Source organism: Coregonus lavaretus, assembly GCF_964263955.1.
Source record: "Coregonus lavaretus genome assembly, chromosome: 21".
Taxonomy (NCBI): domain Eukaryota; kingdom Metazoa; phylum Chordata; class Actinopteri; order Salmoniformes; family Salmonidae; genus Coregonus; species Coregonus lavaretus.
Genome location: NC_140008.1, coordinates 42,796,865 through 42,941,043, shown reverse-complemented (window position 1 = coordinate 42,941,043; position 144,179 = coordinate 42,796,865). Strand labels below are relative to the sequence as shown.

Here is a 144,179-nt window from a genome sequence, read left to right as displayed (position 1 = left end):
CACGGACAAACTTAGAGGTGAGCTCGCTCTTTTTACAGGGTCTGGCTTATTTCTTACTTCTTATACCCTCTATAATGCTGTTATTTTACTTCTTTCTATGTTATGCACTCTTTAGAAAAATCACTGTTAGGTATTCCATCTGCTCTCCTCTTTCTCTATCTCACCCGCCCTCCTCTCTCACCTCACATGCACTCTATCTCTGACTCTCTATCTACCTCTGTCTCGCTCCCTCTCGCTCTACCTTGAGTTATTCCAGGAGAACAAGCAGAGAATGTCCTCCCTCGGCCTCACTTCTCCCCCCCCTTCCTCCTCCTCTTCGTCCTCTTCCTCCCGTCCCTGGGTTGGTAAAGGTACTGCTTCTTGGCTTGCCTTGCCTGTCAGTGAGCATATATCAGCTTCCTGTAATCCACCCTGCCTATCTTTAACCACCATCTAGAGGTCTTCATGGATCCACCTGTACCCGAATACCCGAGACCCGATCCGGGACACGAGCGGGTCCAGATCTAGTATTCTAAATAATGTCACGGGTCTGGGCCGGATTCGTTATGATTGTCACGGGTATCGGGTATGTGTAATTTTAACTGACTTGTCCGGAAGGGGCCATAGAGATCCGAACGTGACTGTTGCAGTGGAGAGAGAGATAAGAAAAAACTGCTGCTGCTGTTGCTTTTCACGAGAGTGGCGCGTGTAGCTTGTTGTTAGCCAATCATAAGTCATCAAAACGGCAATAGGCTACAGACATAGAGCTCACTATGTGTGTGGCAATAGTTAGGAGATATATAATCAATGGAAGATGGAATTACAATGATAGAATTAAAAGTTAAAGGAGAAGGATAGGCTACAATGACCAAGAGCCAACAGGTAGGCTGCTACTTAATATTCTGAATGGAGTTGTTGTTATTTGTAACTGTAGGATGAGAAAGCGCATGCACTGCAGCCTGTTAGCCTAGTTAGCTAACATTAGCTAGTTCTCCCGGTTTGATGCAGTCAAGACAGGTACTACGTAATCATATTTGATGATAGATAACCTAGCTATGGCAATAATTAGTCTACTATAGTGCGAGTCTGCTTGGTTGGTTGCTGTCTCTCATCTCTCGCTCCCTCCTCCCCACGTCACTCGCACACAGTACGGCCCCTCACAGCCTGCTAGAGCGGCCCCTCTCCCTCCTGCTCTCCTCCCTCCTCCCCACGTCACTCGCACACAGTACGGCCCCTCACAGCCTGCTAGAGCGGCCCCTCTCCCTCCTGCTCTCCTCCCTCCTCCCCACGTCACTCGCACACAGTACGGCCCCTCACAGCCTGCTAGAGCGGCCCCTCTCCCTCCTGCTCTCGCTCCCTCCTCCCCACGTCACTCGCACACAGTACGGCCCCTCACAGCCTGCTAGAGCGGCCCCTCTCCCTCCTCTTGGGCTTTATCAGCTCTGGTTACTAAAGTAGCTTAAAAATGACTGTTCTGCTGCTTCCCTCACTCGGATCGGATCGGGTCTGGATCCGACCAGGTCTATATACGAAACAGGTCTATTTGTCCTCGGGTCTGTTTGGAATAGGTCTCTATATTTAAAAATAAACATTTACGGGTCGGGTTGGGAAAGCCCCAGGTCCATTTCAGTGAAGACCTCTACCACCATGCTCTAACAGTAGAATACCCCCACTGGCATTAAACAGCAGTACATGATCCCCTCTTTGACACTTTCACTTAGTTCATGTTTTTTATTAATACCATTGTACATATAACATCTTCTAACACCACCTTATTGGGATCATAGTTGTTGTAGGCCTACCATCAGCAGATTTAAGTGAAACTACTTGAATTTGCTAGTGTCTAAGTACGAGTGTATTAATATATCACTGGTTAGGAAATAAATAATGTTTTTTTTTTTTGGTAATTTGGGTTACAAATCTTTAATGTAGTGTTTTCATTGTCTTACTTCAGATAGCGCAATGACTCAGCATGACATAAGTCATGACATTACATAGTAACATGAAATATAAGTATGCTGACCCTTCTTCCTCCTTTTGCCTCTTCCTCCCACTCAGGTGAAAATCCAAGACGCTTCTGTGAGCTCGCCCAGTCTGCTGGTTGAGGTGTCGTGAAGCCCCAGATCCAGGCTCCATCACCCAGGACTCCTACTGTCCCGTGGCCTAGTAATACCCAGGGTCTGACCCAGGGGGTTAACAGACTGCGCCCCCTACAGGCAGCCTCTTTGTGATGCACCAGCTTCAGCGTCCTCCTTATACTGGGAGACAGGACAGGACTCTTCCTGTTTAAAAGGAAACAAAGTACAACCAGGTCTTTGGTTAAATAGGGGGAACACTTCGATTGAGGGGAGACTGTCTGATAGTTAGTAGAGGTTCAGCCAGGTGCTCTCTGTGATGTTTATAAATGTTGACGACTATCTATGTCAGGTGTTATGTATAGCTTTTGTAGGTGCTACGAAGGTTTCTCAACTGAAGTGTTACCCCTATTTTACCTGATATATATATATATATATATATATATATATATATATATATATATATATATATATATATATATATATATATATACAGTACCAGTAAAAAGTTTGGACACACCTACTCATTCAAGGATTTTTCTTAATTTACATTGTAGAATAATAGTGAAGACATCAAAACTATGAAATAACACATATGGAATCATGTAGTAACCAAAAAAGTGTTAAACAACTCAAAATATATTTTAGATTTTAGATTCTTCAAATAGCCACCCTTTGCCTTGATGACAGCTTTGCACACTCTTAGCATTCTCTCAACCAGCATCACCTGGAATGCTTTTCCAACAGTCTTGAAGGAGTTCCCACATATGCTGAGCACTTGTTGGCTGCTTTTCTTTCACTCTGCGGTCCAATTCATCCCAAACCATCTCAATTGGGTTGAGGTCAGGTGATTGTGGAGGCCAGGTCATCTGATGCAGCACTCCATCACTCTCCTTCTTGGTCAAATAGCCCTTAAACAGCCTGGAGGTGTGTTGGGTCATTGTCCTGTTGAAAAACAAATTATAGTCCCACTAAGCGCAAACCAGATGTGATGGCATATCACTGCAGAATGCTGTGGTAGCCATGCTGGTTGTGTACCTTGAATTCTAAATAAATCACTGACAGTGTCACCAGCAAAGCACCCCCACACCATCACACCTCCTCCTCCATGCTTCACGGTGGGAACCACACATGCGGAGATCATCCGTTCACCTACTCTCCATCTCACAAAGACACAGCGGTTGGAACCAAAAATCTCACATTTGGACTCATCAGACCAAAGGACAGATTTCCACCGGTCTAATGTCCATTGCTTGTGTTTCTTGGCCCAAGCAAGTCTCTTCTTCTTATTGGTGTCCTTTAGTAGTCGTTTCTTTGCAGCAATTCGACCATGAAGGCCTGATTCACGCAGTCTTCTCTGAACAGTTGATGTTGAGATGTGTCTGTTACTTGAACTCTGTGAAGCATTTATTTGGGCTGCAATTTCTGAGGCTGGTAACTCTAATGAACGTATCCTCTGCAGCAGAGGTAACTCTGGGTCTTCCTTTCCTGTGGCGGACCTCATGAGAGCCAGTTTCATCATAGTGCTTGAAGGTTTTTGCGACTGCACTTTTATTTTTTATTTTTTTGGATTGATTGACCTTCATGACTTAAAGTAATGATGGACTGTCATTTCTCTTTGCTTATTTGAGCTGTTCTTGCCATAATATGGACTTGGTCTTTTACCAAATAGGGCTATCTTCTGTATACCACCCCTACCTTGTCACAACACAACTGATTGGCTCAAACGCATTAAGAAGGAAAGAAATTCCACAAATTAACTTTTAACAAGGCACACCTGTTAATTGAAATGCATTCCAGGTGACTACCTCATGAAGCTGGTTGAGAGAATGCCAAGAGTGAGCAAAGCTGTCATCAAGGCAAAGGGTGTTTACTTTGAAGAATCTCAAATATAAAATATATTTTCACTTGTTTAACACTTTTTTGGTTACTACATGATTCCATATGTGTTATTTCATAGTTTTGATGTCTTCACTATTATTCTACAATGTAGAAAAAGTAACAATAAAGAAAAACCCTGGAATGAGTAGGTGTGTCCAAACTTTTGGCTGGTACTGTTTATATATGATGTTTTAAGCTCTATATGAAACCTCTTCATGGATCATAGGACAATGAACCTTGAGCAAGCCAGGAAAAGTGGCTTTGAAAAGGCCAAACAAGATAAAAGTGCTTCCTTTAAGCTTCTAACGATGCTAGTTTGTACGTGTGTGTATGTGTAAAGTGGTTGCATGTTGTTTGAGGTGATAAAAGCCATATTTATAGAAGTTAGACACCTTGTTTGTTTCCTGTTTCTTACGATACTTCTTCTGCCATTGAAATGGTCTGTTACTGATGATGTCACAAGATGTAAACACTGTCCAGATTTTAAAGTTCCTATGGATGTGTTGACTAGAACTGTCTTCCTGCTGAAATGTCAGAACCTGTTACCATACTAAAGATTATTCCCAGCTTTATGGCAAACCAGTCTCTATAGTTTTAAGAAGCTTTCTAAGTCACTGGATCTGAGGCCTAAAGCCAGGCATACTGATGCCAGTGCAATACATGGAACTTGCTGATTTATTCCTATGCTGTATTTAAGAAAGTGACTGGAGCATTTGATGCTAGGTTCAAAATGAGTTACAATATATGTTTTCCTTTTATTTAAAACAAATGCGTTAGAAGCGAATGGACCACCATACCATGTTTATTTCTTTCCAAATGTCATCATGGTTTAACATTTTAATCATGTTGGGAGAGAGTTTCAACCCCTCCTAAGACAATTTTGCTACTATATTAGCTTTATTTGATTTTTCTTTCTGTTGTGGTAACCATATATGTTATTTTCTCTACAAGTATTACAAAAACTGTGACAATCATATAATATAATAATAAAGCAGCAGGATTTATAAACACTTGGTCTCTTACACTGGCATATGCAAATCTCTATCCGTATTAGATGTTTATTTTGCTTTGAATCTCTATACAGTACATTGCCTTTTCTGCATGGTTTGTGGACTCACGGTTCTTCTCCGCTTTACCTGAAATACTGTACAGTGCCTTCACACCCCTTGACTTTTTTCCACATTTTGTTGTGTTACAGCCTGAATTTGAAATGGATTAAATTGAGATTTTTCGTCACTTTCAAAATGTCTACAAATTAATAAAAAAATGAAAAGCTGTAATGTCTTGAGTCAATAAGTATTCAACTCCTTTGTTATGGCAAGCCTAAATAAGTTCAGGAGTAAATTGGAGTTGAATGGCCATTCAGGAGTTGAATGGCTGTGATAGGTGAAAACTGAGGATGGATCAAGAACATTGTAGTTACTCCAAAATACTAACCTAATTGACAGAGTGAAAAGAAAGAAGCCTGTACAGAATAAAAATATTCAAAAAACATGCATCCTCTTTGCAACAACGAATGAAAGTAATACTGCAACAAAAAATGTTGGTCCTTAATACAAAGCGTTATGTTTGGGAAAAATCCTATACAACACATTACTGAGTACCACTCCATATTTTCGAGCATAGTGGTGGCTGAATTCATGTTATGGGTATGCGTGTACTCGTTAAGGACTGGGGAGTTTTTCAGGATACACTTTGAAAATAATAATGGGCAGATGTTGAACAATCCAGGTGTGGAAAGATCCAGGTGTGGAAAGCTCTTAGAGACTTTCCCAGAAAGAATCACAGCTGTAATCACTGCCAAAGGTGCTTCTACAAAGTATTGAGTCAAGGGTGTAAATACTTATGTAAATGAAATATTTATGTATTTCATTTTCAATTAAATGTATTGAAAATTAAATACAGAAACATTTCATTTACATAAATTTCAAAAAACATGTTTTCACTTTGCCATAATGGAGTATTGTGTGTAGAAATGGTTGAGAAAATAAATCAATTTAATCCATTTTGAATTCAGGTTGTAACACAACAAATGTGGAATAAGTCTAGGGGTATGAATACTTTCTGAAGGCACTGTATGCAATATTTGGGTTACTGTGCAATAGCCTTTAGGGTTGATATTTTTTTGTGTTAGATTTTCAAGTGCCATGTTATCTGCTTGGTTTAGCTTCCTGAGATGTATCTGTTTAAACAGACTCTGTTGTAGTTTTAAAAAATGGGTTAATATATTTTTTATCAATCCTTTTCTGACCTATGCCTTTATCTATAACTGACCAGCCAGCTTATTAGGTACACCACCCCGTTCACGAATATGGATCGCAACTTACAGAAAGTGAGTCACGTGGCCATGGCTTGCTACAGTATATAAAGCAGGCATACAGGCATCGAGGCATTCAGTTACTGTTCAATTGAACGTTAGAATGGGCAAAACAAGTGACCTAAGCGACTTTGAGCATGGAATGATCGTCGGTGCCAGGTGCGCCGGATCCAGTATCTCAGAAACAGCCACTCTCCTGGGCTTTTCACACACTACGATGTCCAGGGTATATCGAGAATGGTGCAACAACATTTTTTATAATCCAGTCAGTGGCAGTCCTGTGGGTGAAAATAGCTCGTTGGTGAGAGAGGTCGAAGCAGAATGGCAAGCTAACAGGCGGGCCACAAACAGACAAATAACGGCACAGTTCAACAGTGAGAATGGTGCGACAAACAACGGTATCTCGGAACGCACAACTCGTCGATCTTTGTCACGGATGGGCTATTGCAGCAGACGACCACACCGGGTTCCACTCCTATCAGCTAAAAACAAGAAGAAGCAGCTCCAATGGGCATGCGATCAAAAACACTGGACAATTGGAAAAACATTGCCTGGAACATGACAGCGAGTTCAGTTTACTTGAGTGGCCTGCACAGTCCCCAGACTTCAAACCAATAGAACATATTTTGGATGAGATGGAATGGGCTGTTCCCAGCATGAATGTACCGCTGTCCAATCTGCAGCAACCACGTGATGCCATAGCGTCAGCATGGACCAACATCCCTGTGGAACGTTTCCGACACCTTGTAGAATGTCCCGAATAATTCAGGTTGTTCTGGAGGCAAAGGTTGAGTTCGACCCGGTACTAGATGGGTGTGCCTAATAAACTGTAGATGTAAGGCATTGAAGCGATCACTCGGCCACCTACTGTAGCTGGTCAGCTATAGTGAATACTTTGGGTGTGTTCGTAAATTCACTCTGGTTATAATAATAATAATAATATGCCATTTAGCAGACGCTTTTATCCAAAGCGACTTACAGTCATGCGTGCATATATTTTTTTTTGTGTATGGGTGGTCCCGGGGATCGAACCCACTACCTTGGCGTTACAAGCGCCGTGCTCTACCAGCTGAGCTACAGAGAACCACGGAGTTATCTACTCCGATTGCAGAGCACTCTCGTCTGAGTGTGACAGAGCGCAGAATAACTGATGCATTTATGAACGCTCAACACCCGTTGAATATGGCCGGTGCCAGTAAATGTCTGCAAAAAAGCGTAATTAAATTGTTGCCAGCATCACAGTTACAGTCACCAACCCTCTGAATAACATGAAAACAGCCTAACCAGCTCTGCTAGGGCGAGAAAAATGGTCAGAGTGACGTGTTCTCTCATTTTTGTCTGGAAGTAGCTAGCAAGCTAGCCTGTTAACTTGGGTGCTTGACTGCCAGTGTGCGCTCTGAACGCGCCGGGAGCAGGGACGGCTTGTTCAATAGGGCGATATGGGCGACGCACTGCCAAACGGGAAAAGGAAGGGATTTTTTTTCTAATCAATTATATCACGGCAACAGCAGTTATCAGTGTTCACGTCTGATCTGCCAGCCACTAAATGTCAAATCAGGCTAAAGTCGTGCTTCAAATGGCCCCGCCCGTTTTTTGGGCGATTTCAGTCAGGTTGAAAATCGCCCAGAAGTCTCTCATAGCCTGTCATGTAAAATCTATTTTTTTCACATTTCAAAGCTTTCAATACATTCTCTATGGGTGTCTGTGTGCATGCACTTACGCGCTTTCGTCATACGTGACGTAACGTTGAACGTAACTAAGACAATGGCGGCTAGCAGAGTCTATGTTGCGACCTGCTGTGTGGCGTTATTTTATGTTTTTAATTTGTAGACTTAGTTTACAAACATTCTGCAAACATTCTGCTTTGGACTGATCTTCGGTTTTGGACTGATCTTGTTGATCGTGTACATACCCGCTACGAACGGACTAAATAATGAAAACGCTGCTGGCAGCGGAATCCCAATACAGCTGGGAGACTTGACTGGATGACAGAGTCCCGGACAGAGAGGTGGAGCCGGCCACCTTCACCCTGGTCAGAGCGGACCGCGATCCTGGTAAGAGAGCGACTCTGTACCCCGACATTGAACTGCTTTCTGTGTCATTGAACCTTACTATTGTTGATAAAACAAGTTTACTGGAGAACGGAGAAAAAGTAGAGACTTTTGGACAAGGTGGATAATTGTATAATATAAGGCAGTTTATTCAGAGGTAAAGATATCTGGAATCGCGTGCACGGACCCGTTCGTCAAACTCGTAGGGAGTTTATCAGAAGAGCCCCTAAACATTGTGTGCTGACATTTTATACAATAAAATGAAGTAGGTTGAATCTAGTAGTTCTGATCTTCTGATTGGTCCTGATGAGTTGGGCGATGTCACCTCCAGGCTAGTGTCACTGTTGCATTGGCTCTGAGTCGGGTTCTCTGTCTTCAGATGTTCAGCCTAAGAGAAGAGGATTTGTGTGTGTGTGTGTGTGTTTGTTATCAGTGTGTGTGTGTGTGTGTGTGTGTTTGTTATCAGTGATGATGTGTGTGTGTGTGTGTGTGTGTTTATCAGTGATGATGTGTGTGTGTGTGTGTGTGTGTGTGTGTGTGTGTGTGGGTGTGTGTGTGTGTGTCCTCAGGGCAAGAACTCGTGAGTTGGAAGAACTGAGAGACCTATGGCGTGGGTGTTATCCTTAGCCACCTGCTGACAAGGCTGACAAGATAGGACTCTTGTTCATTGTATTGAATACAAAGGCCCAACACAAAATGGGTCATGCACAAGATTTTAGTCAGACCAAGCTATAACATTATATATTTACTACGACAGTACATTCAACCAAAAGCTAATATAACAAAGGCATCAGAGATTATTTATAATCTGTCACAGAAACTGGAATCCATCTCCCCAGATCAGTCAATAAATGCTTCTGGTATTGACTTATATGCTGCCCCTGTCTTCATGTTGTTGCTGGACATATCTTTTTTAAAATGTGTGTAGGTCACCTAAATCATCAGAAAAATTGCCCCTCCTGAGAATTTTTTCAGGAGCCGCCACTGGCCGGGAGCGAAATGCTCTGTCACGGTTCAGACAGACGACCAGAGGACCACAATTGCGTCACACCAGAAAGTTTATTAAACTTAAGGGAAAAGGGAAGTAGGGAGTGAATGAAGGCTCCAGGGGTAACAGGGATCCCGTCCAATGCGCTGGGTCTGTGCCCCCCCCAGTGGCAGCGATGCGTCCTATGAAGCCGGTGGTGGGTGGTCCAGAAGTCCTGGGGGGGGGAGACACAGACACAACAGGGCGGAATGAAACCAGGCAGCAGTACAGTTCAAGGGAAATCCAAAATACGTAGTAGCAAGGCAGAAGGCTGGTCAGAGTTACCGGGATTGAAGAGTAGTCAGGAGTCGTAATGGCAGAAGCAGGTCTGGATCTCCTGAGGCAGAAGAGTATCCAAAAAACAGGCAGGTCCGGGGTCACAAAACCAGGGTGAGCCAGAAGCGCGAGCAAACAGGTTCCGGGTGTGAGCTTTGCAGACGATCTGACACCGGAGAGCTGAAAGACAGGGCCTTAAATACTGGGAGAGGTAGTGGGTAATGCAGCGCAGCTGGCAGAGTAATTAGAGCAGAGCAGAGCAGGGACAGGTGGAGCTAGTTAGGCTGAGTAGAGAGAGTGGTGAGCAGAGTGGAAGAAAATTAAGGTGGTAACCCGGTGGAGTGAGAGGCCCATGACAGAACCCCCCCCCCCAAGGGACGGCCCCAGAAGTCCCAAGAGCAACACCACGCCGGGCGGGAGGAGGGGAGCCGGAGGAGGGCTAGAACTCCTCCGAACGGTCCGAGTGAACGTCCTCATCCTCGGAGGAAGCCGGAGGGCCGTGGTCGGGAGATGGGACAGGTCCCGAGACAGGATCAGGCACAGGACAGGAAGCCGAGCGGGCCGGACGGTTAGGGACCCCTCTGGGGCGGCCCCTACGGATTGCAGGTTGATCAGGATGCCGTTGGTGGAAAGCGGTGATGAGAGTCCTATCCACAATCCGACTAGCTGGCACCCAGGTCCTCTCCTCAGGTCCATAGCCCTCCCAGTCAATGAGGTACTGGAGACCCCTACCCCTCCGTCTGGACCGAAGCAGGCGGCGGACGGTGTAAACCAGACCACCATCGACGAGCCGTGGAGGAGGAGGACCAGGCGCAGCAGGGACCAGCGGACTCTCATGGATGGGCTTAATCTTAGACACATGGAAAGTGGGGTGCACCCTCAGGGAATTAGGCAGTTGGAGCCGGACAGCAGTTGGGCTAATCACTCTTATGATAGGGAATGGGCCAATGAACCGAGGTGCCAGCTTCTGCGACTCCACCCTGAGTGGCAGGTTCTTCGATGACAACCACACCCTTTGACCAACATGGTAGGTGGGAGCAGGAATTCTCCGACGGTTGGCCCCGGTAGTGTAGCTGGCAACGGATCTGAGGAGTGTGGCTCGGGCTTGTGACCAGGTGCGGCGACATCGACGGGCAAAAGCAAGTGCAGATGGGCAAGTAACCTCCTCTTCCTGGCTGGCAAATAGAGGAGGCTGGTATCCATAAACACATTGGAAAGGGGACATACCGATGGCAGAGCAGGTCAGAGAATTGTGTGCGTACTCCACCCATGTCAATTGCTGCGACCAGGAGTGGGGGTTGCGTGAAGTCATGCATCGCAGTGCCTTCTCGAGCTCCTGATTAGCCCGCTCTGACTGCCCATTGGATTGGGGATGGAATCCGGAAGTCAGACTGACTGTGGCTCCCAGCAGGTGACAGAACTCCTTCCAAAAAGCGGAGGAGAATTGTGGACCACGGTCAGAAACTACATCCTTTGGCAGTCCGTGGATCCGGAAGACGTGTTCCAGGACCACCTGGGCGGTCTCCTTGGCGGTTGGGAGCTTGGGGAGGGGAATGAAGTGTGCCATCTTGCTGAAACGGTCAACGATGGTGAGAATGACGGTCATGCCACTTGAAGGGGGCAGCCCCGTGACAAAGTCAAGGGCGATGTGAGACCAGGGACGTCTGGGCACAGGCAGGGGCTGCAGCAATCCGGCTGGGGGCTGGCAGGACGACTTGTGTTGGTTGCAGATGGGGCAGGCTTGGACGAATTCCCGTACATCCTTCCTCAGAGAGGGCCACCAGAACCTCTGGGCGAGCAGGTTGTAAGTGCGGGTGGAGCCAGGGTGACAAGCTAGGCGGGAGTCATGTCCCCACTGAACGACCTGGGACCTCAGGTCTTCGGGGACAAAAAGGCGGTCAGCTGGGCAAGTGCTGGGACCTGGCTGGTTACGGAGAGCCTCCAGCACCTGTTCCTCAACAGCCCAGGTCAGAGCTGCAACGATGCAGGGACTTGGCAGAATCGACACAGGGTCCTTGGAGGGGGTGTCATCCTTCTGGAATTGACGGGAGAGGGCGTCTGGCTTGGTGTTGCGTGATCCAGGCCGGTATGACAGAGTGAAATTAAACCTGGTGAAGAACAGGGCCCAGCGGGACTGCCTGGAGTTCAACCGTTTGGCCGTGCGGATGTACTCCAAGTTCTTATGATCGGTCCAAACGAGAAATGGAATGGTGGACCCCTCCAGCCAGTGACGCCACTCCTCCAAGGCAAGCTTCACAGCCAGCAGCTCACGGTTCCCTATGTCGTAATTGCACTCAGAGGGGGACAACCGACGTGAGAAAAAGGCACAGGGATGGAGCTTCCTATCCTCCGCAGCCCACTGAGAAATCACAGCACCAACTCCCACATCCGAGGCGTCCACCTCCACAATGAATTGCCGGTCCACATCAGGCATCTGGAGGATGGGAGCGGAGGTGAACCTCACCTTGAGGGTACTGAAGGCTTTGTCGGCTGCTGGGGTCCAGGTGAAGGGTTGCTTGGTGCTGGTTAGAGCAGTGAGAGGGGCAGCAACGGTACTGTAGTTCCGGATAAACTTCCTATAGAAGTTAGCAAACCCCAGAAACTGTTGCAGCTTCTTTCTGTTCTCCGGAACAGGCCATGAAGTGACTGCTGATACTTTGGCAGGATCCATTTGGATACTTCCCTCTGCCACTATGTACCCCAGGAAGGCCACTGTCTTGACGTGAAACTCACATTTCTCTGCCTTGGCGTAGAGGGAATTCTCCAGAAGACGATGAAGGACTTGCTGGACATGGCGGGTGTGTTCAGACAGGTTTCTGGAGTAGATTAAGATGTCATCCAGGTAAACGAAGACAAACTTGTTTAACATGTCCCGCAGTACATCATTCACTAGAGCCTGGAACACAGCAGGAGCATTGGTGAGGCCAAAAGGCATAACCAGATACTCGTAGTGGCCTGTTGGTGTATTGAATGCGGTTTTCCATTCATCTCCCTCCCGGATCCGCACTAGGTGGTAAGCGTTTCTGAGATCCAACTTGGTAAAAACAGTGGCTCCCTGGAGCAACTCAAAAGCAGAGGTGAGCAGAGGCAGAGGGTAACGGTTTTTCACTGTGATGTCGTTGAGTCCCCTGTAGTCGATGCAGGGGCGAAGAGATCCGTCCTTCTTCCCCACAAAGAAGAAGCCAGCACCAGCAGGAGATGAAGATGAACGGATTAATCCTGCGGACAGAGAGCCATTGATGTAGTCCTCCATGGACTTTCTTTCAGGAGCAGACAACGAATAAAGACGACCCTTTGGAGGAGCTGTTCCAGGGAGGAGGTCGATGGCACAGTCGTACGGTCGGTGAGGGGGCAGAGATGTGGCTCTTGCTTTGTTAAACACCTCTCTGAGACCATGGTAGCATTCTGGGACATTGGAGAGGTCAGGAGCGGAGTTAGTAGGTACTGGTCGAGGGGGTAGTGCGGCAGCAAGCAGGCAGGTTCGGTGGCAGTCCTCTCCCCACTCCCTGATCACCCCGGTCACCCAGTCGAGCTGAGGGTTGTGCCGGCGGAGCCATGGGTAACCCAGGATGAGGGGTTGGCCTGGAGAGGGGAGCAGGTGAAACTGGATAGTTTCTTGATGGTTTCCGGACAGACCCATCGAGACCGGGGCCGTGACATGAGTGACCGATCCGAGTAAGTGTCCGTCCAGTGCCCGGGCAGGAATAGGAGGTGTCAAACGGAGGTTCTCCAGTCCCAGTTGGCGTGCCAGCTTGATGTCCATTATGTTGGCTTCGGCGCCAGAATCCACCAGAGCAGCCAGGGTGTGAGTTGAGTCAGAGAGGCGGAGGTGAACTTGCAGCAGGGGTTTGCGGTCGGAGGACTGGATGGTCATTGAACTCAACCGGACTCCCCCTATGCCCGGTGAGCTTCGGCCCTTTAAAGGGCAGGTTACCACACGATGTCCCTCACCTCCACAATAGAGGCAGAGGTTTGAGGTGAAGCGGCGCTGGCGCTCTGCAGGAGTGAGGGAGGCTCGCCCAATCTCCATAGGCTCAGACTGATCAAGCTGACCTGGGTGAGTGGCAGTAGATGACAGGAGCCCAGTCGGATCTCTCCGAATGCCGGTAGTAGGTGGACCTTGGCGCCCCCTCTCACGACGACGGGTCTGTATCCTTCTGTCGATCCTGACAGTCAGTGCGATGGCTTCATCAAGAGTGGAAGGCAGTTCATGGGAGACCAACTCGTCCTTGATATAGTCAGCCAAACTATGGAAGAACGCGTCCACCAACGATGGTGTGTTCCAAGAACTTCGTCTAGCCAGGGTTCGGAAGTCGATGGAATGGTCTGCGACTGTACGTCTGCCTTGTCGAATACTGAACAGTTCACGAGACGCCTCTGCGGTGGGTGAATCCAGGTCAAACACCTTCAGCATCTCCTCAGCAAACAGGTCGAAGGTTGCACATGCGGGGGTTTGACGTTCGAACTCTGCTGTTCCCCAGAGTCGAGCTCGGCCCGTCAGGTGAGTGATGGCATACCCAACTTTAGCCCCCTCCGTGGCGAAGGTCCTTGGCTGCAAGGAGAACTGAAGTCGGCAGCTAGTCAGGAATGGCCGGACCTGGGTTGAATCGCCGTTGAACCGCTCGGGGTTTCCAATCTTGGGTTCCGGAGCAGCGGCTGCAATGACCGGGGCAGGTAACTCGGGGGCTGGGCTGGTGGGCAGACTGGCTGGGGTAAGGTTGGTGAGGAGTTGAATGATCATGGCGAGTTGTTGTTGCTGCTGCTGGAACTGCTGCTCATGCTCATCGGTTTCCATGTCGGGGAAAGTGTGCGCTGAGTCCATAATGGTCAGATCGTACTGTCACGGTTCAGACAGACGACCAGAGGACCACAATTGCGTCACACCAGAAAGTTTATTAAACTTAAGGGAAAAGGGAAGTAGGGAGTGAATGAAGGCTCCAGGGGTAACAGGGATCCCGTCCAATGCGCTGGGTCTGTGCCCCCCCCAGTGGCAGCGATGCGTCCTATGAAGCCGGTGGTGGGTGGTCCAGAAGTCCTGGGGGGGGGAGACACAGACACAACAGGGCGGAATGAAACCAGGCAGCAGTACAGTTCAAGGGAAATCCAAAATACGTAGTAGCAAGGCAGAAGGCTGGTCAGAGTTACCGGGATTGAAGAGTAGTCAGGAGTCGTAATGGCAGAAGCAGGTCTGGATCTCCTGAGGCAGAAGAGTATCCAAAAAACAGGCAGGTCCGGGGTCACAAAACCAGGGTGAGCCAGAAGCGCGAGCAAACAGGTTCCGGGTGTGAGCTTTGCAGACGATCTGACACCGGAGAGCTGAAAGACAGGGCCTTAAATACTGGGAGAGGTAGTGGGTAATGCAGCGCAGCTGGCAGAGTAATTAGAGCAGAGCAGAGCAGGGACAGGTGGAGCTAGTTAGGCTGAGTAGAGAGAGTGGTGAGCAGAGTGGAAGAAAATTAAGGTGGTAACCCGGTGGAGTGAGAGGCCCATGACAGAACCCCCCCCCCCAAGGGACGGCCCCAGAAGTCCCAAGAGCAACACCACGCCGGGCGGGAGGAGGGGAGCCGGAGGAGGGCTAGAACTCCTCCGAACGGTCCGAGTGAACGTCCTCATCCTCGGAGGAAGCCGGAGGGCCGTGGTCGGGAGATGGGACAGGTCCCGAGACAGGATCAGGCACAGGACAGGAAGCCGAGCGGGCCGGACGGTTAGGGACCCCTCTGGGGCGGCCCCTACGGATTGCAGGTTGATCAGGATGCCGTTGGTGGAAAGCGGTGATGAGAGTCCTATCCACAATCCGACTAGCTGGCACCCAGGTCCTCTCCTCAGGTCCATAGCCCTCCCAGTCAATGAGGTACTGGAGACCCCTACCCCTCCGTCTGGACCGAAGCAGGCGGCGGACGGTGTAAACCAGACCACCATCGACGAGCCGTGGAGGAGGAGGACCAGGCGCAGCAGGGACCAGCGGACTCTCATGGATGGGCTTAATCTTAGACACATGGAAAGTGGGGTGCACCCTCAGGGAATTAGGCAGTTGGAGCCGGACAGCAGTTGGGCTAATCACTCTTATGATAGGGAATGGGCCAATGAACCGAGGTGCCAGCTTCTGCGACTCCACCCTGAGTGGCAGGTTCTTCGATGACAACCACACCCTTTGACCAACATGGTAGGTGGGAGCAGGAATTCTCCGACGGTTGGCCCCGGTAGTGTAGCTGGCAACGGATCTGAGGAGTGTGGCTCGGGCTTGTGACCAGGTGCGGCGACATCGACGGGCAAAAGCAAGTGCAGATGGGCAAGTAACCTCCTCTTCCTGGCTGGCAAATAGAGGAGGCTGGTATCCATAAACACATTGGAAAGGGGACATACCGATGGCAGAGCAGGTCAGAGAATTGTGTGCGTACTCCACCCATGTCAATTGCTGCGACCAGGAGTGGGGGTTGCGTGAAGTCATGCATCGCAGTGCCTTCTCGAGCTCCTGATTAGCCCGCTCTGACTGCCCATTGGATTGGGGATGGAATCCGGAAGTCAGACTGACTGTGGCTCCCAGCAGGTGACAGAACTCCTTCCAAAAAGCGGAGGAGAATTGTGGACCACGGTCAGAAACTACATCCTTTGGCAGTCCGTGGATCCGGAAGACGTGTTCCAGGACCACCTGGGCGGTCTCCTTGGCGGTTGGGAGCTTGGGGAGGGGAATGAAGTGTGCCATCTTGCTGAAACGGTCAACGATGGTGAGAATGACGGTCATGCCACTTGAAGGGGGCAGCCCCGTGACAAAGTCAAGGGCGATGTGAGACCAGGGACGTCTGGGCACAGGCAGGGGCTGCAGCAATCCGGCTGGGGGCTGGCAGGACGACTTGTGTTGGTTGCAGATGGGGCAGGCTTGGACGAATTCCCGTACATCCTTCCTCAGAGAGGGCCACCAGAACCTCTGGGCGAGCAGGTTGTAAGTGCGGGTGGAGCCAGGGTGACAAGCTAGGCGGGAGTCATGTCCCCACTGAACGACCTGGGACCTCAGGTCTTCGGGGACAAAAAGGCGGTCAGCTGGGCAAGTGCTGGGACCTGGCTGGTTACGGAGAGCCTCCAGCACCTGTTCCTCAACAGCCCAGGTCAGAGCTGCAACGATGCAGGGACTTGGCAGAATCGACACAGGGTCCTTGGAGGGGGTGTCATCCTTCTGGAATTGACGGGAGAGGGCGTCTGGCTTGGTGTTGCGTGATCCAGGCCGGTATGACAGAGTGAAATTAAACCTGGTGAAGAACAGGGCCCAGCGGGACTGCCTGGAGTTCAACCGTTTGGCCGTGCGGATGTACTCCAAGTTCTTATGATCGGTCCAAACGAGAAATGGAATGGTGGACCCCTCCAGCCAGTGACGCCACTCCTCCAAGGCAAGCTTCACAGCCAGCAGCTCACGGTTCCCTATGTCGTAATTGCACTCAGAGGGGGACAACCGACGTGAGAAAAAGGCACAGGGATGGAGCTTCCTATCCTCCGCAGCCCACTGAGAAATCACAGCACCAACTCCCACATCCGAGGCGTCCACCTCCACAATGAATTGCCGGTCCACATCAGGCATCTGGAGGATGGGAGCGGAGGTGAACCTCACCTTGAGGGTACTGAAGGCTTTGTCGGCTGCTGGGGTCCAGGTGAAGGGTTGCTTGGTGCTGGTTAGAGCAGTGAGAGGGGCAGCAACGGTACTGTAGTTCCGGATAAACTTCCTATAGAAGTTAGCAAACCCCAGAAACTGTTGCAGCTTCTTTCTGTTCTCCGGAACAGGCCATGAAGTGACTGCTGATACTTTGGCAGGATCCATTTGGATACTTCCCTCTGCCACTATGTACCCCAGGAAGGCCACTGTCTTGACGTGAAACTCACATTTCTCTGCCTTGGCGTAGAGGGAATTCTCCAGAAGACGATGAAGGACTTGCTGGACATGGCGGGTGTGTTCAGACAGGTTTCTGGAGTAGATTAAGATGTCATCCAGGTAAACGAAGACAAACTTGTTTAACATGTCCCGCAGTACATCATTCACTAGAGCCTGGAACACAGCAGGAGCATTGGTGAGGCCAAAAGGCATAACCAGATACTCGTAGTGGCCTGTTGGTGTATTGAATGCGGTTTTCCATTCATCTCCCTCCCGGATCCGCACTAGGTGGTAAGCGTTTCTGAGATCCAACTTGGTAAAAACAGTGGCTCCCTGGAGCAACTCAAAAGCAGAGGTGAGCAGAGGCAGAGGGTAACGGTTTTTCACTGTGATGTCGTTGAGTCCCCTGTAGTCGATGCAGGGGCGAAGAGATCCGTCCTTCTTCCCCACAAAGAAGAAGCCAGCACCAGCAGGAGATGAAGATGAACGGATTAATCCTGCGGACAGAGAGCCATTGATGTAGTCCTCCATGGACTTTCTTTCAGGAGCAGACAACGAATAAAGACGACCCTTTGGAGGAGCTGTTCCAGGGAGGAGGTCGATGGCACAGTCGTACGGTCGGTGAGGGGGCAGAGATGTGGCTCTTGCTTTGTTAAACACCTCTCTGAGACCATGGTAGCATTCTGGGACATTGGAGAGGTCAGGAGCGGAGTTAGTAGGTACTGGCCGAGGGGGTAGTGCGGCAGCAAGCAGGCAGGTTCGGTGGCAGTCCTCTCCCCACTCCCTGATCACCCCGGTCACCCAGTCGAGCTGAGGGTTGTGCCGGCGGAGCCATGGGTAACCCAGGATGAGGGGTTGGCCTGGAGAGGGGAGCAGGTGAAACTGGATAGTTTCTTGATGGTTTCCGGACAGACCCATCGAGACCGGGGCCGTGACATGAGTGACCGATCCGAGTAAGTGTCCGTCCAGTGCCCGGGCAGGAATAGGAGGTGTCAAACGGAGGTTCTCCAGTCCCAGTTGGCGTGCCAGCTTGATGTCCATTATGTTGGCTTCGGCGCCAGAATCCACCAGAGCAGCCAGGGTGTGAGTTGAGTCAGAGAGGCGGAGGTGAACTTGCAGCAGGGGTTTGCGGTCGGAGGACTGGATGGTCATTGAACTCAACCGGACTCCCCCTATGCCCGGTGAGCTTCGGCCCTTTAAAGGGCAGGTTACCACACGATGTCCCTCACCTCCACAATAGAGGCAGAGGTTTGAGGTGAAGCGGCGCTGGCGCTCTGCAGGAGTGAGGGAGGCTCGCCCAATCTCCATAGGCTCAGACTGATCAAGCTGACCTGGGTGAGTGGCAGTAGATGACAGGAGCCCAGTCGGATCTCTCCGAATGCCGGTAGTAGGTGGACCTTGGCGCCCCCTCTCACGACGACGGGTCTGTATCCTTCTGTCGATCCTGACAGTCAGTGCGATGGCTTCATCAAGAGTGGAAGGCAGTTCATGGGAGACCAACTCGTCCTTGATATAGTCAGCCAAACTATGGAAGAACGCGTCCACCAACGATGGTGTGTTCCAAGAACTTCGTCTAGCCAGGGTTCGGAAGTCGATGGAATGGTCTGCGACTGTACGTCTGCCTTGTCGAATACTGAACAGTTCACGAGACGCCTCTGCGGTGGGTGAATCCAGGTCAAACACCTTCAGCATCTCCTCAGCAAACAGGTCGAAGGTTGCACATGCGGGGGTTTGACGTTCGAACTCTGCTGTTCCCCAGAGTCGAGCTCGGCCCGTCAGGTGAGTGATGGCATACCCAACTTTAGCCCCCTCCGTGGCGAAGGTCCTTGGCTGCAAGGAGAACTGAAGTCGGCAGCTAGTCAGGAATGGCCGGACCTGGGTTGAATCGCCGTTGAACCGCTCGGGGTTTCCAATCTTGGGTTCCGGAGCAGCGGCTGCAATGACCGGGGCAGGTAACTCGGGGGCTGGGCTGGTGGGCAGACTGGCTGGGGTAAGGTTGGTGAGGAGTTGAATGATCATGGCGAGTTGTTGTTGCTGCTGCTGGAACTGCTGCTCATGCTCATCGGTTTCCATGTCGGGGAAAGTGTGCGCTGAGTCCATAATGGTCAGATCGTACTGTCACGGTTCAGACAGACGACCAGAGGACCACAATTGCGTCACACCAGAAAGTTTATTAAACTTAAGGGAAAAGGGAAGTAGGGAGTGAATGAAGGCTCCAGGGGTAACAGGGATCCCGTCCAATGCGCTGGGTCTGTGCCCCCCCCAGTGGCAGCGATGCGTCCTATGAAGCCGGTGGTGGGTGGTCCAGAAGTCCTGGGGGGGGGAGACACAGACACAACAGGGCGGAATGAAACCAGGCAGCAGTACAGTTCAAGGGAAATCCAAAATACGTAGTAGCAAGGCAGAAGGCTGGTCAGAGTTACCGGGATTGAAGAGTAGTCAGGAGTCGTAATGGCAGAAGCAGGTCTGGATCTCCTGAGGCAGAAGAGTATCCAAAAAACAGGCAGGTCCGGGGTCACAAAACCAGGGTGAGCCAGAAGCGCGAGCAAACAGGTTCCGGGTGTGAGCTTTGCAGACGATCTGACACCGGAGAGCTGAAAGACAGGGCCTTAAATACTGGGAGAGGTAGTGGGTAATGCAGCGCAGCTGGCAGAGTAATTAGAGCAGAGCAGAGCAGGGACAGGTGGAGCTAGTTAGGCTGAGTAGAGAGAGTGGTGAGCAGAGTGGAAGAAAATTAAGGTGGTAACCCGGTGGAGTGAGAGGCCCATGACATGCTCTGAATTTATGAATGGACAATCTGACAATGCTCTGAATTTACCAACCCCCAGAGCGCACTCTGAGCGCACTCTGGCACTCCAGAGTGAATTTACGAATACACCCTTTATTAGGAGGAGAGATTGCTGGTATTCATAGGATTCTAGTTTTTATTTCTAAGTAATGACACACAAAACCAATGTGAATAACACTTTCGATGTTAAATCATTTGCAAAATAGGCAAAGCTAAAAAATATTTCTCATTACTTCGCCATTGTTAAAACAACAAAAACAAAATGATCGTCTGTTTTTTTTGTGTCTGGTTTAGAAGGAACCACATCAGACGTATGTACATAATGGCAGGAGTGTACATTAAAACAGTACAGTCGTGGTCAAAAGTTTTGAGAATGACAAGTATTGGTCATCACAAAGTTTGCTGCTTCAGTGTTTTTAGATATTTTTGTCAGATGTTACTATGGTATACTGAAGTATAATTACAAGCATTCCATAAGTGTCAAAGGCTTTTATTGACAATTACATTAAGTTTATGCAAAGAGTCAATATTTGCAGTGTTGACCCTTCTTTTTCAAGACCTCTGCAATCCGCCCTGGCATGCTGTCAATTAACTTCTGGGCCACATCCTGACTGATGGCAGCCCATTCTTGCATAATCAATGCTTTTGTCAGCATTTGTGGGTTTTTGTTTGTCTACCCGCCTCTTGAGGATTGACCACAAGTTCTCAATGGGATTAAGGTCTGGGTAGTTTCCTGGCCATGGATCCAAAATGTCCATGTTTTGTTCCCCGAGCCACTTAGTTATCACTTTTGCCTTATGACAAGGTGCTCCATCATGCTGGAAAAGGCATTGGTCATCACCAAACTGTTCTTGGATGGTTGGGAGAAGTTGCTCTCGGAGGATGTGTTGGTACCATTCTTTATTCATGGCTGTGTTCTTAGACAAAATTGTGAGTGAGCCCACTCCCTTGGCTGAGAAGCAACCCCACACATGAATGGTCTCAGGATGCTTTACTGTTGGCATGACACAGGACTGATGGTAGCGCTCACCTTGTCTTCTCCGGACAAGCTTTTTTCCGGATGCCCCAAACAATCGGAAAGGGGATTCAACAGAGAAAATGACTTTACCCCAGTCCTCAGCAGTCCAATCCCTGTACCTTTTGCAGAATATTAGTCTGTCCCTGATGTTTTTCCTGGAGAGAAGTGGTTTCCTCGCTGCCCTTCTTGACACCAGGCCATCCTCCAAAAGTCTTCACCTCACTGTGCGTGCAGATGCACTCACACCTGCCTGCTGCCATTCCTGAGCAAGCTCTGCACTGGTGGTGCGCTGATCCCGCAGCTGAATCAACTTTAGGAGACGGTCCTGCCGCTTGCTGTACTTTCTTGGGCGCCCTGAAGCCTTCTTCACAACAATTGAACCTCGCTCCTTGAAGTTCTTGATGATCTGATAAATGGTTGATTTAGTTGCAATCTTACTAGCAGCAATATCCTTGCCTGTGAAACAATGATTTCAAGCACCACCCTTCTTTTAAAGCTTCCAGTCTGTTATTCTAACTCAATCAGCATGACAGAGTGATCTCCAGCCTTGTCCTCGTCAACACTCTCACCTGTGTTAACGAGAGAATCACTGACATGATGTCAGCTGGTCCTTTTGTGGCAGGGCTGAAATGCAGTGGAAATGTTTTTTTTGGGATTAAGTTCATTTTCATGGCAAAGAGGGACTTTGCAATTAATTGCAATTAATCTGATCACTCTTCATAACATTCTGGACTGGAGTATATGCAAATTGCCATCATAAAAACTGAGGCAGCAGACTTTGTGAACATTAATATTTTGTGTCATTCTCAAAACCTTTGACCACGACTGTACATAGCAGGAAGAAGGGGTCTGGTGTCAAGTGCAGAAGCTCAATTTATTTTTTATGCATGTGTTAAATACAAAATAAGATGTTTTAGGGAGAAGCTTTTCAATAAAAAGGGACTAAAATAAAGATTTCTATTAATGTTGTCCAACACTATTAAAATGAACTTTATCAAGAACTGAACAATCATATAAAGTGCTCGATAGGGAGAATTATACGTGTAAAATAATTAATAATAATAATGTGGTTGGCAGCTGGCACTTCGCAGGTTAGATCGTTTACCTATTTCAACCATGGGAAGGCAGCAGTTACCAACACATTCGTACTTTTAGCATAGGGTCTCACGCAAAGCGCTGCATGTTTGTATTCAATTTGTACCGTGTCTACATATGAAAAGCTGATGACAGATCAGATCTGAATTACTTTAGTATGTATTGTAACGACCCTGGGTTTATTAGCGCGGTATCGACTCTGCCACCGGAGCATGCTTTTGGGGTACAGTCGATGGCGCGCTGGACTTCGGGTTGAGGGTTCGAGACTTGCTCTCTGCCTGTTTCATTACAGTATTATAAACAACTCGAAGACATATGCTGAACCTAGCCCAGTGGTCTGTGATACTATGAGCGGGAGGTACTGCGGTTGAAATGTGAGGGGAGATCCAGCAGGAAGCGAATCGTGACTGCAAGTTCTGCACACAGATCACTAACCACCGGCGAGGATGGATTTAAAAGAATAGGGAGGCCAACGGATCGAGACATTAATCACCTGTCAATTATTTTTTTGACAATGACAACGTCAGAACGTGCATTTTGAAGGTAGCTAGCAACGATGCTCGCATAGCTTGCTATCTGTCTGGGGACTGACAGCGAAGTCACAGGGCTGCGGAGAGCTCGGAAAAATGAATATAGTTCTTGGTGTACTTTCCCTGTCATTTTTCGACCTCGCCTTTCATTTTTGCTCGCTAGATACCCTTACTAGCTACATTATCTCTCAGTAGCAAGTGATCTAGCTGTTGCATAAGGACGGTGTGGCGCATAAAATACTGTAGCCAGGAAAAGACAACCACGTTAGCTAGAGAGTGGCTTGTAACTACAGCAACCAATTGACTGACAGCCTGTCAACAGCTTTGACGTTAGTGCAGATGTTTGTGCCAGTAAGGTAATTTGAACGGGGATGGATTTTTACGGTCAGATTTGAACACAATGTCAGCAGCTATGAAATTCAAGTTTTCAAAGGAAATGCGAGGAAGACTCCAATAAAGTTAGCTAGCCTAGCGTAAGTTCGCTAGCTAGAAGCATATCTAACGTTAGCTAGCTACAGTAACTGTGAAACACATTTCATTTGTTTTTTTCCCACGTGAGAATATGAAGAGAACCGAAAATAAAAACAAAAGAAAACTCATTCCGGACCAACAAGGACAAAGCGGGACAGCGGAGAAAGATGTGAGTTGTCATAGGTACAGTAGCGAAAGACAACCAGGGTTGGGTCCCACGAATGTAACCTAACTAGCTACCTGTATAAATGTAGAAAACAAGAATCTTCTTTATACTTTGATCAAATATTCATCTGTGCTTGTACTGGGTATGGCAGTCAGTGGTTATTGAATGTACTACCTGTTTCATGTACATTTTAGTCATTTAGCAGACGCTCTTATTCAGAGCGACTTTCAGTCAGTGCAGCGTTTCCCAAACTCGATGTACGTTTTGGTGTTTGCCTTTACACTATACAGCTGATTCAAATGATCAAAGTTTAATAATTAGTTGATTATTTGAATCAGCTGTGTAGTGCTGGGGCAAAAACCAAAACGTGCACCCCATGGGGTACCGAGGACCGAGTTGGGAAACCCGAGTTAGTGCATTCATCCTAAAATAGTTAGCTAGGTGGGACAATCACATATCACAGTCATAGTGGCGAAGTACATTTTTCCTCAATAAAGTAGCTACCAGCAAAGTCAGAGCTAGTAAAGGGGGAAGTAAAGTCCAAGTGTTTCCAAGTGCATTATTTAAGATACTATTTGAAGAGGTACAAGGAGGTTACAAGTCAAACTGATTGACATGTCATTTCCTGATTTGGTTTCTCCATTTCTACTCATACATTGGTTCCCTATTGGTTCTTGCATGAATCAATCTTGAAGGAGTTCCCACATATACTAAGCACTTGTTGGCTGCTTTTCCTTCACTCTGCGGTCCAACTCATCCCAAACCATCTCAATTGGATAGAGGTCTGGTGATTGTGGAGGCCAGGTCATCTGATGCAGCACTCCATCACTCTCCTTCTTGGTCAAATAGCCCATATACAGCCTGGAGGTGTGTTGGGCCATTGTCCTGTTGAAAAACAAATGATAGGCCCACTAAGCGCAAACCAGATGGGATGGCGTATCACTGCAGAATGCTGTGGGAGCCATGCTGGTTAAGTGTGCCTTGAATTCTAAACAAATCACTGAAAGTGTCACCAGCAAGCACCACCACACCATCACACCACCTCCCCCATGCTTCACGGTGGGAACCACACATGCGGAGATCATCCGTTCACCTACTCTGCGTCTCACAAAGACACAGCGGTTGGAACCAAAAATCTCAAATTTGGACTCATCAGACCAAAGGACAGATTTTCATCGGTCTAATGTCCTTTGCTCGTGTTTCTTGGCCCAAGGAAGTCTCTTCTTATTATTGGTGTCCTTTAGTAGTGGTTTCTTTGCAGCAATTCGACCATGAAGGCCTGATTCACGCAGTCTTCTCTGAACAGTTGATGTTGAGATGTGTCTGTTACTTGAACTCTGTGAAGCATTTATTTGGGCTGCAATTTCCTGTGTCAGTCCTCATGAGAGCCAGTTTCATCATAGCGCTTGATGGTTTTTGTGACTGCACTTGAAGAAACGTTCAGTTCTTGAAATTTTCCCGATTAACTGACCTTCATGTCTTAAAGTAATGATGGACTGTCTTTCTCTTTGCTTATTTTAGCTGTTCTTGCCATAATATGGACTTGGTCTTTTACCAAATAGGGCTATCTTGTGTATACCACCCCTACCTTGTCACAACACAACTGATTGGCTCAAACGCATTAAGAAGGAAATTAACATTTAAGAAGGCACACCTGTTAATTGAAATGCATTCCAGGTGACTACCTCATGAAGCTGGTTGAGAGAATGACAAGAGTATGCAAAGCTGTCATCAAGGCTACTTTGAAGAATAATTGTTTATAATATGTGTTATTTCATAGTTTTAATGTCTTCACTATTATTACTGGCTCCTGAGTGGTGCAGTGGTCTAAGGCGCCGCATCGCAGTGCTAACTGTGCCACTAGAGATCCTGGTTTGAATCCAGGCTCTGTCGCAGCCGGCCGCGACCGGGAGACTCATGGGCGGCGCACAATTGGCCCAGCGTCGTCCAGGGTAGGGGAGGGAATGGCCGGGAGGGATGTAGCTCAGTTGATAGAGCATGGCCTTTGCAACGCCAGGGTTGTGGGTTCGATTCCCACGGGGGGCCAGTATTTAAAAAAAATAATGTATTCACTAACTGTAAGTCGCTCTGGATAAGAGCGTCTGCTAAATGACTAAAATGTAAATGTAAAATTATTCTACAATGTAGAAAATAGTACAAATAAAGAAAAACCCTGGAATGAGTAGTTGTGTCCAAACTTTTGACTGGTACTGTGTATATACAGTGAGGGAGAAAAGTATTTGATCCCCTGCTGATTTTGTACATTTGCCCACTGACAAAGACATGATCAGTCTATAATTTTAATGGTAGGTTTATTTGAACAGTGAGAGACAGAATAACAACAAAAAAATCCAGAAAAACGCATGTCAAAAATGTTATAAATTGATTTGCATTTTAATGAGGGAAATAAGTATTTGACCCCTCTGTTGTCCTGTCACCTTAGCAGAAAAACACCACCAAAGCATAATGTTTCCACCTCCATGTTTGACGGTGGGGATGGTGTTCTTGGGGTCATAGGCAGCATTCCTCCTCCTCCAAACACGTTGAGTTGATGCCAAAGAGCTCGATTTTGGTCTCATCTGACCACAACACTTTCAACCAGTTCTCCTCTGAACCATTCAGATGTTCATTGGCAAACTTCAGACGGGCCTGTATATGTGCTTTCTTGAGCAGGGGGACCTTGCGGGCGCTGCAGGATTTCAGTCCTTCACGGCGTAGTGTGTTACCAATTGTTTTCTTGGTGACTATGGTCCCAGCTGCCTTGAGATCATTGACAAGATCCTCCCGTGTAGTTCTGGGCTGATTCCTCACCGTTCTCATGATCATTGCAACTCCACGAGGTGAGATCTTACATGGAGCCCCAGGCCGAGGGAGATTGACAGTTCTTTTGTGTTTCTTCCATTTGCGAATAATCGCACCAACTGTTGTTACCTTCTCACCAAGCTGCTTGGCGATGGTCTTGTAGCCCATTCCAGCCTTGTGTAGGTCTACGATCTTGTCCCTGACATCCATGGAGAGCTCTTTGGTCTTGGCCATGGTGGAGAGTTTGGAATCTGATTGATTGATTGCTTCTGTGGACAGGTGTCTTTTATACAGGTAACAAGCTGAGATTAGGAGCCCTCCCTTTAAGAGTGTGCTCCTAATCTCAGCTCATTACCTGTATAAAAGACACCTGGGAGCCAGAAATCTTTCTGATTGAGAGTGGGTCAAATACTTATTTCCCTCATTAAAATGCAAATCAATTTATAACCTTTTTGACATGCGTTTTTCTGGATTTTGTTGTTGTTATTCTGTCTCTCACTGTTCAAATATAGACTGATAATTTCTTTGTCAGTGGGCAAACGTACAAAATAAGCAGCGGATCAAACACTTTTTTCCCTCACTGTATATATATGGGGGAAAAAACTAGTTTTAAAATTCCAACCAATCGATTGGTCAAAAGAACGAGACGACTCTCGGTCGACTAACATTTTTTTTTAGGCGGGGACAGCCCTAGTTCTTACCTCTCCTATGCCTGCCTGCCTGGTCTGGATACAGCTACACTTCCACTTCCACACACACTTCTGTATTCCCTGTCTTTCCCTCACTGCTCTGATACAGTGTGTTCCTGGCCTGTGTGCCGATCCTGGCACGCTTGTTTGTTTTGGACTTTGGTGAGGTTTTCTTTCCGGCTGTTTGGGCACTCAGTGTTTTGTCTGTGTAACTGAAGCACATTGTTCACTCTGGCCTCCACCTGCTAGAGCAGTGGGCTTCCTATTAGTTCAGACGGAACTGAAACTGGACAGGAGCACAGGCAAGGGCATTCCCATCCCCAAGGCTGGTGTTTTGGGAACCTCGTATTCTTCCTGGAAAGTCCTCCTGAGTGCCAAAGCCATAGAACAGGGATACTGGGTTTTGGGTCATCTAATGGGGATATATGAGGATTGGGGACTCACTGCCAAGTAGGTCTCCTGTCTGTCCTGTCCGTCCGTCCGTCCGTCCTGATGGTTTACAATTGGGTCAGGGAAATCTGACTTGAAAAAATCTGACCAGTTAAGCATTGTTTTTGACTTGGCCTGTGTCCTACTGTTACATGACACATTATCTCTGGGTTTGTTTGTACATGTAGTTAGAAATACAATGAATGAGTCACATGAGGTGAGTACTGTAGCTATTGAAAGGGTGTTTTGACAGTGTGTTTAGTCTAGTGTGTGTGTTTGTGTCTGCCTTGGCGGCCAGTGGGCCACTCCCCAGCCTGATTGGGTCTATAACCCCTGGGCAGCATCCGTCTAGGAGCTTCCATTCCAGTACCGACCAACAGAAAAACATCCTGCTTCCCTTTGTTATTGGACACAAAGCCTTTAGTTTCCAACTGGGCCCAGTCCAGACCACCTAATCACAGGTAACCTGCTAACGACTTCCCAAGGACCACAGCTAGGCTAGGACGTGGAGGAACTCTTCATTTAACTACCCACACACACTTCCTCCTCCTATCCAGGCTATCAAGGGGACTGCAGAGAGAGTTACTGTAGCAGCAGGACTGTTAAGTGTCTCAGATGAGGCATAGTGGATAGTTTGCAGAATGCTCTGCTCTTCATCTTTATTGTGTTAACACGAACCACAATTTCACATCTTGAATTAATATTGAGGAAACCCCCATCAGTAGCCATAGGGTTTGTGTGTGTGTGTTTGTTCAAGCTTCTGGTGGCTGAGTAGCTCTTAAGGTTCAGAAGAGTTTGTGCATGTGTTATGACTACATTTTGTGACATTTGTTTGTTTTGGACTTTGGTGAGGTTTTCTTTCCGGCTGTTTGGGCACACAACATTTTTTCTGGAGGCAAGCCGAAGTCGGTAGCCGAAGTCTATGACTTGTTTTCATGCACATTTTTAAATTGAGAAATACTGCACCAAACATCTTAGATGTAATATTGCACGACTAAAATCTCAGCAAAATGTCAAAATTAATGAAAGATTTATTGAGTTATCTTAGATTAATTTGGACTATTTTGAGGAGGTATATACTGGCTATGGCATCGCCATGGACAAACAGTACAATTGCTGTTTTTTTCTAATTTTTTAAGCGAAGGTCTTTTAAGGGAGTATGTGAGCACACACGTTCGGTTCGGGCTAGCCTAGTTTGGCTATTCGCCAGCCGAACTGAATCATGCTGACACCTTTTAAAGCATTTAATGAGACTGAGTAGACTGGGAGCAGGGTTTAGTAGTAACAGATTACATGTAACGGGTTACGTAATCCGATTACAAAAATGTATTTGTTAAAAACTGTAATCAAATCACATTTTATTTGTCACATACACGTGTTTAGCAGATGTTATAGCGGGTGTAGCGAAATGCTTGTGCTTCTAGCTCCGACAGTGCGGTAATATTCTAACAATTTCACAACATATACCCAATACACACAAAAAAGTAAGGAATGGGATTTAAGAATATATACATATATGGACAAGCAATGACAGAGCGGCATGGACTAAGATACAGAAGCATATTATAGAATAGAATGCAGTATATACATATGAGATGAGTAGTGCAAGATATGTAAACATTATTAAAGTGACTAGTGTTCCATTTCTTAAAGTGGCCAGTGATTTCAATAGGCAGCAGCAGCCTCTAATGTGCTAGTGATGGCTATTTAAATGTCTGATGGCATTGAGATAGAAGCCGTTTTTCATTCTCTCGGTCCCAGCTTTGATGCACCTGTACTGACCTCGCCTTCTGGATGATAGCGGGGTGAACAGGCAGTGGCTCGGGTGGTTGTGTCCTTGATGATCTTTTTGGCCTTCCTGTGACATCGGGTGCTGTATGTGTCTTGGAGGGCGGGTAGTTTGCCCCCGGTAATGCGTTCGGCAGACCGCACCACCCTCTGGAGAGCCCTGCGGTTGTGGGCTGTGCAGTTGCCGTACCAGGCGGTGATACAGCCCGACAGGATGCTCTCAATTGTGCATCTGTAAAAGTTTGTGAGGGTTTTAGGTGATAAGCCACATTTCTTCAGCCTCCTGAGGTTGAAGAGGCTCTGTTGCGCCTTCTTTACCACACTGTCTGTGTGGGTGGACCATTTCAGTTTGTCGGTGATGTGTACGCCAAGGAACTTGAAGCTTTCCACCTTCTCCACTGCGGTCCCGTCGATGTGGATAGGGAGGTGCACCCTCTGCTGTTTCCTGAAGTCCACGATCATCTCCTTTGTTTTGTTGATGTTGAGTGAGAGGTTATTTTCCTGGCACCACACTCTCAGAGCCCTCACCTCCTCCCTGTAGGCGTTCTCGTCATTGTTTGTAATCAAGCCTACTACTGTTGTGTTGTCTGCAAACTTGATGATTGAGTTGGAGGTGTGCTTGGCCACGCAGTCATGGGTGAACAGGGAGTACAGGAGGGGGCTGAGCATGCACCCTTGTGGGGCCCCAGTGTTGAGGATCAGCGAAGTGGAGATGTTGTTTCCAACCTTCACCACCTGGGGGCGGCCCGTCAGGAAGTCCAGGACCCAGTTGCACAGGCGGGGTTCAGACCCAGGGCCTCGAGCTTAATGATGAGCTTGGAGGGTACTATGGTGTTGAATGCTGAGCTATAGTCAATGAACAGCATTCTTACATAGGTATTCCTCTTGTCCAGATGGGATAGGCAGCGTGCAGTGTGATGGCAATTGTATCGTCTGTGGATCTATTGGGGCGGTAAGCAAATTGAAGTGGGTCTAGGGTGACAGGTAAGGTAGAGGTGATATGATCCTTGACTAGTCTCTCAAAGCACTTCATGATGACAGAGGTGAGTGGTGGGCCTCTTGAAGCATGTGGGAACAGCAGATTGGGAAAGGGAGAGATTTAATATGTCCATGAACACACCAGCCAGCTGGTCTGCACATGCTCTGAGGACGCGGCTAGGGATGCCGTCGGGAGTTAACATGCTTAAATGTCTTAATCACGTCAGCCATGGAGAAGGAGAGGCCACAGTCCTTGGTAGTGGGCCTCGTCAGTGGCACTGTGTTATCCTCAAAGCGGGCGAAGGTGTTTAGCTTGTCTGGAAGCGAGACGTCGGTGTCGGCGACGTGGCTGGTTTTCTTTTTGTAGTCCGTGATTGTCTGTAGACCATGCCACATACGTCTTGTGTCTGAGCCGTTGAATTGCGACTCCACTTTGTCTTTATACTGATGTTTTGCCTGTTTGATTGCCTTGCGGAGGGAATAACTACACTGTTTGTATTCTGCCATATTCCCAGTCACTTTGCCATGGTTGAATGCGGTGGTTCGCGCTTTCAGATTTGCGCGAATGCTGCCGTCTATCCACGGTTTCTGGTTAGGGTAGGTTTTAATAGTCACAGTGGGCACAACATCACCTATACACTTCCTGATAAACTCAGTCACTGTTTCAGTGTATATGTCTAAATTATTTTCGGAAGCTACCCGGAACATATCCCAGTCTGCGTGATCAAAACAATTTTGAAGCGTTTATTCCGATTGGTCAGACCAGCGTTGAATAGTCCTTAGCACAGGTACTTCCTGTTTGAGTTTCTGCCTATAGGAAGGTAGAAGCAAAATGGAGTCGTGGTCAGATTTGCCAAAAGGAGGGCGGGGGAGGGCCTTATAACCATCCCGGAAGTTTGAATAGCAATGGTCGAGGATTTTAGCAGCGCGAGTACAACAGGCGATATGTTGATAGAACTTCGGCAGCCTAGTCCTCAAATTTGCTTTGTTAAAATCCCCGGCTACAATAAATGCAGCTCCAGGATATGTGGTTTCCAGTTTGCATAATGTCCAGTGAAGTTCTTTGAGGGCCGTCGTGGTATCGGCTTGAGGGGGGATATACACGGCTGTGACTATAACCAAAGACAATTATCTTGGGCGATAATACGGTCGGCATTTGATTGTGAGCTATTCTAGGTCGGGTGAACAGAAGGACACGAATTCCTCTATTATTATTATTATTATTATTTTTTTATATATTTTTTTGTCATTTAGCAGATGCTCTTATCCAGAGCGACTTACAGTTAGTGAGTGCATACATTTTTCATACTGGCCCCCCGTGGGAATCGAACCCACAACACTGGCGTTGCAAGTGCCATGCTCTATCAACTGAGCTACAGGAGGCCTCTATGTTACTACAATTACACCACGAGTCGTTAATCATGAAACACACACCTCCGCCCTTCTGCTTCCCGGAGAGATATTTATTCCTGTCTCCGCGATGAACTGAGAACCCATCTGGCTGGATCGATTTCGACAGAATATCCCAAGAGAGCCATGTTTCCGTGAAACAGAGTATGTTACCGGCCTTGATGTCTCTCTGGGAAGAAATCCTTGCCCCTTGTTCATCGACTTTGTTAACTAAAGATTGAACATTAGCGAGTAGAATACTTGAAAGCGGTGGGTGGTGTGCGCGCCTCCTAAGTCGAACCAGCAGGCCGCTCCGAGTGCCTCTCCTCCGCCGGCGATGTTTTGGGTCAGCCGCTGGAATCAGTTCAGTTGCCCTGGGGAGAGCAAACAAAGGATCTGCCTCGGGAAAGTCGTATTCCTGGTCGTAATGCTGGTGAGTTACCGCCACTCTGATATCCAATAGTTTTTCCCGGCTGTATGTAATGATGCAAAACACTTTCTGAGCTAATAATGTAAAAAATAATACATAAAAAAACAAAATACTGCAAAGTTTCCTAAGAGCTAGTTGCGACGCCGCCATCTTCGTCAGCACCAGTTGACCCGGATTACAAAAAAAAAGTGTAATCAGGATTATTACAGTTTTATTCTTTAAAAAAAACTGATTACATTTAGGATTACTTCCTCTAATATCAATAAGAAATGTTGATAACACTGTCAGTATTGCTGTTATTTCACTCACCCTCAAGACTTCTCACATGCTCTCAACTCGGCAAGATTCTATTGTCCAGCTGATCGCCCATCAAGTGTAGATGGCTACTTTTGAATTCCAATTGATTGAATGAATAGGTAAACACTGTTTTGAACACTATTATTAATGTTGAAAAGAAGATTTTTTTATATTGAGTGAAGGGCACTCACGTCTGCCATTCATGGTGAGTGCATAGGCCAGGGATCCTCAACTAGATTCAGCCGCGAGCCTATTTTGTTTTCTGGAGCGAATGGTCAGGTCCGTAACATAGGGTGCATTCATAAATTCACTCTACCTACTTCCAGACACACCTCACTCTGACCATTTTACTCACCCTAGCAGAGCTGGTTAGGCTGTTTTCATGTTATCTAGAGCGTTGGTGACTGTCACTGTGCTGCTGGCAACAATTTAATAACAATTTTTTGCCGACGTTTAGTGACACCGGTCATATTCAACGGGTGTTGTGCGTTTGTAAATTCATTAGTTATTCTGCGCTCTGGCGCACTCCGACGAGAGTGCTCTAAAATCCGAGTACATAGCCAGAGTGAATTTACGAATGCACCCATAATTACAAATAATTTGTAGACTGGAAATTGACCCAAACAGGTGGGAGACGGCATTGTGGAGTGCAATAGAGATTGCGTCATCTGTGTATCTATTGGGGCGGTATGCAAATTGGAGTGGGTCCAGGGTGTCTGGGATGATGGTGTTGATGTAAGCCATTACCAGCCTTTCAAAGCATTTCATGGCTACAGATGTGAGTGATATGGGGCGATAGTCATTTAGACAGGTTACCTTGGCATTCTTGGGCACAGGGACTATGGTGGTCTGCTTGAAACATGTAGGTCTGGGAGAGGTTGAACATTTCAGTGAAGACACTTGCCAGCTGGTCAGCGCATGCTCCGAGTATACGTTCTGGCAATACGTCCTGGTATGTGGTCTGTTCATTTGAAATATTCTGTCCTTGCAGTAGGTTGGTGTGTGTGCGTATATGTGTAACTGTGCGTGTGTGTTTTCAGGGATTATCTGGCTGACTGGCTGTGTGGTGGCTGTAATCCATCACATCCCAGCCAGCCAGTGGGGTTTAACAGTGCTGGAGTTGCACTTAACAGAACTCTCACACACTTTCCTCTGGGTAAATCCATCTGAATTCAATCACTTTTTGACAGCACCCTTTTTGATTTGAACAAAACCTTCCATACATATTTGCCTATTGTAGAAATGCTCAGAATGTACATTTTTGGACCTGAATGCCAAAACATTCAAGAGATAAAGGTCCTCAAAGTTGAACTATTTTGCATACCATTCCATGAGACATCCATGTCTTCATCACTGGAAAATAAAAATGGTTGAAATTGATATATCTGAAAAGCTTACAAACAGGGTTGTCAAACTGTTTTATAATTTCTTGAAAAGTAACCTATTGTTATTTTTTTTTTTTTTACTTTAAACGTAAATTATCTAAAAACGTGTAAACATATGTTGTAGCTTAGACCCTATTTAAATAATCTGAGTTTTTTTGTGTTAGCCCCACCATTGGTTGAGACACAACATGCTCTTGAATACAGGGTGGGTGTCATGTTTTGGCTGATAAATGTACTAAAATGGGAATAAAATTAAAATGTTGACTTTCAAATGGTACCACAAAGATGGTTGGAGGTCCACACATCAGAGAATGTTGACTTGAATGGGAATATCTGTCATTTTAAATTATACTGTAATCCTCCATAGGAAACCTATTGAAATCATAGAAATATAGATAATAGAAAACACATGACCATTTAAGTTGACATTCGACGGTGGGTGGATCGGCAGCCATCTTTGTGTTAGTAGTTAGAAGTTAAGATTTCAATTCAATTAACATTTCAATGGTGTACCAGCTAAATTGCAATGCTCTGAAGTGATGGGTCCATTCTATAATTTCTATGATTGAAATTACACCCACCCTGCATTCAATAGCATGTTGTTTCAACCGATGGCAGGCACAACAGAAAACTCTCAGATGATGTAAAGTAGGGTCTAAGCTACAACATATGCAAATATGAAGAAAACAATCGTAGTTCACGAGTTTTTCGATAATTGACGTCAAAGGTAAAAATAAGTCATACTTTTTATTCAAATGTTTATTTTCAAGAAATTATTAAATAGTTTGAAAACCCTGTTTGTAAGCTTTGAAATTATATCAAACATTTATATTTTCCAGTGATGAAGACATGGATGTCTCATGGTATGGTGGGGTATGCAACATAGGTCAACTTTGAGCACCTTCATCTCTTGAACATTTTGGCAAATATGTATGGAATTTTGTTTAAATCAAAAGGGATGCCGTCAAAAAGTGATTGAATTCAAGTAGATTTACCTCTGTCTCTCTCTGGAGTTTGGCTGCCATAGGCTGTTTTCTCTTTGTCCTTGTTTTGGAACAGGCAATTCTGTCTCCTCTTCTGCCTTGGTTAGGGTTGGACTCAGTGGCTTTGGTAAGGACTGTACCATACACTGTGTACAGTGTGATATGTAGAGTATCATACAGAGAAACCACTGGAACATAAGAGAGAGAACACACTCTAAGGCTGCAGAGGTCAATCAGCCAGTGTCCAGTGCAGATGTGAGCCTACTGAGCCCCGAGCCCTGCCTGCACATGCATTGATGAACAGCCCCATTCTTCATGACATACTAAGGACATTCTAAGGCCTGAGTGAGAACACGCAATCTTCCTGATCACACTCCAGGCTCACATCATAGTCTCACAGCAAGCTTTGTGGTTCTCTGTTAGCTCTGCTCAGTTGGTATGGCACTTGCAATGTCAGGATAGTGGATTCGATTCCCGGGATCAACCATACGTAAAACATGTATGCACACATTATGTAAGTCGCTTTGGATAAAAGTGTCTGCTAAATGGCATATATTATTATTATTATTATATATTAGCATAGTCTCACTGCCCAGTCTCAGGCTGTTGTCCATGGCCCATTGAGACGGTGGGGTGTCAGTCAGGGTAAGCCAGTGGCCGTGTCCGAATACCCATAGTAGTGTACAAAATAGTATGCGAAAAAATAACATTTTGTATTATGTGAAATTGAGAAAATAGTACTCCGAATGCGTTGTCTAAGGCGCGATTGCGTTGACTCCCGCCATTTGTACATTTTGGTACAGCGCGTCAATTTATCTGATAATCAGCTGTTTTCAAACACGTGAGTCGGAAAAGACGAGTGAATTCCACTTGATCAAACGGCGAAATGATTAGGCAGTTTAAGTATGTAGTACGCTAGTACAGGTATTCGGACACGGCCAGAGTGACGGTTGGACCGAGCCAGGGGAAACCTCAGTGGAGGAAACTCTGTAGAAACAACCTCAGTAGAGAGGGCAGGAAGGAGACACTCTGCCAGGAGCCAGTTATGAGACCGCTCATCTGAACCAGAGAGAAAGAGGGAGAGGGAGAGAAAGAAGGAGCGAGGGAGACATGCAACAGAGGAGTAATGTAAGCCAAGCATAAGGAGCTTTCACTTGGGAGAGAAAGAGGGAGAGCTGGAGCCAAGGCTTAGCGTCTGCCTGTTAACACCAGCTGGTGTAGTATTGATAGTGACACTCCTCTACAGGGCATCCTCAGGCTACAAGACATAACTAACTACGCATGTTCACACACTAACATTCCCTCTAATGCCCTTAAAAACCGATTGTGTGTGTGCATTTAACAGCTGGATTTTTCCTTAACCTCTCAAGCCTGACTAGTACTGAATGTATGTGTAACTCTGTCACCTAGGTGTAAAGGAGTGAAATGCAGTGGTGGAGGCATTGAAACATACTGTACATTAAGCTCTACCCCGATCTCCTGTACCCAGGGCTGTGCCTGTCTGTCTCACATGCTGCAGATGCACGTTCACCACAGCCCAAGCTGATAATCATCCCCAACCCCAACTCTTTCTCCAGCCACAGTCACTGTCCCATTCCCCTGGTCCTCTCTGGTCCCTGTGCGTCCGTTTGTCAGGACCTGCCCAGTACCTAGCCTGTTGTCTGTCTGTGTGCTGGGGCTGTGGAATGCACAGACCGTCAATGATCAGGTATAAAGGAATGCAGTATTACTAAACAGAGACAGGGAGACCTACTTTGATTCTGCCGCAACATGCACAAGTTGATTGTTGAATAGATATACAGTACCAGTCAAAAGTTTGGACACACTTACTCATTCAAGGGTTTTTCTTTATTTTTACCATTTTCTACATTGTAGAATAATAGTGAAGACATCAAAACTATGAAATAACACATATGGAATTATGTAGTAACCAAAAAAGTGTTAAACAAATCAAAATATATTTGAGATTTGAGATTCTTCAAAGTAGCCACCCTTTGCCTTGATGACAGCTTTGCACACTCTTGGCATTCTCTCAACCAGCTTCATGAGGTAGTCACCTGGAATGCGTTTAAATTAACAGGTGTGCCTGTTAAAAATGTGTGGAATTTCTTTCCTTCTTAATGCGTTTGAGCCAATCAGTTGTTTTGTGACAAGGTAGGGGTGGTATACAGAAGATAGCCATATTTGGCAAAAGACCAAGTCCATATTATGGCAAGAACAGCTCAAATAAGCAAAGAGAAACGACAGTCCATCATTACTTTAAGACATGAAGGTCAGTCAATGTGGAACATTTCAAGAACTTTGAAAGTTTCTTTAAGTGCAGTCGCAAAAACCATCAAGCGCTATGATGAAACTGGCTCTCATGAGGACCGCCACAGGAAAGGAAGACCCAGAGTTACCTCTGCTGCAGAGGATAAGTTCATTAGAGGTACCAGCTTCAGAAATTGCAGCCCAAATAAATGCTTCACAGAGTTCAAGTAACAGACACATCTCAACATCAACTGTTCAGAGGAGACTGTGTGAATCAGGCCTTCATGGTCGAATTGCTGCAAAGAAACCACTAAAAAAGGACACCAATAAGAAGAAGAGACTTTATTGGGCTAAGAAATACGAGCAATGGACATTAGACTGGTGGAAATCTGTCCTTTGGTCTGATGAGTCAAAATTTGAGATTTTTGGTTCCAACTGCGATGTCTTTGTGAGACGCAGAGTAGGTGAATGGAGGATCTCCTCATGTGTGGTTCCCACCATGAAGCATGGAGGAGGAGGTGTGATGGTATGGGGGTGCTTTGCTGGTGACACTGTCTGTCCAGGTGAAGCTGGTTGTGAGAATACCAAGAGTGTGCAAAACTGTCATCAAGGCAAAGGGTGGCTACTTTGAAGAATCTCAAATCTCAAATATATTTTGATTTGTTTAACACGTTTTTGGTTACTACTTGATTCCATATGAGTTATTTCATAGTTTTGATATATTCACTATTATTCTACAATGTAGAAAATAGTAAAAATAAAGAAAAACCCTTGAATGAGTCAGTGTGTCCAAACTTTTGACTGGTACTGTACAAAGCTTGAACTAATGAATGCAGGTTGTCTGTGTGTGCTTTTGTATCTATGTATTTCTCAGGGTCTTTGGGAGTGAGGGTTTGTTTGCTGTGTTGAGCTGTGCTGCCGGCTGGCTCGTTGGGAGTTGCGAATGTTTTCATTACAGCTTTTTGATTTGTGCCGCGGCGGCGGTTTGAGGAGCGTGCTGTGTCTGACACACCACAGGACCTCCAGATGTTTCTGGAACACTCCTCACGATGCCTGGGGTTGGTCTGGTGGCTAGGGAGAGGAAGTGATGACCTCAGGGTCGTTCCATGTCATTTCAGCAAGCCACCCACAATCTCAGATTGTTCTGAAATGGTTTCTGCAGTTAAGATAAGTGTTCCTGCAACGTTATGTTGTTGAAATAAGCTAATTGATTGCACCCAAATTGGGCCTTTTAATTTAATTTAATTAATATTGACTAAATATAGTACCTAACATCCAATTTTCCAAACTTCATCCTACCAATGAGTAAGATAAAAGGAATCAAAATAAATGGTCAAAAGCCACCCATGGACATAGGGCTTGGCGATATATGTTTTAGCACGATATTCCAAATGTCTGTATTTTTATGAGCGTTTTTAGGAGTGTTTGTCTGCTTGTTCTCATGTTGTCTGTTTGGTCTCGTCTCCTTCATTCCTTCTGCTGTGACTGTGCACCTTCCCATTTACACACACTAAGCTCCTCCCCCTGCCACTGAAAGATCACTTCCTCTCTGACAACAAGCGGTTTCAACTCACCATTTGCATTTGAGGTATGGACACTTGAACATATTGCGACATTATTTTACTGTAATAGAGGGGAACCTCTCTAATGATACCTTTTTTATGTCTGAACTCCTCAAATTGCACGAAGAGCAGACCCTACTAAAACGGGAGTATCAATTAACATTGATTCTGTAAAACGAATGCTCAGTTTCTGTCGCACGCGGCATTGTGGTACAATGTACCGCTAGCAGCATTTTAGCCACAGACTGTTATACTAGCTGTCTAGTCTGTATTTTATAAATGTGCAATGAGAATAAAATAAAAAAACTCATTCTGAGAAGTAAGGTAGGCCACTTGATTTCAACATCTGAACAAAGTGGACAGGCTAGCATGCTGTTCAAACAGTTGGAGATTGACAGAAGGTTCATAACAATTCAACTGTTCTACCTTGTTAGCTAGCAAATATAACCAAGTTGGCTAGATTTTAAATATAAAGATTAGCTGGCTACTCACTAGCATGTAGGCTTGTACTTGAGAAATTGTTTGAGACCTGTTTTAGATTTCTATAATGCCTGCTACCAGAAGTTGGTCATGATTAGTGAATGTGCATTATGCATGGTTCTGGCTTAATTTGTAACAAAAAGGGCATTTTCATAGACATACTTGAAAGCCAGATCAGTGATAATTGAAAGAAAAATGCAGGTTAAATGATTTTGATAAAATAATTTAATTATTAGTGGGTCTTATGATTGTGGGCGGTTTATATTTACCCTAGGTATAATTTTACAAGCCCTGAATTCATTAGCTTATTGCTAACTGTTTGAAATGCAGTTTACCTTTAATTGTACAATAGAAAACATTTTTAAAAATCAAGATACAGTGCCTTCGGAAAGTATTCAGACCCTTTGACTTTTCCACATTTTGTTACATTACAGCCTTATTCTAAAATTGATTAAATTGTTTTTTCCCCTCATCAATCTACACACAATATCCCATAATGACAAAGAAAAAACAGGTTTTTAGATTTTTTTGCTAATTTAAAAAAAATAGAAACTGAAACATAACATTTACATAAGTATTCAGACCCTTTACTCAGTACTTTGTTGAAGCACCTTTGGCAGCGATTACAGCATCGAGTCTTCTTGGGTATGACGCTACAAGCTTGACACAACTGTATTTGGGGAGTTTCTCCCATTCTCTGCAGATCCTCTCAAGCTCTGTCAGGTTGGATGGGGAGCGTTTCTGCACAGCTATTTTCAGGCTCTCCAGCGATGTTTGATTGGGTTGAAGTCCGTGCTCTGGCTGGGCCACTCGAGGACATTCAGAGACTTGTCCCAAAGGCACTCCTGCGTTGTCTTGGCTGTGTGCTTAGGGTCGTTGTTCTTTTGGAAGGTGCACCTTCACCCCAGTCTGAGGTCCTGAGTGCTCTGGAGCAGGTTTTCATCAAGGATCTCTCTGGACTTTGCTTTGTTCATCTTTGCCTCGAATAGTCTCCCAGTCCCTGTTGCTAAAAAACATCCCCACAGCATGATGCTGCCACCACCATGCTTCACCGTAGGGATGGTGCCAGGTTTCCTCCAGATGTGACGATTGGCATTCAGGCCAAAGAGCTCAATCTTGGTTTCATCAGACCAGAGAATCTTGTTTCTCATGGTCTGAGAGTCTTTAGGTGCCTTTTGGCAAACTCCTAGAGGGCTGTCATGTGCCTTTTACTGAGGAGTGGCTTCTGTCTGGCCACTCTACCATAAAGGCCAGATTGTTGGAGTGCTGCAGAGATGGTTGTCCTTCTGGAAGTTTATTCCATCTCCATCTCCACAGAGGAACTCTAGAGCTCTGTCAGAGTGACCATCAGGTTCTTGGTCACCTCCCTGACCAAGGCCCTTCTCCCCCGATTGCTCAGTTTGGCCGGGCGGCCAGCTCTAGGAGGAGTCTTGGTGGTTCCGAACAACTTCCATTTAAAAATGATGGAGGCCACTGTATTCTTGGGGACCTTCAATGCTACATAATTTTTTTGGTACCCTTCCCCAGATCTGTGCCTCGACACAATCCTGTCTCGTAGCTCTATGGACAATTCCTTGAACCTCATGGCTTGGTTTTTGCTCTGACATGCACTGTCAACTGTGGGACCTTATTTAGACAGTTGTGTGCCTTTCCAAATCATGTCCAATCAATTGAATTTACCACAGGTGGACTCCAACCAAGTTGTAGAAACATCTCAAGGATGATCAATGGAAACAGGATGCACCTGAGCTCAATTTTGAGTCTCATAGCAAAGGGTCTGAATACTTATCTAAATAAGGTGTTTCTGTTTTTTAATTTTTAAAACATTTGCATAAATGTCTAAACCTGTTTTCGCTATGTCAATATGGGGTATTGTGTGCAGATTGCTGAGGATGTTTTATTTATTGAATCCATTTTAGAATAAGGCTGTAAATTAACAAAATGTGGGAAAAGGGAAGGCGTCTGAATACTTTCCGAAGGCACTGTGTATATCGTGAATCGCCCATAAGTTTAAAAATATTTAGATTATTTTTAGGTCATATCGCCCAGCCCTAAATGGACTCCCACACCCCACACCCATCCCACCCGAACAGGAAGCATACAGTATCAGTTCTCTATGTCTTACAAGTAGTATGAAGCTGCAGCTAGGAGTATTGTTTCTTCATACTATGTAATCTATTCTCAGTGATTTTGATGATTGGTTATGTTTCCTTGTTCAGAGAAATTTATCAGTGAAGTTGTTAGGTTTATGTACCATCATACAACCTGATATTACCTGGTTCTGACCTCTAGATGGTTCCTGCTATTAGTTGAAAAATATGTGAAGATGATGAGTACTGAATTAGAATTGCCGATGCTGTGGATGATGAAGACATGGACGTAAAGGTAAAATTCAAGTATCCATGTTATCCAGTAAGATCATTTTCTTGGCCAAACAGAGAGGATGCATATTATGTACCAAAAACAAGCATACTTTTGCACCATTTAAGTCACCAACCACTTTAATTGGTCGCCAATATCATTTGGGATGTAGCGACATCACTGCAATAGATGCACTAAAGAAAGAAAGTGAAATAATTAAATAAGGAATGCGAAGTCCTCAATGCTGTTTTCTGTTTTCATGTGATTTTCTTTGATGTATTTGGGCATATACATTGTTCTAACGAACTCTTCACTCTACATTTATATGTCATTATCATTTGAAGGTTCAGTCTTGAATTAACATTGAGGGGGGGAATTATTCACACTTTTTTCAACTAATAGCAGGAACATCATCATCTATTGGTCAGAACTTGGTAATATCAGGTTGTATGATAGTACATAAACAACTTAAATTACTAATTTATCTGAACAGGGAAAGTAACCATCACCAATTTCACTGAGAATACATTACATAGTATGAAGAAACAATACTCCTAGCCGCAGCTTCATACTACTTGTCACACATAGAGAACTAATACTGTATACTGGCTTTTGGGGTGGGCTTGGTGTGGGGTGTGGGTGGCTTTTGACCATTTATTTATTATTTGGATTCCTCACATCTCAATCATTGTTAAGAAAAGTTTTGCTCCAAATTGGATGTTGGGTACTATATTTATTTACACTGAACAAAAATATCAACGCAACATGCAACAATTTCAAGTTACAGTTCATATAAGGAAATCAGTCAATTGAAATAAGTTAATTAGGCCCTAATCTATGGATTTCACATGACTGGGAATACATAGTGAGGGAAGAAAGTATTTGATCCCCTGCTGATTTTGTATGTTTGCCCACTGACAAAGACATGATCAGTCTATAATTTTAATGGTAGGTTTATTTGAACAGTGAGAGACAGAATAACAACAAAAAAATCCAGAAAAACGCATGTCAAAATTGTTATAAATTGATCTGCATTTTAATGAGGGAAATAAGTATTTGACCCCTCTGCAAAACATGACTTAGTACTTGGTGGCAAAACCCTTGTTGGCTATCAGAGGTCAGATGTTTCTTGTAGTTGGCCACCAGGTTTGCACACATCTCAGGAGGGATTTTGTTCCACTCCTCTTTGCAGATCTTCTCCAAGTCATTAAGGTTTTGAGGCTGACGTTTGGCAACTCGAACCTTCAGCTCCCTCCACAGATTGTTTATGGGATTAAGGTCTGGAGACTGGCTAGGCCACTCCAGGACCTTAATGTGCTTCTTCTTGAGCCACTCCTTTGTTGCCTTGGCCGTGTGTTTTGGGTCATTGTCATGGGAATACCCATCCACGACCCATTTTCAATGCCCTGGCTGAGGGAAGGTTCTCACCCAATATTTGACGGTACATGGCCCCGTCCATCGTCCCTTTGATGCGGTGAAGTTGTCCTGTCCCCTTAGCAGAAAAACACCCCCAAAGCATAATGTTTCCACCTCCATGTTTGACGCTGGGGATGGTGTTCTTGGGGTCATAGGCAGCATTCCTCCTCCTCCAAACACGTTGCGTTGACGCCAAAGAGCTCGATTCTGGTCTCATCTGACCACAACACTTTCACCCATTTCTCCTCTGAATCATTCAGATGTTCATTGGCAAACTTCAGGCGGGCCTGTATATGTGCTTTCTTGAGCAGGGGGACCTTGCGGGCGCTGCAGGATTTCAGTCCTTCACGGCGTAGTGTGTTACCAATTGTTTTCTTGGTGACTATGGTCCCAGCTGCCTTGAGATCATTGACAAGATCCTCCCGTGTAGTTCTGGGTTGATTCCTCACCGTTCTCATGATCATTGCAACTCCACGAGGTGAGATCTTGCATGGAGCCCCAGGCCGAGGGAGATTGACAGGTCTTTTGTGTTTCTTCCATTTGCGAATAATCACACCAACTGTTGTCACCTTCTCACCAAGCTGCTTGGCGATGGTCTTGTAGCCCATTCCAGCCTTGTGTAGATCTACAATCTTGTCCCTGACATCCTTGGAGAGCTCTTTGGTCTTGGCCATGATGGAGAGTTTGGAATCTGATTGATTGATTGCTTCTGTGGACAGGTGTCTTTTATACAGGTAACAAGCTGAGATTAGGAGCACTCCCTTTTGCGTCTCTGCGCTGCATGGCATTTCTTCTGCGCGGCAGTCCTGGAGGAAGTGCGCATGCATTTTAAAGGGAACATTGCTAATCTCAGCTCGTTACCTGTATAAAAGACACCTGGGAGCCAGAAATCTTTCTGATTGAGAGGGGGTCAAATACTTATTTCCCTCATTAAAATGCAAATCAATTTCTAAGATTTTTGACATGTTGTTCTGGATTTTGTTGTTGTTATTCTGTCTCTCACTGTTCAAATAAACCTACCATTAAAATTATAGACTGATCATTTCTTTGTCAGTGGGCAAACGTACAAAATCAGCAGGGGATCAAATACTTTTTTCCCTCACTGTATATGCATCTGTTGGTCACAGATACAGTACCTAAAAAGGTAGGGGCGTGGATCAGAAAACCAGTCAGTATCTGGTGTGACCACAATTTGCCTCATGCAGCGCAACACATCTCCTTCACATAGAGTTGATCAGGCTGTTGATTGTGGCCTGTGGAATGTTGTCCCACTCCTCTTCAAGGGCTGTGCGAAGTTGCTGTATATTGGCGTGAACTGGAACACGCTGTCGTACACGTCGATCCAGAGCATCCCAAACATGCTCAATGGGTGACATGTCGGGTGAGCAATGTTCCCTTTAAACTGCATGCGCACTTCCTCCAGGACTGCCATGCCATGCAGCGCAGAGACGCAAGAGATTGAACTTCACTGAGTTTGTCCCATTAGTTTGCACTACAGTGCATTCGGAAAGTATTCAGACCCCTTTTTCCACATTTTATTACGTTACAGCCTTATTCTAAAATTGATTAAATAAAAAAAATGTTCCTCATCAATCTACACAAAGCGAAAACAGGTTATTAGAAATTTTAGCAAATGTATTAAAAATTTAAAACGGAAATTCCTTATTTACATAAGTATTCAGACCCTTTGCTATGAGACTCAAAAATGAGCTCAGCTGCAACCTGTTTCCATTGATCATCCTTGAGATGTTTCTACAAGTTGATTGGAGTCCACCTGTGGTAAATTCAATTGATTGGACATGATTTGGAAAGGCACACACCTGTCTATATAATGTCCCACAGTTCACAGTGCATGTCAGAGCAAAAACCAAGCCATGAGGTCAAAGGAATTGTCCGTAGAGCTCCGAGACTACAGGATTGTGTCGAGGCATAGATCTGGGGAAGTGTACCAGAACATTTCTGCAGCATTGAAGGTCCCCAAGAACACTTTCCTCCATCATTCTTAAATGGAAGAATATACAGTGCATTTGGAAAGTACCCCTTGACCTTTTACACATTTTGTTACATTACAGCCTTATTCTAAAATGTATTTTTTTTTTATTCCCTCATCAGTCTACACACAATACCCCATAATGACAAAGCAAAAACAGGTTTTTAGTTTTTTTTTTGTAATTTATAAAAAATACAAAACTGAAATATTACATTTACATACAGAACCAGTCAAAAGTTTGGACACACCTACTCATTCAAGGGTTTTTCTTTACTTTGACTATTTTCTACATTGTAGAATAATATTGAAGACATCAAAACTATGAAATAACAAATATGGAATCATGTAGTAACCAAAAAGTGTTAAACAAATCAAAATATATTCAACATTCTACAATGTAGAAAATAGTAAAAATAATGGAATGAGTAGGTGTGTCCAAACTTTTGAATGGTACTGTAAGTGTTCAGACCCTTTACTCATTACTTTGTTGAAGCACCTTTGGCAGCGATTACAGCCTTAAGTCTTCTTGGGTATGCCGCTACAAGCTTGGCACACCTTTGTTTGGGGAATTTCTCCCATTCTTATCTGCAGATCCTCTCAAGCTCTGTCAGGTTGGATGAGGAGCGTCGCTACACAGCTATTTTCAGGTCTCTCCAGAGATGTTCGATCGGGTTCAAGTCTGGGCTCTGGCTGGGCCACTCAAAGACATTGAGACTTGTCCTGGAGCCACTCCTGCGTTGTCTTGGCTGTGTGCTTCGGTTCGTTGTCCTGTTGGAATGCACTGTATGTCTTAATTAAAGGGCAGTGTTGTATTTTGAGCAAATAGTCAGAGGGGTAGCCTATGTTGTCTAATTCTCTGTATGATAATAGTAATTGATTTTATTTTGTAAAGTGGTTTCTTCCATCATACAACACAGAACAATGCAATTTACAGTCACCTATTTGGCCCATGGTGTTACAGATCAAGTAAAAAATCAGGAATTAATGTAAATCCCTTCATAATGTAAAAAACTTTTTTTTAAGTCTCGTGAAATGTAGGCCTGCATTGAACACTACATATAGGCTACTGTAGGCTATATCATAGAAATGTCTATGTGTAAATGTTATGGGATTTGCTCCATTGGTTTTGTTGGTAGGCCTACATAAATAGCCAAAATAGCCTATTGGCTACTGTCTAAAACTTTAAGGGTACAGCCTCAGTGTTTCCTGTAAATGCACGCCGGAAGTTGCACAAAATTCTCACAACATTCAAGTTTCCTCTCACAAGACATAACATTTGCTCAGTGGCCCAAAAATTAGAGGGAACATTGCTGGTGAGTATGCAGGCCACAGAAGAACTGTGACATTTTCAGCATCCAGGAATTGTGTACAGATCCTTGCGACATGGGGCCGTGCATTATCATGCTGAAACACGAGGTGTTGGCGGTGGATGAATGGCACGACAATGGGCCTCAGGATCTCGTCACGGTATCTCTGTGCATTCAAATTGCCATTGATAAAATGCAGTTGTGTTCGTAGCTTTATGCCTGCCGTTTACATTTTAGTCATTTAGCAGACTCTTATCCAGAGCGACTAACAGTAGTGAGTGCATACATTTTCATACTTTTTTCATACTAGTCCTCCTTGGGAATCGATCCCACAACCCTGGCGCCATGCTACATGGGACTACAGCTGCTTGATATGCCACACCTGTCAGATGGATGGATTATTTTGGCAAATTAGAGATATTCACAAACAGATTTGTGCACAACATTTGAGAGAAATAAGCTTTTTGTGCTTTTATTTCAGCTCATGAAACATTGCACCAACACACATTAAATGTTGCATTTATATTTTTGTTCAGTATAATATATGAATCCTATGAATTGAAATGGCTAATTTGGGTGCAATCAATTAGCTTAATTTCTCAGAGTTCAAATAGTCTTTCAACAAAATAATGTTGCAGGAGTGGCTATCTCATCTGATTCTAACTAAATAAAGGATTTCAGAGCAATCTGAGATGGTGGGTGTCAAAATCCTCTTTCTTGTGCTTTTTGAGGTGGAACCACCCCTCAGCCAAGCCATGTTTCCATGGTGACGGATGTTTCCGAGGTCTTCGATGCAAAAACAAATAGGCCTGACTCATCGTACTGGCTGTACATCACATCCTCCATGTGTCTGTCTCTGGTGATCTCTGTTGGAATTTGGTCTCAACAGACAAAATCAATATCTCACTTCAGTAACTGTCCTAGCATCTCTCAACCACTAAACTGTCCCTGGACCAGTTGCTAAGGGCAAAGCCTAACAAACATCCATCAACGACTGAGTGATTGATTGATTGATGGTGAATGGTCGTGCAACTGGTGTGTGTATGTGTGTGCGTGCGTGTGCTTTCTGCTCAGTCCATCTGCACAGCGGCAGAGCATAGTCTTCCAAAATGAGAAGAGCAGGTGTGTGTGTGTGTGTGTGTGTGTGCCTGTCTGTGTTAGTGTTGTCACGATACCAACATTTTGACTTTGATACCGATATACTGACTGATCTTGGCTTGGTTGGCTTTGCTGTGAAGTGACATCACTGTTGAACGGCTACAGTCATGCATCACATGTTCCATAGCTGAGTGGACTGGGACGGACAGGCTACTTGACTCGTTCGGATTGGAGAAGAGTGTTTTTAATAGGCCAGCCTTTTGTTTTCTTCTCCTCCAACCCCTCGCTTCCCCCTCTCCATCCTCCCTCTCTCTCCCTCCCTCCCTCCTCTCCGTCTCTCTCTCTGTAGGAGTTTGCTGCGCCCCCTCCCCTGTTGTTCAGGAAGATGAGTAACCCTGACTTGTCCCCCGCCGCCAACAATACCAAACTACACCGACAGCTCAGCCAGAATGATGGCCGCACACGCCGTAGCAGTATGGCTAGGACCGGTAAGAGAAACACACACACAATCATGAGTCCATGCGAAAGCACTCAAGAAGCTCCATTTTTCTGTCATTCTGCTGTCAGATCTAGTTGAGCTGTTGTCCCCCCCACCAGGTAAGCAGCGTCTGCCCCTGTCCAGCAGTATGCACAGTGGGGTGAGTCAGCTAGCCTGGCATCCTCCTGTAGAACCCCCCAACAATCTGGTCCGCATGAGGAACCAGTCCCTGGGCCAGTCTGCACCATCACTCACTGCAGGACTGGTGAGTACACTACAAATACAGACAGACAGACATGACAATGACTGAATTCCTCATCCTTATTCATTCATAGAAACACCATCCCGTTGTTCCTCATTTATGTACTGTCCCAATGAATCCAATATTCCCCAATTAGCAATAGCCAACTTTTAGGCTATATTACTCTTTTATTGCCCATCCATTTTATTGCTCCATCTATCTACCCAGCCAGTACACAGTGCTGTGCACTATTTCCCTTTACATAGAGAGCTGCAGCAGGCAGGCAGAGAGAGACTGATAAGTCAGGCTGTCTCTATATTCACTAGTCAGGACAGCTGGCTGCTCTGCCCTGCCCTCACTGACATCCATACAGCCACTCAGTACGCACACGATCTGTCTGCCCACCCATAAAGCACACTGAGCGCTATACACACTGTCTGTCTGACAATACGGTCTGCAAACTGAGACCTATGGCAGGAGAACTGGAGAGTGATTGAGTGTGTGTGTGTAAAAAAGGAAAGGGTATACCTAGTCAGTTGCACAACTGAATCCATTCAACCGAAATATGTCTTCCACATTTAACCCAACCCCCTGAGTCAGAGAGTTGAGGGGGGCTGCCTTAATCGACATCATCGGCGCCCGGGATGCAATTGTTCTTGGGGATTAATTGCCTTGCTCAAGGGCAGAACGGCATATTTTTCCACCTTGCCGGCTCGGGGATTCAAACCAGCGACCTTTTGGTTACAGGCCCAACGGTCTTAACCGCTAGGCTTCCTGCTGCCCTACCTCTGTGTTTGCGTGTGGCGTTCGTTCATTTGTACGAGTGTGTGTGAGGAAATGTATCACGACGCACAGCTCATCTGACCTGCATAATATGATAGGCATGTTGATAGCCGTGTAGTGGTGTGTGTTGCATCCATTGACTGTATACGTTTGTAACAAGCTGTTGCTGCGCTAGGGCTACACCTACTGGCAGTGCATGGCACTGCAGGTTCATGAATGTGATCCATAAAATACAGTCTTCAGCTGTTCAACCCACCAATAGATGGCAGTATTATCAAATATTTGAGTTTTCAGCTTTGGGCAACACTTGTAAGAGACAGTGGCACAAAGCTGTATATATTATAGCTGGTTGAGAGACACTCACATTCATAGCATTCATTCTACACGCCCACAGCTTGGCCTTTAAAAAGTTGGTTCACTAAAACATTACAGGGTCAATGAGAGGCCAGGGAAAGTTCAAGGTTTTGTCAATTAAAATGTTATGTAACTAACGACCGACGCAAATACCAATGAATGGTTTGATTGTAAACAGTGTCAGTATGAATCAATTGTGTTGTCGTGTTTCATTGAGAAGGTGTCTTATCAGATTAGTAAAAACGGTTCATTGTGGTTTGTGTGAATGACATTTAGAAAGGCCCGCAAACAAAACGTTTTAGACTTTTTGAAAGTATCCACAGCTATTACGTAATGCAGCCAACAGGAAATTGTGGAAGCGTTTTGAAACGGAAAATATGACCTGCGGAGCTGTTTTAGATGAGCAAATAGTCATAGGTTATTATATTTTTCATAGGCCAGTTTATTAAAGTTTTCCTCAACTTACGTTTTAGTCATTTAGCAGACGCTCTTATCCAGAGTGACTTACAGGAGCAATTAGGGTTAAGTGCCTGGCTCAAGGGGTCACCGCCACTTTTCACCTAGTTGGATCAGGGGATTCGAACCAACAACCTTTCGGTTACTGGCCCAATGCTCTGCCACCCCAACCGCCCCTCTGGTTTCTTCCTTTAGCATAAATACAGTAGCTAGCTACAGTAAGTCTCTCTGAGACTACAGTGGGGGAAAAAAGTATTTAGTCAGCCACCAATTGTGCAAGTTCTCCCACTTAAAAAGATGAGAGAGGCCTGTAATTTTCATCATAGGTACACGTCAACTATGACAGACAAATTGAGATTTTTTTTCTCCAGAAAATCACATTGTAGGATTTTTAATGAATTTATTTGCAAATTATGGTGGAAAATAAGTATTTGGTCACCTACAAACAAGCAAGATTTCTGGCTCTCACAGACCTGTAACTTCTTCTTTAAGAGGCTCCTCTGTCCTCCACTCGTTACCTGTATTAATGGCGCCTGTTTGAACTTGTTATCAGTATAAAAGACACCTGTCCACAACCTCAAACAGTCACACTCCAAACTCCACTATGGCCAAGACCAAAGAGCTGTCAAAGGACACCAGAAACAAAATTGTAGACCTGCACCAGGCTGGGAAGACTGAATTTGCAATAGGTAAGCAGCTTGGTTTGAAGAAATCAACTGTGGGAGCAATTATTAGGAAATGGAAGACATACAAGACCACTGATAATCTCCCTCGATCTGGGGCTCCACGCAAGATCTCACCCCGTGGGGTCAAAATGATCACAAGAACGGTGAGCAAAAATCCCAGAACCAGACGGGGGGACCTAGTGAATGACCCGCAGAGAGCTGGAACCAAAGTAATAAAGCCTACCATCAGTAACACACTACGCCGCCAGGGACTCAAATCCTGCAGTGCCAGACGTGTCCCCCTGTTTAAGCCAGTACATGTCCAGGCCCGTCTGAAGTTTGCTAGAGTGCATTTGGATGATCCAGAAGAGGATTGGGAGAATGTCAGATGAAACCAAAATAGAACTTTTTGGTAAAAACTCAACTCGTCGTGTTTGGAGGACAAAGAATGCTGAGTTGCATCCAAAGAACACCATACCTACTGTGAAGCATGGGGGTGGAAACATCATGCTTTGGGGCTGTTTTTCTGCAAAGGGACCAGGACGACTGATCCGTGTAAAGGAAAGAATGAATGGGGCCATGTATCGTGAGATTTTGAGTGAAAACCTCCTTCCATCAGCAAGGGCATTGAAGATGAAACGTGGCTGGGTCTTTCAGCATGACAATGATCCCAAACACACCGCCCGGGCAACGAAGGAGTGGCTTCGTAATAAGCATTTCAAGGTCCTGGAGTGGCCTAGCCAGTCTCCAGATCTCAACCCCATAGAAAATCTTTGGAGGGGGTTGAAAGTCCGTGTTGCCCAGCGACAGCCCCAAAACATCACTGCTCTAGAGGAGATCTGCATGGAGGAATGGGCCAAAATACCAGCAACAGTGTGTGAAAACCTTGTGAAGACTTACAGAAAACATTTGACCTGTGTCATTGCCAACAAAGGGTATATAACAAAGTATTGAGAAACTTTTGTTATTGACCAAATACTTATTTTCCACCATAATTTGCAAATAAATTCATTAAAAATCCTACAATATGATTTTCTGGATTTTTTTCCCTCATTTTGTCTGTCATAGTTGACGTGTACCTATGAAGAAAATTACAGGCCTCTCTCATCTTTTTAAGTGGGAGAACTTGCACAATTGGTGGCTGACTAAATACTTTTTTCCCCCACTGTATGTCCTCCAGTATTAGATAGCTGTATGGCCAAACATACAGCTTCCAGTAAACAACCATTTGTATTTATCCTTTTCCTAACAGCTGTGTTGCATGCCTCAGGGTCTGTCTGTCTGTCTTGTGCTGAGAGGTTTGAATCTGTTATTGATTTTAATTATATTAGTTGTTCAGTTACAGTACATAGGCCTATTGGTGAAACTATTCTCCTGTACTGTAGCTAAGGGCTATGAGATCAATGTCACCTAAGGCCTGAATGGCCCATTAATATCAGTAACTGTCAGCCTCGAGCCATAGTCACCATTGGGCAATATGGTTTGTTGATGTCTTCACATATGTATAAATTGGGCTCCCTGCCGTATTGGCTGGTGTAACAGCCATGTTGTGCCTTGTATGACACATAATGTTATCACAGTTCTTCATGGGATGTGAAAATCATGTCTTGTGTCACTGTCTTCCCTAGTGGGTCTCTCTTGTTTGGTCAGGCACTCATTTAATTGAATACCCTCTCATACAGTACAGAGCTCTGATGATGGGAATGGAGGCACTGCAGTCTGGTCCCTGGTCTGGTCTACACTCTGCAGGGAAACAACCCTGCATAGCCAGATGGTGTTTACATCCGGGCTAATGGTATGTGTGTGTGGTGCCTAGAGTGTGCACTTGGTGTGTGTTTTCATGAAAAAGACACAATACGTTACCTATAATTCCTGGAAATCACCTGGTAACCTATCAGAGTGGCAGGTGGCCAGAGAGTGGCCTAGTCTAGTGGCCTTAAGTGTACCCTGAGAGAGGAGCACCTGGACAGGATGAGGATATGTCTCATTGGTTTGAATGTTTTTCATTCTCTGGCACCCATCAGAACATCTAAGCTACAGCACTTGTCACCATGTACAGCCTGGTCTCATAGACTAGACGTAACAAAGTAAATGAAAATCCGAGACACTCAAATTAGTATGATATGTTACGTTTGGTATGGTTGCATAAGACAGATGGTTACTTAAGGCAAAAACGAATGTAGGGTGGTTGGTGGGCGTATAATGTGAACGTCGAGCAACCCAAAGGTTGCGAGTTCGAATCTCTTCACGGACAACTTTAGCATTTTAGCTAATTAGCACGTTTTCAACTACTTACTACTTATTTTTTGCTACTTTGTAACTACTTAGCATGTTAGGTAACCCTTCCCCTAACACTAACCTTAACCCTTCCCCTAACCCTAACCCTTTAACCTAACTCAAACTTAACCCTAACCCCTACCCTAGCCTAGCTAATGTTAGCCAGCTAGCTAACGTTAGCCACCTAGCTACTGAGCTAGAATCCGTAACATATCATACGTTTTACAAATTCGTAACATATTGTACATTTTAGCAAATTATTGCATACCATACGAAACGTAACATATCATACATTTACATTTACATTTAAGTCATTTAGCAGACGCTCTTATCCAGAGCGACTTACAGGAGCAATTAGGGTTAAGTGCCTTGCTCAAGGGCACATTAACGTCATTTAGCAGACGCTCTTAGCCAGAGCGACTCACAAATTGGTGCGTTCACCCTATAGCCAGTGGGATAACCACTTTACAATTTGGGACTAAATGGAGTGTCTCGGAGTAATGTAAAGAATAATACGAAATGCTCTGAGACCAGGTTGCCATGTAATACTTAGGTTGTAGTAAAGTAGAAGTTGAGAGCATCCCTTAGACTACTAGGTGAATGACCCTGACATCCAAAACCTTTCCACTCATTGAATTATTAACATTGAAAGTGCCAGACGCTTCTCATGACTGGCGAGGCTATTTGTTTCAGTCTGACATGTCTGAAAAACACATCCATAGTATGTGCTCATTGTGTTGACTCAACGTCAAGCAGCTTTCAAGTCCAGCTCAGTTCTATTTCCTGAGTTTAAGATGATGTAGGTATAATATCAGCTGAATAATGCTAGATTGATGAGAGAGAGAGCTTGTAAGCCAAGGCATTGACATAGTGACAGTTGCATACTATTTGCATTTGTGTAAAAATGAAAGGCTTAGCTGGAATGGGAATAAACGCAAATAAATAAATAAAGGGAATAGTCAGTGCTATTGTTACACCGTGGCTCTTTTATATCTCCCCAGCGTCATCATTAAAACACACTCAGCCTGCCACAGGAGACGAGCAGGGCCTTTTGAAATTGGAGATCATAATTCAAACATAAAAAATAAAGTATTTCTGCCTTCTTGTCATCTTTTTACTCACTTGGAAATTACTATTTTCACTTGCAGATCTGAATAACCAGTGTCTGCTTTGGTTTGCCAAGACCGGAAAAGGTCAAGTGCCTTAAAATGAGAGGGCTGTTTTTCTTTCTCCTGCTTGTTGTGTATTGATGCTTTTATCTGAGGCGTGGTGGATGGGATCACTTCAAAGATCTGGGTTGAATATTAGAGAGGGTATTAACCTCAGCCTGCCACGTCTGGAACACACTGGAGGAGGACTGACAGCTGGGATTAAAACACATACATTACACACACACAAATTGAGCAAGGGCAGATCGCTGTATTGTATTTGTAAGATGACACCAGTAGAGAAGTTGAGCTTTAAAAAAAAAAAAATTTCACAAGTTTAAATGCTAGTCTATTCAAGCAAGATCAACTTGAGACTTACGTAAAGGACAACTTATTTAACTTGGACTCAATGACCTCATTGAGGAGTTCATCAAGACTTCTACCAAAAGGAGCTGACTGTACTGATGATGCTGTGTGTGCAATATACATGAGACCATGATGAATAATTACTGTGAATAGGAGCCTAAACAGAACTGTCTCCCAGTCCCAGGATAAAGTGAGACAACTGATCATGGCAGACAACGTCGCAACACATCAGACCTGTCTGTGGCTCATCTGTGTGTCTTCTCTCGTCTGTCTGGGTCTGTGTCCCTGCTTTGGACTGTGTGTCTGTGTCTTATGTGTCTGTTACTGCTGCTATGCCTCTCTGTGAGTTGCAGTGACTATGCGTCCTTGTCTGACTGTGCGCCAGTGTCCCAATGTCTTTTTTGGGACTATGGCCAGAGGGCCCTGTTTGTGTTTGTCAGTCTGTCAGATGAAAACAGGCTGTTCCTTCTCCAACCTCAGCACTAAACAGCCTGGCTGGCCAAGGTCAGCTGAAGGGCAGTGATGACTCACGCTACCCTCCCAAGGTTACAGTGCCCACTCACAAAGAAAAGAGATGTGAATAGTGAGATGGAGGGAAAAACAACTTGTCATCTCTTTCCCTCTCTGTCTCTCTCTCCTTGTCTCTCTTGGGTTGTCATGTTCATAATTCATAGCCAAAGGAGGACAGCGTGTACCTGCAGTCACCTGGTGGGAGAGCTACTTTTAGCGCTGATACGTGACCAAAGTGATGTTCAGCATACTATATATTGGGATCCCTGTGTCTTAGTTCGGCCTGCCTTGAATGCTAAGCTAGCCAGCGTTGTTGGTCGGTGAAATTAAGTGGGTCGGTGAGCAGGCTGGCTGGGCATGTCTTGGCATGTGAAGTGTGTCCTTCAGTGCAGCAGTGTCCTAGCCCAAGGAATCTACTGCAGCATATCCTTTACTGTAGGAGATCAAGCTGTCTACTGCAGGCGGTGCACAGAGAGATGATAGGCTTTACAGCAGAGAGAGGCCTTCCCTGCATGACAACACAGCATAATTGATCTCCCCACAGGGAATCTTTCAAGTCACAGTAGGACAGAGATCTAATTAAGCAATAAGGCACAAGGGGGTGTGGTATTTTGGCCACATACCACAAACCCCGACGTGCCTTATTGCTATTATAAGCTGGTTACAAACGTAATTAGAACAGTAAAAATAAATGTTCTGTCATACCTGTGGTATACAGTCTCATAGGCCACGGCTTTCAGCCAATCAGCATTCAGGGTTCGAACCACCCAGTTTTGATTGTGGAATGAAAGCATGAAAATCATGTTACAGAACCCCAAATTAATATCCTGGATGTTTCACTTCACTCATTTGTGTAGAAGTTATTTCAAATTGGTAGTAGCAGTAATACTTATTGCTATTTGGTCTTCTCCTTTGCTACACAAACATGGGAAGCACAATCGTCCTAGTCAAAGCTCTTCTCTGCCCTGGCACCCCAATGGTGGAACAAGCTTCCCCCTAACTTCAGGACAGCTGAGTCCCTGCCCGTCTTCCGAAAACGTCTGAAAACCTACCTCTTCACAGAGTATCCCCCCCTAAAAACGACTAAAATGTAAATGGGAGAATAAAGGGGTTCCTGGAAGCCTGTAAACTAATGGTCACCAGTCACTTTCTGAATCAAAATGCAAGCCAAGATTTACCGCTCAGATTTTTGTAAAACATGACTTAAAAAACCTAAGGCTATGCAACATTAAACAATTAAAAACAGTTCTGTAGCAATGAGATTTGTGCAGTAAGCTATAGGCCCAATACATTATCACTGCACACTGGCTATGCTTGCATTGCCCTGCCAATGTTCTTCTCAGACCATTTTGAAGTTATATTTATAAAATGTAGGTATATGATCACACTGGAAATATAGAATTTTCTGTATTACTTTTGAGGCACAGCTAAGTGAGCATAAATCTACTGTTGAAGTCAGAACTTTACATACACCTTAGACAAATACATTTAAACTCAGTTTTTCACAATTCCTGACATTTAATCCTAGTAAAAATTCCCTGTTTTAGGTCAGTTAGGATCACCACTTTATTTTAAGAATGTGAAATGTCCGAATAATAGTGGAGAGAATTATTTATTTCAGCTTTTATTTCTTTCATCACATTCCCAGTGGGTCAGAAGTTTACATACACTCAATTAGTATTTGGTAGCATTGCCTTTAAATTGTTTAACTTGGGTCAACCGTTTCGGGTAGCCTTCCACAAGCTTCCCACAATAAGTTGGATGAATTTTGGCCCATTCCTCCTGACAGAGCTGGTGTAACTGAGTCAGGTTTGTAGGCCTCCTTGCTCGCACACGCTTTTTCAGTTCTGCCCACAAATGTTCTATAGGATTGAGGTCAGGGCTTTGTGACGACCAAGCTTTAACTTCCTGACTGATGTCTTGAGATGTTGCTTCAATATATCTACATAATTTTCCTTCCTCATGATGTCATCTATTTTGTGAAGTGCACCAGTCCCTCCTGCAGCAAAGCAGCCCCACAGCATTATGCTGCCACCCCCGTGCTTCACGGTTGGGATGGTGTTCTTCGGCTTGCAAGCCATCCCCTTTTCCCTCCAAACATAACGATGGTCATTATGGCCAAACAGTTCTATTTTTGTTTAATCAGACCAGAGGACATTTCTCCAAAAAGTACGATCTTTGTCCCCATGTGCAGTTGCAGACCGTAGTCTGACTTTTTTAGGAGCAGTGGCTTCTTCCTTGCTGAGTGGCCTTTCAGGTTATGTCGATATAGGACTCGTTTTACTGTGGATATAGATACTTTTGTACCTGTTTCCTCCAGCATCTGCACAAGGTCCTTTGCTGTTGTTCTGGGATTGATTTGCACTTTTCACACCAAAGTACATTCATCTCTAGGAGACAGAACGCGTCTCCTTCCTGAGCTGTATGATGGCTGCGTGGTCCCATGGTGTTTATACTTGCGTACTATTGTTTGTACAGATGAAGGTGGTACCTTCAGGCATTTGGAAATTGCTCCCAAGGATGTACAAGACTTGTGGAGGTCTACAATTTTTTTTTCTGAGGTCTTGGTTGATTTCTTTTGATTTTCCCATGATGTCAAGCAAAGAGGCACGGAGTTTGAAGGTAGGCCTTGAAATACATCCACAGGTACACCTCCAATTGACTCAAATGACGTCAACTAGCCTATCAGAAGCTTCTAAAGCCATGACATAATTTTCTGGAATTTTCCAAGCTGTTTAAAGGCACAGTCAATTTAGTGTATGTAAACTTCTGACCCACTGGAATTGTGATACAGTGAATTATAAGTGAAATAATCTGTCTGTAAACAATTGTTGGAAAAAATACTTGTGTCATGCACAAAGTAGATGTCCTAACCGACTTGCCAAAACTATAGTTTGTTAACAAGAAATGTGTGGAGTGGTTGAAAAACGAGTTTTAATGACTCCAACTTAAGTGTATGTAAACTTCCGACTTCAACTGTGTATACACAGTACCAGTCAAAAGTTTGGACACACGTAATCATTCAAGGGTTCTTCTTTATTTTTACTATTTTCTACATTGTACAAAAACAGTGAAGACATCAAAACTATGAAATAACACATATGGAATCACGTAGTAACCAAAAAGTGTTAAACAAATCAAAATATATTGTATATTTGAGATTCTTCAAATAGCCACCCTTTGCCTTGATGACTGCTTTGCATACTCTTGGCATTCTCTCAACCAGCTTCACCTGGAATGCTTTTCCAACAGTCTTGAAGGAGTTCCCAGATGTGCTGAGCACTTGTTGGCTGCTTTTCCTTCACTCTGCCGTCTGACTCATCCAAAATCATCTCAATTGGGTTGAGGTCGGGGGATTGTGGAGGCCAGGTCATCTGTTGCAGCACTCCATCACTCTCCTTCTTGGTAAATAACCCTTACACAGCCTGGAGGTGTGTTGAGTTATTGTCCTGTTGAAAAATAAATGATAGTCCCACTAAGCCCAAACCAGATGGGATGGCGTATAGCCACAGAATGCTGTGGTAGCCATGCTGGTTAAGTGTGCCTTGAATTCTAAGCACCCCCACACCATAACACCTCCTCCATGCTTTACGGTGGTAACTACATATGCAGATATCATCCGTTTACCCACACCACGTCTCACAAAGACACAGCGGTTGGAACCAAAAACCTCCAATCTGGACTCCAGACCAAAGGGCAAATTTCCACCGGTCTAATGTCCATTGCTCGTGTTTCTTCGCCCAAGCAGGTTTCTTCTTTATTTTATTTTATTTTTTATTTTTTAGAGGGTAGATCAGCTTTAATATTGCAGATAGATTGTAACTTCCATCAATGTAATTGTCTGCATCACTTCCAATCCCCCATATGTTTTTTTTTCTTCTTTTGCAAAAACTAATGTTTATCAAAGAAAGAATGTAGCCAGCTACATTTCCTAATGTTTTGCTTGAAGTTAATCTTGCATTTTACCAGAGAAAAGTACCTGAGAAAAGTAGCTACACATCAGTCAGAGCGCTGTCTGCAGATAGAATGCCCATTTATTAATTCTCATCCCAGTGGAGAAGTGCAACTGAAGCACAAAATATGTCTGATGCCGAGCAGAAATTACATTAAGAACCATTTTAGATCTGTGTTTACAAAATACAGGAAGATATTTCTTATGTGTTTTATATTTTTTTTCTGCATGAAAAACGCAGAATTCTGCATTAACATGACCCCTGGACTAGTGTTATTACTATACTTAACCAAAATATAAACGCAACATGCAACAATTTCTAAGATTTTACTGAGTTACAGTTCATATGAGAAAATCATTCAATTGAAATAAATTCAAGGGACCCTAATCTATGGATTTCACATGACAGGGAATACAGATATACATATGTTGGTCACAAATACATAAAAAATAAAAAATGGCCTCACAATGGGCCTCAGGATCTCGTCATGGTATTTCTGTGCATTCAAATTGCCATCGTTGTCCGTAGCTTATGCCTGCCCATACCATAACCCCACCGCCACCATGGAGCACTCTGTTCACAATGTTGACATCAGCAAACCCCTCGCCCACACGACGCCATACACGTGGTCTGCAGTTGTGAGGCCGGTTGGACGTACTGCCAAATTCTCTAAAACGACGTTGGAAGTGGCTTATGGTAGAGAAATTAATGTTCATTCCTGCAGTCAGCATGCCAATTGCACACTCCCTCAAAACTTGACATCTGTGGCATTGTGTTGTGTGACAAAACTGCACATTTTAGAGTAGTCTTTTATTTACCCCAGCACAAGGTGCACCTGTGTAATGATCATGCTGTTTAATCAGCTTCTTTATATGCCACACCTGTCAGGTGGATGGATTATCTTGGCAAAGGAGAAATGCTCATTAATAGGGATTTAAACAAATTTGTGCAAAACATTTGAGAGAAATAAGCTTTTTGTGCGTATGGAACATTTCTGGGATCTTTTATATCAGCTCATGAAACATGGGACCAACACTTTACATGTTGCGTTTATATTTTTGTTCAGTTTAGATGTGCATGTCATCTACCATATGGAACCTTATCTGGTCCTGTGCCCTGTTTAGAATGTTCAGCACTCTTGGCACATTTCACAGTACAGTTCCTTCTCTTCCTCTAAGATCTCAGTGGTATGTTAGAGGCTCTGTAAGAGAATGCACCATATAACATCATCATCCACAGATACCGTTGACTAGAGAAAAGGTCTTTGTCTAGGACCTTACTGTGCACTTTGTATGATTAGGTCTACAATAACACATGCATTTTTTCCTTAATGTGATCTTTTTCATTCTACTATCACTAATGATCCAGGAGATCCTGACTGTCTTTAACACTGTTGGTTTAAGTGAATTCTCCACACTGATTCGTCTCACCCTCCAAATATAAATGGTATCTTTGGAATCCACACTGCTCTAGTTCTCAAATATAGTTTTGCTGTGTGATTTACAGTAGATCGGGAGCACTTGATCTGAATGATTGTCATCCATGTGTTTGTCCATAGCACATGGTCACAGTGTGTGAAAGTCCCTCTGCCCTGACATTCACACAGAGATTAAGGTCATTATATATTAATCTATAATCTATATGTGAGGAGAGAACTGTAGGGTAGACTCAGAATTGTACACTACAGTATTCCCATGGATTGTCTTCATCACTGAGTCATTACCTGGATTTTAATCCCTTGAGTGGACTGGACATCACAACCCAGTTCACAGCCTACTTTCACAGTCACGTTAAAATGGCCAGCCAGGGCTGCAGTGCAGAGACTTTCGCTCTGAGTTAGGATAGACTACAGCGGGATGAAAATCATGTCGCTGGTTGGTGGGGGGAGACTCACGCTGAAGGTCATCCAGGGAAAGTCCCTTTGGTGGTGAAGTCAATGGGAAATGATCAGGTTCATGTAATGGGACTAAACCTTCCTACCTCAGTGTCCTTGTTTTGACCAGAGACACATTAGAGATGCAGCAGGAAACAGTAGAGAGCAGCATATCAAGCAGAGGCGCAATCTGATAGTTGACCTGGTAAACTAAACTCCCATCTGTCAGCTTTTCACAGGATCCCCACACCAGTTACTTTGAGATGAGGGCCAATATTACAAAGAAGTGATGATGATGGTCTCTGCATGTGTTGGATGATTTCCATAAGACAAGTCCTTGCTTAGTCTTTAAGTATTTAATATTGGTAGCCATATGGTGTTAATATGTTTGGCTGTGTGGATTTTGAACTGTTAACTTATGTGCGATCCCCTGACAGTCTCCTCTGTCAATGTTCTCCTTCTCTCTCCTCTGAGAGAGCGGCCAGCCAGACAGAGAGGGGCAGCGAGAGGGCATCCTTCCTCCGTCTTTCTGTCTCCATTGTGTGAGTTTATTAAACCCAGGATAGATAATAAATATATTCATTCTTTCCATCACTTCTCCCCCTTCCTGAAAATTTTCAATTTCATTATGGAGAGACGCTCCAGCCGAGTCCTTGAGTCTGTATACGTCCCAAATGGTACCCTATTCCCCTTCATAGTGCACTACTTTTGACAGGCCCCGGTCAAAAGTAGTGCACTATAAAGGGAATAGCGGGACATTTTGGACGCACCCTCTGTCTCCTGAGGTGATTTGATCTCACTGGTGAAAATCAAAACAGTGTCTGTAACATCTCACCCCCCACAGGTGTGATATGAGACTAAACAACCAGACATCTTCCTCTGAACTCCAGAGTCAAACAATAACAACACTCAGGTTGACCCCAGGGCATGCTTTTACCAGAGAACAAAAGGACTTGTTTGTACATGAGACAAAGACAACTGTGTGTGTGTCATCATCCCAGTTCTGATTTATATTCCATATGCGTTGCCAGTTGTCACGTCTGTCCTGATAACTTCAGAATCTTTTCTCCTCGTTTGTCGGAGATGTGACCTTTTATAATATTTATCCTGGCTTCCACACAAAGCCTACAAGCCAGTGATGCAGACCTTTGGAACATCTACATTTTAAAAAGTCTAATAAATCCATGTAATATAGCCTACACCATCACAATAAATCCATTATTTATTTTAGACTGGTCTAAAGAAACATGATATAAAGAAAATGTACTCTAGAAGAAGAACAGAATAGCATACTCTGAGTTGTCCTTATGTTAGGCCCTGATCTGGCTATGCCATATGGCTGTGGGCTACACTAGTTCATTTAGCATACAATATTTGCTTATAATTCCGAGGCATTATTTTATATTATTTGATAGTATGAAGAATACAATTGAACAAAGCTGAATAAAATAGAAAATATATTTTCTCTAAACGATTTGAGGGAGTGCGCACATGCGGCTATTCTGTGTTGAGCGGTTAACAAAGAAACAGGTACTCCTATATGCTTAATTTAGAGTTATCTATGTAACTTTAGTTGTGATACAAATGTTGGGCTATATGTTTAGATTTTTAATACATTCTAAGGCTGCATGATGCGACTCTAATGATGATTGGAAAAAAGTCTAATGAAAGACATGAGCTCTGTTTTAGTTTTTTGCGCAGGCTGTACACACTTCATCAGTCTCTAATTCACAATTTGACAAGCACTTGATAATGCCTCGAATTTTGCGGCTGCATGCCCTTTGGGCCATAATGCCCCCTAAAAAAATTCATGCCTTTTGCGGCCAGTGGCCGTTGTGCCCTTGGGCTCAATTTAATAATCATAATTCCCTTCTCCCGGCTGTGTGCTGAAGCACTTCTCACTCACATGTCTCTCCGTCATGTGATCGGGACTTTCTCACAGGCTACAAGTGAAGACAGACACATCGGGGATGCAACTGCGCGCCTCCTTATCCAATTCCGAGGTGCATATTGAAGATATTGGAAGAACTGTCAACATTTACTTTTTGTCAGCCAACAAGATGAGTAGGCCTAAAGAACAGCAAAAGCACTAGCCTATGTCAATCTACTATCCCCCATAGTACAAAAGTTGACCTCTTCTGTGCGAGAAATAAATATTCCAAACATAATCTGGGACAGTTGTGGGATGCGATAGAGCCCAAATTATTACAACCACTAGCATCATAAAACCTGTTATGAGAAATGAGCCTGACGCAACAGATGAGAACGTTCAGCTTAAAATGTTGATAAACGATTAGGCTATTTCTTCACATTATAAGCGCAGCAATGCGCACACGGCAGTAAGCTATACGCACAAATGTTCCATTAGCAGGAAAACACTATTCTCAAAAGTGACCACAAATGTGATTATGCATGTAATGCTTTTATTATAAAGGTGCATTTTTATGGTGAGAATGATCTTCCCCAAACTTGAAACTCACGCGCTGTGTATGTATGCCAGTAAGGCTCTACACCCGTTGTAAAGCGGATTAATGTTCTTCATTTTAAGAAGTTATCTGGCCACTTTAGTTGTGATACAAACCTTATCAAAACATATAGGCCTATGGGCTAGGCTACATGAGGTGTGCGACTATGATTTGTAAAAAGTCGCCAAAAAAAGCATGCGCAACATCTGGGCATCATTCACAAGTGATATAGTCCCGTGATATAGTCCCATGTAGCTCAGTTGGTAGAGCATGGCGCTTGCAACGCCAGGGTTGTGGGTTCGATTCCCACGGGGGACCAGTATGAAAACATTTATGCACTCACTAACTGTGAGTCGCTCTGGATAAGAGTGTCTGCTAAATGACTAAAATGTAAATGTTTAATAATATATAATTCACAAGTGATAATTCACAGGCTAATACTGTCACCCTTCACACTATTCTTTATTTAATCTTGTCTTTACATATACTAAATAATATATGTGTGAAATTGATTGATTTAGAATGGACCATTATTATGCACCTGTCTCGAAACGGGCAGTGCAAAAAAAAATACATGTCATCTATGCACTTAAATAGCGAATGGAGGACGCTTTTCCCGTGGTTCATTTTTATGCCAGCCAGGTAGGCTTACTCCTGTTGTAAAGAGAAGCAATGTGCTTGATATTAGGAAAGTTGAGAAATAAATGTAGTAGGTCTAGTCTATAGAAAGCTAATGGGATCCTCCTCTTTTTAATAGAGGCCATCACTGTTTTCTCACGCAATAGCCTATAGAAATGTTGCGCAACATGAGCTCATGGGCTCTCATGAAGTGTTTGAATAGATTTTCGATTGCATTTGCATTGATGTCAGAGTGATTAGAGGGACAATAGAGTGCTGAGTACCAGGCAGTTAGCAAGTTTGGTAGGCTACTTATGACCATCAACAGCATCAGAGCTTGGAGAAACCTTAGTTACCGTGACTAAATGGTCACGTGGAATTTGACTGCCGTCATGACTTGTGACCGCCAGTGTGGCGGTAAAACGGTCACCTTAACAACCCTACTCCTGAGGTGATTTGATCTCACTGGTGAAAATCAAAACAGTGTCTGTAACATCTCACCCCCCACAGGTGTGATATGAGACTAAACAACCAGACATCTTCCTCTGAACTCCAGAGTCAAACAATAACAACACTCAGGTTGACCCCAGGGCATGCTTTTACCAGAGAACAAAAGGACTTGTTTGTACATGAGACAAAGACAACTGTGTGTGTGTCATCATCCCAGTTCTTATTTATATTCCAAATGCGTTGCCAGTTGTCACCTCTGTCCTGATAACTTCAGAATCTTTTCTCCTCGTTTGTCGGAGATGTGACCTTTTAGAATATTGCTCAGGGTGGCAGAACTCAAACTCTAATTAGGCGAAATGTGAGTGTGTTCTGTGAGCCGAGTTCCTGGGCGGCGGGTCAGCCTTAACCACCACTGTAATTACCAGGAGCTTCTGCATATCCCTCTCTCTCTTCTCCCTCACTCAGTGACTTTTACCCAGCCGCTTTCTTACCAACGCGATAGGGGCCTTCGCTTACCAAGTTAAGTAGAAAGGGTAAGAGAGAGAGGGCCAATAAATTATATTTTCTTTCCACTGCATACAGACATGTTATTCTGTTTAATTCCATTGGCTAAAGGTTTCTTCCATCCAGGCTGTGGAACTAATGGACAGAGTTGAGCTGTTTTACTTCCACTCTCCTGTTTGTCTATATTTAGTTAATTACCCGGGTCTCAGAGGCTGATCCGCTCTCTAACTTCCCTTCCACCCCCCACTGGGGCAGCTTGCCTGCTTGACTGGCTGCGTCCAGATAGCAATTAAGATGGGTATGAAATATTAAAGGCGCCTGCTTGAGATCAGTGGACATTTGGAGCAACGGGAGGAAAACAAAGCACAGCATTATTCATGGCTCCAGGCAACACATTTTTCGGAAATAATTTGCTGATGTGGGTTGTGTTGTGCCTTGTGTTTATATTTGTATATTTTTCTCCAACAAGGAAATTACACAAGCAGAGATTAATACTTTAGTGGAAATGTGCAGTTTCTCCTCCAGCAAAGTCATTCTGCCGGTCTGCCTTTTGTCTTTTGAAGACAGCACATATTAAAATTAGGAAAAGGTTGGCGGGTGGAGGGGGTGATGAAGTAGCCTAGCTGATGAATAGTTTGGCTAGGCTTCCGTCATACTCCCACTGTAAACGATGATATGTTGTTTTTTAGATGACATTAAGAGAATGTAAGGAATATTATAGGTTTAATACTCCTTTCCTACCCCTTCAATACTTAGTAAAGACCTGTTCATCTGTCTAAGCAATAACACATTCTACTGTATATGCACACGCAACCAAGAGGTTCCCCAGTAAACATCCGGCGCTGCAACGCACCATAATAGCTAGCTAGCTATCTAGTCGGCTAGCTAGCACAAAATAACAAGGTCATATTTATTGATCCAACCAAAAAATAGAACAAAAAAGTTATATACACACAATGACTTGTTGTTACCAGATCCTCTAAACAAAATCATCGGACAACATTTATTTCCTATTTATTATCAGTTTGCTCTGGTTGTGTTAGCTACATTTGGCTAGCACAGCAAATAACCACAGAGCTAGCGGGATGTGAAGGTAGAGAAAGATCAGCTTACCTTGTTAGTCAGCTAGATAGATGAATTTCTCTCACGACAGCCAACAATATAACTAAACTAAATGTAGCTAGCATACGAGTCCAATGTTTGACAACCACATTGTTTACATCAACCCCTCTCTCCACCCTCAGCAGTCCGTCTATCAAATCAAATCAAATCAAATTTTATTGGCCACATGTGCCGAATACAACAGGTGCAGACATTACAGTGAAATGCTTACTTACAGCCCTTAACCAATAGGTCGTCTTCTTCTTCCTCCAAAATGCAACTATATTTTATCCAGGTGAATTGCCCACTTTGTTTCAATTAAAGAAACTGTAGTTTTAATGAACCACTAGCTTGTGCTAGGCATTGATTATCGACCTCACATTATGAGACCTAGCTAGTGGTTTGTTTACATTAAGTAAAGCTAGACTATAATACAAATGCTAGCGCTGACACCTTGTGGTGATAATGTTGAACTGCATATAATTACACCAGGATGATACATAACATGAAGCAAACAAATTGTAACTTTATTTCAAGCAAAATGTATTTTGAAATTAAATCAAATTAACCTTAAAATATTCCTTTCTGCACACCTTTGTGATAGTGATATTTGCTCATAATGTTTTCTCCTGTGCATGTCATCTTTAAGATTTTTCTCCTGAGTGGCGCAGTGGTCTAAGGCACTGCATCGCAGTGCTAACTGTGCCACTAGAGATCCTGGTTCGAATCCAGGCTCTGTCGCAGCCGGCCGCGACCGGGAGACTCATGGGCGGCGCACAATTGGCCCAGCGTCGTCCAGGGTAGGGGAGGGAATGGCCGGCAGGGATGTAGCTCAGTTGATAGAGCATGGCGTTTGCAATGCCAGGGTTGTGGGTTCGATTCCCACGGGGGGCCAGTATAAAAAAAAAAAAGATGTATTCACTAACTGTAAGTCGCTCTGGATAAGAGCGTCTGCTAAATGACTAAAATGTAATGTAAATGTTAAGGCCTACCTACATTGCAAGGGTAGTGCTTGCACTAATCCATTTCATGACTGCATGTACAGTAGCTGTAGAAGTCAAATCTGGTATCCTTCAACATGGTTAGCCAAATTATTTGCCATTATCAGCCTTTTTTCTTTAATGTTATTAGCAAATGATTCCCACACACAAGTTGTCTCAGATTTGTGAGTGCTTTTCCTATTTCTAATAGTATCATTTCAAATGGAGAAAACATCTCAACACAATGTGTGAGGATTTGCTAATCCTGTTTCAGTATAGAAATGACAAGCCACATGTACAAGTGCATTGGACATGCCCACAAGGCCAATACTAATCCCATCATATGTCTGCATTGGGCCTGCATGCCATAAATAATCTCACATCCACTGTAACCAAAAGGGTAGAGCACAGATAGTGGAGGCAAGAGAAAAATACCCTGGAGATTGACCACAGTGAAGGGTCACTTTTACATGGGCTGCAAAGTAGCCATGTAATGTACGAGTTCCATCCCTGTATGGCTGACACTTGAAGCTAGCATGCCAACCACTGGAGGAGGAGGACAGTGAGTGTAGCAGAATGAAGCAAATCAACACAAAATTGCAGGAGGCGATCCTCCCTCAGCTGAGATGCTTATGGTATTAAAATATACATACATTCATATAAACAAAATCACATGAGCCGAATACAACTGGTGTAGACTTTACCGTAAAATAGTAACACGAGGAATAAAATAAAATACACAAGAATGGAGCTATATACAGGGAGTATCAGTACCAGATCAATGTGCAGAGTTACAAGGTAGATATGTACATGAAGGCAGGGTAAAGTGACTAGGCATCAGGATAGATAATAATAAGAGTAAAATAAAGAACAGAGTAGCAGCAGCAAATGATGAGTGTAGAAGTGTGTGTGTGTGTAATATGTATGTATATGTGTTTGTGTTGTGTCTGTATGCGTGTGTGTGCATATGTAGTGTATGTAAGTATGTGTGTGGGTTTTGTGAGGGAGTGTCAGTGTAGTGTGTGTGAGTGAGTGTGTGTTTATGGTGTGTATTTACTGTATAGTCTAGTGAGTGTGCGTAGGAGGAGGAGACACTACTTCAAGTCTCAGGAGGGATGACATCACATCAGTGGCTACTAGAACTCACCTGCAGCTCACCTCTGCTACAGTCACACCCCTTTCACCTCCTCCTACGCCACCGACAGTATAACTCAGCTGCCGACTGTGTGAACTGAGTCAATGTAGCAGAATTAAATACCCACAGAATTAATTTTGTGGGTGTTAGATTGACTCAGTTCACACAGTCTGCTCTGCTTGCCGCTGAGGTTGATGAGGAGAAGGAGGTCAGTGAGTGTAGCAGAGGGATGTAGCAGAGGGGTGAGTGTGTAGCACATGTGAGAAAGTTGACAGGTGAGTGCTAGGCTCTTTCTCAATTCATCCTTCCTCAATTATTTCATTGCCTCCTTCTCAAAACCCAATGGAGAAGAAGGTCAGAGGGGAGGGACCAGTTGCGATACAATACAGGTGAGGAAATAGGATGCGAGTAATCAAGGAAAGACAAAGTGAGACAAAACCCTAGTAGCCATCGTGTGGTGATGTCACCCACCCTGAATTACTTTTATCCTAGTCCAACCAAGATCATGGTTTTGGTAGGATAATGGACGCTGCTTTGTGTGTATGAAGTGCTGTTGTGGACGGGTTGCATCCTAGGTCAGCCATACAGGGATTGTTACACCCACACCAATGATCAAGGACATCAGCTTCAGCTGCAAATCTGTGCAATATCAGACAAAATGAGAGTGACAATCAAATAACAGACAAACATGTTCAATGACCAAAAAAATCTACTATACTTAATTCAAAGAATCAGCACTTTATTTAATATCATACAAAGAACGCCTATGTAAATGGTTAGTGGGTTTAGACATCCATCTTACTCCAAAACAAGAGATGATTGAATAGTTAAATGAATAATAAGCAGAATGTCAGGGCTGGGCTGGAACAGAAACCTGCACTCCCAATATATCACGATCGCTGACAGATGAAGCGGACCAAGGCGCAGCGTGATAAGCGTACATCTTTATTACTTGTACACACAACGAACCAAAACAATAAACGATACGTGAAGTCCTAGGTTAAATACACAAACCTTCCGGAACAAGATCCCACAATAAACTGTGCCAAACAGGCTGCCTAAGTATTGTCCCCAATCAGAGACAACAAGCTACAGCTGCCTCTGATTGGGAACCACCCTGGCCAACATAGAAATACACGAACTAGAACAAAACATAGAAAATAACACATAGAAAATCCACACCCTGGCTCAAAATATAAGAGTCCCCAGAGCCAGGGCGTGACACAATAGCTAGATCTCTAGGAGCAAGGTTGTTGATGCATGTTCTAGGTCTATGCATTGTTACTTTTAACAGTATTTTTGTAGTCCAACAACCAATTCTAACAGTAAACCAATGCATATATAACCCATTGGAGATACCCTTCAGTCTCTCCAGGACTTGGAACTTTCTTTAAGACCTTCATCCATAGACAGGGTTTAGCAGCTTTCACAGGTCTCTATGTCTGAGGTTAGGAAACATAGAAATTAGACCAGAACTTGCTTTAATATTCTCAAGTGATATAACATTTGATATTTCATTGCATTGTGTTTTTGTATTGTCAAAGTTCTCTCTTTGGGACTGGAAATCTGTTCATCAGCTAGCTAGCTAGATTAGCTACTAGCTAACACTGTTGTTTTTAGCAGATCACGATAACGTTTGTGTCAATAAAAATAAATGTTGGATGGCTGTCTATGCTGACATTACCTAGAAATAGATGGTTAACTTGATAAACAGCTTACCTGTGTGCTACACATCATCCTGGTGCCGCCATCTCCTGCTGTTAACGTTACTATCCATGCAGGCTGCTGCATGGATAGTAATTGGGAAATGTAGCTATAAACTTTAATTTTCTAAAATAGATTTGTCCCCTGTCGTAAGGATCAACCCACCCGTGAATACTATGATTTAAAAAAACTAGACTGTTTACAGCCGCAACAGAGCAGCTGTTTACAAATGCACCGGAAGTTCTTTGGGGTTCCAGGGTTGACTTCCATTCCTCTTCAAAAATCAGTTAAAAAAGGTCTATAAGCTACAGCTGAATTGACCTGTGCTTGGCAGTGCCATGGTATTTCCAGCCAAAGCCTTTCTTTGAGTCTCATCATTCTTTTCATTGAAGCCTTCTGAGTTCTCCTAATATGAATTATTGATATTAGTAGCATTTCATTGATTACACGGGGCCCCGTGTAGCTCAGTTGGTAGAGCATGGCGCTTGCAACGCCAGGGTTGTGGGTTTGATTCCCATGGGGGGCCAGTATAAAAAATGTATGCATTCACTAACTGTAAGATAAGAGCGTCTGCTAAATGACTAAAAAAATAAAAATTATAATTACATGTCAAACGATAACCCTTGGATCCACAGCCCTTAGTAATAGATTTCTCTATATTGTGGTGACCTGTGACGGTGGTAATAGCCAGTAGGATTCTATTCATCTCTCAGACATTGTGCACTCTACTTTCTCACCATGACAACACTATTTTTGCTCTATTTCCTCCACTCACCCATGACTACCTGAACACTAACAGTAACTAACAGTATTAACACAGTGGCTGTCATTCCATTCATTCCATCACCACCACCCACAGCTGTTCCATAATGTCCTTTTGTCGCCTCTGATTATGACCATTGAACAAGATAGTGGTTAGCTAGTGAGAACATTGTTTTGCTTTGCTTCTTTACCACCTTTCCCCCTTTTCTCTGTTGCTCTCTCCCGCTCTCCCTCCCTTTCTCTGGGTCTTGATGTTTTACCCCGTGGATTTCTCTCCAAACAAGGCCACCTGCAGGGAGCTGTGTTGTTGACTGTACAGTAGAGATGTGTGTGTGTGGGCACGAGTTCAGTGTGCATCAGAGTTATCCATCTTTGGTAGCTATCTAGGACTAGGAGGCTTGGCCTCAGCGTGGCTCACATAGACAGTGGATTAATGCGAAGAAACCATCCGCCTTCCATTTGCCATCTCTAGAAGGGCATGCTATGAAAGGGCTTTGAGTCTGCATACATTAATGAGGGGTAGATCTCTCTTTGTTTGTACAACTCTGCGATGGGCAATTGGATTCCAGATTAACTAGTTATCCATTAAAGTCCTTAGACTTTGAGAACTCTAAGACATGTAGGCCTATGAACATTTTACTTTGCATATCACATTCAAGTCAGATGAAACCACAGTGTCTCCATTCTCCAGTTAACCTGTTAGGTTATCTGCTAGGCTAGCTCTCTGCTTTTGTTCTGCGTTCTGTGTGTTTGAAGTAGGGTGTAGAACAGAACAGAGGGCCTGGCTGTATCTCTGTACCAGGGACACGGATGGGGGTTCGGGGACAGGCAGAGAGGAAGGCAGCGTGTCTCATTGCCCACTGTGGTGCCTTCGCACTAGAAGTGCCCTTGGGGAGGAAGGGCTGAGAGTGTAGGAGATTGTCACAGCCAGGCTCACCTGTTGATAGTACACTGGGCTCCAGCATCCACATCCATCTGGTTCCATGGTTAGATGTGTGTACTGTTTGTTTGTTTATTTGGATCCCCATTAGCTTTTGCAGAGGCAGCAGCTATTCTTCCTGGGGTTCACAAAAAAACACAAAACATGACAAATAACAGGACAGTCACACATGTTTTAAATACAAAGATATACAAACAATACAGCAAAAAAAATAATGTGTGTCTGGGTGGGCGTGTGTTTGTGTGTGTGTCCCCTCAGTCCCCACCGTTCCATGAGATGTTCTTTCATTGAAAAACATTACTTTTTCGTTTTGGACTTGGGAACTGTGAAGAGACCCCTGGTGGCATGTCTTGTGTGTTATGTATGGGTGTCTGAGCTGAATGTTATTTGATTATGCAGACAATCTGGCATTTTCATTACATTAATACTTCTCATAAAAACTAGAAGAGAAGCAGATAATCTCTTGTCAACCCTCAACCGTGTGGTGCCAGGACAACAACCTCTCCCTCAACGTGATCAAGACAAAGTAGATGATTGTGGACTACAGGAAGAATAAGAGGACCGAGCACGCCCCCATTCTCATCGACGGGGCTGTAGTGGAGCAGGTTGAGCGCTTCAAGTTCCTTGGTGTCCACATCACCAACAAACTAACATGGGCCAAGCACACCAAGACAGTCGTGAAGAGGGCACGACAAAACCTATTCCCCCTAAGGAGACTGAAAAGATTTGGCATGGGCTCCTGAGTGGCGCAGCGGTCTAAGGCACTGCATCTCAGTGCTTGAGGCGTCAAGACAGATCCCCTGGTTCGATTCCAGGCAGTATCACAACCGGCCGTGATTGGAAGTCCCATAGGGTAGCGCACAATTGGCCCAGCGTCGTCCGGGTTTGGCTGGTGTAGGCCGTCATTGTAAATAAGAATATGTACTTAATTGACTTGCCTGGTTAAATATATATATATATATATATATATATATATATATATATTTTTTTATCCTCAAAAGGTTCTACAGCTGCACCATCGAGAGCATCCTGACTGGTTGCATCACTGCCTGATATGGCAACTGCTCAGACGCCGACCGCAAGGCACTACAGAGGGTAGTGCGTACGGCCCAGTACATCACTGGGGCCAAGCTTCCTGCCATCCAGGACCTCTATACCAGGCGGTGTCAGAGGAAGGCCCTCAAAATTGTCAAAGACTCCAGCCACCCTAATCATAGACTGTTCTCTCTGCTACTGCACGGCAAGCGGTACCGGAGCGCCAAGTCTAGGTCCAAGAGGCTTCTAAACAGCTTCTACCCCCAAGCCATAAGACTCCTGAACATCTAATCAAATGGCTACCCAGACTATTTGCATTGCCCCCCCACACCCCTTTTACGCTGCTGCTACTCTCTGTTTATTATGTATGCATAGTCACTACAATAACTCTACCTACATGTACATATTACCTCAATTACCTCGACTAACCGGTGCCCCAGCACATTGACTCGGTACCGGTACCCCCTGTATATAGCCTCGCTATTGTTATTTTTACTGCTGCTCTTTAATTATTTTTTTACTTTTATTTCATATTATTTTATATTGTCTTTTTTTGGTATTCTTTCTTAAAACTGCATTGTTGGTTAAGGGCTTGTAAGTAAGCATTTCACTGTAAGGTCTACTACACCTGTTGTATTCGGCGCATGTGACAAATCAAATTTGATTTGATTTGTACCTGAGAAAGACTGGCATGCATGTTGTTGATGTTAGAAGTTAGTCAAGGCGTGCTGCTCGGTTTTTGAGCCAGCTGCAGATTTGCTAGGTCTTTCTTTGCTGCACTTAACCATATTACCGGACAGTAATCAAGATGGGACAAGAGCAGAGCTTGAGCAAATGTGTGTGTGTACTGTGTACTGTGTGTATGTAGGGCTATATGTCCTTTCTGGCTAGCCCAGTGTTGGGGCTAGAGGGTCTGGAGCTAGAAGCTCTAGCAGAAGACTAATGGCCAGGCGAGGGGGCACACATGGCTTGCACAGCTGTACCCGTGCCCCAGGCTTCAGGGCCTGTCCCTCCCCATCTGTCTGCTACTGCTGGGAGGGAATAAATTAATGAACCTGGAATGAGTCTGGTCTATTCTCAGCCTTCAAGGTGATTGGATAATGACATTGAGTAACAAATGGGAGGAAATTAACGTGTTTCATTAAGTGTTATTGTGACATTCTCAGAACAGAAATACTACACTATTGAGTTTCTATTACCTTTATACATCTACCTTTTGGTGGGTTTGGTGTACTTTAGTGATTCCTGTTCATTTCCCTTACAATCCTTTGTTTAGTCTGGTTAAGATCTATGCCTGGGTGGTTGGTGTGGGAGGTGATGGAAGTGGAAGGGGCCTTTCCTTCATGACATATGGCGCTGACTGAACTGACCACATGCCACTCACTGCAGAGAGAAAGTACAGTAACTGATGACCTGATCTCACACACACACACACACACACACACACACACACACACACACACACACACACACACACACACACACACATACAGTTGAAGTCGGAAGTTTACATACACCTTAGCCAAATACATTTAAACTCAGTTTTTCACAATTCCTGACATTTAATCCTAGTAAAAATTCCCTGTTTTAGGTCAGTTAGGATCACCACTTTATTTTAAGAATGTGAAATGTCAGAATAATAGTAGAGAGAATGATTTATTTCAGCTTTTATTTCTTTCATCACATTCCCAGTGGATTAGAAGTTTACATACACTCAACTATTTGGTAGCATTGCCTTTAAATTGTTTAACTTGGGTCAAACATTTCAGGTAGCCTTCCACAAGCTTCCCACAATAAGTTGGGTGAATTTTGGCCCATTCCTCCTGACAGAGCTGGTGTAACTGAGTCAGGTGTGTAGGCCTCCTTGCTCGCACACACTTTTTCAGTTCTGTCCACAAATGTTCTTTTGGATTGAGGTCAGGGCTTTGTGATGGCCACTTCAATACCTTGACTTTGTTGTCCTTAAGCCATTTTGCCACAACTTTGGAAGTATGCTTGGGGTCATTGTCCATTTGGAAGACCCATTTGCGACCAAGCTTTAACTTCCTGACTGATGTCTTGAAATGTTGCTTCAATATATCCACATACTTTTCCTTCCTCATGATGCCATCTACTTTGTGAAGTGCACCAGTCCCTCCTGCAGCAAATCACTCCCACAGCATGATGCTGCCACCCCCGTGCTTCATGGTTGGGATGGTGTTCTTCGGCTTGCAAGCTACCCCCTTTTTCCTCCAAACATAACGATTGTCATTATGGCCAAACAGTTCTATTTTTGTTTCATCAGACCAGAGGACATTTCTCCAAAAAGTACGATCTTTGTCCCCATGTGCAGTTGCAAACCGTAGTCTGGCTTTTTGATGGTGGTTTTGGAGCATGGCTTCTTCCTTGCTGAGCGGCCTTTCAGGTTATGTCGATATAGGACTTGTTTTACTGTGGATATAGATACTTTTGTACCTGTTTCCTCCAGCATCTTAACAAGGTCCTTTGCTGTTGTTGTGGGATTGATTTGCACTTTTCGCACCAAAGTACGTTCATCTCTAGGAGACAGAACGTGTCTCCTTCCTGAGTGGTATGACGGCTGCGTGGTCCCATGGTGCTTATACTTGCGTTCTATTGTTTGTGCAGATGAACGTGGTACCTTCAGGCGTTTGGCAATTGCTCCCAACGATGAACCAGACTTGTGGAGGTCTACCATTTTTTTTTCTGAGGTCTTGGCTGATTTCTTTAGATTTTCCCATGATGTCAAGCAAAGAGGCACTGAGTTTGAAGGTAGGCCTTGAAATACATACACAGGTACACCTCCAATTGACTCAAATGATGTCAATTAGCCTATCAGAAGAATCTAAAGCAATGACATCATTTTCTTGAATTTTCCAAGCTGTTTAAAGGCACAGTCAACTTAGTGTATGTAAACTTCTGACGCACTGGAATTGTGATACAGTGAATTATAAGTGAAATAATCTGTCTCTAAACAATTGTTGGAAAACTTACTTGTTTCATGCACAAAGTAGATCTCCTAACCGACTTGCCAAAACTATAGTTTGTTAACAAGAAATTTGTGGAGTGGTTGAAAAATGACTTTTAATGACTCCAACCTAAGTGTATGTAAACATCCGACTTCAACTGTATATATACACATACAAACAGTGGGGAGAACAAGTATTTGATACACTGCCGATTTTGCAGGTTTTCCTACTTACAAAGCATGTAGAGGTCTGTCATTTTTATCATAGGTACACTTCAACTGTGAGAGACGGAATCTAAAACAAAAATCCAGAAAATCACATTGTATGATTTTTAAGTAATTAATTTGCATTTTATTGCATGACATAAGTATTTGATCACCTGCCAACCAGTAAGAATTCCGGCTCTCACAGACCTGTTTGTTTTTCTTTAAGAAGCCCTCCTGTTCTCCACTCATTACCTGTATTAACTGCACCTGTTTGAACTCGTTACCTGTATAAAAGACACCTGTCCACACACTCAATCAAACAGACTCCAACCTCTCCACAATGGCCAAGACCAGAGAGCTGTGTAAGGACATCAGGGATGAAATTGTAGACCTGCACAAGGCTGGGATGGGCTACAGGACAATAGGCAAGCAGCTTGGTGAGAAGGCAACAACTGTTGGCGCAATTATTAGAAAATGGAAGATGTTCAAGATGACGGTCAATCACCCTCGGTCTGGGGCTCCATGCAAGATCTCACCTCGTGGGGAATCAATGATCATAAGGAAGGTGAGGGATCAGCCCAGAACTACACGGCAGGACCTGGTCAATGACCTGAAGAGAGCTGGGACCACAGTCTCAAAGAAAACCATTAGTAACACACTATGCCGTCATGGATTAAAATCCTGCAGCGCACGCAAGGTCCCCCTGCTCAAGCCAGCGCATGTCCAGGCCCGTCTGAAGTTTGCCAATGACCATCTGGATGATCCAGAGGAGGAATGGGAGAAGGTCATGTGGTCTGATGAGACAAAAATAGAGCTTTTTGGTCTAAACTCCACTCGCCGTGTTTGGAGGAAGAAGAAGGATGAGTACAACACCAAGAACACCATCCCAACCGTGAAGCATGGAGGTGGAAACATCATTCTTTGGGGATGCTTTTCTGCAAAGGGTACAGGATGACTGCACCGTATTGAGGGGAGGATGGATGGGGCAATGTATCGCGAGATCTTGGCCAACAACCTCCTTCCCTCAGTAAGAGCATTGAAGATGGGTCGTGGCTGGGTCTTCCAGCATGACAACGACCCGAAACACACAGGCAGGGCAACTAAGGAGTGGCTCCGTAAGAAGCATCTCAAGGTCCTGGAGTGGCCTAGCCAGTCTCCAGACCTGAACCCAATAGAAAATCTTTGGAGGGAGCTGAAAGTCCGTATTGCCCAGCGACAGCCCCGAAACCTGAAGGGTCTGTATGGAGGAGTGGGCCAAAATCCCTGCTGCAGTGTGTGCAAACCTGGTCAAGACCTACAGGAAACGTATGATCTCTGTAATTGCAAACAAAGGTTTCTGTACCAAATATTAAGTTCTGCTTTTCTGATGTATCAAATACTTATGTCATGCAATAAAATGCAAATTAATTACTTAAAAATCATACAATGTGATTTTCTGGATTTTTGTTTTAGATCTCTCACAGTTGAAGTGTACCTATGATAAAAATTACAGACCTCTACATGCTTTGTAAGTAGGAAAACCTGCAAAATCGGCAGTGTATCAAATACTTGTTCTCCCCACTGTACATACACTTACATATACATATCCTTTAAAAAAATATATTTATCTTTATTGCTTTCCAACCCCACCACCCCTTCCCTAATTGGAGTAAACTTGTGAACAACAATGCTTAGGCCTCTACTTCCAGCTTATACATACTATATACATTTTATGGACATAGTCAATTTTACAATAACTTCCTCTACCCTCAACATCTCCGATCATTTTCATGATGTCCATCCGGTTTACTTCTACAGTGGGGAAAAAAAGTATTTAGTCAGCCACTCATTGTGCAAGTTCTCCCACTTAAAAAGATGAGAGAGGCCTGTAATTTTCAACTATGATAGACAAAATGAGATTTTTTCTCTCCAGAAAATCACATTGTAGGATTTTTTATGAATTTATTTGCAAATTATGGTGGAAAATAAGTATTTGGTCAATAACAAAAGTTTCTCAATACTTTGTTATATACCCTTTGTTGGCAATGACACAGGTCAAACGTTTTCTGTAAGTCTTCACAAGGTTTTAACACACTGTTGCTGGTATTTTGGCCCATTCCTCCATGCAGATCTCCTCTAGAGCAGTGATGTTTTGGGGCTGTCGCTGGGCAACACGGACTTTCAACTCCCTCCAAAGATGTTCTATGGGGTTGAGATCTGGAGACTGGCTAGGCCACTCCAGGACCTTGAAATGCTTCTTACGAAGCCACTCCTTCGTTGCCCGGGCGGTGTGTTTGGGATGATTGTCATGCTGAAAGACCCAGCCACGTTTCATCTTCAATGCCCTTGCTGATGGAAGGAGGTTTTCACTCAAAATCTCACGATACATGGCCCCATTAATTCTTTCCTTTACACGGATCAGTCGTCCTGGTCCCTTTGCAGAAAAACAGCCCCAAAGCATGATGTTTCCACCCCCATGCTTAACAGTAGGTATGGTGTTCTTTGGATGCAACTCAGCATTCTTCGTCCTCCAAACACGACGAGTTGAGTTTTTACCAAAAAGTTCTATTTTGGTTTCATCTGACCATATGACATTCTCCCAATCCTCTTCTGGATCATCCAAATGCACTCTAGCAAACTTCAGACGGGCCTGGACATGTACTGGCTTAAGCAGGGGGACACGTCTGGCACTGCAGGATTTGAGTCCCTGGCGGCGTAGTGTGTTACTGATGGTAGGCTTTGTTACTTTGGTCCCAGCTCTCTGCAGGTCATTCACTAGGTCCCCCCGTGTGGTTCTGGGATTTTTGCTCACCGTTCTTGTGATCATTTTGACCCCACGGGGTGAGATCTTGCGTGGAGCCCCAGATCGAGGGAGATTATCAGTGGTCTTGTATGTCTTCCATTTCCTAATAATTGCTCCCACAGTTGATTTCTTCAAACCAAGCTGCTTACCTATTGCAGATTCAGTCTTCCCAGCCTGGTGCAGGTCTACAATTTTGTTTCTGCTGTCCTGTGACAGCTCTTTGGTCTTGGCCATAGTGGAGTTTGGAGTGTGACTGTTTGAGGTTGTGGACAGGTGTCTTTTATACTGATAACAAGTTCAAACAGGTGCCATTAATACAGGTAACAAGTGGAGGACAGAGGAGCCTCTTAAAGAAGAAGTTACAGGTCTGTGAGAGCCAGAAATCTTGCTTGTTTGTAGGTGACCAAATACTTATTTTCCACCATAATTTGCAAATAAATTCATTAAAAATCCTACAATGTGATTTTCTGGAGAAAAAAATTCTCAATTTGTCGCTCATAGTTGACGTGTACCTAAGATGAAAATTACAGGCCTCTCTCATCTTTTTAAGTGGGAGAACTTGCACAATTGGTGGCTGACTAAATACTTTTTTCCCCCACTGTATATGCCATATCTTTCTAACTGTGCTCTTTCACAAAAGCTCTCAACCTACAACCTATATACTTATTATGGACACAGTATGCTTTACATTAGTTATCTTGTTGTTATTAGTTGTTGTTAGTTGTTAATAGTCACATCCTTCAACTCCATTCAACACCACCCATCTATCTCTTAACACCATCCATATTGGATTTATATTTGCCATATATTTTTCAACTGTACTGTGATGTTTTACAAAAGGTCTGAACCTTTCTTTTCACATTTTCTACAGATTGTAAATTGAAAATAAACATTTTTTGCTAAAAGTATTATTATATTATTGATTGATTGACAATGACTTTTCAGATCACCCAGTAATGCTATCTGCAGGGTTAGCTCCAGGTAAATATTGCAATCCTTTAGCCATTCCTGGACCTTTGTCCAAAAACAAGCTACAAATGGACAGTACCAAAACAAATGATCTAATGATTCTGTCTCTTCGCAGCAAAATCTGCAGCGCTGGGAAGATTGTATCCCCCATATAAATAACATTCTACTGGTAGCAAGAATTGTATATAATAATTTACATAAAAACATTTACACATTTTGAATCCGGTGTCGTTTTGCGTATCAGTTCATAAACACTATGCCATGGGATCGGTATGTCAAAAATCTCTTCCCAAATATTTAGCAATCTATATGGGACAGCTGTTGATTTTTCCTTTTTGTTTGTGAGGTAATGAGTCCCGTCTGGTCCGTCAAGTCTACACCAATTCAAAGGACTCACGTAGAAGTCAGTATGAAAATACACTTTTCATAAACCCTTAAAACATCGGAAATAACTTCAAAACCACTGTTCTTTTGTGTTTGTTGTATTATCACAGTAAATCACATAATCAAGTCACAAAAATAATAACAACCTTGGTTCACTGGTAAATGTCCCGTACCTCGGGCATAAAAAAAAGTCCAGCCCTTTAAATGAGTGCAGTGAACCCATGTTCCCTCAGTCACGCCATTGTCCTTCCAGGTATGATGCGTAAAACCGGTCTCATTCATACAATCAGATTGCAATACACTCCCGTTCCACACACAATAAAAGTAATCCGAAATCTCTGTAGTCTTCACCTACAACTGAACACATAAACCAACACGGTATAAATCACACTAAAACAAATGAAATAACGTATGTAAGAAAGTTGTAGTCAATCAGACAATCCAATCTGCCAACAGATATCCAGCAGAGAAAGGCCACAGAGTACAGCGGAGACCAACATAGATCAGTAGATCCAATACTGGTTGATCTCGCAACACGGCTACAGTACACACTTTTAAATACAACAAAACGAACTGGGTATCAACAAGCTTCCAAGCTGAGGGTTGAACACTTCCTCTCTCGCGCCACTGTCACAAACCCTTTTGCACAGCTGATGCTGGCTATTTAATATGGACATGAATGGGAGGCGCCCCATTGGCAGGAGAAGCACTGAGACGGTTCAGACAAATTCAGGGCCGTCATAACACACACACACACACACACACAGAGCCGTGTCCTTCCCTTCTCCTAACAACATCATCCATCAGCCATGCCTGAGCTGGTCTGCCTTCTCTCAATCTTACTCTAATCAGCCCGGCTGCGGTGTTGATGTGGGGTCAAGAAGATGCCACTCCCGGATTCCGTTCCATTGCCTAGGAGTGCTGAGACCATATCTATCTCTCCACCTAGCCAGCGCAGCACACGTCATGCACAAACGAAAGACACTCTGCGTCGCCTTGGCAACTATCAGGAGGTGTTATGTATGTCTGTTTTCTCTCTGTGAATGGATTCACTTCTCACTTTTTTCCCCCTGTTTTTCTATTTTTCTCTCACCGGTTTCCTGTGTCAGCTCTACTCAACAGCAGGAGCTGTCTTTGTTTGGCTCATGGCTGACTGGCTGGTTTGGGAGCTGGCATGTTTTTTTAAATATATTTATTAAAACACCCGCCCGCTTAACCCAGAAGCCAGCTGCACCAATGTGCCGGAGGAAACACTGGAGTCAGCTTGCAGGCGCACGGCCCTCCACAAGGAGTCGCTAATCCAAGTAAAGCCCCCCCGGCCAAACCCTCCCCTAACCAGGACGACACTGGGCCAATTGTGCGCCGCCCAATGGGACTCGCGGTCACGGCCTGTTGTGACACAGCCTGGGATTGAACCCGGTCTGTAGTGACACCTCAAACACTGCGATGCAGTGCCTTAGACCGCTGCGACACTCGGGAGGCCCCGGAGCTGGTATGTTTTAAGCACAAACACACAGTGGGGAGAACAAGTATTTGATACACTGCCAATTTTGCAGGTTTTCAATACTTACAAAGCATGTAGAGGTCTGTAATTTTTATCATAGGTACACTTCAACTGTGAGAGACGGAATCTAAAACAAAAATCCAGAAAATCACATTGTATGATTTTTAAGTAATTAATTAGCATTTTATTGCATTACATAAGTATTTGATACATCAGAAAAGCAGAACTTAATATTTGGTATAGAAACCTTTGTTTGCAATTGCAGAGATCATACGTTTCCTGTAAGTCTTGACCAGGTTTGCACACACTGCAGCAGGGATTTTGTCTCACTCCTCCATACAGACCTTCTCCAGATCCTTCAGGTTTCGGGGCTGTCGCTGGGCAATACGGACATTCAGTTCCCTCCAAAGATTTTCTATTGGGTTCAGGTCTGGAGACTGGCTAGGCCACTCCAGGACCTTGAGATGCTTCTTACGGAGCCACTCCTTAGATGCCCTGGCTGTGTTTTTCGGGTTGTTGTCATGCTGGAAGACCTAGCCACGACCCATCTTCAATGCTCTTACTGAGGGAAGGAGGTTGTTGGCCAAGATCTCGCGATACATGGCCCCATCCATCCTCCCCTCAATACGGTGCAGTCGTCCTGTCCCCTTTGCAGAAAAGCATCCCCAAAGAATGATGTTTCCACCTCCATGCTTCACGGTTGGGATGGTGATCTTGGGGTTGTACTCATCCTTCTTCTTCCTCCAAACACGGTGAGTGGAGTTTAGACCAAAAAGCTATATTTTTGTCTTATCAGACCACATGACCTTCTCACATTCCTCCTCTGGATCATCCAGATGGTCATTGGCAAACTTCAGACGGGCCTGGACATGCGCTGGCTTGAGCAGGGGGACATTGCGTGCGCTGCAGGATTTTAATCCATGACGGCGTAGTGTGTTACTAATGGTTTTCTTTGAGACTGTGGTCCCAGCTCTCTTCAGGTCATTGACCAGGTCCTGCCGTGTAGTTCTGGGCTGATCCCTCACCTTCCTCATGATCATTGATGCCCCACGAGAAGAGATCTTGCATGGAGCCCCAGACCAAGGGTGATTGACCGTCATCTTGAACTTCTTCCATTTTCTAATAATTGCGCCAACAGTTGTTGCCTTCTCACCAAGCTGCTTGCCTATTGTCCTGTAGCCCATCCCAGCCTTGTGCAGGTCTACAATTTTATCCCTGATGTCCTTACACAGCTCTCTGGTCTTGGCCATTGTGGAGAGGTTGGAGTCTGTTTGATTGAGTGTGTGGACAGGTGTCTTTTATACAGGTAACGAGTTCAAACAGGTGCAGTTAATACAGGTAATGAGTGGAGAACAGGAGGGCTTCTTAACAGGTCACAGGTCTGTGAGAGCCGGAATTCTTACTGGTTGGTAGGTGATCAAATACTTATGTCATGCAATAAAATGCAAATTAATTACTTAAAAATCATACAATGTGATTTTCTGGATTTTTGTTTTAGATTCCGTCTCTCACATTTGAAGTGTACCTATGATAAAAATTACAGACCTCTACATGCTTTGTAAGTAGGAAAACCTGCAAAATCGGCAGTGTATCAAATACTTGTTCTCCCCACTGTATATGTTTACTGAAACAAGACCAACTATTCATGCTCTGGTCAGAAAGCCTTTCATAAAGTATAAAGGAAACACAGACCTCAGAGTCCCAAACAAACTAGCAGCTTGCTGTTTGTTGCTTTCATATTTTCATTATTGTGTTTCTGTTGCTGCCAGTGTTTTTGTGCTTTAATTTTGTTTATACTTTTTCAGTCAACCTTTTGATGTTAGCAATGTTTTTGTGTTTGAAATTGCGGTGGCTTGATGTGGCTTGCCTTGATGTGATATTTGGGGAAGGGAGGGGGGGAGGGTGTGTTGCCAGTGCACCTCTGTTGTAAATTATTTGTTTGGGATACTAGCTGAGGGGTATACTACAAAGCAGGATAAATGAGTTAGACAGCTAACTTTGATGAACAAATCAAAATAACTACTCATTTTCTGGTTCATTTGGAAAGCTAAACTAACATAGATGTGTTTTTGGTTTGTTGGGGCAATCAGACCATGAATATTTCAAGCTTATCTTTAAACAAGAAATTATTTCAAAATATTTTGGTAAGTTAACTGGCTAAGTTGTTGATCTTTCTTTGTAGTATACCCCTCTGAAGGAACTGGGGAGCTCTGCTTTTGTCTCTCTTGCTCTCTCTCTCTATCTCTCTCTCTTTCTCTCTTGTTTCTCCTCTCTCCTCTCCCTTGCTCAATCCTCTTATTCAGCTGAGTTTAATTTCGGACATAGTCGTGGGCACAAACGGCAAACAAATCCTTTCCCTTCTGTCTTCTACCACCCCTCCCTCCCTCCTTAGAATTTACACTTATTGATTTTCCACTAGTTGCTTTAGATTGGCACACAAATCAGGCTCTTTAATTCAGACTGGGCTCGGTTACGTAGCCGTGAGCAGTTAGTGGCTTTATTTATGGGACTTTAATACCCGCCATACACACACACACACCACACACACAACCACACACACAACCACACACACACACACACAAACACACCCCTCTTTCTTCTCCTCCTCCCCTGTCTTTGGTTGATAACTGGCACCCAGAGCCCAGAGTTGTAATTGATTTACAGGGTGATTGATTGCATGCAGGGATTGATGAAGTCTAGCAAGCGGAGCTTCCTTTATCCGCTCAGGATGGATGGACTTAATGTGTCTCTAATTAAGGGGTCTTCTTGACCCTTTCTCTCGCTCTCGCTCTCGCTCTCTCTCTCTCTCTCTCTCTCTCTCTCTCTCTCTCTCTCTCTCTCTCTCTCTCTCTCTCTCTCTCTCTCTCTCTCTCTCTCTCTCTCTCTCTCTCTCTCTCTCTCTCTCTCTCTCTCTCTCTCTCTCTCTCTCTCTCTCTCTCCTCTCTCTCTCTCTCTCTCTCTCTCTCTCTCTCTCTCTCTCTCTCTCTCTCTCTCTCTCTCTCTCTCTCTCTCTCTCTCTCTCTCTCTCTCTCTCTCTGTCATCTACAGTGCCTTCAGAAAGTCACTGGTTTTACACAAAATACCCCATAGTGTCAAAGTGGAATTGTGTTTTTTGAAATGTTTTGAAATTAATTACAAATGAAATGCAGAAATTCCTTGAGTCAATAAGTATTCAACCCCTTTGTTATGGCAAGCCTAAATAAGTTTAGGAGTAAAATAGTGCTTAACAAGTCACATAATAAGTTGCATGGACTCACTCTGTGCAATAACATGATTTTTGAATGACTACCTTAACTCTATGTGTGGGGTACAGAGATATCTGTAAGGTCCCTCAGTCAAGCAGTGAATTTCAAACACAGATTCAACCACAAAGACCAGGGAGGTTTTCCAATGCCTCGCAAAGAAGAGCACCTATTGGTAGATTAATAAACATTTTAAAAAGCAGACATTGAATATCCCTTTGAGCATGGTGAGTTATTAATTGCACTTTAGATGGTGTATCAATACGTCCAGTCACTACAAAGATACAGGCGTCCTTCCTAACTCAGTTGCCGGAGAAGAAGGAAAAAACTCACGGATTTCACCATGAGGCCAATGGTGACTTTAAAACAGTTACCGAGTTTAATGGCTGTAATAGAATAAAACTGAGGATGGATCAACAACATTGTAGTTTTTCCACAATACTAAACTAAATGACAGAGTGAAAAGAAGGAAGCCTGTACAGAATAAAAATATTCCAAAACATGCATCCTGTTTGCAATAAGGCACTAAAGTAAAACAGCAAAAAATGTTAATACATAGCGTTATTCTTTGGGCAACTCCAACACATTTACATTTACATTTAAGTCATTTAGCAGACGCTCTTATCCAGAGCGACTTACAGAAGCAATTAGGGTTAAGTGCCTTGCTCAAGGGCACATCGACAGATTTTTCACCTAGTCGGCTCGGGGATTAGAACCAGCGACCTTTCGGTTACTGGCACAACGCTCTTACCCACTAAGCTACCTGCCGCCCCCCACATCACTAATTGCCACGCTTCGTATTTTCAAGAATGGTAGTGGCTGCAAAATGTTATGGTTATGCTTGTCATCGGCAAGGACTAGGGAGTTTTTTTAGGATAAAAGGAAACTGAATGCTTTCCAACCGACACTGGGAGACAAATGCACCCTTCAGCAGGACAATAACCTAAAACACAAGACCAAATGTGACCGACCGGCTCGATTCGGTCTTATGTAGCAACATTTTAAATTGTGTTTTTTACATTGGATAAAAGTAGAGACTCAGAGCTGGAAAATTGTATATCATACACTACAGTTTAGGAACAATGGGAAAGTAATTGATAAACTTGTAACCTCACTTTTGAGAAATGGCCTTTGAATGTTTTGGTTTCTACTGGAGAGCTCTTCTTTGTCTACACCCATTCAGCATCGTTCACACCCTCTTAAGGTTTAGCCCCACCCATCTCTTTAAGGGTTGATCTGAGCGTTCTGTCCTAACAACAGCAGTCAAGCACCCAAGCTAACTGGCTAACGTTGGCTAGCTTGCTAGCTACTTCCAGACACAAATGAAGAACAGCTCACTGACCATTTTACTCACCCTAGCAGAGCTGGTTAGGCTGGTTTTATGTTATCCAGAGCGTTGGTGACTGCAACTGTGCTGCTGGCAACAATTTAATTACACTTTTTTGGCAACATTTACTGACACCGGCCATATTCAACAGGTGTTGGGCGTTCGTAAATTCGTCAGTTATTCTGCGCTCTGGCACACTCAGACGAGAGTGCTCTGAAATCGGAGTACATAGCCAGAGCGAATTTACCAGCTACGTCTATCAACAGCTGTTGTGTTGCAGTGACATCATGAACATTCTATTGAAATGGATACTTGCATATTGGAGTCTTTTGTTAAGACATGTAGCTAGCTAGCTAAACAATGAACCATAATCCCAACTCGTGGCGTTACTGCCCTGCATGAATCTGCAGGTAGCTAACCAACCATGTTTAATGTTCAATAGCTAACATTAGGCTATAACTAGCAAAGCAAATGGCTCTGAGATACAAATAATATTACTACACAGATCATCCACATAACGTTAGCTAGCAAGCCAGCTAATATTAGCTAGCTAGCTAACAGTACACTTTAACTTGAAATTAAAAAGACTTTTTGACAAAATTTGAAACGTGTAATATCTGAAAATGTAGCTTGCTAGACTATCTTACCCGTATACATGGCTGGACGCTTCTCCCTCTCTGTCACGGATGCCATGGTTGCCCTTAGTTTGAAGGTGTAATCCGGAGACGTGTTTTCTCCATCTCCTTAGCTAATATACTCTAATTCCAGTGATTTTTAAACTCTGTCCTCCAGAATGTGGAGAGCAACACTTATGCAGTTCTACTACGCACATTTTTTTTTTTTTAAAGCCGCGTTAGACAGGATTACCTACACATACTGACCAGCTCAAATAGACAGAAGCGTGCTACATGGCAGTCCATCCGAACTCATCTCTCGGCATGTCCAGCCCACTCATTATCTCAGCCAATCATGGCTAGCGGGAAGGTTGCTGTCTTTTTCTGTGGCTAAACAAACTAGGCTCGTATTTTAACAATTTTATTCGAATTTACAGATGGCATAGAAGTTTGTTATTAAGGCACATGAAAGTTTCCAGAAGGCATTTCTGCCAAAAATCGCTCTCCTGTGAAGTAGTGACGTGTGACATACGCTTACTTTCCTGAAACAAGTCACACATATTCACTGGAGTTGCTTACGAAGACGACATTGAATGTTCCTGAGTGGCCTATAGTTACAGTTTTGACTTAATGTAGATGTAGAATGGCACTGGAGGGGATGGCTGCCGTTTTACGGGCTCCTAACCAATTGTGCTATTTTGTATGTTTTTTTGCATTGTTTGTAACTTATTTTGTACATAATGTTGATGCTACCGTCTCTTACGACCGAAAAGAGCTTCTGGATATCAGAACAGCGATTACACACCTCGAACTGGACAAAGGATTTGTCTTTAATGTGTCGGAAGCGATGGATATAATATTGCTCCCAGACAAGGCCCAAATCCCGGTCATTCGCATGAAGAAAATAAGGAAGTAGAGGGGGCAGAGATCAGGGTGCCTTGTGAGAATTCGTCGGCGAGTTACCAACGGGAAATTAAAAACTGTAATATCACGAGTCGTGGCTGAACGACGACACAGATAATATACAGTTGGCTGGGTTTTCTGTGCATCGGCAGGACAGAACAGCTACGTCTGGCAAGACGACGGGTGGGGGTTTGTGTCTATTTGTCAATAACAGCTGGTGCGGAATATCTAATATTAAGGTAGTCTCGAGGTATTGCTCGCCTGAGGTAGAGTACCTCATGATAAGCTGTAGACCACACTATCTACCAAGAGAGTTTTCATCTATATTTTTCGTAGCCGTCTATTTACCACCACAAACCGACTCTGGCACTAAGACCGCACTCAATGAGCTGTATAAGGCCATAAGTAAACAAGAAAATGCTCATCCAGAAACGGTGCTCCTAGTGGCCGGGGAGTTTAATGCAGGCAAACTTAAATCAGTTTCTTCCAGCATGTCACATGTGCAACCAGAGAAAAAAATAACTCTAGACCACCTTTACTCCGCACACAGAGACTCGTACAAAGCTCTCCCTCGCCCTCCATTTGGAAAATCGGACAATAATTCTATCCTCCTGATTCCTGCTTACAAGCAAAAACTAAAGCAGGAAGTACCAGTGACTCACTCAATACAGAAGTGGTCAGATGACGTGGATGCTACGCTACAGGACTGTTTTGCTAGCACAAACTGGAATATGTTCCGGGATTCATCCAATGGCATTGAGGAGTATACCACCTCAGTCACCGGCTTCATCAATAAGTGCATCGACGACGTCGTCCCCACAGTGACCGTACGTACATATCCCAACCAGAAGCCATGGATTACAGGCAATATCCGCACCGAGCTAAAGGCTAGAGCTGCCGCTTTCAAAGAGCGGGACACTAATCCGCTAGTGTCAAATGCACGTTAGTTTGCAATTTCGTCATGTAAAAACTGCCGCACTGGCATTTTCCAGCCCTAATGTCAGGTTCGGCAATTTATCTGTCTAACATCAGCACGCTTGCGCTTAGATGGGAGGGTTTTAAAATATTTTAGGCGTGTCCTTAAAAACATGATCCAAAGTGCTAATTTCAGGCAGCGCTGGTAGGGATATTTAAGAAACCAAAAGCTGGTTTTAGTGGGAGCGCAGTTGGTTATGGCAAGCCTCGACACACCCACAACTTGTTTATTCATCAAAACCCAGCCCTTTCGCGCCAATGCCAGCAATAGGCATTGTAATAGTGAAAATAGCACAAATATTTCAGACACACCCCTGAACCTATAGTGCTACCGCCTGCGCTTAGATTCATAATTGAGATAGGTTTGTTAAAATAGACCCCTTAGAGCCTTAGACAGGGATTATCGTTATTGACATTAGCTATCATTGGTCTTCATTAGCTTTCAGTCATTCTAGCTTTCACAGTGACTGCTGCTGTCTACCACTGGGCTCAGAGATAGACCTATCATTTGTAGAGATGATCATACTGCCTTTGGCTGGCCTGCCTGGCTCTCTGCTATGGCGATATAGGCCTAATGGTATGTTTTTACTGCTCTGACTGCAAAGGAAGGAGATAGAAGTCTGATTGATATGGTTCTATCCAGATAGACATTGTGTCATGAATTCACTGATTTCAATACCTAGCTAATAGCTATGACTATGTTGACACAGCCTCTCTTCTCTAAGGACATTTCTGAAGTAGTCATTTCTATACCACTGAGACTGCTATTACTGTCCCTGTCAATATTATGTGGTGGGAAAGAAAGTGAAACATGTCCATAGTGTGTCAAAAAGAGCCACTCCAGGGCTGCATCCCGAATGGAAACCTTTTTCCTACATGGTGCACTACTTTTGACCAGAACCCTATGGGCCCTGGTCAAAAGTAGTGCCCTATATAGTGAATAGGGTGTCATTTGGGATGCACTCCAGGTCTTAGTCGCCTGGCTGGCTCCATATCTCTTCCTCCACTTCATCTCTCATCATCTCCAACCCTATTCTCTTCTCAGACATGTAATTTACCCTGATGTGTTTGTCTAGTAGTGCTATCTGTGGTCCTCTCTTCCCTTAGGGAAACAATCACAGTCTACAGCATCCTTATTTCACCCTTCAGTAGCACCAATCATATTCTACTGCTGTTCTGGTTGAGTTAAGCTATCTTGTGTCTGAAATGGATCCAGGTTGTATTTGTATATATGGTTTAAAGGGTTTACTGTTTGAAATACATAATGTATGATGTTATACAGGGTATAAAGTTTGAAGGCTAGGATATGTATATTAGTGTATCGCACCATACCTCTACGACTAGCTCCCCCCCTTGCCCCAGCACCAGTCCATTCTAACCTCCATCCCTCCAGCCTGTGGCCCTTCTCTCCCGTGGCCCCTTGCTGGGCCTACCTGTCAGGGATTAGCGGACACACTGGGGACTCTCTGTGTGACCGCCATGACAGGGACTGATGGATGTGGTTTAAGGTTGAATGGAGGGAACCCGGTTACCGGGATTTAACGCCCAAAATCACTCCTTTTTTAAATAACTGTGAGAAACCGGTAGATTATAATAAATTATTTATATGGACAGCATGGTGTGAAATGGAACTGTTCAATTATATGCAACGTCTAAATATGGCTTCTCTACAGCCTCTGAATGATGAATCATCAACACTCAGGGTGGGGACAGACAGCCCATCTTAGTATGACAGCCCATCTTAGTATGGAGCGCAGTTCACAATGCATGTAGACCTTTCATCTCATCATGGTAACTTTTTTCCTTGTGACAGGTAGGCTTACATTTGCTGCAGCATAGCCTATGCAACAAAAATATAAAGACAGAATGCGCGTGTAATTTACCCATCTCCATCTGGCTTTCGGGTCACATTATTTTTTAATTGTAAATCATTTTTTAATTTTTTATTGCAGCTGCAGAGTTTTAAAACAGCCTATCACTCGAATACTGTTACTTTAAATCAGTGCACGCGCGAACACTCTCTCGTAGTCTTTCTCTCTTTCTCTATCAACTCCATTGAAATTGCATCCAAAATAGATAATCCTGTTCTAGATTGATATATAACACTATATATAGATGTCCTAGCCTACCTCTTTCAGGTAATAAATTCAATGCAGTATTAGCATTCTATTTAGATAATTAATGATGGGTTATGCGTAATAAGCTTCAAACTATCCCCTGTAGCTCAGTTGGTAGAGCATGGCGCTTGCAACGCCAGGGTTGTTGGTTCGTTTCCCACAGGGGGCCAGTATGAAAATGTATGCACTCACTAACTGTAAGTCGCTCTGGATAAGAGCGTCTGCTAAATGACTAAAATCTAACTTACAGCTGCTGTCTCTTGCGCAATACGCAGGTACCTGTGCTCCGCTGGACTCTCCTTAGCTCTTGGACTAGAATAGCTTGCTGGACATTCTTTTTTTTAGCATCTCTTATAGCAATAGACTATTCAAATAGGGACGCAATCTGTTTTTTTACTGAATGTTAAATACAGCAGCCAATAGAACTCACAGGTAGTTTGAAAGAAGAGCGAACGCGCGATGGTGGTAGGCTATAGCAGTTATTTATTCAGACCCATAACCATTCAATCTTCTTGAAGAGAAGTGAAAGCTTTCTGCATCTAATTCTAGTCCTATATTATTCAAGGATGTCATTAGAATGATGTCAATAAGGACAACAAAGCTTGTTTCATCTAATTGTTGAAAGTGAGGAAGGAATGAAGCAACAATAGAGAAAGAGGAGGTAGGCTAATAACATTAGAGGAAATATTATGAAAGGTATATATGCATCAGCCTACTAATTATACAAAGAGGCCCTATTATATTTCAAATTTAAATTATTTGCTAGCCTATACTTGTAACCTTGTAGGCCGCATGTGCTGCACCAGAATCTTATGTTTTCTCCCTGCTTTTTCATGGTTTGAACGATGTGCCTAATTCCAGTCCGTATAATACAGTACAGTGCAGTAATAAAAACTAATTTAAAAAAAAGTTTCATTTATTTACCTAAGAGACCATATACAGTTGAGGTCGGAAGTTTACATACACCTTAGCCAAATACATTTAAACTCAGTTTTTCACAATTCCTGATATTTAATCCTAGTAAAAATTCCCTGTCTTAGGTCAGTTAGGATTTTAAGAATGTGAAATGTCAGAATAATAGTAGAGATAATGATTTATTTCAGCTTTTATTTCTTTCATCACATTCCCAGTGGGTCAGAAGTTTACATACACTAAATTAGTATTTGGTAGCATTGCCTTTAAATTGTTTAACTTGGGTCAAACGTTTCGGGTAGCCTTCCACAAGCTTCTCACAATAAGTTGGGTGAATTTTGACCCATTCCTCCTGACAGAGCTGGTGTAACTGAGTCAGGTTTATAGGCCTCCTTGCTCGCACATGCTTTTTCAGTTCTGCCCACACATTTTCTATAGGATTGAGGTCAGGGCTTTGTGATGGCCACTCCAATACCTTGACTTTGTTGTCCTTAAGACATTTTGCCACAACTTTGGAAGTGTGCTTGGGGTCATTGTCCATTTGGAAGACCCATTTGCGACCAAGCCTTAACTTCCTGACTGATGTCTTGAGATGTTGCTTCAATATATCCACATCATTTTCCATCTATTTCGTGAAGTGCACCAGGCCCTCCTGCAGCAAAGCACCCCCACAGCATGATGCTGCCACCCCCGTGCTTCACGGTTGGGATGGTGTTCTTCGGCTTGCAAGCATCCCCCATTTTCCGCCAAACATAACGATGGTCATTATGGCCAAACAGTTCCATTTTTGTTTCATCAGACCAGAGGACATTTCTCCAAAAAGTACGATCTTTGTCCATGTGCAGTTGCAAACCGTAGTCTGGCTTTTTTATGGCGGTTTTGGAGCAGTGGCTTCTTCCTTGCTGAGCGACCTTTCAGGTTATGTTGATATAGGACTCGTTTTACTGTGGATATAGATACTTTTGTACCTGTTTCCTCCAGCAGCTTCTCAAGGTCCTTTGCTGTTGTTCTGGGATTGATTTGCACTTTTCGCACCAAAGTACGTTCATCTCTAGGAGACAGAACGCGTCTCCTTCCTGAGTGGTATGACGGCTGCGTGGTCCCATGGTGTTTATACTTGCGTACTATTGTTTGTATAGATGAACGTGGTACCTTAAGGCATTTGGACATTTCTCCCAAGGATGAAGCTAGGCCTTGAAATACATCCACAGGTACACCTCCAATTGACTCAAATTATGTAAATCAGAAGCTTCTAACGCCATGACATCATTTTCTGGAATTTGTCAAGCTGTTTAAAGGCACCTTCAACTTAGTGTATGTAAACTTTTGACCCACTGGAATTGTGATACAGTGAATTATAAGTGAAATAATCTGTCTGTAAACAATTGTTGGAAAAATGACTTGTGTCATGCACAAAGCAGATGTCCTAACCGACTTGCCAAAACTATAGTTTGTTAACAAGACATTTGTGGAGTGGTTGAAAAACGAGTTTTAATGACTCCAACCTAAGTGTTTGTAAACTTCCGACTTCAACTGTAGCTACATATATGGGCTTTTATGTTTTCATGTCGTGCTTAATGTGCAGTAGCCTATATCATATAGCCTATCCTATTGGATGACGGCACAATCATTTGGGCTTGGGCTCATTAAATGTATTTTAATGTAGGGCTCATCAGGCTCAGGTAGCATCAGGCTTGAATTTTCGATCAAAGCTCTATTCAAATCAAGACATAGGCCTATTTCTATGCTTTATAATGCTTTTGAATGACACTTCCGGTTTTGACGGGAAATACCGGGTTACTCGGGAGAAAAGTTATTTGTTCTCGGGATGGAACATTTGTAAAATACCAGGAAAAATATTCAACCCTAATGTGGTTGTGCTCCTGCATCTGTAGCTGTGAATATCTCAGCTCTTTCTTGCAGTTAGTTTGTCCTGTGCTACTGTATCTCTCATACCTGAGAGAGAAGAAAATACATACTCTGATAATGAAGGGTTTATTGAAGATGAAACGAGAAAGCGTGACGAAAGGAATGCAGTAGACTAACAGGGAAGATTCTACAGATATAAATATCCATGGATGTTGGATAATAAGTTCTGGAGTAAAACTGCTTAACAAATCGCATGATAAGTTGCATGGACTCATTTTGTGTTCAATGATAGTAGTTAACATGATTTTTGAATGACTACCTCATGTCTGTACCCCACACATACAATGATCTGTATGGTCCATAAATCGTGTACTACATTTCAAGCACAGATTTAACCACAAAGACCAGGGAGGTTTTTCAATGCCTCGCAAAGAAGGGCACCTATTGGTAGATTGGGGGGGAATACAGACATTGAATATCCTTTTGAGCATGGTGAAGTTATTAATCACACTTAGGATGGTGTATCAGTACAGCCAGTCACTACAAAGATGCAGGCTTCCTTCCTAACTCAAGTTTCCAGAGAGGAAGGAAACCAGAGTTTAATGGCTGTGATAGGAGAAAACTGAGGATGGATCAATAACATTGTAGTTACTCCACAATACTAACCTAATTGACAGAGTGAAAAGAAAGAAGCCTGTACAGAATACAAATATTTCAAAACATGCATCCTCTTTGCAACAAGGGACTAAAGTAGGGGTGCCAGGTAACCTAGCGGTTAAGGGCGTTGGGCCAGTAACCGAAAGGTCGTTGGTTCGAATCCCGAGCTGACTAGGTGAAAAATCTGTTGATGTGTCCTTGAGCAAAGCACTTAACCCAATTGCTCCTGTAAGTCACTCTGGATAAGAATGCCTGCTAAATGACTAAAATGAATATATCAAGTAATACTGCAAAAAATGTGGCAATGCAATTAAATTTTTGTCCTAAATATAAAGTGTTGTTTGGGGCAAATCCAATACAACACATTACTGAGTACCACTCTCCATATTTTCAAGCATAGTGGTGGCTGCATCATGTTATGGGTATGCTGCATCATCTTGATAACACCAGCCTCTATACATCCTTGACTTGAGAGTCTGGAACGGCTGCTTTGATGTTTCGGCACAAAGCAACGACCCCCCCCTGGGTGCACGTTTTGGTTTGTGCCCTCAGACTTCAAGGCGGCACCCTACGCTGGTTGGATATCCACGTTTCGAATTGAACGAATCATGACATTGTTTTATGTAGGACTGCCCCAGCCCTTCCATTCCAGCCAGCCCTTCCGTGATAAACAAATACACACACACACACACCTTTGGAGTTCGGACATCGTTTGCCACTAACATGAATAGGGCTCATCAATCACACACATTTTCTAAACGTTAACAAACATTCTACACTAAAACCAGTAAAATATTAGACCAGGGTTTCCCAAACTCGGTCCTGGGGCCCCCCCCCCCTGGGTGCACGTTTTGGTTTTTGCCCTAGCACTACACACCAGATTCAAATAATCAAAGTGATGATGAGTTGGTTATTTGAATCAGCTGTGTAGTGCTAGGGTAAAAACCAAAACGTGCACCCAGGGGGGGGCCCAGGACCGACTTTGGGAAACCCTGTATTAGACAACTGCAACCTGTTAAACGTTATGATATTGTGGCTAGCAAGAAGCAACTAACGTTAGCTTGCATTTTTCAGCCCATAGAAAGCCAGCAAGCTAATAACTTTAGCTTGCTTGCTATCAACTCGAAATTGTCTAGCTAATCAAATGTATGTTTTCATTATAAATTAACTAGTTAGCTAATTAAAAGGCTGAAGATTTCCTTACCCAACGAAGAAGTTATTCATTTTCCTCTGTTCACATAGTAGGGCAATGATGTGAATCAACCATGCATTTGTTTTATCTTGGCCAGGTCACAGTTGTAAATGGGAACTTGTTCTCAACTGGCTTACCTGGTTAAATAAAGGTGAAATAAAAAAAGTAATAAACAATTCTAGCTAGCTAGCTACTACTGTACTACCCATGTTCACTTCTGGCAAGTTTCCTCCCTGCCCCCTAATTTTGGCAATACATGAACATGAAGTACCCTAAAAATTAATAGATCATAGTCTCACCCAAAAAGATCAGACTACATACAGCAAGTATTACCAACAAAACCAAAAGAGAGATGCATCATCTTTCATCAAGTCAACCTACACTACTGGTCAAAAGTTTTAGAACACCTACTCATTCTAGGGTTTTTCTATATTTTTACTATTTTCTACAATGTAGAATAATAATGAAGACATCAAAACTATGAAATAACACATATGGAATCATGTAATAACCAAAGAAGATTATTCAAATAGCCACCCTTTGCCTTGATGACAGCTTTGCACACTCTTGGCATTCCAACAGTCTTTAATGAGCTCCCACATATGCTGAGTACTTGTTGGCTGCTTTTCCTTCACTCTGTGATCCGACTCATCCCAAACCATCTCAATTTGGTTGAAGTCGGGGGATTGTGGAGGCCAGGTCATCTGATGCAGCACTCCATCACTCTCCTTCTTGGTAAAATAGCCCTTACACAGCCTGGAGGTGTGTTGGGTCATTGTCCTGTTGAAAAACAAATGATAGTCCCACTAAGCCCAAACCAGATGGGATGGCGTATCGCTGCAGAATGCAGTGGTAGCCATGCTGGTAAAGTGTGCCTTGAATTCTAAATAAATCACTGACAGTGTCACCAGAAAAGCACTCCCACACTATAACACCTCCTCCTCCATGCTTTACAGTGGGAAATACAGTACCAGTAAACATTTTGGACACACCTACTCATTCAAGGGTTTTTCTATTTTCTACATTGTAGAATAATAGTGAAGACATCAAAACTATGAAATAACACATATGGAATCATGTAGTAACCAAAAAAAGTGTTAAACAAATTAAAATATATTTGATATTTTACATTCTTCAAATAGCCAACCTTTGCCTTGTTGACAGCTTTGCACACTCTTGGCATTCTCTCAACCAGCTTCATGAGGTCGTTACCTGGAATGCATTTCAATTAACAGGTGTGCCTTCTTAAAAGCTAATTTGTGGAATTTCTTTCCTTCTTAATGCGTTTGAGCCAATCAGTTGTGTTGTGACAAGGTATGGGGGTATACAGAAGAAAACCCTATTTGGTAAAAGACCAAGTCCATATTATGACAAGAACAGCTCAAATACGCGAAGAGAAACGACAGTCCATCGTTAATTTAAGACATGAAGGTCAGTCAATCCGGAAAATGTCAAGAACTTTGAAAGTTTATTTAAATGCAGTCGCAAAAACCATCAAGCGCTATGATGAAACTGGCTCTCATGAGGACCGCCATAGGAATGGAAGACCCAGAGTTACCTCTGCTGCAGAGGATACATTTCATTCATTTCAGTTACCAGCCTCAGAAATTGCAGCCCAAATAAATCCTTCAAAGAGTTCAAGTAACAGACATCTCAACATCAACTGTTCAGAGGAGACTGCGTGAATCAGGCCTTTGAATTGCTGCAAAGAAACCACTACTAAAGGACACCAATAAGAAGAAGAGACTTGCTTGGGCCAAGAAACACAAACAATGGACATTAGACTGGTGGAAATGTCCTTTGGTCTGGAGTCCAAATTTGAGATTTTTGTGTTGTTACAGCGTTCAACCCACATAATGAATGCATAGATCATTTAATGTTTAAATAAACAAAACCGAAATCGAAAACTGTGATTGTTTTTTAATAATCTAACCAAAACGACCTCAAAAAGCACTAATTACTCAGCACTAAGTACTTGAGGAACACTTTCATTCCATAAACCATTCCACAGACATTCCCTTCCTAAACCAGACAATACACTGAGTGTACAAAACATTAGGAACACCTTCCTAATATTGAGTTGCACCCCATTTTCCCCTCCGAACAGCCTCTGTTCATTGGGGCATGGACTCTACAAGGTGTCGAAAGCGTTTCACAGGGATGCTGGCCCATGTTGACTCCAATGCTTCCCACAGTCAGTTGTGTCATGTTGGCTGAATGTCCTTTGGGTGGTGGACCATTCTTGATACACACGGGAAACTGTTGAGCGTGAAAAACCCAGCAGCGTTGCGGTTCTTGACACACTCAAACCGGTGCGCCTGGTACCTACTACCATACCCCATTCTAAGGCACTTAAATATTTTGTCTTGACCATTCACCCTCTGAATGACACACATACACGAAAGGATTCACCCACCTTGGCATTTTTCCTATTTTGTTGCCTTACAACCTGGAATTAAAATGAATTTTTGGGGGGTTTGGATCATTTGATTTACACAACATGCCTACCACTTTGAAGATGCAAAATATTTTTTTTTTGTGAACAAACAAGAAATAAGACAAAAATACATAAAACTTGAGCGTGCATAACTCTTCACCCCCCCAAAGTCAATACTTTGTAGAGCCACATTTTTCAGCAATTACAGCTGCAAGTCTCTTGGGGTATGTCTCTCTAAGCTTGGGACATCTAGCAACTGGGATTTTTGCCCATTCTTCAATGCAAAACTGCTCCAGCTCCTTCAAGTTGGATGGGTTCCGCTGGTGTACAGCAATCTTTAAGTCATACCACATATTCTCAATTGGATTGAGGCCTGGGCTTTGACTAGGCCATTCCAAGACATTTAAATGTTTCCCCTTAAACCACTCAAGTGTTGCTTTAGCAGGATGCTTAGGGTCATTGTCCTGCTGGAAGGTGAACCTCCGTCCCAGTCTCAAATCTCTGGAAGACTGAAGCAGGTTTCCCTCAATAATTTCCCTGTATTTAGCGCCATCCATCATTCCTTCAATTCTGACCAGTTTCCCAGTCCCTGCCGATGAAAAACATCCCCACAGCATGATGCTGCCACCACCGTGCTTCGCAGTGGGGATGGTGTTCTCTGGGTGATGAGAGGTGTTGGGTTTGCACCAGACATAGCGTTTTCCTTGATGGCCAAAAAGCTCAATTTTAGTCTCATCTGACCAGAGTACCTTCTTCCATATGTTTGGGGAGTCTCCCACATGCCTTTTGGCGAACACCAAACGTGTTTGCTTATTTTTTTCTTTAAGCAATGGCTTTTTTCTGGCCACTCTTCCGTAAAGCCCAGCTCTGTGGAGTGTACGTCTTAAAGTGGTCCTATGGACAGATACTCCAATCTCCGCTGTGGAGCTTTGCAGCTCCTTCAGGTTTATCTTTGGTTTCTTTGTTGCCTCTCTGATTAATGCCCTCCTTGCCTGGTCCGTGAATTTTGGTGGGCGGCCCTCTCTTGGCAGGTTTGTTGTGGTGCCATATTCTTAAAAAAAATATATAATGGATTTAATGGTGCTCCGTGGGATGTTGAAAGTTTCTGATATTTTTTTATAACCCAACCCTGATCTGTACTTCTCCACAACTTTGTCCCTGACCTGTTTGGAGAGCTCCTTAGTCTTCATGGTGCCGCTGTTTGGTGGTGCCCCTTGCTTAGTGGTGTTGGGGACTTTCAGAACAGGTGTATATATATACTGAGATCATGTTACAGATCATATGACACTTAGATTGCACACAGGTGGACTTTATTTAAGTAATTATGTGACTTCTGAAGGTAATTGGTTGCACCAGATCTTATTTAGGGGCTTCATAGCAAAGGGGGTGAATACATATGCACGCACCACTTTTATAATTTTTTGAAACAAGTTATTTTTTTTCATTTCACTTCACCAATTTGGACTATTTTATGTATGTCCATTTCATGAAATCCAAATAAAACCCATTTACATTGCAGGTTGTAATGCAACAAAATAGGAAACACGCCAAGGGGGATGAATACTTTTGTAAGGCACTGTATATGTCTCAATTGTCTCAAGGCTTAAAAATCATTATTAAACCTGTCTCTCCCCTTTATTTACACTGATTGAAGTGGATTTAACAAGTGACATCAATAAGGGATCATAGCTTTCACCTGGATTCAGCTGGTCAGTCTATGTCATGGAAAGAGCAGGTGTTCCTAATGTTTTGTTCACTCAGTGTATAGTCTTGACACACTCTCCCCCTCTCTCTCTCTCTCTCACACTCTATATGTCACTGGGTCATGCTGGCACTAAGAAGACATCCTTTACCAACAGTGTAATTTGTTGACATTGGGAAATTACACAAAATGAACATCTCATTAAAAGACCTAGAGCTTTTTGTTTTACGTTGTGTTTCACTTTGAAGTCACTAAGTGTGGCGATGGCCCCTAGTAAAGTAGACAGTTGACATGGGCTATAATCTGTAGTGAGTGATGCAACATGATCTGATGATGATCGTGATATCAACATGGCTTCTCATGTTTAACTCTCTCTGTCACTCTAATAATGTTGCCTCATACCACTTTTGAACATTATGTGCTCATATATAGTAATCTCATCTTCTTTCACCAAAGAACGCAGTTCTCCAAGCTTGCTGAAACTCTCCCGAAATGCAGGTTTTCATTTTGAGCCCTTTTTTGAGGGGTTCCGGGGTCCTCCCCCCAAAACAAAAATATGTAGAAGTATTGAAAGCTTGGTTCTGGTGACTTTTTAAAAGGAAAAAAACTAAAGTAAACAATCTAAAATATAATTTCCACCCCCAGAAATGAGCTCAATAACGTATTAGTAAAATGATTATAGAATACATGATGCAATTAAAGTTGAGTGCTGCAGCTATCTAAATAAATAGAACAGAGACCTTCTTTCTGAAATAAAAAAAAGTTTATCTTGACAAAATTTAACAAAGGAACATTTGACTGAACATGAATTAGAGCCCACTAATTGTTGGAAATCTCTTTCCAGGTTCTGACTAAAACCTAGTTCTGACATAGTTTACAGCCTTTGTCAGATCACTTTATTGTTCTGGGCTTTTGGAAAAAGATTTCCAACGCCCTCCTGTAATTGAGCATCTTGATGGGGGGGCCGTTGATGGAGAGCTGCATGCAGGCGGCTAGATGCTCTCCCTGCAGTCTGTTCCTCTAGCCTGTTTTGACCTGTAATAACAGAAAGAAAATAAGAGAAGAGAGGGACGTTGAAATGTTCTTCCTCGTTTCATGCAGAGAAGTCCCTCTCACAATTAACGGAAGACACTGGTATAGTCCGTGTGATTGCTGCCAGCTGGCTAAGGCAGGGGTAGACTGCCCCCACTCATTAAACTGCGAGGCCAGCTTTGTCATTGCCGTCAGCTGGTCCAACCCCTGAAATACATGAAAAGCAAAAAGATAGACAACATTAAAGAAGAGCCAACAAAGTGGTAGTTCAACAGGAAAAAGGGTTGGGGAACACTGGCCTAAAATGTTATTTTCAAAAGATTGTCACACTTATGCCATACCTTGAATGTTCCAACTAGCACATGTTGCTTGTAAGAGGGCCACTCTTGCAGCACAGCAGCCTCTGGTGCTTTCAAGAACTGCCTGGAGCGGAGGGTCAGGTTAAAGGTGTTTATCCTCTCACTAGAGAACGCAGCCTGAGGTCCCAACACACTGAAGGCCCCCAGAATCTCCAGGTGTTGGAACCTCCGGTCTAGGCTGTCCTGGAGGCCAACAAGATATGGACCTAATTACAGCACACATGATGTAACATTGGTTTCATCACAGCATTTGAAAACAAATGTTTTTACCTCCTCTCTGAACCGAGCCCAGAACTGCTCCCTGGTCTTGGTCTTCTCCACCTGGCTTCTCCCTCTCCTCTCCCTCTCCTCCTCCTCCTTGATGTTGAATGCGCCCAGACCCATTGGGTCATCGAGGTCGTGGTGGAGTTGGCTGAGAAAGAAACACATAATGCTATAGACTAGTACAGACTAAATATGCACAAACATTTTTTAGCCCTTAGCCTAATTAAAGGAAATTTGACTAACCTTGTGGCGTAGTATATAGCCACGGCTTCAGTCTGTCCATTTTAAGCCACTTTGGGTCACATCCGGATTGCCGGTGGTGTGCACTTGGCCTTACTTCTCTCCTCCTCCTCTCCTTTAATCTACTCCTCTTTCTTCTCATTCTCTCCGCTAGGCCACTCCAGGACCTTGAGATGCACCACTTTTCCATTATTTATTTAGACATTTTTGTGTATGTCCATTACATGAAATCCAAATAAAAATCAATTTCAATTACAGATTGTAATGCAACAAAATAGGAAAAATGCCAAGGGGGATGAATACTTTTGCAAGGCACTGTATTGGTAGATGGGTCAAAATGAAAAAGCAGACATTGAATATCCCTTTGAGCATGGTGAAGTTATTGATTACACTTTGGATGGTGTATCGATACACCCAGTAGCTAAAAAGATACAGGCGTCCTTCCTAACTCAGTTGCCGTAGAGGAAGGAAACCGCTCAGGGACTTCACCATGAGGCCAATGGTGACTTTAAAACAGTTACATAGTTTAATAGCTGTGATAGGAGAAAACTGAGAATGGACCAACAACATTGTGCTTACTCCACAATACTAACTTAATTTACAGAGTGAAAAGAAGGAAGCCTGTACAGAATAAAAAAATTCCAAAACATGCATCCTGTTTGCTCAATGCACTAATGTAATTCTGCAACAATTGTGGCAAAGCAATTACCTGTTTGTCCTGAATAAAAAAGTGTTATGTTTGGGGCAAATCCAATAAAAACGAATTACTGAGTACCACAAAGCATAGTGGTGGCTGCATCTTGTTATGGGTATGCTTGTTATCGTTTTTCAGAATAAAAAATAAACAGAATGGAGCTAAGCACAGGCAAAATCCTATTGGAAAACCTGGTTCAGTCTGCTTTCCACCAGACACTGGGAAATTAACTCACCTTTCAGCAGGACAATAACATAAAACACAAGGTGTCACGATCGTCTATAAAGGGAGCAGACCAATACGCAGCGCGTTGAGTGAACATGATGACTTTAATAAAGAAAGCACGTAACTACAAAACAAAAGACGATAGTGAAGTCCAACAGTGACAAAATACTGAACCTGGAACAAAAACCCACAACTCCCACAGGAAAACATACAGATAAATATGGCTCCCAATCAGAGATAACGAGCCGACAGCTGACACTCGTTACCTCCGATTGGGAGTCATTGACCAAACCTAGAAATAAACCCCACAGAACTGCAAACATAGAAATACACCCAAAACCCAACAAAACAAAATACACCCTGGCTCAAATACAAAAGTCCCGGAGCCAGAGTGTCACAGTACCCCCCCCTAAAGGTGCGAACTCCGGGCGCACCAGCATACAGTCTAGGGTAGGGTCTGGGTGGGCGTCTGTCCACGGTGGAGGTTCTGGCCCTGGTCGTGGTCCCCACCCCACCTTAGTCACTATCCGCTTCCGTAGCCTCCTCCACATGACCACCCCCCAACTAAACCCCACTGGATTAAGGGGCGGCACCGGACTAAAGGGCAGCACCGGACTAAGGGGCAGCACCGGACTAAGGGGCAGTACCGGACTAAGGGGCAGCACCAGGATAAGGGGCAGCACCGGGCTAAGGGACAGCACCGGACTCAATGGCGGATCCTGGCTGGCTGGCTCTGGTGGATCCTGGCTGGACGGCTCTGGCGGATCCTGGCTGGACGGCTCATGGCTGGCTGAAGGATCTGGCTGCTCATGGCTGGCTGACGGATCTGGCTGCTCATGGCTGGCTGACGGATCTGGCTGCTCATGGCTGGCCGACGGATCTGGCTGCTCATGGCTGGCCGACGGATCTGGCTGCTCATGGCCGGCTGACGGATCTGGCTGCTCATGGCCGGCTGACGGATCTGGCTGCTCATGGCTGGCCGACGGATCTGGCTGCTCATGGCTGGCCGACGGATCTGGCTGCTCATGGCTGGCTGACGGATCTGGCTGCTCATGGCTGGCTGACGGATCTGGCTGATCCTGTCTGGCCGAAGGCTCTGGCTGATCCTGTCTGGCGGAAGGCTCTGGCTGATCCTGTCTGGCGGAAGGCTCTGGCTGATCCTGTCTGGCGGAAGGCTCTGGCTGATCCTGTCTGGCGGAAGGCTCTGGCCGATCCGGTCTGGCGGAAGGCTCTGGCTGATCCTGTCTGGCGGAAGGCTCTGGCTGATCCTGTCTGGCGGAAGGCTCTGGCTGATCCTGTCTGGCGGAAGGCTTTAGCGGCTCCGGTCTGGCGGACGGCTCTGAAGGCTCATGGCAGACGGGCGGCTTATGCAGCGCTTGGCAGACGGACAGTTCAGACGGCGTTGGGCAGACAGGCAGTTCAGGCGCCGTTGGGCAGACGGGCAGTTCAAGCGCCGTTGGGCAGACGGGCAGTTCAGGCGCCGTTGGGCAGACGGGCAGTTCAGGCGCCGTTGGGCAGACGGCAGACTCTGGCCGGCCGAGACGCACTATAGGCCTGGTGCGTGGTGCCGGAACTGGTGGTCCCGGGCTGAGGACACGCATCTCAGGGCTAGTGCGGGGAGCAGCAACAGGGCATGCTGGACCCTGGGAACGCACATAAGGCCTAGTGCGTGGTGCCGGAACTGGTGGTCCCGGGCTGAGGACACGCATCTCAGGGCTAGTGCGGGAAGCAGGAACAGGCCGGACCGGGCTGGCGACGCGCACCGTAGACTTGGTGCGGGTGGCAGGGACAGGCCGGGTCGGGCTGGCGACGCGCACCGTAGGCTTGGTGCGGGTGGCAGGAACAGGCCGGACCGGGCTGGCGACGCGCACCGTAGACTTGGTGCGGGTGGCAGGAACAGGCCGGGTCGGGCTGGCGACGCGCACCGTAGACTTGGTGCGGGTGGCAGGAACAGGCCGGACCGGGCTGGCGACGCGCACCGTAGGTTTGGTGCGAGTGGCAGGAACAGGCCGGGTCGGGCTGGCGACGTACACCGTAGGCTTAGTACGTGTGGCAGGAACAGGCCGGGTCGGGCTGGCGACGCACACCGTGGGCTTGATGCGTGGAGTAGGAACAGGCCGGTCCGTACTGGGAACACACACCACTGGCTTTAACTGGGGATCAGGAACGGGCCGGACCGGACTGGTAACACACATCAGTCTCTCACGCCGTGCCGCAACAACTTCCCTTCCTCTACTCGCCAATGGCTCCCGTAATCCGATAGCCTTCTCTCCACATCTCCCTGTGGCAGCCTCCTGCTGCCCAACCGCCCAAGCCATGTGCCCCCCCCAAAAAACTTTTTGGGGTTGCCTCTCGTCCCTCCGACGATGGCCCTGCCGACGCCGTTGTTCCTCTCTCCGTCGCCTCTCCACTGTCTCGCTCCATGGACGGCGATCCATCCCCTCCAGGATTTCCTCCCAAGTCCAGGACCCTTTTCCGTCCAAAATCTCCTCCCATGTCCAGACCTTTGGAGCTGGGTCCTGTTGCCGCTTGACACGCTGCTTGGTCCTCTTATGGTGGGTTTTTCTGTCACGATCGTCTATAAAGGGAGCAGACCAATACGCAGCGCGTTGAGTGAACATGATGACTTTAATAAAGAAAGCACGTAACTACAAAACAAAAGACGATAGTGAAGTCCAACAGTGACAAAATACTGAACCTGGAACAAAAACCCACAACTCCCACAGGAAAACATACAGATAAATATGGCTCCCAATCAGAGATAACGAGCCGACAGCTGACACTCGTTACCTCCGATTGGGAGTCATTGACCAAACCTAGAAATAAACCCCACAGAACTGCAAACATAGAAATACACCCAAAACCCAACAAAACAAAATACACCCTGGCTCAAATACAAAAGTCCCGGAGCCAGAGTGTCACACAAGGCACTCTAGCTGTGTCAGACTCGTTCTTTAATTTGAGTTTGCAAATGTGAAAATAAACCCTCATAAAATGTCTGCACATGCTTGTGAATTGGTGTGTATGATGTTGTATTATCGAAGTGTGTGATGGTTTAGATGAGAAGCTGCTCTTATAGCATTCTTCCAAACTGTCTACTTTGGGATTTACGGTATTAGAGGTGTGGAGAATGTATCGTTGCTGAAGCCACTGCAAGTGTAGCTAAAGTGTAGCTAAATCTGTCTATGTGTCCTTCAGCATGGCACTTAACCCTAATTGTTCCTGGGTCGCCGTCAATAATGTCTGATCCCAGGCCGTGACCCCACTCTCCGAGGGTGTCTCAGGGGCAGTGGGATATGCAAGAAACACATTTCCAATTCAATTTGAAATAGGACAAATGTAAGCACCCGCCTAATTATAATGGGAACACAAACATTTTGAATATCTGGTGACTTACGAGACCGGCGCTGGTAACAAGTCTAGTGAATCTGAACGGGCCCTTAGTCTCAGAGGAGAAAAGCAAGAAGAGTCTTCGCTAGACAGCTACAATTGAGCTGGATTGTTATCCCTCTCCCCCATCCTCAGCCCCTCCCTATTCCAGTCAGGATGAGGTAATCGGGTTAGTTAGACCATATCATATCTGATTAGAGAGGGGAAATTGAATTGGCTCCCCCTTTTCAGCCCCCTACCCTGGCCTTCAGTTCTCCTCCTGCTCTGCTACACTAGATGCCATTCAGTTCAGCTGCCTGCTACAGCAAATCACTGGATAGCCTATCTGATAAATCCATTTGTTCCTCTCTCCCTCATTCTCTATCGCTCTGCGACTGTTCCTGTTGCAACTCATCTTTTTCTCTAGCGACCCAGTGTGCTGTACACTCTTCTCAAAGCTGTCATGTTTCAAAGTGCTTTGTCTGTCAAAAAATGATAATCACCATATTGTATGTCCAGGGTAGTAGCTACCGTATGACAAACGTAGCGTTAGCTATGCATTTCTTAGCCTTTCGTCCAGATAGTATTTCAGGAATGTTCTCTTTCCTCTCCATGTTTGTCTCCCTCCTGCTGAGATGTGAGTTTTTCTTTGATGACACCAGTGGGAGATTTGCGTGTGTGTGTATAAGATTGTTCTGTGTATTACATATGGGTTGTGTTTTATTTCCTTATCTCCGGGGAATGAAAAAGATTCTTTCCTAGCAGCAGCACAGTTAAGAGGACAGCAGCAGTGGTGTTCTCATTCCTAGGGCTGGCAGAATTATCGTATAACTGTGTAACCAACGGTTATGGATGAAGACCGTCATGAAAATAAAATAACCGTCATAGCCGCTTAAACAAATAGAAAAAATATATATATATACTGTAATAATTGAAATGAACAGCTGATTGAAGACGGGACGGCCAGGCATTCGTGCAGTTAAGACCGTTTCTGTGATAACATGGTGTGATGGAAAGGAGTCAGGCGCAGGAGGGTAATCACCGAATACAGAGTTTATTCCTTCGTAGACACACAAATGCGCTCAAATAGCGATCTACGAAACAGGCACAGGGGAAACACTCATCCCTGGCAAATACACTGTAACGGAATCCAATAATACATAGGCACAGGGGAAAATCTACCCTGGCAACACAATGTTACGAGTAGCTCCACCGAGCTATACTACTCTCACAAATAACAATCACCCACAAGGACAAGGGGGCAGAGGGAACACTTATACACAGACTAATTAGCGGATAGGAACCAGGTGTGTGTGATTGACAAGACAATACAATTGTGACGATGATTGGTGCGGTGACGACGAACGCCGAAGCCTGCCCGAACAAGGAGGGGAGGAAGCCTCGGCCGAAGTCGTGACAAATGGACTCTTAACAGCATGATGAAACTGTGTTGCCCCTTGCTGAAACAAGCAAGGTGTTGTAGCAAACAATGAATAGAATAGGCTTGGAACTTTTAACCCTGGGTACATTCGCAATGGATGCCTGGTATTGTGATGCAATAATTTCCATGGTAATGTAGAATGTTCATTCAAATTATGTTAATTTGTGGCTTATGCAATGTAATGTATTTTTTGTAATGTCAGTTGAGTTGAATCAACAAATTCTTCCTGCTTTTACTTCCTGCTTTGCTCCTATGGGTACACTCGCAATGGCTGTGAGTCCACCAATTATACCATCATTGACTTGAATGGGGATGCATGTTCTATTCATGCTATTTTTATGGCAGTCAGAAGCAGAGGAAAGGAGAACATGTGCGTAAAAAAATTATACGGAGACAGTGGTCAATTGACTGGCCAATTACTGTCACACCCCTACTCATTCCTCAGTTCAATTACAGCAGCAGACCAGGGGAGGAACACGAGAAGGAGGCCTTTGGCCTGACACACTACAGCCAGCCTGGCCAGGCAGTCTGGGGGATGTTCCCTAAGATAAGGAGCTCCGCTCCGCTCTGCTAGCTCTGGAATGGAGCTTCAGACTGTGGTTAGGGGATTGCGAAGTGAGAACAAGACCTATCTCTCCCTCTTGCTCTTCCCCTCCCTCCCTCCCTCCCTCCCTCCCTCCCTCCCTCCCTCCCTCCGTGGTTGGAGCTTGAGTAGCCTAAAGGTGTCCGCATGCTTCCCAGCGGAAACAGTTTGGAAGAGTTCATGCATATATTATGACTACATTTTGTTCGTTTTGGATTTCAGTGAGGGGTTTTTCGGCTGTTCGGGCACAAATTTTCTGGAGGCAAGCCAAAGTCCGGAGCCGAAGTCTACACCCCTTCATTAGTGATTGGTCAACAGTAGGGATTCTTCAATATACACTGCTCAAAAAAATAAAGGGAACACTAAAATAACACATCCTAGATCTGAATGAATGAAATAATCTTATTAAATAGTAAATAAAAAGTATTTGGTCAGCCACCAATTGTGCAAGTTCTCCCACTTAAAAAGATGAGAGAGGCCTGTAATTTTCATCATAGGTATACGTCAACTATGACAGACAAATTGAGAAAAGAAAATCCAGAAAATCACATTGTAGGATTTTTAATGAATTTATTTGCAAATTATGGTGGAAAATAATTATTTGGTCACCTACAAACAAGCAAGATTTCTGTCTCTCACAGACCTGTAACTTCTTCTTTAAGAGGCTCCTCTGTCCTCCACTCGTTACCTGTATTAATGGCACCTGTTTGAACTTGTTATCAGTATAAAAGACACCTGTCCACAACCTCAAACAGTCACACTCCAAACTCCACTATGGCCAAGACCAAAGAGCTTTCAAAGGACACCAGAAACAAAATTGTAGACCTGCACCAGGCTGGGAAGACTGAATCTGCAATAGGTAAGCAGCTTGGTTTGAAGAAATCAACTGTTGGAGCAATTATTAGGAAATGGAAGACATACAAGACCACTGAAAATCTCCCTCGATCTGGGGCTCCACGCAAGATCTCACCCCGTGGGGTCAAAATGATCACAAGAACGGTGAGCAAAAATCCCAGAACCACACGGGGGGACCTAGTGAATGACCTGCAGAGAGCTGGGACCAAAGTACCAAAGCCTACCATCAGTAACACACTACGCCGCCAGGGACTCAAATCCTGCAGTGCAAGACGTGTCCCCCTGCTTAAGCCAGTACATGTCCAGGCCCGTCTGAAGTTTGCTAGAGTGCATTTGGATGATCCAGAAGAGGATTGGGAGAATGTCATATGGTCAGATGAAACCAAAATAGAACTTTTTGGTAAAAACTCAACTCGTCGTGTTTGGAGGACAAGAATGCTGAGTTGCATCCAAAGAACACCATACCTACTGTGAAGCATGGGGGTGGAAACATCATGCTTTGGGGCTGTTTTTCGGCAAAGGGACCAGGACGACTGATCCGTGTAAAGGAAAGAATGAATGGGGCCATGGATCATGAGATTTTGAGTGAAAACCTCCTTCCATCAGCAAGGGCATTGAAGATGAAACGTGGCTGGGTCTTTCAGCATGACAATGATCCCAAACACACCGCCTGGGCAACGAAGGAGTGGCTTCATAAGAAGCATTTCAAGGTCCTGGAGTGGCCTAGCCAGTCTCCAGATCTCAACCCCATAGAAAATCTTTGGAGGGAGTTGAAAGTCCGTGTTGCCCAGCGACAGCCCCAAAACATCACTGCTCTAGAGGAGATCTGCATGGAGGAATGGGCCAAAATACCAGCAACAGTGTGTGAAAACCTTGTGAAGACTTACAGAAAACATTTGACCTGTGTCATTGCCAACAAAGGGTATATAACAAAGTGTATTGAGAAACTTTTGTTATTGACCAAATACTTATTTTCCACCATAATTTGCAAATAAATTCATAAAAAATCCTACAATGTGATTTTCGGGATTTTTTTTTCTCATTTTGTCTGTCATAGTTGACGTGTACCTATGATGAAAATTAGAGGCCTCTCATCTTTTTAAGTGGGAGAACTTGCACAATTGGTGGCTGACTAAATACTTGTTTTCCCCACTGTACTTTTTTCTTTACATAGTTGAATGTGCTGACAACAAAATCACACAAAAATTATCAATGGAAATCAAATTTATCAACCCATGGAGGTCTGGATTTGGAGTCACCCTCAAAATTAAAGTGGAAAACCACACTACAGGCTGATCCAACTTTGATGTAATGTCCTTAAAATAAGTCAAAATGAGGCTCAGTAGTGTGTGTGTGGCCTCCACGTGCCTGTATGACCTCCCTACAACGCCTGGGCATGCTCCTGATGAGGTGGCGGATGGTCTCCTGAGGGATCTCCTCCCAGACCTGGACTAAAGAATCCGCCAACTCCTGGACAGTCTGTGGTGCAACGTGGCGTTGGTGGATGGAGCGAGACATGATGTCCCAGATGTGCTCAATTGGATTCAGGTCTGGGGAACGGGTGGGCCAGTCCATAGCATCAATGCCTTCCTCTTGCAGGAACTGCTGACACACTCCAGCCACATGAGGTCTAGCATTGTCTTGCATTAGGAGGAACCCAGGGCCAACCGCACCAGCATATGGTCTCACAAGGGGTCTGAGGATCTCATCTCGGTACCTAATGGCAGTCAGGCTACCTCTGGCGAGCACATGGAGGGCTGTGCGGCCCCCCAAAGAAATGCTTCTGTCTTCTGACGATTGGGTTTATGTGATGGTTTCTCTGCCAGCTCTCTCTGCTAGAAGTGTGGCTTCCAGTCTCAGATTAGGGCTGGGTGTACCATTATAGCTCCTGTCTGAAGCACAAAGCAGCTGTGTTCCTGCTCAGAAGTGTTTCTGTGTGATATATCTCTGCTAATGACCTGTTGTCTGGCTGCCTCTCTGGTACTCTATACTGTACCTGATTACTGCTAGGCTACACACTGACAGTCTCTACACACTGACAGTCTCTTTCTGAGTTTATTCTGTGTTGATGTAGTGAACAGTACCAGGGATCAGGGGTTAGTTCTGTATGACTTCCTGCCAGTTGAACAGAACATGGTATTTCTCCTCAGTGAGTGGCCATTCAGTTCCTGAGTCAACAGGAATGTAGAGCCTCTGGCTCTGCTGCCTTGTTGTTACTGAGGGAAGAGGAGTTGTTGTCTGGCTGATAATAGAGCCTCACTCTGACAGAGATTCCCCAGGCCTGATCCATGTTTTGATACAGATATACACTTTGTACTTGGACTGTATTGCCGGAACGGTTGCCCCCGCTCCCTAACGCATGCAAACACACGCATTGCCACTTGATGTTAGAACGCCCTACACATAACACTATTATCCTCCCCGTCCCAGCTATAAAGTGGCAGCAGTTGTCACAAATCACCTAACAACCACACCAGGTGCCATGTTGGAAGACCAGAGTCAGTCTGGTAGAACTTTGTTGCTTCGTCCCACATGGCTGGCTGCATTTTGCTACCACTGAAAACATCGGGAAGATTGCCCATCATTTAGTTTTTCTAAGGACCCAGAAAACGGAGGCAGTGGAATAACCTATTCAAGTAAGTAAATATACACTACATGACCAAAAGTATGGGCATTAATATGGAGTTGGTCCCCCCTTTGCTGCTATAACAGCCTCCACTCTTCTGGGAAGGCTTTCCACTAGATGTTGGAACATTGCTGCAGGGACTTGATTCCATTCAGCCACAAGAGCGTTAGTGAGGTCGGGCACTGATGTTGGGCGATTAGGCCTGGCTCGCAGTTGTCATTCCAATTTATCCCAAAGATGTTCGATGGGGTTGAGGTCAGGGCTCTGTTCAGGCCAGTCAAGTTCTTCTACACTGACCTCTACAAATCATTTCTGTATGGACCTCGCTTTGTGCGGGGGGGCATTGTCATGCTGAAACAGGAAAGGGCCTTCCCCAAAATGTTGCCACAAAGTTGGAAGCACAGAATGGCGGCGAGCTTTACACCACTCCAGCCGACGCTTGGCATTGTGCATGTTGATCTTAGGCTTGTGTGCAGCTGCTCGGCCATGGAAACCCATTTCATGAAGCTCCCAACAAACAGTTATTGTGCTGACGTTGCTTCCAGAGGCAGTTTGGAACTCGGTAGTGAGTGTTGCAACCGAGGACAGACAATTTTTACGCACTTCAACACTCGGCGGTCCCGTTCTGTGAGCTTGTGTGGCCTACCACTTCGCTGCTCTGCCGTTGTTGCTCGTAGACTTTTCCACTTCACAATAACAGCACTTACAGTTGAACAGAGCAGCTCTAGCAGGGTAGAAATTTGACGAACTGACTTGTTGGAAAAGTGTCATCCTATGACGGTTCCACGTTGGAAGTCATTGAGCTCTTCAGTAAGGCTATTCTACTGCAAATGTTTGTCTATGGAGATTGCTCGATTTTATACAGCTGTCAGCAACGGGTGTGGCCGAAATAGCCAAATACACTAATTTGAAAGGGTGTCCACATACTTTTGTATATATAGTGTATTTTGAAAATTCTTGAAAATAATTTATTATTAGCTAGCTAGCTAACTTGCTTCAGTAACCTAGTGTGCAGGCTAACTCCAGTGCACCACCTCAAGCTGAACCCTGGCAAGACGGAGCTGCTCTTCCTCCCCGGGAAGGACTGCCCGTTCCATGATCTCGCCATCACGGTAGACAACTCCGCTGTGTCCTCCTCCCAGAGTGCGAAGAGCCTAGGCGTGACCCTGGACAACACCCTGTCGTTCTCCGCCAACATCAAGGCGGTGACCCGCTCCTGCAGGTTCATGCTCTACAACATTCGGAGAGTGCGACCCTGCCTTACACAGGAAGCGGCGCAGGTCCTGGTCCAGGCACTTGTCATCTCCCGTCTGGACTACTGCAACTCGCTGTTGGCTGGGCTCCCTGCCTGTGCCATTAAACCCCTACAACTCATCCAGAATGCCGCAGCCCGTCTGGTGTTCAACCTTCCCAAGTTCTCTCACGTCACCCCCCTCCTCCGCACACTCCACTGGCTTCCAATTGAAGCTCGCATCCGCTACAAGACCATGGTGCTTGCCTTTGGAGCAGTGAGGGGAACGGCACCCCTGTACCTTCAGGCTCTGATCAGTCCCTACACCCAAACGAGGACATTGCGTTCATCCACCTCTGGCCTGCTGGCTCCCCTTCCTCTGCGGAAGCACAGCTCCCCCTCAGCCCAGTCAAAACTGTTCGCTGCTCTGGCACCCCAATGGTGGAACAAGCTCCCTCACGACGCCAGGACAGCGGAGTCACTCACCACCTTCCGGAGACATTTGAAACCCCACCTCTTTAAGGAATACCTGGGATAGGCTAAAGTATTCCTTCTAACCCCCCCCCCCCCCCCCCCCAAATTGTAAAGTGGTTATCCCACTGGCTATAGGGTGAACGCACCAATTTGTGAGTCGCTCTGGCTAAGAGCGTCTGCTAAATGACGTTAATGTGCCCTTGAGCAAGGCACTTAACCCTAATTGCTCCTGTAAGTCGCTCTGGTTAAGAGCGTCTGCTAAATGACTAAAATGTAAATGTAAATGTAAACTCAAATTAGCTGCTAACGTAATGTTTGATAGCTAGCTAACTTGACATACTCTATAGCTAGCTGAGTTAAATATCACCAGCTAGCTAACATTATATTAGCTAGCAAGCTATATTCATGTATTTATCATTGTAAATTAAAAACACAAACTCAAAATGCATTTGTAGCTAGCCAGCTAGCTAACAGCCATGGAAGAGGGTGAAAGGATTAGCAGCTCCAGCTGTCAAAGGGAAAGAGTAGGCTACTCTGGATAGGGCAGATACCTTTGTGGGAGGACATTATGAAAAGATTATCCAGTTCCAGTCCCTAGTGAGAAAAACTATGAGGATAGAGAGATATAGCAACATCATTTGAGTATAATGAGATTTCTTTGTGATGTTTTCTGTCCTCAGATACAGAGCGCTGTGAAACCCTGTCTGCAGATGAAGAGGTCCCAATGAATGTCCCAATAGAATAAGGGTACATCCTTTTATACTGTGGGTTATGTGTATACCTACTGTATGTTGGCAAATGCAAACAAAATACAGGTATGCTTTAGTAATAATAGCTTACTTGTTACTAAGATGTCTATCCTTTACATACTGTATGAGTGTGTTTAAACTGGTTTTAATTGTTAACTATTATTCAAGATGAACTAGTGCAATGTTGATTAATCACAGATCACAATCCTGCAATAAAGAGGGGAAGGGAATCTGTCTCTAATTTGTCTGTTTCTGTGTTGTATTCTCAAATGAACATTACCTTTTTGTTCAGTTGTAAGCGCTCCAATTAGTTTTTAAAAATTGTAACTCTCTCAGGATATCATCCATGTGAACCCATTTTGCAGCTGATGATAATGGAATGCATCGCCACTGCAGCCATAGGCCTACACTATGATGGCATTAGCCTTATGAGTATTTGCAATGCACCCCTTGACATTGTGGATCCTTATCTTAAAACATACACACCTACTACTACCAAGTTCAATACCAGATACTTTTCTCCCAGAAGGTCTGAGTGGCACTTGGAGGTGCTTCTGTGATAATGAAGATGGTTTGCTTAAGACTACCACAACAGTTACATTGTCTATGCTAAATGTGTTTAAATGGTAAAATAAATAAAGAATAGTTATGCTATAAGAAATACATTTTATTCAATGGGGCAAGGCAAAGCAGAGATGACACACAAAATACTTTTCATTTCACCCATAGCCTATTATTAAAGCACAGTATGTTTACAATATCATAAAAAATAGTATTTTACATGTTGTTCCAAATTACATTTGATATATTCTTACATGTGTACATAAATAAATTACCGTTAAACTGTGTTTCTTTTTAATCAGCAGTTATTGCAACAGCCTTCATTCAGACCCGGCACCAGGATAAAGTGAGTAAGGGGGCAGTTGAAATCGGTGAGGGGTCACAATTTTGTGGGGTTCTTGCATTGGAATTATATTGAATTCTGCTTATCACGCTTACCACAATAAACATCAAGTTCAAATGAGACCATTGATTGGGTGCTTTTGAAGTGACAGGTTGGCGTGAAATCTGTAGCCTATCTCTGTTGCGCTGTATCAGCACAATGGATAGCGCCCTACACAGTAAAATAAGGCCGCTTTGATAATGAATATAGGATACAAGATAGATAGGGTAATTCACCTTGTACAAACAGCCTATGTGAATGCAGTTGTACACACGGCTGTCTTACCAAAAAAATGCTGAAAGTAGTAGCCTAGTTATTCATGTGTGCAAAGAAAAATACTGAATAACAGTTTGGCATAGAATACCGACACAACCATGAATGCGAACAAATGATTGCTAACAGAACAAAACAGCGTTATCAAATAGGCCTAGTAAACAAAATATCAGATCGATAAAGGCATGACACTCTATATTTAGGCTAGTTACATTAACAGTAAACAAAAGGCGAATGGAGATCCAAATAACCAAAACATAGCCTACAGCCTACTACAGTGAGATGCAGCCATGCACAGCTGGGGTGTCATTTGGGTTATTGCATTGGAAATATATAGAATTCTTCTTATATCACACTATACCACAATAAACATAAAAGTTCAAATGCCAACACCTTTGAGTGATTTTGACCAAGAATTGAAAGGTTGGCGCGAAATCTCCGCTGCGCTCTATCAGCACCATGGACAGCGCCCTACACACTAAAGCAAGGCAGTTGAAAACCTAGGCCTTTCTAAGGAAGTCATTTTACCATTCCATACCCTATATTTTTGCTGAAATGATGCCACTGGCTATACCACCAAGACTTTGATAAAAAAACAACCAGTTAGATTGTTTCTTACCTTTTCAGAAGAGTTGCAGCCTCTTTGATGCTCTGTGAAACTTTCGGAGTAATTGATAATTCCATTCTCCCCGACATCTTCTCATAAGATCCCCCTCAAATGCCAGTTGGATTAGTTGAGTTTTCCCCGGGTGTAGCATGCTTCTTCTGTGCTGACTGAACACGTTTGTCAAAGTGGAAAATTAGTTCTCGCATGTAGCTGTGGATGCACCACTCATGAGCCCTATGATTTAATTTTTAATATCGTGTGAATATCGGGTATGGTGCTACACACCTTGGCAAATTCCTTGTCTTTTCGGAGAGTATATTCCATCATAGACAGAAAAAGTCCACTGCCCCCCTCCCATCTTGACTCTATCACGTCCAATGTCCCCCTCGGTGGTTTCTGGTTTGAAACAAGGAACTCAATAATGTCCACAGTCGCCGACAAATACATGCAATTTCTTGCCAGCTGCCCATCATTTACAAGTGTTGACACTGATGATCCCATAGCACTTACAACTTGTTTTTCTTTCTATAGTGCAGTGCATTTCAAATGCTCTTTGCTTGATTTGTGCCTAGCAAATCCTTTGGTACTATTAATAGCGTGCTTCCAGTTAGAATACCAAGCTTGGGTGAAGGCCTTTTCTGCGTTAGCATTGGACCCAACACGGACCTTTCGACATGGGAAACAAAATGCTGCTTCTGCAGTACCTCGTTTGGGTACTTTGACAAAGCCAATTTTTATCCATCGTGGCAGTGGCAGATTAGCTGGTTCGAGTTAAATAGACTAAGGCTAATAACACTAACGCTTTTTACAGCTAGCTAAGAAGCTAGCTAACTAAACTCTGTAGTGGTGGGGCGTGAGGCAGAGTTGAGTGAAGTAGCTTCATCTGTAAACTTGACCCTGCCCTTATAAATCAAAATCAAATATTACAGACGGAGGCATATCACATTATTAACTTCTTCAGGTCACCTATACCATCAGGGCTCTTGATTGTTTGGTTGTGTTTAATTCATTCAGGTGTTTTAGTTTTCATATAAAGATTCAATCTATTGTTGGGCTGGAACAACCAATAGTCAACACAGTAGGTTGTCCTATCCCATTGAGGCCTTTGTCCTATGCTGTAATTCAAAATACAAAAGGCACTCGCACATCTGAGCTATCTATTTTGCAGGTGCATGGTAACAGTTGAATAAGATGAGGAAAAAAGAAGAAACCCTCACACTGCTCTTGCTAGTATCACTGCTCTTTATTAAGCTTTACGTATCGGCCTCAAGGCCTTCGTCAGAGCATATATCCTTTTGGAACACCTGTGTGGATCAACACTCAGTTTTCTATAGAAACGTTCATTACTGAGTTGTCTCGTAATCTCTTCTTTGTATTTTTCATAGTCTAAAACGACCACAGCACCCCCCTTGTCTGCAGGTTTGATAACCAAAGATGAATCTTTTTGTTCATTAAATGCCTGTTCTTCTGTCCTAGTGAGGTTCTTCTGAATGTGGTTTGTTTTTCTCGTATGTACTGACATGGCTTCTTGTTCGACTAACCTACAATGGGTATTAATCGAGGAGTTGTTAACTATAGGACATAATTTGCTTTTGACCTTAAAATGGGTACAAGTTCTTTATTGGGTTTCTAGGCCAGAAACAGTGTTTTGAGAAAACACGTGCTTAAGTTTAAACTTGCGAAAGAATTTAAACAGATCTACTTTCGTATCAAATGGGTTGTCTGTGCATGTAGGTACAAAAGAGAGACCCTTAGATAAGACTAAGACTTGTGCGTCAGTGAGCTCTTTTTTGGAGAGGTTAATTACCGCGTCCTGCTGTAGCTCCGTGTCTACGGCCTGTTTTCCTGATCCCCTCTTTGACCGCTTGCCTCTCCTACATCATTTATTTTCTTTTGTGAAACCTTGTTGTACTTATTTCTGGCAACAAAAAAAACTGTCTGTGTGCGATGGTAGCTGGAGTCGCTGTCTGTAGGGAATTCGCTCTCAGTGGATGCCTCTGTGTCTGCGTTTCCATGTCCACCAGCTGCTGCGTATCTGCGTCCCCCGGTCAGTGGTGCGTTCCTACGTCGGCCTCTCGGTGCTCCCGTCCTTGGGCCTTCCCTAGCGTATACCTGGTTGAGCTGGTAGTCCTCTGTGTCTCTTGATCTTTGTTGCTGGTAGGAAGTCTCTGTATTTCCCGATGGACTGGTTGATTGAGTCATCTGAGAAGTTTGGGCCTAGAATCTCCTTCATTATAACCTCATGTTCACTGATCTTAACTTCAACCTCTTTTACTTCCTTCGACACATGTTCAACGATTAAAAGCATTAAATTTAGCATTGTACCAAAAAATGTCTGCAGCATTGAAGGTCCCAAGAACACAGTGGCCTCCATCATTCTTAAATGGAAGAAGTTTGGAACAGTCAAGACTCTTCCTAGAGCTGGCCGCCCGGCCAAACTAAGCAATCGGGGGAGAAGGACCTTGGTCAGGGAGGTGATCAAGAACCCAATGGTCACTCTGACAGAGCTCCAGAGATATTTTGTGGAGATGGGAGAACCTTCCAGAAGAACAACCATCTCAGCAGCACTCCACCAATCAGGCCTTTATGGTAGAGTGACCAGACGGAAGCCACTCCTCAGTAAAAGTCACATGACAGCCCAAAAGGCAGCTAAAGAACTCTCAGACCATGACCATGACATGGTCTGATGAAACCAAGATTTAACTCTTTGGGCTGAATGCCAATCGTCACGTCTGGAGGAAACCTTGCACCATCCCTATGGTGAAGCATGGTGGTGGCAGCATCATGCTGTGGGGATGTTTTTTTTTGCGGCAGGGACTGGGAGACTAGTCAGGATCGAGGGAAAGATGAATGGAGCAAAGTACAGAGAGATCCTTAATGAACACCTTCTCCAGAGCACTCAGGACCTCAGACTGGGGGCGAAGGTTCACCTTCCAACGACCCTAAGCACACAGCCAAGACAACGCTGGAGTGGCTTCGGGACAAGTCTCTGAATGTCCTTGAGTAGCCCAGCCAGAGGCCGGACTTGAACCCGATCTAACATCTCTGGAAAGACCTGAAAATAGCTGTGCAGCGACGCTCCCCTTCCAACCTGACAGAGCTTGAGAGGATCTGCAGAGAAGAATGGGAGAAACTCTCCAAATACAGGTGTTCCAAGCTTTTTTATAAATTAGCAAACATGTTTTTGCTTTGTCATTATGGGGTATTGTGTGTAGATTGTTGAGGGAAAAAACGATTTAACCTATTTTAGAATAAGGCTGTAACGTAGCAAAATGGGGAAAAAGTCAAGGGGTGAATGCATGTTAAGTTAATAGACCAATAACAAAGAGAGTTTGCCCTCCTCTCTGCCAATAACAGCAATTTTTCAGGTTACTCATTCCTCCAATTAGGCTCCTCCAATTAGGCCCCTCTCTCAGACCACTCCCAGACAGTTCTAGCAACATTCTTGCTTAAGAAATTGCAATTTGCTAAGATGGTATTTATTTATTTATTTGACCATTTTAATAATTGAAAACAATAACGGTAAGGTACTTAATTGTTACGCTAGAGCGTGATGAGCCAAGTAAAGCCCCCCAGGTCAAACCCTCCCTTAACCCGGACGACGCTGGGCCAATTGTGCATAGCCCTATGGGACTCCCGATCACGGCCGGTTGTGATACAGCCCGGGATCGAACCCAGGTCTGTAGTGACGCCTCTAGCACTGTGATGCTGCGCCCGCTGTGCCCTCGGGAGGCCATATATATATATATATATATATTTTTTTTATATGAATATCATACACTGGACGCCTAAGCCTATAGGCCTATGAATGCAGTGCCATGATGAATTTAGTGCTCAAATCTCCGACTTCTGAACCGTGAGGTGGACAATTATTGTTTTAGGAAAGTAAAAACCAATAAAACAATAGGCTATAAAGTTTTGCATATGCCACACGTCGAAACACAAGGAATAGTGTTTTTGTAATTTCTTATAGGCTGTTTTTAAGGATGCGAAAATGTGGCTTATTTGGCTAATATAGGGTGTCCACCCACTCTGCCCAGAGTGGGTGAAAACATGTTTTGGTGATGAGATTTCACTTCCTTATGTTATAAAAGACATTTTATAACATATCATTAACATTATATCCATAAAGTCATATTTCATAACCTAATACAGCCAATAATAAGCATGTACATTTACATTTTAGTCATTTAGCAGATGCTCTTATCCTGAGCGATTTACAGTTAGATTAGTACTGAGCTTTGTTGACAGAGCGGTGCAGCTTTCTCTCCAAAACCTTTGAGGATTTTACATTTTGTGGTCATCGTCTTGCCAGTTGTTTCCACGGGTCGCAAATAGCAAAATTATCATGACACAAGCTGAATTAAATGTAAAAACCTTTGAAAATAAAAAGCTTGCGGTACACTCAGTGCTTCCTTGACATTTCGTGGTCCTCTGTAGCTCAGCTGGTAGAGCACGGCGCTTGTAACGCCTAGGTAGTGGGTTCGATCCCCGGGACCACCCATACACAAAAATGTATGCACGCATGACTGTAAGTCGCTTTGGATAAAAGCGTCTGCTAAATGGCATATTATATTATTATTATTATTTCACAGAGATAGGCTTGTTTTTGTGAAAATTCTTTGAAAAAGAACAAGAACTTCGCATTAATATGAACAGCGTCTACTAAAATATGAAAATACTACATTTCATGTCTCAAAATCGATATCTATCTTACCTCTATATTGTTTTATGTCCTCCGGATTTTAGAAGAACGTTGAGAAGTTCAATGTTAAGCCTGTCAAGTAGCCTTACAGTGAGGGAAAAAAGTATTTGATCCCCTGCTGATTTTGTACGTTTGCCCACTGACAAAGAAATGATCAGTCTATATTTTTAATGGTAGGTTTATTTGAACAGTGAGAGACAGAATAACAACAACAAAATCCAGATTTGGACGGGGCCATGTACCGTCAAATCTTGGGTGAGAACCTCGTTCCCTCAGCCAGGGCATTAAACATGGGTCGTGGATGGGTATTCCAGCATGACAATGACCCAAAACACACGGCCAAGGCAACAAAGGAGTGGCTCAAGAAGAAGCACATTAAGGTCCTGGAGTGGCCTAGCCAGTCTCCAGACCTTAATCCCATAGAAAATCTGTGGTGGGAGCTGAAGGTTTGAGTTGCCAAACGTCAGCCTCGAAACCTTAATGACTTGGAGAAGATCTGCAAAGAGGAGTGGGACAAAATCCCTCCTGAGATGTGTGCAAACCTGGTGGCCAACTACAAGAAACGTCTGACCTCTGTGATTGCCAACAAGAGTTTTGCCACCAAGTACTAAGTCATGTTTTGCAGAGGGGTCAAATACTTATTTCCCTCATTAAAATGCAAATAAATGTATAACATTTTTGACATGCGTTTTTTCTGGATTTTTTTGTTGTTATTCTGTCTCACTGTTCAAATAAACATACCATTAAAATTATAGACTGATCATGTCTTTGTCAGTGGGCAAACATACAAAATCAGCAGGGGATGAAATACTTTTTTCCCTCACTGTAATTCTCGCACAGCATCCAGTATAGCTAACGCAATGCTTTTTTTCTGATTTTCAACCACTTTTTTTTCTCTGCCCTCCATTGATTTAGTCGCACTAATTTTGACCATCCTACAAGGGTAAAATCTCCAAGTAATGTTGAACGGATTATGATAGAGACATCCGGTTTGGAACATTTTCTTTTCTTAAATATCTATTATTTTACCCATTGGTCAAAATATGCATTTTTGATTGGACACCCTAGCCAATATCCCTTTATTTTATGGTGCTGGCTGCGTGGGCTGACGCCCTAATGGGTTACAAACCCAATGCATATGGATGAGCGGTACATTTCTCAAATGTCTGATACATTTTAATCTTCCTGGTCACTTGTCCAGCACCAAATTTTTGGAATGGAAACCCTGGTGTGTGTGTGTGTGTGTGTGTGTCTATATGTGTCTGTATCCATCTCTGTGTATCTACTATATTTTTGTTGTTGTGTGTGTGTGTGTATGTGCATACTACGGGAAGTTGGAGTGTTTATGTACTGTGTATGTGCGTGTGGGTAGTGTGGGCACACTAAATCCTCCCTAGTTAAGTGGCCTGACTAAGGAGTGCTGTAAAATGTTTACGAGCCCCTCCGGACAGACGGGGGACGGGCTGAGCCATGAGAGGAAGTAACAGTACACTAGGGTACCACAGCAGCAGTACAGCAAATATTATCTATATTCATGAGGCCTTGGCTGCATAAATCAGGCCAACTCTACCGCCGCCACAGAGCGCTACGCTAACACAGGCAGGCGAAAAATACACAGTGAGATAGCATAGCTAGCGCTTGTCTCAGCTGGCCCTTGTCTCTAAACCCTTGTGTTATCTGTCAGCGTGTCCTGGTAATGGGGACGGAGAATGGAAAGAGAGAGATGGAGAGCGAGAGACAAAGGTCATGGTGGTGTGTTCGCACGCTAGCTAGAATGCCAATGGGCTCCTGGTCTGGAGTGGGAGGAGATAAGGGGGCTAATGTATAAGTCTCCACTCTTCCTGATCTGGTGGCTGGTGAATGTATGACCAGTGGAAAATAACTCACGGCTGAGTGAGATCAGGGGCAGGGCTCTGTGTCTCTGACCCCTGACCTCTAACCCTGTCTGTAACCCCTGACCGTTCAGCCTGTGGTGTGGTAAATGATAACGCTAGCTCAGCTGAACCTGTGGTTTTATAGTATATACTGTACAATATGGCGTTTTTAACTTTCTGTGAAGACTCTAGACTGTATGGTAGAGGTCTTCACTGGTACAAAACGTTGGACCTGTTCCGAAACGGACCTGGGGCTTTCCCACCCGGACCCGATAGAGACCCGTTTCGAACAGACTCGAGAACAACTAGACCCGTTCCGAATAGACCTGGTCCGATCCGAGTGAGGGAAGCAGCAGAAAAGTCATTTTTTAAGGTACTTTATTATCCAGAGCTGATAAAGCACAAGAGGAGGGAGAGAGAGGTGCTGCTTTAGCAGGCAGGGTGAAGGGCTGTACTGTGAGCGAGTGACACGGGGAGCAGGGAGGAGAGCAGGAGGGAGAGAAAGACAGCAACCAACCAAGCCAACTCACGCTATAGTAGCCTAATAGCTCCCATAGCTAGGTTATTTATCATTAAATATGATTACGTAGTACCTGTCTTGACTGCATCAAACCGGGAGAAGCTAGTTAAGCTAGCGAACGTTAGCTAGCTAGGCTAACAGGCTGCAGTGCATGCAGTTTCTCATCTTACAGTTACAAATAACAACTCCATTCAGAATATTAAGTAGCAGCCTACCTGTTGGCTCTTGGTTGTTGTAGTCTATCCTTCTCCTTTAACTTTTAATTCTGCCATCTTCCATTGATTAGATACTGTATCTCCTTACATTTGCCACAAACAGAGGCTCTATGACTTTAGCCTCTTGCCGCTTTGATGACTTATGATTGGCCAACAAGCTACACATTACATGCTCCACTCTCGTGAAAAGCAAGAGCAGCAGCAGAAATTATAACATGTCTAGTGCAGCAGTCGCGTTGGGATCTGTACATGGGCCCTTCCAGACAAGTCAGTTACAATTACACATACCCGAGACCTGTGACAATCATATCAGATCCCACCCAGACCCGTGACATTATTTAGAATTCTGGATCCTGACCCGCTCGGGTCCCGGATCAGGTCTCGGGTATTCAGGTACAGGTGGATCCTTGAAGACCTCTACTGTATGGTACGTACACTATGTTTGTGATTGGATGAATCTAGGTGAAATATAGTAATCTAAAAACAGCATCAGTGTGTGATGCCTGCTAGCGTAGTCTGTCTTTCTCTCTCTCTCTATGTCTCTATTCTTTCTCTGTCTCTACCCCCATACTCCCCTCTCTCCTCCTTCTCCCTTTCTCTGTTACATGGCTGTGTGTTATTTCACGCAGAGGTCACTCGGCCTGTAGTATGTCTCTTCTACATTCTCTTCTGCTCCCCTTGCTCTTTGACACAAACACACACACACACACACACACACACACACACACACACACACACACACACACACACACACACACACACACACACACACGCACACACACGCACACTGGGGCCTCCTCATTAAGAGTGGTACCCTGAGGAGAGGGGTTGTAGTGGAGTAGGTTGTGGGGCTGTCACCTCAAGGCTTGAATCTGTGTCAGAGATGTTCACAAGTCTTTGAGGTAGAGTCCAAGTCAAGTCTCAAGTCTTTTAGGGCCAAGTCTAAGTCAAGTCTCAAGTCTTTTAGGGCCAAGTCTAAGTCAAGTCACAAGTCCCTTTTGGCAATGGCTTTCTGCTTGCTGTGGGTTAGGTCTATAAACCTTGAAAATTTATTTGAAGAGACTCCCTTCATTAGTCCATACTTGTATGAAAGAAAGCACATCAGGCACTATTTAAATCAAAATAAATTTCCTTTTATAATGTAGACAGTTTACATTAATAAAAGTAACTGTACCGGATATGAAAAAAAGCTAACATAACATTTTAAAGTGCATGGTATTTTGTGGCAGACATTGTCTATATTTCAAGTATAAATGTAAACTAAAATGACTGACAACTGTTCAATTACATTTACATTTTGCAGACGCTCTTATCCAGAGCGACTTACAGTTAGTGAATGCATACATGTTTATTTTTTAATTTTTTATTTTGCAAACGCCATGCTCTACCAACTGAGCTACACGGGACAAAATATACTTACTGACCTGTAACAAGTAGCAAATTACGTCCTGTGCCCTAAGACAGAGAACATTTCTGTTGCAGACAGGTTACATTTCAGAAAGATCAAGTTTGTCCACATTCTTGCGCTGAGCCTGGCACGATGAGGGCACATGATGAGGCCTCCATGACTAAACACTCTCCACTGGGGCACTGGTGGCAGGCACAGCCAACACTGTCATTGCTACCTGCTTGAGCCTTGGAAAGCCTTTCGCATGGATTCTCCAAAAATCCAAGCAATCAACTTCATTTTCATCAGAAGATACTTGAATGCAGCGAATAATCTCTGCTCTGACAGATGACTTTATGTCTCCTTTCTCTTGCTGATCTTGTTGCGGTAGCCAGAGAAAAGTCTGGAGCAAAAACAAGGTCTGAAAAAATTCATAAAATGATGTATATAGTCAATAATATAACAGGATACATTATACATGAAAAAAAATCATTATTATTTGAATGCAAGTGGCATAGAAAATGTTGCATGTTGCAATGCATTGTACCTACCAATCAGACTCTCCTTCCATTCAGCTTTATCTTCATGTGGTATGAGGACATCATGATCAAGCCAGAACAGGCAGAAAGATGGGTCCAGCAGTGCAGTCATTATGTATACATTGTCACCAAATGGACGTTTTGTTGCCTGTTCATCCGAGTGCTCCATTCTGACATTCACAAACACCCCCTGGAATCGGCGTTTGAGGGACTGCTGCAGTGCTTTTACTAGACTGACTAGGTGACGTATTGTGCTCAGTATACTTTGCAGATGATACTTGAGTGACAGTACACAAGGAAGGGCAGCACTGAAAGTCACCACTTTCCCCCCCTGAATAAGGTCGGTGGCCTGGACAAAAGGGTCCAAAATGTCCACTAGCTCCAATAGCTGGCTCCATTCCCTTGGTGATAAGCAGAGCTCCTTGTGTCCTTGGGCCTCAAGTAGAGTATTGAGGCTTTGTTGATTCAGATTGGTGACTGCTTTAATAAGCCGGAGGATGGAATTCCATCTGGTAGACACACCAACAGGGATACTACGATTGGCTCCGAAGTCAGCTTCAAATGCTTCTTTCAGACCACAGGTAGTATGTAGTAAGCTGCAAAGTTTAGTTACCTTAGCCATCACACTGTTTATGATTTTTGTTTCCTTTAGTCCATCTCTAATCACCAGTTGTAATGAATGGGCAAAGCACTGTAAGCGCTGTAGCCTGCAGTTGGTTTTGATAGCTTCAACATCAGCATTGTACTCTTCACCAAATTCTTCCCATAGGCTGGGGTTATCCACATCATCATCATCATCATCATCATCATCATGATCATTGCTTGCTTTGGGGAAACAAACTGTGAAGGCCTTTTTCATATTTGCAGCGTTATCACAAATTATATAATCTAATTGATGTTTTATGCCAAAATTATCACATATTACTTCAAATGTATCACTGATTCTTTCCCCAGTGTGTGACCCTGTGAATCTATCACAGCTCAACAGAACTGACTCCAGTCTGGGAGTTTTCTTCTCTTCCATGGCCATGTAATGGGCCGTTACTCCCATGAAGCCCCTCATAGTCCTGTCAGTCCATATATCTACAGTGACAGACACTGATTATGTCTTCTCTAGGGCACTTTTGATTGTAGCCTCTTTGTTCAGTGTTTAGTCATGCAGGCGCCTACTTACTGGTCTATATTTTTAATCTACCACTGACATGAAATGCCTAAAGTGAGGGTTGTCCACTAAGGACATAGGCAGGTTGCAGGAAATGATCAGGTCTTGCAGTATAGCCTCTGTTATGGCCTTCTGCCTGGGGTGGCCCTGGCTGTACACATGGACACCTGTGGTGGTCAAGAATGAGTCAATGCTGCTCTGTGCTTCTGTCCCTGCGCTGGCCACCTTTGCTTTGCAGAATTCAGTGAACCTGCAGATGAACAACATGATGGATAGTTGTTGCTGACTTGAGATGGAAGTACAAGGACACAAATAAATATATATATGGTCTATGGGATTTTTCAGCAGAAATGTCCAAGAAGTTGCATGCTTTGAACTCTTGTTTTATACTAAATTACTTCCTAGGACCAGGCTACAACAGAAAGTATATTAAATCCCATAGTGATATGCATATCGCTGAGATGTAATTTAATAATCTCTGCTAACAAGTAGGCCTAGCTATCTGACAACCCACCTCTTAACCTTTCGAGAAATATTTGACAGTAATACATTTCCAGTTAGCTAAAAGATGACACACAAGAAAGCTAGCTATATCTAGCTGGCATCTGCTAAACAGGCTATTATTAGTCTAACCACATTGTAACGTTGTTAGCTAGCTAGCCTAACTGACCTTTCGCTGAGTTTTCAAATGAGTTTTCAAATGTCGGATGAAGTTAGATGTAGTTGCACCAGCATCTTTAATGTTAATTCCACAAGTTTTGCAAACAGCATTTCGTTTTTTGCCACTGACATTATACTGCAGGTTCTTGTAACCAAATGGAATACTGAAAGCCTCACCACCTGATGACATTGTTGCTGATTACAATTGTTTAGCTGTAGTACTACAGTGACGTACAAATGACGCAGACATTTTAGAACTCTTTTCAGCCCTCTGTATTAAACTACTATCTCTGTGTTAAAATGCCGCCTGTTCCATGTTATCTGACAGAATGCACAACAAAAACGTATCCCAGTACTGACTTGCATTGTTCACGAGTCTCTCATCTAGAGTCCAAGTCAAGTCTCAAGTCAATTGATCACGAGTCTAAGTCAAGTGGCAAGTCATTTTCTTTGCGACTTATGTGTGACCCGAGTCTCAGACTCGAGTTTCCATCTCTGCTCTGTGTGAGGTGTGCTTTTAGGATGGGCTCTTCTATTAACTGTTACTCCATCATGATAAATGACTTAGTAAAAAAACACTGCATACATGTAATTGTTTGATTTGATTGACTATCAAGCATCCCTAGGGTTCATACACACATGCGCACACACACACACACACACACACACACACACACACACACACACCTCATACTTATTTCTGTACCTCAGTCTTCTGCTGGTACCTTTCTAGTTTCCTTTGTACATGTGGCGAAGACATGCTATAGGCACATCTCTCTCCACTAATGCACACTGACTCCCACCAATTTGTGCGCATTTGTTGTGTTCGTTGTGTCAATTGTTTGCCCTTTGTTGGTTAAATGTTTATCAATGCCCCGTGAAATATACACACAGTGGCCAGTTTATTAAGTACACACAACTAGTACCGGGTCGGACCCCCCTTTGCGTAACGATGGTGAGCAGGTGTGCGCAATGATGGTTGTCAGGTGTGCGCAATGTGGGTGACCAGGACCAGTGGTTAGTAGACCGGCGACATCGAGTGCCGGAGGGAGGGAACAGGAGTAGGTGTGACAGTACCTAATTAATCCCCACAATTTCCCCCTTATTTAGAATGTTTGGTTACAGTCATTTCTGCTGCTATCTTACGGGATCCTGAGCAATTATGCTATTTTGTGTGTTTTTACGCTGATTGTAACTTTTTTTGTACAAAATATTTCCGCCATTTCTTATGACCGAAAACAGCCTCTGGATATCAGAAAAGCAATCACTAACCTCAATTTGTATTAAGATTTTTACGCTCTGAACGTTATGCGTACCCCGGAACAGGCCCTGATCCCTGGGATTCTAAAGGGGAAATGGCGGTGAAAGAGAGGCGTCATAATTAGACTGCGTCAGGGAGCATCTACACCGCCATTGCCCTCTGTTTTGTTGGCAAACGTACAATCACTAGAGAGCAAACTGGACAAGCTTCGTTCGAGACTATCCTATCAACGGAACCTGAAGAACTGTAATATCCTATGTTGCACAGAGTCGTGGCTGAACAAGGACAGGGATAATATACAGGGCATTCGGAAAGTATTCAGACCCTTTCCCTTTGTCCACATTTTGTTACGTTACAGCCTTATTTTAAAATGGATTAAACCATTTTTTCCCCTCATCAATCTACTCACAATACACCATAATGACAAAGCGAAAACAGGTTTGTAGAATTTTTTTCAAATGTATTACAAATAAAAAGATCAAAGGAATTGTCCGTAGAGCTCCGAGACATGATTGTGTCAAGGCACAGATCTGGGGCAGGGTACCAAAAAATGTCTGCAGCATCGAAGGTCCCCAAGAACACAGTGGCCTCCATCATTCTTAAATGAAAGAAGTTTGGAACCACCAAGACTCTTCCTAGAGCTGGCCGCCCGGCCAAACTGAGAAGGGCCTTGGTCAGGGAGGTGACCAAGAACCCAATGGACACTCTGACAGAGCTCCAGAGTGCCTCTGTGGAGATGGGATAACCTTCCAGAAGGACAACAATCTCTGCAGCACTCCACCAATCAGGCCTTTATGATAGAGTGGCCAGACGAAAGCCACTCTTCAGTGAAAGGCACATGACAGCCCGCTTGGAGTTTGGCACCTAAAGACTCTCAGACCATGAGAAATAAGATTCTCTGGTCTGATGAAACCAAGATTGAACTCTTTGGCCTGAATGCCAAGTGTGGCGTCTGGAGGAAACATACTACCATCCCTATGGTGAAGTATGGTGGTGGCAGCATTATGCTGTGGGGATGTTTTTCAGCGGCAGGGACTGGGAGACTAGTCAGAATCGAGGGAAAGATTAATGGAGCAAAGTACAGAGAGATCCTTGATGAAAACCTGCTCCAGAGAGCTCAGGACCTCAGACAGGGGCGACGGTTCACCTTCAACAGGACAACAACCCTAAGCACAAAGCCAAGACAACGCAGGAGTGGCTTCAGGACAAGTCTCTGAATGTCCTTGAGTGTCCCAACCAGAACCCAGACTTCAACCCGATTGAACATCTCTGGAGAGACCAGAAAATAGCCGTGCAGCGACGCTCCCCATCCAACCTGACAGAGCTTGAGAGGATCTGCAGAGATGAATGGGAGAAATTCCCTAAATATATGAATGCCAAGCTTGTAGCGTCATACCTAAGAAGACTCAAGGCTTTAATCGCTGCCAAAGCTGCTTCAATAAAGTACTGAGTAAAGGGTCTGAATACTTATGTTAATGTGATATTGCAGTTTTTCTATTTTTAATACATTTGCAAAATGTCTAAAAACCAGTTTTTGCTTTGTCATTATGGGGTATTGTGTGTAAATTGATGAGGGGGAAAAAAAACAATTTAATCAATTTTAGAATAAGGCAGTAACGTAATAAAATGTGGAAAAGGTCAAGGGGTCTGAATACTTTCATTGTCAAGATCGGACGGCAGTCTCGGGTAAGATGAGAGGGGGAGGGGTATGTCTCTTTGTTAACAACAGCTGGTACGCTATCTCTGATGTTAAGGAAGTCTTGAGATTTTGCTCGCCTGAGTTAAAAATACCTCATGATAAGCTGCAGACCATACTATTTACCAAAATAGTTTTCATCTATATTTTTCGTGGCTGTCTATTTACCACCACAAACCGATGCTGGCACTAAGACCGCACTCAACAAGCTATATAGGGCCATAAGCAAACAAGAAAAGGCTCATCCAGAGGCTGCTCTTCTTGTGGCTTGTGATTTTACCAGCATGTCACCAGTCCAACTAGAGGCAACAACGGTCACATTTACTCCACGCACAGAAACGCCCTCCCTGGCAAATCTGTCCTCCTTATTCCCTCTTACAAGCACAATCTCAAACAGGAAGTACCAGTGACACGCTCAATACGGAAGTGATCCGATGAAGCGGATTCTAAGCCACAAGACTGTTTCGCTAGCACAGACTGGAATATGTTCCGGGATTCATCTGATAACATTGAGGAGTTTACCACATCAGTCACTGTTTGCAGTAACCTTTTATTGCAGTGGGCTAAATCAGGGTCACACAGAGTAAGTCTTAAACAAATCTACTTTGAAACAAAAGTATACACCTCACACACGATAAAAAAAAAATATGACACCTGTACCATGTCAGATATAGAGTTGAAATGTATTACATTTTGAGTTTGCATCCCAATATTACACTTTATATACATCACAAAGTCGGCGGGTTTTATAAAATAATGTTGATTAATTATTTTTAATAATGTTGATTAATTATGAAAAATATTAATAACATTCCACCCATGAGGCCACTAGGTCATTTGAGTGCAGGAAAAGGCAACTAAGTGCATCGACGACGTCGTCCCCACAGTTACCGTACGTACATATCCAACCAAAAGCCATGGATGACAGACAACGTCCGCACTGAGCTAAAGGCTAGAGCTACCACTTTCAAGGACTGGGACACTAATCTGGACGCTTATATGAAATCCCGCTATGACCTCCGACGAGCCATGAAACAGGCAAGGTGTCAATATACTGTAAGATCGAATGCTACTACGCCAGCTCTGACGCTCGTCGGATGTGGCAGGGCTTGCAAACTATCACAGATTATAAAGGGAAACCCAGCCGCGAGCTGCCCAGTGACGCGAGCCTACCAGACGAGCTAAATGCCTTTTATGCTTGCTTCGAGGCAAGCAACACTGTACCATGCATGAGAGCATCAGGAATTCCGGACGACTGTGTGAGCTCGCTCTCCTTGGCTGATGTGAAGTAAGACCTTTAAAAATAAGTTAACATTCACAAGGCCGCAGGGTCAGACGGATTACCAGGATGCTTACTGACCAGCTGGCGGGTGTCTTCACTGACATTTTCAACCTCTACTTGACCCAGTCTGTAATACCTACATGTTTCAAGCAGACCGCCATAGTCCCTGTGCCCAAGACCGCCAAAGTAACCTGTCTAAATGACTACCACCCCGTAGCACTCACATCTGTAGCCATGAAATGGTTTGAAAGGCTGGTCATGGCTCACATCAACACCATCATGCCATACACCCTGGACCCACTCCAATTCACATACTGCCCCAACAGATCCACAGATGACGCCATCTGTATTGCACTCCACACTGCCTCTCCCACCTGGACAAGAGGAACACCTATGTGAGAATGCTGTTCATTAACTAGAGCTCAGCATTCAACACCATAGTGCCCTCCGAGTTCATCACTAAGCTCAGGACCCTGGGACTGAACACCTCCTTCTGCAACTGGATCCTGGACTTCCTGACCAGGTGGTGAGGGTAGGCAACAACACATCGGGCACCCTGACCCTCAACACAGGGGCCCCTCAGGGATACGTGCCTAGTCCCTTCCTGTACTCCCTGTTCACCCACAACTGTGTGGTGCCAGCACAACAACCTCTTCCTCAATGTCAGCAAGACAAATGAGCTGATCATGGACTACAGGAAATGGAGGGCCGAGCACGCCCTCATCCACATCGACGGGGCTGTAGTGGAGCGGGTCGAGAGCTTCAAGTTCCTCGCTGTCCACATCATTAAGGAATTAACATCGCCCACACACAAAAACACAGTTGTGAAGAAGGCACGACAATGCCTTTTACCCCTCTGGAGGCTGAAAATATTTGGCATGGGCCCTCAGATCCTCAAAAAGTTCTACAACTGCACCATTGAGAGCATCTTGACTGGCTGCATCACCTCTTGGTATGGCAACTGCTTGGCATCCGACCGCAAGGCGTTATAGAGTGTGTTAGTGGTCGCCAACCAGTTAATTGCAATCGACTGGTTGATCTTCAAGGCATTCCTAGTCGATCAGCAAACATTTATGTAGAAAAGCCAACGATAACGGAATGCACACATTTTTTAAAATTTGTGTTGCCCTGTTGGCGGTAGGTGCACTTGATTCAGAAGACCTGCGCACCGGGTAAGCAAAGTGTTCCCATTTTAAACCATTTCATTTGTCTGAAAATATAAACTCTGCCTACCTGGCGGACCGGGAGATCTGTGGCTAAATTGCCTATACTGCACTGGCCAATCGGATCGCTCAAATCACCGTGCCTACAGAGCTTCCACGACCCCGGCCACAGCAAAGTTTTATGCTAGCCTACGTAAGATTGAATAACTTTTAAAACCGTGACCACAGAGAGACTGTCAAAGAATACAGCAAAGAGCTGCTGTTTTTATGAGTGAGTTCATTTTTTAATTTTTATTCAGCACTGTCAACACTGTTTTTATTCAACACTATTACAAAACATAAAACATGCTTCTCCGTACTTCCACTCGCGCTTCGGCTGCAATGAATGCGTAGCCAAGCGTATCGATAGCCCTGCATCTTTATTATTGTTAGCAGCTCGCCGTGTCTATTTTAAATCTTTTTGAACGGTCATCCAACTCGGAATTCCATGTGGGAAACTCTGGCATCTTTCTAGAGCTCCAACTTTCCTACCTGAAGATCACTGACGTCATGATTTGACCTTGTTTCTTTTCCGAGTTACCAGTTGTCTTGAAGTACCATGACCATCAAATGCAGGTACCATCAGTCCAGTAAAATAAAAAAGTGAATTATTTAAATGTATGCTCCGCAGTGCCTCGCAAGTGCTACACCAACTGATCTATTTTGTTATCAAAGCTCTAGTTTTGAAATATAATATGGTCTGAGAATAACATTATTGTCAGGCCAGACATATATGCTGTGACAATGTATTAGGCCTACTGCCCAAACCTCTTTCCTACAGAAATGTTTTTAATAGGTTCATGTTGCATTTTTTAAGTCATGTTTAAAAAAAAAAATCTTAGCGGTTGATTTCGGCTTGCTTTTTGTCAGCGAAAGTGATCTTGACTCAGAAAAGGTTGGTCACCACTGGGGTAGTGCGTACGGCCCAGTACATCAGTGGGGCCGAGATCCCTGCCATCCAGGACCTCTCTACCAGGCGGTGTCAGAGGAAGGCCCTAGAAATTGGCAAAGACTCCAGCCACCCAAGTCATAGACTCCTCTATGCTAACGAATGGCAAGCGGTACCGATGCACCAAGTCTGGAACCAACAAGACCCGGAACAGCTTCTACCCCCAAGCCATAAGACTACCAATTAGTTATTCAAATAGCTACCCGGACTATCTGCATTGATCCTTTTTGCACTAACTCTTTTGACTCATCACATACACTGCTGCTACTGTTTATTATCTATCCTGTTGCCTAGTCACATTACCCCTACCTATATGTACATATCTACCTCAATTACCTCGTACCCCTGCACATCGACTCGGTACTGGTACCCCGTGCATATAGCCAAGTTATTCATTGTGTATTTATTCCCCGTGTTATTATTTATCTATTTTTTTCTCTGAATTGTTGGGAACTCCCCGTAAGTAAGCATTTCACTGTTAGTCTACACCTGTTGTTTACGAAGCATAACATTTGATTCTTCTCATTCCTTCTCTTCTATTTCTCTACACCTCTCTTTACTCCTCTCCCTTCACCTCCGTCTCCCTTTGTGTTGAAAGAAAACAACACTGATTATAAATATCTTTGTAAATCTTTAAAATGTATTGAAAACAACCAGAATAGTGTATTGCTAGGTGAATGAACGACTTCTCCTTTGCTTGATTCTGGGATTAGGAGGGATAGTTGAAGGAAAGAAGGAAAAGAGAGAGAATGAAGCGCTAGAGGAGAAACCGTAGCTAGCTGTTAATGACATAGTGGAGACTGACTTTGTTCAAATATTGTTGATAAATAATTATCAGATCAAAGCAGTCATGATTAATTCATTGTAATGCAATAATAAATGAGCACAGACCAGTGATTAGTATGTATGTATGTATGTATGTATGTGTGTGTGCTCCCGCGTATGCCATATGTGTGTGTGTGTTCGAACGCAGCCCCTTGTTTTGATGAGAGAACAGGGCTGTGGCGAGTGAGGAGAGGAGAGAAAGCAAGGTGGAGCTTCTTTCCCTCCTTCACTCATTCTATGTAAATGCACTGCCGCCTGCTCGTGTTTGATTGGCTGGCTCCCCAAACAGTTCTTCTGACGAACGAGAGAGGACGCGAGAGTAGAGAGAGGGAGGGAGAGAGAGAGAGGGAACGAGAGAGAGCTCCCACACTCTAAAGGAAAGAACGGGGGAGGTGCAGGATCATGTGAGTGCATCGACACATACAGAAACAGAGAGAGAGAAATGGAAATAGAGAGAGGGAGAGAAACAGCGAGGGACAATGCCAGAGAAAACCTCTCGCTGCTCCATAGACCCTGTTGATAAAGGTGCGTTGTTACCAAAACGTGAGCCCATCTGCCTCCCAAAGACCACCTGCACTGGAAGACCACCTGCCACAGACCACCCTGGGGACAACTGATACCAAAGGTCCGGAGAAGAGACTGAGAGAATAGTGCCTTTTGGTTGTAGCAGCATTGCATTAAAGAACCTCGTCAACCAACAAACACATCTGTGTTCTTTTTAAGGGAAGATGAGAAGAGACTGACATCCTCTCCTTTTATCACTCAGCTGTGATGGATCCCCCCGTGCATTACTCCGAGCACACAGACTTGGACCTGGGAGAGGTGGATGGGTGAAGAGAGAGAACAAGAGAGAGTGAGAGAAAGACTGAAGAGAAATGAAGAAATGACTGCTGCATATGACAGGCTTTCCTATCTCTTGTGTGTTGGAGCCAACATTACAATCTGCTGCAGGCCTCCCTCTGCTCTGCCTTGTTCTGCTCTGAGGGAATGGGTCTGCTGCTCTGAGTAGAGATAGAGGTACTGGCCTTTTCCTTTCTACGGTTTGTAGAATGCCACTCTACTGTTTCTAGACTGCTGCTAGTGCTGCTGCCCACTGCCTTTCCCTGAGCCTCAGCTCCCAGTGTGGGCAGCCACTGTGTGTGTTGTTCACAAGATTTTTTTCCGCCTTTTCTCAGTCTCGGCCAGTCCAAGTGGAACATTTAGTACAGAGTGAAAGAGAGAGCGCGCAGTCTGACCTTGAAGCTGTGTAGATGCTTGGAGGCTCACTGCCCACTGTGCTGGACTGGAGTTGGACTCACTCGTCAATACTGCTTTATCCCTGGGGGGAAACCAACACATACACACACTAAACACACTCTCTCAAAGAAACCCTTGAAAGCAGAAAGCACCTTGTTCTTCAGACTGTTTGTTTTGAGGGGGTTAGAAGCCTCGTGTGTATGTGTGTGAAACAAACAATCGACCTTGAGGAGTGTATGTGTGAGAGTATTGTGTGTGTTAATAGTCCTTTTCTAATTAAGCTGGCAGACTGCATTGAGACGGACGATCAGACTGGGCGCCCCTTTCTCTCCCTCTTCCCACTTAGGCCCCATTGTGATCATTAATGTCTATCGCAAACTGCCCATCAATTATGGAGTAGTGAAGTCTCCACAGAAGTAGTGACTGTGGGGAACAGATAGACGGACAGAAGGACGGCCAGAGAAAGAGTGAAGAGGGGGATATAGAAAACAGTTGTAAGCACCAACTGTACATGCTCTCTCTACTGAGCACAGACTCAGTGGAGATGTGAGATAGAGAGGGAGTTGTGTGCCCTTTGTTGAACAGATGAATGAGAGAGGAGCAGAGAGGAGCGTAGAGGCAACACGTGCTTCACAGAAAGAGAGCTAGGGAAGAGAGGGAGGGAGGACGAGAGAAGTGAGCTCGCAAACCGCTGTCACCCTAGTTACATCGGAGCTGCACCGACTTCCACAGGCAACAAATCCAGGACAGAGGAATGTAGCGTGGCCTCGTTGAGAAGAACAGAGAACAACCACTGCTGCGGAGCCTTTCGTTTTCAGGAGGGATCTTTTGGAAGTCACACTAGAGTGTTAATCAGGGAGGGACACTGTCTAAGCGATACTAAAAGTCAAAAGGGGGGACTGTTTAGCGTGTTTCACTTCAAGACTGCCGAGGCATGAGGCAAGCAGACCATCTGAAAGAGAGGAGAGGTATTTATTCCCTCTATGGACGGTGACACGTCTAGTTCACAGAGTAAGGTCTGAATGAATCCTGCTGGACAAGAGGAGAGAGGGAAGAAACTATGAGCTAACTCACCCTCAGTGTCCACCCCTGAAAAGTGCCTGCTCACCGCCCCTATCCTGGCGCAGAGGACCATCTCTCGATCTGTACCCCAACCCCAGAGGAAAGGGTGTTTCGGCACCCCTAAAGAGAGGTGAAACTCTCTGGATATAGACTCTACGGTGTGACTCCACAGCAGCAGAAACATGGATGACTCCAGTATTCTGAGACGCAGGGGTCTGCAGGTAAGAAGTGTTCCCAGCCGACCACCAATCATCAACAAGCACCCTCACATCCACATGTGACCAGAGTGTTGGTTTGTTGTGTTTGTGTACTGACGCCAGGCATTGCGTAGGCTATACAGTATGTATTACCTTCTCTCCTTAGTACTACTGTGCTGTTGAAGTACTGCCTACTTGTTATTAGTCATACTGTGCTTCCTGGAAGTGGCTGTGATAGTGTTTAATAGAAGTGATACTGTGTAGTGCGATCAGCCTGCTTGATGCAGACAGACAGAAACAGTAGAGGGAGGCCAGGGCAGCAGCAGCCAGTGGTGTCAGCATTATTCACTCCCCAAATCTTCAACAGCACAAATCCCTGGCAGAGAGAAGCTTTACAGACCAGGCTCAGAATCAGGAGTGAATTAGACAGGAATATCCTTCTCCACCAGGCAACCCTCAATCCACGTACAGCTCAATTCAGAGTGGACTAGACTGTTATTGTACAGTCAGAGATAATACTACTCAGAGTACACTATGTGCCTTCAGTGTCATGTGCTGCTAAATATTTAGGATTCTTAATTTTAAGAATGAAAGCAGGTAGAATGAGGGCATTGGCTGAACTGATTCATACAGTCCATAACAGACCCTGTCAGACCCATATACTTTCTGTCTGTGCTATGACTGTGCTGACTGTCCATATACTGCCTTTGGCCATGTGTCCAGGCCGTGTGTGTGTGTGTGAGAAGAGCTCTTCTGTCAGGCCGGCTCTGGTGTGACCCTCCTCTGCCCTGCAGTGACACACACACACACACTTTTTTCTATCTCACTCTTTCTATGTCACACACACTTTCTTACTTCATATCACACACACAGTGACGGGCACACACTCTATCCAGTGCTGTTTTCACCCAGCAGTAGTTTAGTTGTGCAACATCTTCCTCAAACCCTGACTGACTGTTGGAATAGCTGCAGGCTGACGACGAGTCGAGATTATTAATACAATACGGTGTCTTTATAGGAACTAGTCAGATCACACTTCACAGCATGTTGTAGTGGGACATTCTGATGTTGTAACAGCAAACAGGTTGATCTGGTTACCCATAGGGTGACACTTCTTCCTGACTCAGTCTGCTTAAAGAAAGGCATGTGTAATAAAGAGGACAGGACAGCAGAGTGTGTCGGTGAGGCCCTGTAAAAGCAGCCTGATATTTAGGAGGACAGATTGCTTAATGGGCCACAGATTGCGGAATGGGTCACCCCCTGGGTTGCAGTTGGAAACGGATTGATCTGAAAAGATGACCTCAGCTCAGACTCTTTGTTTTTGTGTGTGAGTGGAATATGTGCCTTGGGTTCTTTCTTTACGTTTCAGTGTGCGTTTGTGAGTAACTTTGTGTGTGTTTGTATCATTTCAAGTTTCACGTTTTATTGTCACGTGCACAAGTACAGTGAAATGCCTTTCTTGCAAGTTCTTTCCCAACAATGCAGTAATCAATATCAGAAGTAAAAATTGTATACTTAAAAATAACGTAAAGTAGAACAAAAACAAATCCGAAATATAAATAAGAAGAACACGAGAAAGTAAGTAAGTTATATACAGGGTTAGTTCCAGGGTCAGTGACAATACCATATGTGACTTGCTCCATCATTATCGCATTTTGAATATAGGAGATCCTAAGCTTCAAAACGATGTATAACTTACAGTTGAAGTCAGAAGTTTACATACACTTAGGTTGGAGTCATTAAAACTTGTTTTTCAACCACTCCACACGTCTTGTTAACAAACTATAGTTTTAGTTTCTACTTTGTGCATGACACAATAAATTATTCCAACAATTGTTTACAGACAGATTATTTCACTTATAATTCACTGTATCACAATTCCAGTGGGTCAGAAGTTTACATACACTAAGTTGACTGTGCCTTTAAACAGCTTGGAAAATTCCAGAAAATGATGTCATGGCTTTAGAAGCTTCTGATAGGCTAATTGTCATCATTTGAGTCAATTGGATGTGTACCTGTGGGTGTATTTCAAGGCCTACCTTCAAACTCATGGGAAAATCAAAAGACATCAGCCAAGACCTCAGAAAAAAATGTGTAGACCTCCACAAGTCTGGTTCATCCTTGGGAGCAATTTCCAAACGCCTGAAGGTACCACGTTCATCTGTACAAACAATAGTACGCAAGTATAAAGACCATGGGACCACACAGCCATCATACCGCTCAGGAAGGAGACGCGTTCTGTCTCCTAGAGATGAACATACTTTGGTGTGAAAAGTGGAAATCAATCCCAGAACAACAGCAAAGGACCTTGTGAAGATGCTGGGGGAAACAGGTACAAAAGTATCTATATCCACAGTAAAACGAGTCCTATATCGACATAACCTGAAAGGCCGCTCAGCAAGGAAGAAACCACTGCTCCAAAACCGCCATAAAAAAGCCAGACTACGGTTTGCAACTGCACATGGGGACAAAGATCTATGGAGGACTAAAAGTGCCACAATTAAATAAATAAATACACCATTAAATAATTACTTAAATGTGTCATTAATTAATTAAATGTGTCATTAATTAATTAAAATTAGAATTAAATACATAAATGTGTAATTAAATGTATCATTAATTAATTCAAATACCGATTCATTTTATGTAAAATACATATATAATTATTTCACTATTTACATTTACATTTCATGATCCTGCATTGCAGTGATTCATGAATTACTTAAAACTGTCAAACTGACCCATCAAAGTCAGTGGGCGGGGCTAACGCGAATCTAGTCTGATCCATTGCTTTGGTCTGAAGTAGAGTAGGCCAACCTGGATAGAGACAATGGAGGATCTCCGTGAACTTTCCAGGGAGTTGGTTAGAGACATTTTAAACTTAGCAGAGGATGTAGAAGCAGGACCTGCTGACCCAGAGCATGTAGCTAGTAAAGCAGAGGAACTTATTGAAGTTGTTGGAGTCATTTCCGCACTTTCCGACGAAGATATCGACCACAGAGTGATTGCAAATCTAGAAGAAGTTGTCCACCGCTTCTCTGGTACCAGGGCACTTCAGGCCCAACACACACAGGGACCGGGGCGTTTGGCGTTTGACATACCGAGTGCAGTTCTGGAGCATCAACTTCTTTGTGGAGTTCCCGCAGTTCAAATTTGCAGCGATGTTCGGTGTGTCAAAGAGGACCATCAGGAGGCGCATGCAACAATACAGTTTAAGGTATTTACACTAAATTCATGAGTTTTCTGTTTATGAATTGCTGCTCTCATACACTCGGAAAGAATATGACGTTTAAGGTAACATTACTTGATGTTGTGTTTTTCTTGTTTGTACAGAAAGACAGATCTCTATTCAGCTGTGAATGATGAGGAGTTAGACTGTATTGTAAGTGAAATTCACAAAGTCATCCAAACACCGGCTACAAGCTAATGCGTGGTCACCTGAATGCAAGAGGTGTGCATGTTCCAAGTGAGTAGATAATAATATGGGCATTATTTAAATGTATTTTTAATTTGGAGCTCTGCCCCTTTGAAAGGTGAAGGAAGCCCGCTTATGGAAAGACATCAACCTGTGAGCTGTAGTTTCTACAGTGCATACTATGCAAAGCTGTATTATTTTAAAAAACTGAATAAGTAACATTTCATTTCTCACTGCCTTGGTGACCAAAAATAACAATCTTGTGTAAGGACATGTCAAACTAGTTTTAAGTACAAGACTGATTATGCTTGTCATCCATTCAGGTTCCTGAAGAATATGGGATCGATTGGAACGGACCTCACTGCCTTCATCGAGGCACTGTGTCAGTCCCCGAGGTTCAGCTGGCCCGTGAGCTCTCAGATGAAGAGGTTGCAATTTTGCCAGCTCCAGGAGTTTCTGTTACTGATGCACTTAGACTATATGTAGAGACTGTGGAAGTGTTATCAAGAATCTTAGACTGATGTCCAACCCATGTTTTTATTTGTTGTGTTAGAACAAGCAAGGAAAAACTGAAAGTTTACTTTCCTTTTAAAAGAAAGGAAAAAAAGCTGTTTCTTTGAAGCTTCCTGTCTCATTATGGTCCACAGAATGACTAACATGAATGCTGTACTGTTAGCACTGAAGGTGCAGAACAGTTTGATTTTAGTAAATGGAAGAAAAAAAAGTCAACTACTGCACAGTGTGTTAATGTTTTCAAAGACACTGAACTTGTGTCAATTCATCTGAACTGTGTATGCATTGACATTAGGGCTGGGCAATATGGAGAAAATCAAATATCACATTTTTGACCTAACACCTTGATGTCGATATTGCAACGATATTGTAAGGTTGACAATTGGTGCATTCACAAAATATCTTCCACATTTAGATTTCGGATAAATAACTATCATATTGTGGATATAATGACTAAGTGGTAAAAGGCAAATAATAGAACAGCTAGAACAGTCTGGTAAGTTCAGAAAATGACATCACTTTACTGTAATGCAGCCTTTGAAACCAGGAAAAGACTAAACTTACCATGTAACGATATTACACTTCTTCAAAATCTAATGGTGCTTTTCCATTACATGGTACCTACTCGCCTCGTCCTAAAATCTGCAATGGGAAACGGACGCACAGCGAGTCGAGGCGAGTCAAGTAGGTACTGGTAATGGAAAAGCACCTTAAGACGATATCTAGTCTTATATCACGATAGATATAATATTAAAATATTGCCCAGCCCTAATTGACGTCTGAAAAAACTTAAACAAGCCCAAATCCAGTACTTTTTATGGCAGCGACAAGTGCTTTCTCAAAGTCCATGTAGAGTTTGAAATGAGCTGGCAGCTTTAGGGTTTCAAAGCATGTGGAGGACGTAGGAAGGGTTCCTCCAGAAATCTCCACTCTCAGTTCAGGAGGAAGCATCTCCCAGCCAACCCAGAATGTCAGCAGCTGGGCCAGGGTACCTGATGAAGCTAAAAGTCATAGAATGGATTAAAGACATTTAGTTCAACTGTAATTGATCATATCTATCCATGAGACATAGAAGCATTTGTAAAGAGAGAAAATAAGGTTTATACCTGTTTCAATGAACATCCTTAGAAAGCCAGTGATGCGGCAGGTGGTGTCTAAGTCAAAGTCTTCATCATCACTGTCCTCAACTGGCCATGTGATTTTTTTCTAGGAGCATCTTAAAGAAAACAAAAATTGTAATTTAAAAAAAGGGAGAACTTATTTTGGTGAAGGACTATGCAGATCAAATTCTTAGAAAATGGAAAAATATCCATCTCAGTCATTGAAAATACACGTAAATTCATCAAGTTAAGTCACAAATATAACTAAATTACTGACTTACCTGGGGTGTGAACTGCATTTCAGCCATTTTGGGGAAAAGAAGTGGTACAACATCCGGCCTAGATGTCAGCAGGGGCCATACCATCACATCTTTCAGTCCCTTTCTCAACTGTTTAATTTGGCGCATGGTCCTCCCAACGACCTAAGAGACAGACCGACCCATATTACAGCCCAAATCCTTAACCCAAATTTGACAAAAGTTGGCACAGTAGGAAAAATGTTAATAAACACAAAGTGCTTTATAAAAATCCATTAAAACTCTAGTACTTAAACTCTCGTGTTAACATAACAAGCCAGGGTTCACAACACATTCTATAATTTCAACAAGTACAGCGATGAATTCTGTCACTTAACCAGCAGGAACTCACTGCATGGAGTAGAAGTTTGTTATGTAGCCATCTCCGATTTGTTTTGGTGACTGCCGGAAGATCCCAAGACATGGAAAGATCTGAAACTGTGTCCTTCTGTTCCGGTGTAAGATCTTCATGTTCAAGCTAGAATTAAGACCATACAAGTTATTATATCTGCCCAAGCAATATTTTTTACATGGCAAAGTTTCTTTTAGGTTACATACCAGTTCTATGATGCTCCTGATGTGCAGATCAGGACAGTCTTCTGTAACAACAGGAGCCATTTCAGGGTCCCCATTGAACAGTACATGAATTACAGCAGGACTTAGTCCTGTGACATGGGGACCATCATGCAGAAAGGTGTGGCCCAACATCCTTCCTGCAACCCGGAAGAGGTTGCTTTCAATAAGTGCCTCTGATGCTGCTGGAACAAGATGGTCAGGTTCACCCTCAAATAGCAGTGTTCGGCCCATTCCTCCTGTAAAGTACCAAGAGAGCAGGGAATAAAGTCACAACAATTAACCTCTTAAATGCATTAAATAAAAATGTATGATAGATAGATAGATAGTTAGATAGATAGATAGATATATTACATCATACTAGTGGCGATTACTTGGCCTGTGGTATTGCTGCTTGTAGAATTCACTTAAACCAAATTGTAGCCTACTCCAAAATGACTTACAGAAGGACCCCAAACCACTTCAAATTCAATTCCCCTGTATACCCTACTACAGACTTACCTGACACAAAACATTGCCCACCGGCCCTCCGCTAAACAGCACATATCCGCGTTCATCAACCACCAGAACGTACGTGTACGCGTGTGTGTGTGTGCGCGCGCATAGAGAGAGGCGGTGTAGAGTGAGTCACGACACAAACAGGTGCTCAGTCAGCGTTGCATGCAGTGTGAGAATGGCAAGCAGCAAGAGCGGCAAAAGCCAATGTGTGCTTCTTTTACCTATATATGTAACGCTATCTTTTGCGTTTATCCAAACGTCGTCAAACTTGGCACTGCACTTACTCGTGACCAGAGCAAGACACCTGTCAAGTTTGAAATCCATCGGACTAACTGAGAGACATGCGCTACAGACAGACATTTCTGCAATTTATAGATGGATTAACCTTCAAAAAATTAGTAAGATACTTACCAAGATCTAGACTGAATCCAAACTGGAGTTTGGATATGATTGTTGTCATAAAGTACCGCATCACTCCCTCTCCGATAGCAACATCACCTGAAATAAAATACTGATAATAACACTGGAAAAAAAGTGGCGGCCTAATACAGGTAACTGGATTTGGTAACATTTAACAAGAAAGGGAGAAAAACTTCTATTGGCTGTAATTCTAGAATAGCATCCTTAATATTGATTATTCCAGATAACAAGAGTATATTGTGCACAATATTCACATACATACATATAACATTTTTATCAATTATATAATTTTGTGCATTCCATTCTCCCATTTAACAATTACATATAAGCTACTTGAGTGGTATAAACTGTACTGATGTATTTATATTATAAATGTTATATTACTTACCAACCAGAGTACAATGAAGTGGACATGCCCATTCTTGCTGCTGTTTATAGAATAAGAGAAGCTCCCGTTCCCTGTCCTCTTCAGAGTCCCTTACATCCATCTTCATTCTAAGTGGTTTCCCAGTTGCATGTTCCCTTAGCAGATTCTCTTTGAAAACTTTGGCAGCTTGAGTGGGTTCTTTAATAAGCTTCCATTCTAAACAAACAACAACAATAAAGTTATCTATTACAGAGAGACATATTGTGAGTTGGCATGTTACCTGCATATACAGATATCCTCTCACTCTACAGAACAGGAGGAAAATTCTGTTCATTTCACTGACAAAACGTGAGACCCAACATCTTCAGAACCTGTCACAACGCTGAGTTGACATAAAAACAGCACTACTAAACAACTACAACTAAATATTAGAAAAATAGAAAAACCCAGTTGCATGTTATTAATTGTCTGTAACTGTATTATCTTATCTAATTATATCCTACAGGTGTTATCTTTCTATTAACTTTTCAGTTACACACAATCTTATAGCAACACTATTGTGATGACACAAACCACTGTCTGTTTCTTTGCGATCCAACTCCTCGTTGACAATCACTGCCGGTACTACTGCACTCTCAGCTGATGTTTCAGGCCTCACTGGAACACTGTCACTGACTAGGGCTGTCTCACTATCATTTTCTTCACTTTGGCCTCCCTCTTGTTCTCTTTCTGATTCCTGCATGGGTGTCCTTGAAGTTAACACAATTGAAATGATGGTCATACTCGCTTATTTGTGTGCACAACAATAAGAGAGACATATTCCCAAAGAAAATAAATTATGCTACCCTTGCATTGCTTTAAGAAGTACATACCCATTGCAGCTCAATCTGTGCAGCTTCATCTCTGAAAAGGGAACTTCCTTCTGACAAGTGATGCAGGGGATGACTGGACCAGAGGCAGGACGTGAGCTCTCCTAACAACAACAACAACAAATGGCTTTTAATTAATGATTAAAAGTCACCAGTAATCTTTGTTTTGATTATGTATTAAACTAAGTCTCTGTAAATGTATGTACACAATCTAAGGGTAGATCCTGTTGAAGTGGACGTATGTAGATTGTAGCCTGTCCAATCATCGTCGATGGATCTTTCAGATAGGCAAGGGTGTATCCAGTGCTGGGACACTGAAGCAACGCAAGATTTAGACTGCGAGTAGATCCTACAAGTTTTAGAAATTCAAAGCCTCCCCCTTGTTGGAGCTTCGGAAACACTTCCATCAGTTTATTTGTTATAACCATGGGATCGTGGTCATTCCCTGGAGAAAAAAAAACAAAACAAAATCATAACTCACCTCACCTTAAATTAAGCAAATAAGCCTGTGATAACTATTATTGACACTATGAACACCAATTAAGTTTGAGTCACTATAAAAAGAAATGCAAATAATTTCAACAAGCCACAGACAGTACAAACTTTTTTTACTTTTGGTAAATGCCTAGTTTCGCACTGACCTGAAAATGTTACTTTTTGCTCTCCAAG

At 44.0% G+C, this 144,179-nt stretch overlaps 3 protein-coding genes across 4 annotated transcripts in view; 2 read left to right on the top strand and 1 right to left on the bottom strand.

Moving 5' to 3' along the window:
- LOC311149164 (myomegalin-like) overlaps window positions 1-2,497 on the top strand; it is a gene marked incomplete at its 5' end in the record, with an annotated part of 20,688 nt that extends 18,191 nt beyond the window's left edge. The window contains 2 exons of the mRNA XM_084186248.1: window positions 1-17; window positions 2,038-2,497. The exon at window positions 1-17 is cut by the window's left edge and continues 30 nt beyond it. Of these exons, the coding sequence (XP_084042374.1) occupies window positions 1-17; window positions 2,038-2,094 (74 nt within the window). The 3' untranslated portion in view covers window positions 2,095-2,497. The remainder of the gene's footprint in view (window positions 18-2,037) is intronic.
- A 20,228-nt stretch (window positions 2,498-22,725) lies between these two features.
- LOC311148628 (microtubule-associated serine/threonine-protein kinase 2-like) lies at window positions 22,726-113,100 on the top strand. The gene is made up of 4 exons (XM_084185616.1): window positions 22,726-23,535; window positions 47,516-47,654; window positions 47,764-47,909; window positions 112,796-113,100. The coding sequence occupies exons 1-4, from the start codon at window positions 23,458-23,460 to the stop codon at window positions 112,841-112,843; spliced, it is 411 nt and encodes a 136-aa protein (XP_084041742.1). The 5' UTR covers window positions 22,726-23,457; the 3' UTR covers window positions 112,844-113,100.
- A 27,204-nt stretch (window positions 113,101-140,304) lies between these two features.
- On the bottom strand, window positions 140,305-143,698 carry LOC311148627 (uncharacterized protein). Of its 2 annotated transcripts, XM_084185615.1 has the most exons (8): window positions 143,514-143,698; window positions 142,663-142,857; window positions 142,266-142,352; window positions 141,342-141,595; window positions 141,136-141,261; window positions 140,769-140,909; window positions 140,494-140,603; window positions 140,305-140,388 (listed from the first exon to the last, which is right to left on the bottom strand). In XM_084185615.1, exons 1-7 carry the CDS (start codon window positions 143,515-143,517, stop codon window positions 140,571-140,573), a joined length of 840 nt encoding a protein of 279 aa, XP_084041741.1. In that variant the 5' UTR covers window positions 143,518-143,698; the 3' UTR covers window positions 140,305-140,388; window positions 140,494-140,570. The 2 variants fall into 2 exon arrangements, with proteins under 2 accessions (XP_084041741.1, XP_084041740.1); XM_084185614.1 differs by lacking the exon at window positions 143,514-143,698 and having other exon boundaries at window positions 142,663-143,081.
- Window positions 143,699-144,179: the final 481 nt, after the last annotated feature.

What these genes read in the sequence shown, in the direction of transcription:
- LOC311148628 (XM_084185616.1), top strand. Translation starts at nt 23,458, where the DNA reads ATGAAGAGAACCGAAAATAAAAACAAAAGAAAACTCATTCCGGACCAA. An exon ending in GCGGGACAGCGGAGAAAGAT is followed by an intron (nt 23,536 to 47,515) that starts GTGAGTTGTCAT and finishes CTCTCTCTGTAG; the next exon opens with GAGTTTGCTGCGCCCCCTCC. An exon ending in CATCACTCACTGCAGGACTG is followed by an intron (nt 47,910 to 112,795) that starts GTGAGTACACTA and finishes TTCTGTCCTCAG; the next exon opens with ATACAGAGCGCTGTGAAACC.
- LOC311148627 (XM_084185614.1), bottom strand. Translation starts at nt 142,975, where the DNA reads ATGAACAGAATTTTCCTCCTGTTCTGTAGAGTGAGAGGATATCTGTAT. An exon ending in TGGATTCAGTCTAGATCTTG is followed by an intron (nt 141,596 to 142,265) that starts GTAAGTATCTTA and finishes GGTACTTTACAG; the next exon opens with GAGGAATGGGCCGAACACTG. An exon ending in TCAGGAGCATCATAGAACTG is followed by an intron (nt 141,262 to 141,341) that starts GTATGTAACCTA and finishes TCTTAATTCTAG; the next exon opens with CTTGAACATGAAGATCTTAC.